The following is a 144,179-nucleotide window of genomic DNA, read 5'->3' as shown; positions in this document are numbered from 1 at the left end:
TTTGGAGCCCTAAGGCCTAGCTGGAGTAGACAGTAGGTATTCTGTCAGAATTTATTGCAGTTCATGAAAAATCCTGGGTGATAAATTTACCTGCGGAGTAAAAAGGAATTATACAATTTGCCTAACTGTCTGAGCTGTTCTTCAGAACTTGGGCATAGTCAACAAATACTGTTTATCAGGAAAACTGGTCATTTCTCCATTCATTTTAAGGAAGATTACTAGCCCCTCTTTCTGATTGAGTTGTATTGCTTTTGAATTCTAAGAAACTGTTTAACATATACTGGAAGATTTTTTGTTGTTGTTTTTGGTGGGGGGGTGGTGGGTGGTTTTTTTTTTTTTTTTGTTTGTTTGTTTTTTTGAGACAGACAAAAATAAACCCAACTCAAGCTTGTCTGCTTTTGGAATTTCTTAAAGTTTCTTATGCTCTCAGTCAGTCATAGATTCATAGTTCTTGTGTGCATAGTTCAGGGAAATGATATGACCATCAGTCTCTTTATGAGCAAATATACTGCTTGGCACAATCAGTACCAAAATTTGTGCAGTTTCCTCAGCATTTAATAAATATAGCTGGACAAAATTTTTCAGACAAAGCTATTTTTGCCCAAAAAATTCAGACCAACCAAAACATTTTGCAAATTTGTATCTATTTTGGTGAAATGATTTGGTCAGAGAAGAATGAATCAAAAAAAAAAAAAGTCAAAATGACCCATTTGGACATTTCCAAAATTAAATGTTTCAAAATTTTGGGCTAGAACTTAAGCACTATTCACAGAACAGTGGTCGTGTCCTGCCAACCACAATGACTAGGGCACTCCATCCAGGATGTGGGTGACCAGAGTTCAAATTCCTATTCTGGAGAAGGGACTTGAAACCAGGTCTCTCCCTCCCAAATGAATACTATCAGCCAGGTATGCTGTGGTGAATCAATCGCAATCTCTCCGGTTAAAGCTGTTCCATGTTGTGTAAATACTTGAATAGTCATTGGGACAGACAGAGTTAGAGTGACTCTACAGCCTGATGGTTGGGGCACCTGGGCGCTCTAACTACGAATTTATATGAAAGTGAAACCGCTTCAATAGGAGAAATTGAGAGATACACCCCTATTGCTTGGTGGTTAAGAAACTCACCTGAGAGCCAGAAGACCTAAGTTTAAGTCCTTTCTCCAGAACCGGGATTTGAAACCAGCTTTCCCACATCCTGATGAGTGTTCTAACCCATGGGTGTTGGATATAATGGGAGCACCTCTTCTTCTTCTTTGGTTCTGTGAACAGTGCCTCAGTCCCTTTCAAATTTTCATTTCTAAATTTTCTTTGCTTTTATTTAAAAATGCCTAGAAACAAAATTAGACAAAATGGGTGAGGTTATATCTTTTCTTGGACCAACGTCTGTTGGTGAGAGAAACAGGCTTTCGACTTTACACACAGCTCTTTTTTTCAGAATAGCAGCTTGGTGTAAGCTCTAAAGCTTGTCTGTCTCACCAACAGAAGCTGGTCCAATAAAAGCTATTGCTTCACCCACCTTGTCTCTCTAATATCCTGGGACCAGCACAGCTGCAACAACACTTGGAACAAAATGTTTTGTTTCAGGTTGAACGAATCAATACATTTGATTCAATACAAAATGTTTTATTTTATTTATTGCCTTTTTAATTCACCATTTTTTTTTTATTTCAGGTTGACCCAAAATGATTTTAAAAAAATATTTCCAACTGCCAGCAAAAACAAAAAATCAGTTTTTTTTGCTCAGCATTGATGATAAACCCTAGCTATCCAGAGGATCCGCATGACTTATAAAACAGTGAAAAAATATTACAAGATGCTTCACTTGTAATATGTTTTCCTAGTTCTATATGTTGTTTTCACATACACTCAAAATAATTTATGGTAAGAATAAGAAGAGAATAAGAAGAGACCATACTTATTAAACTAAAGTGTTGGAAAAAAATCATGCAATATTAGTTTGTACTTTATGATCACATACTTAAAGACTATGGACCCAATTCTCAACTGCTGTGAACTGATATTAATAGAGCTATGCAAATTTACACTAGCTAAGGCTCGGGCCCTATATTATAATGCTTGTGTGCAAAGGAACAAAGTTAAACGTGTGTGCAAGCTTAAGTTTTGCGTTCTCTAGTTATGAACAATTAATGGTCTCTGTAGAAACATTATTTGTATTTGCTACCAATGTGCCTTTTATGTAAAGTTCAATAAACTAGTAACTATCTGAAAAATACAATATACAAAATTGATTTATTAAGACAAATCATGAAAGCAATGATGATTGTTTATATGCAGAATATTTTATGTGTGACCATGTAATTAAAGAATATATTGTAAGGTATAGACACAGGGAGACAGAGTTAAAATTGCATGTTTTGAGTGTTTATTCATTCAGTCTCCAGGATATTTCTCCTCCTATGCTTTTTAATGGAATTTCCTAGGTTTTTCTTAAGAGTAGAACGAAAAGGAAAGGGGGGGAGGGGGGGGGAATCTATAGGAACTAACGCCTCCATGTCTTTTAATTTTTGCTGCTTGCCAAAAGAAAAGTACTTTCCATAATATGAAACCATATTTAACTAGTTGCTATCATCATGTTTCCATCTTTGACTGAGGCTTCTCTCAAAATTTCACACTTGCTTAACACTTAAACTACTTTACACTTAAGTTTATGCTAATGCTGTCCAAATTAAATGCAGTTGTTACCATAATCATAAGGCGAAATCAGTTTTTTGTGAGAAGTCCTAATAACACACCTTTCCAAGTGTCTTAACATAAACTGTAAACATATTTGTAATTTAAATACAGTAACACCTTTCATTAAAATTAATTTCATATATTGCATACATAGAGAATGGAAATGCCACAATCTCTTGGTGTAAGACAGTGGCCAGCTGATGATGAATGCGCTTTGTGCAACTTCGGGAAAAGGGGACATTTTATGTGGTGTCCCAGATGCGCACACACAAACTTCTACCAAAGGGCCATCTACTTTTTAATTTCCACACTTATTGATTTAGTTTTCTTTAAGGCCTGGACTGAAAAATCAACACCCTACACTGTCCATAACTAAATATATCACTTTAGGCAGAAGCTAGCGTGCATCATTTTCCTGTAGATTTTTCCTGAGTGCTCTAGCCATAGTAAATGATCATTAGATCCCAAGCCATACTCTTCAGCAGAACCCAAAAACTCCATTAAGACCATGTGTACCTTGCCTACAATTTTCCTTTTAAATCAGTGTCTCCCTTCACAGAAAATGATAAAGAAACTGTGGTATAAATATGTTTGTAATTACTTCTTTGAATATCCTGAGATGTCCTACCTCTCAGGGGACCTAGGATATAGGGGACAGTTGTTTGTTCTCCATAGTACTTTGCTCTTCTTTACCATGCTACAAGAGGCAAATGGTGGTAATTACTCATATAGGGCTGTATCTTTTCAAAGAACTGTGCAAACATTTATGATTAACCCCCATAATCCACCAGCGCCTGTTAATTTAAAAGAGAAGGAAACAAGGAAGTTTGTCTTACATCTCATAGCAAGTATCAGATCCAGCAGTTGAATGCCTGGTGTTTTGGCTCACAGGTGAAGGCCACAAATATTCATTACACTGGAGGAATAATCCCTGTTACCAGATGTTGTGTTTCCATGTAGCTTCTTGAAATGACAGCTGACTGTTCGGAGTGGTGCAGGAGGTGACCGAGAAACTCAAGGCACTGGTCAGCCTTATTTGACTAGGGCCACACGTGCAAAAATGAAGTGATATTTAGGTGCATGTTTTATTATATTAATAATACTATATGTACAAAATGTAGTAGGCACGCACAACATGTGATTTTCTAGTTCTCATACTTCTGTTAGAAGTACCAGACTTACTCCAGACTCTAAAAGGCACATTTCAGCCAGGACTGTTTCCTTGCCAATTTTCAATCCTCGATCATTGTGTAGGGTGGTTTCTTTATTCTTAAATCAGAGATTTTTCTACTCAAAAACCAAAATACTACTTATCAAAACCATATAAAGTTGCCAAGTGGCAACGGTGAAGTTAATGGGAGATGTGGATGCTCAGCTCTGTTACAAGAATGCTCTATTTCTATGTATGCAAAAAGTTAATAGTTCAAGTACCAGACAATGGCAACACTGAAAATCAGAACACTTATTCATATGCTTAGATATGGATTTAGGTACCTAACTCTAGGTAGCCTTGTTTGAAAATTTTGGCCCAGGCCTATCCATTTGTGCTAAAGAAAATGCTCTGTTAACTTAGGACACTGATTTTCATAGGAAGCAATCAGCCAACAAAAAGCAATGTGTTTTCAGGGTAGTGAGGCTACAAGGCAAAACTCCTCCCCCAAAAAGCAACAATTTGTCTCTCAAAGTCTGTTTAATGTAATCTGGGACCACAAACACTAAAATGGAATAATCAGAATTGTGTGCATTGCAGGGCGAACATTTTGGCTTGTATACCTTAACTGTGCATTTCTTACCTAACCATGCTGAATTTCCTTTGTTTAATCTGAACTCTAAATTTCCTGGGTTTGTAATGCTTTATTTTGGGATAATTACAAGAACATTGTAATCTTTACCCTTAAATTATTGTGTGGGTAAATTTTCAAAGCACTTAAACGATTTAGATGCCTAAATTCCACTGAAAATCTTTTGAAATTAAGCACTTGAAAAATTTAACTATATTCTTTCAATATAAGCATGGTCTGGGTCTGAGAATCCATTATAATTCCTGATCCTACTCCCTTTGAAACTGGTAACAAAAGCCTCCTACTGATACCAATGGAAGCAGGATTGGGCCCTAAATTCTCCAAAACAAAACTGTTGTTAGTTTATGTAGTATTATTGTAGCCATGTTGGTTCCAGGAAATTAGAGACACAAGATGGGTGAGGTAATATCTTTTATTAGGCCAACTTCTGGCACATGAGTTCCAAGGAAAATGGACTGAAAAGTTTGAATATGTAGGACAAGCCATTTTTTAAATATACAGTTAAACAGAAGTTAAAATTACAACCAGATTAATATTTTAATTACCAGTAACTTAAATGTGACTTTGCTAGTTTTCATCAGACTTTGTAGAAACATATTCCAACTAAAACTGGCAATTTTCATACTGTACTAATTTTCCAAGCCTTACAGGCTTATTTCTTATAGCATTTTGTAATGGAAGCAAATTGCAGTATTAATTCTACACAGGCAATACATAGGGGGGAAAGAAAGTGTGTGTGTGTGTGTGTGTGTGTGTGTGTGTGTGAGAGAGATTCTCTTATTATTCATAAATGTCTGAATTATGTTTGCTGAAACTTCCACAAAATATTGTCCTTTGACTAGCCTCAAAATGTGGTAGCCAGAAAAAAATGAAAGGTTAGGAGGAGTGACTGAAATCAGTGGATTAGAATGGAAACTGTTATAGTACCTTAACAGGAACAGCTTGTTACCAGTGCTCCTTTATAATAATGATTTAAGAAAAATGTGTTTAAGCAGATGTTACTGTCATTAAAGGAATAAATGATCAGTAAGCCTGTAATGAAGCCCAGCATCTTCCTACAAGGTAAAACTAATGTTATGTTGCTGGTCATCCACCTCTGTGAAGGAATATGTATTAGAAAAGAAACTGCTGAACACTAAAAGCCACTTATTTGAGGTGGCTCATTATCAATCTCTATGCTCTTTCTAGGGCTGTAGTCATAAGACTAAGAAAATAGGCCTTGGAAGCTCCATGCCTGTCCCATGGAGCTTAGAAACCTCTCTCTGATTAGGGCTGTTGTGTAGCTTCTTGCTCCATGCCAACCTTGCAATGCTGCTTCAGTTCTGCAGAGATATAGTTAGAGCTTCTAAACATCCCTGATTTTGGTGGTGCATAAGAAGTTCCATAGGGAGAGGACTGGTTCTCAGAAGCCGCACAGTAAATAATCAGAAAGCTTGGTTGGTGTTCAATGGGAATTTGTAAAATGGAATTACCACCCTAATTGTACATCAGTCCTTCATGTTGAATTTGGCAGAGAATTCAATTGGTTCCTGAAAGTCATGCTTATTAAAGGCCAGATTGTGACTGTCCTTTGTGCTGGTGTGCAAGGGAAAGGAGAATGCAAGAACTTTCTCCCCTTGTGTCTCTTTTTCAGGGGCTGGCCATAACCATGGTCCCTAGTCTATCCTCAATGAAGAGACTGTCTTATGCACACTTTTTGGGGGATTAAAATCCACTTTCAGAGGCGAGGGTCATTGTCTTGCTGCTTCTCACACTGGCTAGTGGAAGTGGTCTGTTGTGCAGCAATGCATTATACTGCAGCCATCAGGAATGTATCCACACATGCAATCCACTTTGAGAATTGGGAGCTCTGGAAAGCGTTATATTCCATATCATCCCCAAAATGGGAGCTGTAGCTTTTAGCTCTGTGGCATGTGGCTAAAAGACACAATATGGTCCTACATTCATATCCTGGTTAAATGACATGAAATATACTTGAAAATAATAATAAACATATGACATACTGCTTTTAATTTCTCTGTTCTGCTTTAGTTCTCATTGTGAGTTACAAATTGAAGATTGTTAAATAGTCTCATCTTATTTCTTTTTCGCTTTTTATTTTACTGTCGTTTCCACGTGTTTCACATACCAAAGGCAGGTTCTTCTATGTCACAGACTATTGTGCTGGTCACTTTTTGTGTCGCTGTCTGAAGGTATCCAGTACATACGACAGTAAAACAGGATATTTTGATTTAGTAAGTATGGCTGTGATTTTTTTTTTTTTTTCCAAGTTCAAATATTTTAGTTGGAACACTGCCTAATACAAGAGAGCTATAAAAATGATTCTATATAATATACGGAAATAGTACACTAAACAGATTTCCTAATCTAATTTCACTGGTTTCTGATTTGAGTTCTAAGTTGTTCATGGGAGTGTTCCAGGGTAATGATTTAGTCCTGAGGGAGCTAAGTAGAAATGCACTGGTGGTATTGTATACATTGTGACCCTTTACAAGCCATTAAGAATTTATTTTTTAATTTTACTGTTGAATCTAAATATCTTAGCTACTGCCAGGACAGAAACCAGTGGCACTGGATAAAAATTGCAGAATCAGATGTAGTGTGACATTGGCCAAATTCTGTGCTTGGTTATGCCTGTACAATTTTATTCAAGCCAATAGGACTGCACTGGTATAAAAGACAATAATTTGGCACTTTGATTTAATGGTTTCTAGTGACAGCTACTGTCTCCTGACTTTCTCTTTTCCACATCCTCTTTTTCAGGTAAAGGGGAATATCTTCCAATAATTTACCTTGTTGGTGTAGAAATTTCCCTTTTAAAATGTAATGCTCTTAATTTAGTAAGAATGTTTGCTTACTGGTCTGGAAAGGGATAGCATTTTCAGAGTAATTATTTTATTTCAATAAATGTTTCTCCAGTTTATTTTAGTAAGTGTTTGCCTACTTTCTAGTGACTTGAATGCTACCCTTGGAAGCAAGACTGACCATCATCTTGAATTCATAGATTTTTTTTTTTTTTTCCTTTCAACTCCTTCAACAGGTTATGACTCTAGCCCATATTATCCTTCCCTGGAAGTACTTTTCTTTCACCAAATGTGACTTTTTTCTTTATTTAGAGAAGGTAGTCTAATTTTATTGGCCGCAGATTCTACACTGCTATAAATACCCGTTTCTTCTTCCCATTTTAGTCTGTACTATAGCTAATTGTCCTTTCTTTGACAAACTGGATACGAATATTGGACAAAAAGCATTAGGATCAAATTCCATCATCTATTAATCTTCCCTGCTCCCCCTAGTTCAGCAGTAATAGAGATGCATTCTCCATTCAGTGATGCTGTAAATACTTTTATTTTACACTATACATACATGTATGCAACAAAATACATGCAATTTACTGTAGCCTTAAAATTCTCTATTTTTCCCCTATTCAAGTGGTAAGTATATAATAGATCTGCACTGTGGATAAGAGATCAGCAATATGGATTTGGAGAGGAGAATATTTCTCTAAGTCTCCCTTAACAGTTTGATTTACTTAGCTCGTCTTTGTTGGCTGCTATTAGACATGGCAGAGGGTATTATAATGTTCTTTCTGTGTTTACCTTCTAAGCCAGAGGTTTTCAGTGCCGTACGGAGCAGGAGTGGGCCATCCCCCCAGGTGCCGGCCTGGGGCGGGGGAGGTGCCGGTTGGGCCCTCCTCAGAGGAACTGCTCTCCCCTCCCCCTCACTGACACTCCTGGCAGCCAAGCTGACCAGGTGTAGTGCCAAAAACTTTGACCAGCAGAGTTTGTGACTGGGCACAACTAGGGAGCTGCAGGCAAGGGAGGAGGGCCCGACTGGCACCGCCCTCAGGCTAGCGCCTGGGGGCATGGTCCCCTCATTACGCCACTGCTACTGCATCTACTGCCCCCACAGCAGAGGGGGGAAGTAGGGGAGAGTGGGAAATGGGCCTGCAGACCCCCCCCTCTGCGGAGTGGCAGGCACCAATACATGTGTTGGCCCCTGAGCATCAGAGATCTTAAGTACACTGCTGGTAATTTTCAAACTTTTTAGCCTGTGTACCCCTTTCCAAATAATGTAGTCTACCATGTATCCCCATCTGAAAGAGGTTATAATACACCTATGATTAGATTGCCAACACATCATCTTCAACGCTCAGCCAAACCGTCAGCCATAGCGATTGTTCACCATTTGGTTCATTCCTGTGCAGCCACAAGGGCTTGACGGGCTGAGAGTCCAACATCGGAAAAGACTTGATGCACCCATGTGATAGGGGGTCGGCCTCCAGGCTGTCTTCACCCTTCGGTTGGTGTAATTTTATCCGAGATGTTACAAACCACCTGGAAAACCAGGGCAGGATTTCCAATTAGACACAATAGGCACGTGCCTAGTGGTGCCGGTGTTCGAGGGGTGCCTAAATAACATCAGATTACCTCACAGGCAAATGGGGCCTTTGGCCAGGGGCCCTGCATGAGCATCAGAACTCTGGCCCCGCCCCCTTCCTCCTCCTCTCTCCCAGGGCCCTGCCATCCTGTTCCTCTTCTTCCCCTTGAGGTCCTGCCCCTTGGTCAGGCCAGAAGCTGAAGCCGAGGGGTGAGCATATTCCCCCCTGCCCAGAGCTGACCGAGCCAGTCACCTTAGCCCTTCCACTCCTCACCCCACCCCACATGGAGCTGGGCTGGCCAGCCCCTCTCTCCCCCATCATCTCCCCATGTGGAAAACATGGAAGGTCAGCTGTAGGTGGGGTGTTGGAGGATCTGTGCCTAGGGGCAAGTAAGGTGTAAATCTGGCCCTGCGGAGAATGCTGTTTGCCAGGAATGCCTTGTGGCATTCTCGCAACATGTCTGAAAAATGTAAGACTCCATCTGCAGATAATGGCCCCGGTAGGCTGTAGACCAGAGCAACTGTAAACATCTGCATTGCAAATGAAGTAATTCCACCTACTATTATGCAATGTTGGCATTTTATGTGGAAAACCTCCAGCTTTTTCTAGTCTGAGTCACATAGTGTCCATATTTTGCAACCATACAACAGAATGGAGAGGATACAACTCAAATAGATCCTGAACTTGGTTGTCATGCCACAATGAGGTTGATTCCATATTTGTTGCAAATGAGCCATGGCTAATCCTGCAATGTCAATCCAGAGGAGAACCTCTGTAAGAGTTGGGGGAATTGGTAAGTATAGATTCAAAAAGCAAAAGCTGGAGACTGCTTCAACAGTTTCATTATTCAAAGAGACTGGAGTTGCTGGTGGCCTTTATCCTAGATTTTGCAGTTTTGTCCTTGAGAACAAAACATAGAATCCAACCTTAGCAGACTCTTCCATTTGCTGGAGTGCTTCATGAAACCTGTCAGTGCTCTGCACTAGAAGAACAGCAGCAGCATAGTCAAGGTTCGAGTGCGAGAGATCACCAATCTTAATGCCTGTGGACTTGACAGAATGCTGCATTATGAAATCCATTGCCCAACAAGAGTGCAGGGACCAGGACACAGTCCTGTCTAATGATGTAAAAGATACTGACATCCGATTCCCCTGATGTACATGGGCAGTGGTTCCAGCAAATCCAGAGAAGTGATTGGGACACCTACGCCTTTTAAGGCCTTCCATAGTGGGACGTGGTCAACTGAATCAAACATTAAAAATTGACATAAGCTACATGCAGGGGTTTCTTGAACTCACGGTGTATCTCCAAAATGCAGCAAATGGTGCAAATGTGGACCTTGTAAAGCCTGACTGTTGGGGTGGTGCTTTCAATGTAGCAGGGGCTCCACACGTGCCAACAGAACATGTGCAATGGACAACAAGGTAATTGGCCTGTAGCGCTTACATTTACTGCACGGTACCTTGCCCTTATAAAGTGAGATCACAATACTGTCCTTCCAGGTGAAAGATGGCCAGAAGAGATTCTGCTACAGGGACAATAGCACATTTTAGCAGCTCTGGGGGGATGCCATCAGATGCTTTTCAGTTTGCATGGCATGCTTCACTTCATCCAAAACTGGTCCATCAGTACAGGTGTCTGGGTCCAAAATCACACTGGCTGTCACATCGTCTAGCTCTGAACAAGCAGCAGCTGGCAGGTGGTTGAGGGCGCTGTAGTAATGTTCCTCCCAGCGTGAGAGGATGTCATCCAATTTACATGGATGGCCTTGGCTGTCATTCAGGATGTCATTCGTAGTGACTACCTCTTGACCGCTGAGATAGTGGATCACGCGGAATGCCAGCTTTAATTCTCCCTTGGATAAGCAGAGTTCAGCATCATCCGCCACTTGGTTACAATATGCCTAGGAATTATGGAAGTCCAGGGCATTGAACTTTCACATCATGAATGCACTTATCACTACGCTGGTGGGCTGTGGCCTTCAATTTAATTGTCTGGAAGGCTTCCTCTGGTAGCTATGGTCAACATGGTGGGTGCCGAGCCTCTGCCCAGTGGACTGGTGGAGGATGGAGATGAACAGAGACCAGGCGACCTCAATGTCCTCTGGCAGGATGGCGAGAGCTAAGAATCTATTGCAGATGTTGATACAAAACTTGTTGGCTAAACCCGGCACGTGGAGAGAAGTGTGTTGATGTCAAATCTCTTCATAATCGCAGAGGGCTTACTTGCTTAGATAGCCAAGTCTTACTAAATAAAATGCATTGTCCACCTTGCAGGATTTTTCTCATGTAGCCCTTGCTGAGAGCTCACATTTGAAAATCACTGTTCTAAGCTATTAGGCAGTTTTGAAACATAAGGAAAAAAATGTCTTGGATCTTACTACTAGCTCATTCTGATTTCCAAGTGTCCTTGAATGTGTATTCATAACTGCCCATCTGGAACAAAAATCACTCAAACATTTCCAATCTGGATCTTGAGTCTCTCATACTAGACCTGTAGTTCAAAAACTGTTTGGAAAAAAACAAAACAAAACCCCTCCAAATGACTGTCTGACAAACAGTAACTACTTCTCAGGTTTTGTTCTTGTCATGTCGTGTCGTCCCACCCCTCCCCCAAGCTTTTTATATATCATTGCCTAGCTACTGTAAACTTGACTGAATATCAATCTTTAGCATGTACACTTGGGCTGATATCACTGCTTCTGCTCTTAAGATACATTTTCAAAACAGCTGATTAACAAACACATAGCTTTTCACGCATATTATGTTTGGGGAAACCTCCATGGCTTTTTCTTCGGTCTTCCGTTATAGTAGCCTTTTTGGTTGGTATTTGGGTTTTTTTTGTGGTGGCGGTGTTTTTTTGTACTTTTGTTTAAATTTATGTACTACCCTGGGGTGGTGGTCGTTGCATGCCATTGATTTTTCTATCCTTGCTGATGGCATTAATCAAAAACATAAGCAAACTTTTGTGACTAAGATCAGAATTATCCAGTTGCTTAGCATTTACAAAAGCCATAGTCAGCCTATGTTTTCTGTAATTGAATATTCTAAAACTAGTGGTGTTATTTTGAGGCAATTAGCAGCTCTACGATCAGCTTGTGGTTTGAGTAGAACCTCTTTCATTTAATAGAAAAACAGTATTTGTGTGGGAAGAAATATACAGCCTTTTTAACAGACTCTGGTATCTGCTTCTCAAAACATGTTAGTTGACTTGCTTGTTTTTGAGGTTTTCTTCTTATGTGTGCACTCGTCCATTAAAATATAATGGATATCTTAAACTTTCTCCCCATTATAATTCTATTTTATTATTTCTTATGGGATAACTGAATGTAACTTTTGCTGTCTAGATCAAGGGCTCCATCCCTGCCCTTTCTAGATGGGAATGTATTTAAAGTCTAGTAGTTACTATTTCCCTGTCACTGTGCAGCTACGTGACTTTTGTGGACTCAGAATTTTGGATAGTATTTATTTATAGAACATATTTTTTTAGTACATAGCTTATTTTCCCTTTTCTATTTTCTGATCATTCCATTCTCCCATGGATGATGATAGCATCACATTTTACAGGTCAGTGCCCATTAACCACTATACTACTTGGCCAGATTCTGCCCTATTAAAGTCAATAGTAGTTTTGCTGTTGACTTCAGAGGGGAGCAAGTGGGCATGTTTGCCCTTCTGCTGCTATTTCATGGGAAGCTAATTTACTGCACATATGAAAACTAGTTTTATCTGTCAAATTTTAGACTTGGTTTCACACTTCTTTATTAAAAATCTTTATTAAACACAAGCAAAGAGGATGTTCATGAGACCTCTCAACCTTCCTTTCTGCGATTTTCACATTCTGCTGTGAAGCCCTTTTGAGCTACCCAGTTCCTGTTGGGCCAGAATTTTCAAACTTGGATGCCAGTCTTTCAAAGCTGCTGAGCACCTCTGCAAGCTTCAGACAAAATGGTCCTGTCCAAGCCTTTTGCACCTAACCTAACTGATTCCTGTCCACTAATATCATACTGTTGTGCAGGAGGACAGCCTAGGGATTTGGGCGGTTTAGTAAGGTTCTTTTAGATATATCCTAGCTGACTCATTTTATGTAAGTGTATATTCTACTTTCCCTCTAGCTCCCTGCTAGAGAAGAAAAGCCCAGCTGCTTATCCTACTCAACTAAATATTAGATTTAAAACTAAAAATGAAATCATTTGGGGGAACATCTTTTTGGAAGAAAGTTTTGAATAATTTTTTTTTTTAACTTTTAACTGATGAACAGCTAACCCCATTTTCTATCAGTTTATTTTCTAAATCAGCTCTGCAAGGAACAGAAAGAATGAAGTAGAAACACAGATTCTCTTGAACATTTCTAGCTTTCGCAAATCAAGGAGGCAACACTTTCCCAGGCCGGAGCCCAAAGGCCAGTACCAACTGCTGGTGCTCAATCCTCCTTTCCTCCACTCCTAGAGGCAATGGGGCCTGTTTCTGCACTGCCTTGCAACTTCTGTAGTCACTACATATTTTACACAGCTGCCTGTGAAATGCTGATTTTTTCTGATGGGGTGGCATTTTATGCCCACTTTGCACCCATTTCTTACAACTACAAATCACAGACACTGTAGAATAGAGGCCCATAGTACCTTCATGGCTTTCCACCCTCAGGGTGTGGATCCATTTCCAGGCCACATGGAAGGGGTTCACTATATTTAAATTATAAAGCATATGAGAAACACTTCAGCTAAGAACAATCTTTTCTTTCTACTTTTTTTTTAGTTGAGATCTTTTTCTGATTTATTGAGAGCTTTTTTTTTTTTTTTTTTTACACTGTCCTGATTTCAAAGATGAACCAAATTTACAATGTCTCATTCAAGGTCCTATTTTTATCATTAGGACATTTAACTATGCTTTTTGCTGTAATTCTTGAGGTTTATTAAATTAATAATAGCACTTGTGTCTTTGTCACACAGGAAACATTTTGTACTAATGTTCGACATAGCTTTATTATGAAAAGAGGTTCTGCCATTATTTTCAGTCTAAGATTGATTGTGATGAAATATGGACTTCCATGGTTAAAAGTATAAATTCAAAAGTAATTAATATTTGAAAAGAAATCCTACTTTGAAGTTCTAGTTTTCTTCTTGAATATTAGCATGTTCATACTATTTCAATATAGCAGAAAATTATCTTGAAATAAGAAGATTAATTACTTGAATTATTAATGGAAAAAACGTATGGAACGTATAAATATATTTATCTAATTCTATCCAAGTACCATTAAGAAATAATTATCCCCCAAAATTAATTAAAATCTTGAGAATATGAAGGATGGCAAACAATGAACCCATAAGCTGAACATACAAATGAAGCATTGCGTATTCAAACTAATTTGTCTCCAAAAATAGAAAATTGAAAAGAAAAGGGATTTTATAAATGGAGGAAATAACCATATGAAGTAAATGAAGAAGTGTAGAATCATTTCATCTCAAATTGGTAACCCCAAAATAATTCACTGTCTACAAAAATGTTGAAAGACTAAAAAAAAAATTCAAACGACCTTAAAAAATTTAGAAGTACAAACTATGAAATTTAGATGCCAATGGTGTGCCTGTGATTAGTGCTTTTCACTACCGTAGGAGAGAATCAGGTTTGATGTCTGGATCTTTTCTTTTCCTTATTAGGCCCCCAGATAACCCCAGGATTCTAGCCAACATCCTCTCTTGCTAAGATAGGCGTATGTCTTTGTATGTTAGCCAGCTATTGCTGAGGGTATAATGACTGCTTTATTTTTTTCATACAGTTGGTGCTCTATTGGTGTTTAATCTATTACTTTGTAAAATGCTTTGGGGTACCATGAGCATGAAAGGCACTAACTAGAAACCAAATTAACTTAAACTGTTTAATTGAAGGATGTGAATAATCAATAAAATTCACCCTTGGAAATCATAGCTTGACTTTAATGGGAGCAGGAACAGGCAGTGATAGTCACTGTAATGCAGCTGAAACACAAAGCTATAAGGTTGTTATTACAAAATCGTTTGGTGGAACTGTACTTCACAGCAAAGGTGGTCTGCCAAGCTCCAGAATTCTTGTACTTTGAGTACAGAAGAAAGTGTCCTACACAATCACAAAAAAACCAAACTGAACATTGACCTTGCCATCCCATCCCATCCCATCTCACCCCACCCCTTCAAGGGCCTGATGTTGCAATTCAGAGGTAGTAGTAGCCCATTGGAGGCCCTAAGAGGGAATATTCCTCTTCTCTCCTCCTCCCCCCCCGGCCCAACACATGCTAAAAAAGCATATATGGGGCCCACTTTAACTTCTTGGGACCCTAAGGGATTGCTTAAACTGCTTATGTCTAGCGCTGGTACTGCAGCGATCCTTACTCACTTGAGTAGACTTTATATGTGGGAATAGTTCTATCAATGTCAGTGGTAGTACCCACAGGAGTAAGGAATACTTAAGTGAGTAAATTTAGCAAGATCAGGATATATGCCATATCAGAAACAGCAGTTCAAACTGCAGCTGAAGAGACATCATAGTGTCTGAATATGAATCATTAAAATCTGTCAAGCTTACTGGACTAGAAAAGCTTCCAAATGTAAGGTATAGGTGGGAAGTTATATGGTAGCATCTCCACATCCTTTAGAATATGCCAATTCCTTGAATTGAAATAAACCAATAAGCTTAAATATTCAAACTCTGTTCTCATCTTCCTAAGCAAGCATTGTATCTATAGTTCCCATAGAGCTTCTGTATACTGTAGTTTTGATATGTTGCATAGTAAACTAATATTGGTGCAGACAAATTTAATTCTGATTTGATTAGTGTAATAATATTTTCTTTAATTTCAAAAAAAGTGTAAATCAGTTGAAGCTTAAACTCTTGTATTTTGCATCATCATAATCAGTAGCAACTTATTTTCACTTGCCCTCTGAATTGTCACATTTGTATACCTTTCTTCATGCTGTTGATACAAAAGTGGGTGGTCCATCAGGAAATGCTATTTACAGTGATATGCAGCAGTGTATTAGTATCTCCCTAACTTCGTACACAGAAGTAATACATTCTAAAAAATATTATCTGGGCCGATGTCAAAGTTATGTGGTGAAAAGAATTGATCAAAATACCCACCATACCTATGAGTTTACAGGTACAGGATCAGAATCTTTTCAGGACTAGCTGAAATAATATATTTCCAATCAATACACAGTTTGATAAAAGATTTTTTTTTTTTTAAAGCCTTGGTTATGTGTGAATTGATTTTTAGAAAAAAAAATTTTTTTTAAACCCAAGCCTACCTTGAATTTTTTTAAAAAAAATTCCTGCCTAACTTATTTGAAGAGTGACAAACCAAAGTCACTTGTAAAAATATTTGGCAGTGATATCTTCTAAGATCATTAGAAGCTTTGAAATACCAATGAATTCTTGAAGGTTGGCAAGCTGCCAGTGTGGCTTTCCAAACACACAAGCCTAATGCAGGTTATGTAAGATGAGATACAGACATGACTGGATAATTCCAGCTGTTTGACACTATTTACTCATGCAGTAGCCAACTGTACTATATAAGATACTGCTATTATTCAATCTACATTTAATATGCCACAGGTCCTTAAGCTTGTGGTACACACTACAAATAATGGGAAATATGATACAGATATTACCTGGGATGCAGCAGCTGCTAATGAGTATTAATGCTGGATATGAAAAGCAATTTTTTTTCATAACCGAACTGGCTTTGATAACAGAAATTCACCACAAATACTCAAGTAAATGCTACTCTCAAAAATACAACATTTGCATCTCTTCTGAGCCACTTTGCTTTTTGTTTGCAAATAATGTTTATAATGCACAGTAAGAACTGGGCAACTCCCTATCAGACCTGCCCACTCTTTCTACGCTTTTGGTTTAGTCATTCTTTCCTTTAGCACTTTTCTTCTGGAGGCTTTTTAATAACTGAATAACTCCTTCAGTAAATGACTTGTCACTCAGCTTAGTTGCAAGTGTGTACCAGGGAGAGACCTAATATTTTACATCCGTGTCAGCCACTTCTGCTGACTGATCATTTCTTTTATTCCTTCATATATCAGCCCCTTCAGTGCAAAATAGAGCCTCTTCAGGACACAGAAAAAATTAAAAGTATTAATTAGCATGTCCAAGATGTCCTGCTCTGTAGTATCTAGATGCCACCATGTGCAGTTTGTATGTAGCATAGTTGGGTTTCCCAGCTGCTCTTACTGCTATTCTGTTACACCACAAGTAGAACAAACTCGTGGGTCTTACCTCCATCACCTTTCTGATAACTTAGTAGTGCCAAATTTAATTTAAAAGTGTTAATTCTGGATCCCTTATGAATCAGCTGGCCTAAAATCTCTCACTTTTACATTTTCAGATTCCCACATGCAGCCAAAATCTTATGGGAAGAAGTAGATTCAGTAGTGGAATCAGTAAAACCCTTCACCAGAAAAATGGTTGGTAGCAAAGAAAATCGATGGCTCTCCTAAATAAGGGTGTGGTTTAATGGGTCAGATGAACTGGTAAGGGGCTGTTCATTGGAATTGGCAATGAGCCAAGCCCTGCTGGCTTCCTTGGAAGCTAGGATCTACACAAGCCCAAATCTTTTTTTTTCTTCACAAACACTTTTTTCTTTTTTTCTTTTTCTTCACAAACACTTCAAACCCATCTCCCCCATACTTGCTTTGCCCACTTCAAAACTCTGGAACCCCTCATGCTTATTTTTCAGGGGTATGAAGAGGCTTATTCCCCAGCTGGCTCTTCAGAGAGTCCCCCAGTATACACTATGCTTCCTAAATCTTGACATGGCCTTTCAAGTGAACTGGTAATGTGGGAGTGAAACACTCATGCTCTGATTGCTAATCACGGGCTACATAAAATGAGTGCAGAAACATTCTATAATCTCCAGAGCTCTGTTACATCTGATTGCATGGCTTCTCTTCCCCAGTGTGTACTTTGGTGGCCGCCTCTTGATGTATGGGAGGAGTGTCCCCACACTTGCTTCCTATTCCTCTGAAGTCCCTGCTAGGGAGAGCACCCCCCACAAAATCTCTAGATAAAGTGAAGGTTTCCATGCCCCAGAAAGAATCTTGAAGGCTCTCAAATACGTGTAAAACAAGATCAAGTGGTCTCTAGGAGTACCTGCAAGGAGGTCAGGGAATGGGAAGGGTAGAGCTGTTCAAATAGTTTCAGACCAGGTTTGGAAGACTTTCTTGAACCCACACTGAGGATTACAAAGAACGGAGCTTGAACCCATTGTGATTTAAAGTGCATTCTTGATTCCCTGAGACCCTGAACAGACCTCCTTCTGTCCCATAATTTTCAGACAGGCGCTTAAGAGAACCAGACAAATCCCGTGTGTCAGATTTTTCAGGAATTCCTAAAATCCTTATATTATTAATTCAGTTCATTCCTGATCTCGTTGACCTAGTTACCAAGAGATTTGATTTTTCTTTACTAGGTCAGCAAACAAATCCTCATGCATTGCCACTTTCCTTTCTGTCTCTGAACACTGATTCCAACATTTGAAACCTTGTAATACCTTGGATTTTTTTTTAATCAATTCAAACAGCTGATTTTTGTAAATTATCCATAGGGGTTTATGATGGTAGATTTTGAGATCAAGCATGTCTGCCTTTAGGCTTCAGTTGGAAGCAGACATCATTAAAGAACTGATATTCAGAATTAAATGCAAAAAACTATGTTAATACATTAAAGTGAGACTTCTGGACACAAACATAAGTCAATGCAAAAAAAATCCCATAACAATGCTAACTTAACCACACTGATAATGCAGTCTGTTAAGTTTTACTTTTTTTATTCTAACCATATACTGAAAATTACAGTGTTTGCAGTAATATGGGAACTGTAACTTGTGAGGTGACATAGCAGAAGTGGGTGGGGATCCAAAAATCCCTGAAATGTGGAGGGCCTAGAATCTGAACTTGGATTCAGATCCAATTTTACAGTGGGCTGAATCTAAACCCTGTGTCCAAACATTTTTTAAATATGAGTGTTTGGAGAGTAAGAGCTCTGTATCTGAAGGTAATAGCTTGTGCCTGTCAAATATGCAATCTTAATGGAGTATAGATATTTCACTTCTTTTTTTCTCCCAAGTTGGAAGGGAGAGGAAGAAATATGGACCAAAAAACCCAACATATCTGTATAACCAGATTTTGAAGTTGCCCAACTGAGGTTTTAGCGGTAGCACTGTTGGGTTCCACAGTACAGAACTATGGAGTTTTGTAATCTGTTCTATGATGTGCTGAACGGTCAATAGGACTTGAGCTTTCTCAGCACCTCACAGGGTCTACTCTGTCATATCTACCATTCATAAAATTTTGGGGGAATTTTTTTTTGTTAAAATTCCTGAGGGAAAAGAGAAATATTTTTTCTCTCCAGTCACAGCTCAAAACAGCTGAATGAATTCAGCTAAACTTTTAAGAAAAAACACCTTTTGGACTGAGATTAGAGAAGTGTGAAACATTTAGTTTAAGCTTTGAATGCACCAGAAATAAGTCTCGGTTCCAGTTTTGATGTAATAAGCTTGCATTGATTCTGCTTGTGCTATTCTTTATCTATAGATAAATGACCTCAATTTCCAGAGTTCTTATTCAAGCACTTTAACAAACTAAATGTATTTTTAAAAAATACATTTAGATAAGTGTGAATCATGGTTTTCTGCTGAGCTGTGGTGAGAGATGTGACTTGCTCTTACCTGTATCATTGCATTGATTTGTGAGCTTCAGGAGTGGAAGATGGGTACGAAGAGGTGGACTGTGTTAATCGTTAATTCAGTGCTCGTCAAGGTGCCAGACCAACAAAGCTGAAGTTTCCCGTTTGTTCACAATCTTATATAGCCTGGGCTGCAGCAGTGCAAGCTTCTCATCTACCTTCCCAATATCCCTCAACTCTGACCTAGAGGGACAACCTCTAGAGGAAGAGAGTGTAATGAATTCTCCCTCGTCCATTGCATTGTTGACCATCTGGCTGAGTGGGCTCACAAGGTGATTGTTGGTGGTGATACGTTTCGTGATGTGACTTATGTTCGGAATTATATTGATTCCATATGACACAGATATCACCAAACAATTATTTCACTGTAACTACTTTTGACTGCAAGCCACTTGGGCAGAATTTGAACTGGTGATTTAGAATTGAAAATAACCATAACCTATTGCCAGTTTCCTGAGCCATCCAGTCCCCTCATTCAGATGTAACCCTTTCTTAGATAGTCCGTGTTAGCCCTGGATATTGAAGTCAATGAGTTTAACCCATAGTATTTGAAGTTTTTCAGTCTAGTATTTGGAAATCTTCAAGTGAAGTGGATATGGGAGATCTAAAATAACCTTTTTTGGGAAATGCTTCCCCTCTCCCTTCATGATTAAATCAGATCAAAGCTGGGGTCATCTAACCTATTGAGAATTTTGTCGTATTTATAGGTGTACAACCTTACAATAACTAAAAATATATATGGCACTTATATACATAATATATATTAAGTTCTTACTCAATAAAAAACCTTTCCTGATAATTGCTTTTCTCTCTGGTGTACTTAGAAAAAAATCAGTTAGTTGAAGGTTCTTCTATCTTAATGAAATCTTGAATTTCTAATTCAGTCCAATTTACACACCAGATTTGTCAATCTTTTACTGGTATAACTAGTAAAATGCTATTCATAAGCACAAAAAAGTATGCTATATGCAACTGATTTCTTTTTATTACTCTCCAGTGTTGCTTTTCTGATGCTATCAGCCATCTGTTTAATAGCCTAGGCCAATTCTTGAAGTCTGCTCAGGTGAAACACTCATTGAATAAGCACTACAAAATTGTTGTTGTTTCTGAAGTGATGTAGAAGTGCCTGATGGTTCACAGACAAATAACGAAGTCATCAACATGTTCCAAACATTTACATCCAAACATTTATATATTAATTACAGGTGAGTTGACCCGTCAATGTCCAGATCTAGATGCCACCTGAGTTTGGTTGAGGTTTTGGAGTTTTAATTTACACCCTAGAAGTCACTATCCAAAGCAAAACAGTGGACATTTCATGACAAGATTGCCATTTTCCTTAAAACATGCTCAAACTACATCCATCTGCTTGCCCCCTTGATGTCTTTTCCTTCGTCCTGGGGCTCCCACTAACAACTTCTGTCTTTGAGGAATTGGGCTACAGCCAGCTAATCTTTCAGGCTATTCAAGGGCATTCCTTTTAGCTGGACTGCCTGTGAGGAAGAGGGGATACCAGGCCAGACAGAGCCTCTTAATGCTACAAAGATCCATAGATCTAGCAGCAAATGCCATCTACTGCTCTATGGGAGTCAGACAACCAACATAAAGAAGAAAACTAGTGGCTTAGAGGAACAGGGTCCTCATCTGACAGCTTCCCCAGCAGCAGTGGGATAGTGATTCCAGTCAAGGAGCCATTCATAATCTGTGAGCTCCAGGGAAAGTGAGGAGGCTCGTGAGTGGGTGAGGCAAGGCTGGTAATTGGGCCTAATTTCTTCTTCTGAATCCCAGAAGGGAACTAAATTCTTTGAGGATTGTATCCAACACTTTGGAACATGGATCCAGATCTCATTCTAGACCAAACACCACCAAATTTCAGATCTATGGATCCAAATGTCTTTTTCTTGCTCATCTTTAATATCAATCAGCTAGAATAAGACTTCTCAAATTAGAGAGGTGATGATTTCAAAGTTAGCATTTGCCAAATGGATAAGAGATCAGTGTTAAGAACAGGGGAAACCTATGGCAATCTCAGATGCCACTGTGTGGTGTTATCAAAGTTTTAATGGCAACCATTATGTCTCTTATATAATTAGGACCTCTTGCGTCATAAGGGTCAACATCCTGCATCAAATGGAATTACTTTAGAATCTGCAGTACCCTTATACATATAACACATTTTGGCTTGAACACCTCCATATCTGACTTCCCCATATCTGCTTCGTTAAACAAATTGATCCACTGTCTAATTGTACTGTTGGAAAGTTTTCCATTTATTTCCAACTGAAGAAACTCTCACTAAATGTAAACTGTCTTTTGACTGATGAATGCATCAAATGTAATATAAACTTCATTAACTATTATTTATTCATAGTTTGAAGGACAGCGTCCAAAAAAGATATTATAAGGTAAATTCACAAAAATTGCAGGAAACTTTAAGTGTCATTATGCAGATCATCACTGAGCAGCCACTTATACCCTGAACAGATGGCAAAATAAATTAAAAGGAACATGTAAACAATTTTTCAAAGGTCATAGTATTCTAAAGCAGAATGTTAGAATTTTGTTCTCTTGGACTGTTTTGCTGACTCAAAATAAAAAAAAATTATTCAATAGAGGATACACTGGACATGAATATGGAGACAAAATTAATATTAATGTTTACATGTAGGTGTATGAACATTCTTACTGTAGCTATATTAATTTGTAAATGAATATATTGTAAATCACATTAAAATTCAGGTTAATTTTTTCTTACTACTCATACATTCTTGAACAGGAATGATTAGAACTGTAGTGTGTGTGTGTGTGTGTGTGTGTGTGTGTGTGTGTGTGTGTGTGTGTGTGTGTGTGTGTGTGTGTGTGTGTGATGTCTGGAGGAGGAAAAGTAAGTGGCTCAAACTGAAAAAAGAGAAGACCGAAATGGTGGTGGTGGAAAGAGGGACACTTTGTGAAGGTCTGCAGAACACTGACCTCTCCTTCCATTCATTGATTCCAAGGAACTTTTTTATGATTAACTAGTCTGACGCCTTGTGTGACATAGAAAGTCTCCAAAATAATTTGTGTTTGAACTAGAGCATATCTCCTTAAAACACATTCAAACTTGGTTTTAAAATGACCAGTGAGTGAGAATCCATCACAACCTTTGCTAAATTGTTCCAATGGATAATTATCCTCATTGTTTAAAAAAATATTATGTATATATGTTTTATTTCCAGTCTGAATTTTTCTAGCTTCAACTTCCAACTATTGGTTCTTGTTCTATCTTTGTCTGCCTGATTGAAGAGCTCAAATATTTGTTCCCCCATGTGTAGGTACTTATAGACCGTGATCAAGTAACATCTTAATCTTCTCTTTCTTTTCTTTATTAAGATAAATAGATTGAGCTCCTTGAATTTATTCTGTAAGGCACATTTTCCAATCCTTTAATCATGCTGAGGGCTCTTCTCTGAACCCTATATAACTTATCAATATTCTTCTTTCACTGTGAACACCAGAACTGGACACAGTATTCCAACTAGTGGTTGTACCACTATCAAATAGAAAGATAAAATAACTTCTGTATTCCTACCTGAGATTCCCCTGTTTATGATTCCAAGGATTGAAGGGATCTTTTCTCTGTTTTGCAATATAATATGGAGCCCTGGAGTCTTACTGCGTCTTCATGCCAATCCTGGATAAATAGGTAGTGACAGTGGTAAAAATGTATTCTTTGTCTTCATCTTGCCAGGAAATTGTCATTTAATCTTGAATAAGGATCTATCCACAGTGACTCATGTGCTTGGCATCTCTGGATGGATTAGACTATTGTAATTCACTGTATGTAATGCTAAAGGTGGAGGGATCAAGGATACTCCAGCTTATGCAGACCACAATGACTTGCATCCTTAGGTGGACAAAAATCAAGAATACATCATACAAGAGCTCTGCATCTTTCATCTTCCCATTTTGCTTCAGCTACCAAATCAAAGCCATACTTGATCTTTAGCTGCTCTATTGGTTCGGGACTGGACACAAACATCTGCCTACAATTCATGGTCCACCAAGGCAGCTACTTATGCTTGTCTGAAACAATGCACTCATGGTGTAGCTCTACAGATCTAGAGTCAAGGCACTCTCATTTGAAACCTTTAACTATGGAATGACATACTTGAGGAGAAAATACTGAACCCAACCTTAATTATTTTCATACCACTCTGCAAGATGCTCACCTTTCCTTGAAAAAGCCTCCCTCTGATAACTATAAGATGTTGAATCTGAAAGAGAATGATCAAAGTCCACTTTGGATAACTCTATGGCAATATTAATTATTGTATTTGGCATGTAGGTACCCTAGAAATAGCTCAGATTGAGCATGGGGTATATCTGCCTTGTACTCACTGCGGGATCTGACTGATTGATAAACATTTTCTTAGTGCTCAAACATTGTATGTAGCCAGGACCCAAAACCTTGTGGAACACAGCAGTATAACCATTGTACCACCTTCAGAGATGAATCAGTGCGTACTCCCATCTGGTTCCACCTAGCTCTCCAGGGGTGTGCGCCTGTGTTTTTCTGAAGAGAGTAAGGCCCTTTGGTCCTGTTGGCCTACAGCCCTGTGAGGTCCCTGTACTCCCAGAACGCAATGATGGCCACTGTGAACAGTCCCTGCACAGTAGATGCAGAGAGCATAAATGCAGCAAAACTGTTTTGGTTCCACTGAAGCAGGCTTGAGCTGGATAAGGGGACAGGACAAGGGGGAGCAGGGCAATTACACTCGTGTATTGTGGAGAACCGCCCCCTGGGAGCTCCATACATTCCAGTACAGACTTATGCACTAGTACAACACCTGTATGTGTGTGGTTTGCACAGTACCAACTGGGGTTACTGTAGTTCTGAGGTTGGCCTGTTATGCACTTTTAAAATGGTTATTTCTTGGGGGCCAAGGAAGTAAAAATTTTGGCTATTTTCCCACTTCCAGTTTCTAAATTGTGCAGAATTTTAGCTAATTCTTTTTTTCTCAATATTTTATACTGTAGCAATCACAGTAATATTTGTGTGCAATTTACATTACTTTAACTAAAAAAACAAAAATAATTCCCTGATGCAGGGAGCTAATTCTGCATAACCCATACTGCACCACAACTGTAAAGGACAGAAAACAGGAAAACCTTTTTTTGTTTTGGGAAGAAAGCCAATTTGTTGCTCTACTATGACTTCTTTGTAAGCAGCTGCAACAGGGTCAGTTTGTCAGGGGATACTCTGACAACCACATTATTATTGCCAAGTATAGCTGGACTTGAGATTGATTGATTTAAAGCAGAGCGTAGTACCTTTAAATGGAGAAACAGCTCTCTGCTAAGTGTAATGTCAGCAGAGGACATGAATTCAAGTCCCAGTTTGGACTTGGACATACCCTAGTTGACCACTGGTAAACCTCATCAATTAAATCATATTAGCTTTAGTAAAATTGTTATAATTGTAGTGTTAGCTGAAAAGTTCTTAACATTCATGAAATCCATCACATGCATAATAATCAGGGCAGGCTCTATTTTAGAATATTAATTCATAGAAAATTAATACACATCTGCCAGTAATCTAGGCAACCACTGGATGTCACCTTTACTCTACAGAAACATACAAACTAGAGCATTGATTTAGAAGAACAAAAATTGTTAAAAATAAAAATAATAAAGAACTGAGTTTTCACCAGCTCTATACTTCAATGAATTTTCATCCCCTTGCCTGTTCCATAAGAGATGCATCATCCACCTGTAAGCAAATCCTTTGCTGGGTTGATTCATTTTTCAAAGTACCACTTCTGTCTGAAGATGATGCACCTCAGACACACAGTGGGTCAAGATGCTTGATTTACTGAATGCATCCCGATCTGTCTGGTAAATGACCTATATTTTTTTTACCTGCTATGAAGGACCAGTGACTATTTTAAGTTACGTTGTGAACTGTCAGCATTAACTTAATTGTATACATCACTAGAAAGCTGGGTGTCCCATATTTCCATTGATGTACAGAAGTTTGTTTATAGCCCTGATGGTTCTTGGAACACTGAACCTTACAATCATTTATCGCTGATAGCCATCTTGTTGTTTCCCAAACAATGACATGGCTTTAATGACCAATACATCAGATTTTTAGAGCTAGAAGCAATACCACTTACGATCCAAAAGCTTGCAATTCTAGCTTTAAAATGGCATAAAGTCCTCAGGCTATTCTAAATTGTGCTAAAGAGCAAACTACCTGCACACAGTTCCCAGGATCAGTGGCAGCTATAAAGGTGGCATATAGCCACCTTTGTCCCCTACCCAAGGTCCTACATAGAGTGCAACTTGGCTGAATGCAAGGACTGCATTCAAAATGTCTTAGGCAACAGCTAACATCATTTGTTTTAGTAATGCACACAGTATTGAATCCCAGTGCCAGGTTTTATCTTGGACTTGAAGGATCTGCCTACATAGAGTGCAAAGCATGATTTCTAAAGCACACTAATGTGCTATGCATTATTTGGCCCATGTAGCTCCTGCTGATGCTCACTAAAAGCTCGCTAGTGTGCTTAACAGTAGTATGTTAAAGCACACTAGGGAATTTTTAGTGTGCACCAGCAGGGTCTACATGGACCAATCAATGTGCAGAACATTAGTGCACCTTTAGAAATTGCACCATCATAGTGCACATTCCTGCAGTGTGTAGACAAGTCCTAAGAAAATCTGATGAAGTTAGTTATGCCATCATCTTATACCACTAACCTCTCTTTCCTGTACCCTATGATTTTTGTCTGATCCAAAACAACCATCATTAGGAAGAAGAATTTCTTTAAACCCATTCTGTCATGCCCCTTTAAGTTCTCACTGAATTGTTCTCTACTGTGTTTCCAGAATCTTTTAGATAGCAGCATCCAGTGGGCACACTCCCACTTCTTCACCACCTCCCTCACGCAGGTAAAATAACTCTGCCCTTTAGCTCCTTTCAATAATTCAGGAATTCTTAGCCAAGACTCAGAAGAAGTTGGGATGATAGCCAGGGTATTTGAATAGAGATAGACAACACTCTGGAGGAAAACAGTTAAGTAACTTTTCTCTTACTTTTTTTAGGTGACCTCTGCATATTCTACTTGTAGGTTTAAGGGACCCTCACTGTGAGCTTCACTACATAAACGCCAAGTACAGAAAATCTATGCCATCAATGAACTATATAAAAGAACATTGGACTCCACTATTAGATTTATGAATAATTTTTGAATTATGCTAGCAAATGTAACTAACTACAGTTGCTAAGACTTGCTAAATAATTCACCATTTAAAAAACTCCATAAAATAGCTGAAGAAAAGGGGAGGGTGGGGAGAGGAAAATTATACTTTTCTGTACTTTGTAATGAAGTAAAGCTCCTAACGAAGCTATTTGTAAATTTGATATACAAGACTGTAGTTCAGATACAGTGTTACATTTACAAAACCCACAATATACGTAGGCTAAGGACTTTCTGGGGATCTGCTGTGTAGAAGAATATGTTGTCCTGGGTTTATAAATTATAAAGTGACGGAATCACACATGAGAGCCTCTCAAAAGATTGTAAGGGTTGTAGATTTCTAGAAGGAGAGGGGATAATGCAACTTTTGGGGACAATATAGAGATTCTATTATCAAATACGCATATAACAGGAAACTGCACTTAGAATATTTTTTGTTTAAAAATGCAATTTGGTGGCTGGTTGGCTGGCTTCTTTATTATTCTGTCACCTTCTTCTAACACTTCCTGGGCAAATTAATTCATATCCCATAACATGAACTTTTGCTATAGTTCTGATGAGAGGCGAATTGGAGTCTCCTTCAAAGCTGGATGATTCTGAATCAGGAATGAGGTGTCTGGCAAAAACAGTAGCAGATGTTCTATACTATCCTAAAAACCCTATAAAAATGGCTACTTATGCAAGGGAAAAATTATCTTAGTAGTGTAGACAAACCAACAATCTGCCATTTTAATTAGTAAAATATCCTGGGGAAAAAGCTAAAATGAATGGTAAATATGAATACTCCACTGAAAGAGAAACAATTAAATTGTCATTTGAGGTATATGTCAAATATACAAGACACAGAAGCAGCAACATTAGCTTGGTACCAGTTGCCAAAGGCCTAAATAGAAATAAGAAAGTGATCAACAGCGGCAGTGACACTGTGTGCCAGTATGTCTCCTGGTTAGATTTATATTTGATTGCTCTGATAAATCCTGTTCCTGAAATCAGATTGTAGCAGACATTTGATGTAACAGCTAAATCTTGCCCTAAAAGGCTGCATTTCTACACTAAACAAAGTGTGCTTTCAGCTAAATAGTGCTGAGTGCACACACCAAGCCTATATCTACAATGCATACTAAAGCCCAGATCTGTGGGTCCCTTTCTTGTGGGCTCAGTTTTCAAGCTTGTGCTTCAGTGTCCACGTTGCATTGTAAAACCTGGGTTGTTTATTGCTGGGCCAGGGTCTCACAGAGGTGCTAATGCATCCGTACTGCATTACATACCTATTCTGACCTGGATCTGTGGCTGGAGGTGCATCCACATGGCAAAATGACAGGCCTTGGACCCAAGTCCCAGCAGGACTTGGGTGCTGACTCACCCACGTCCACATGGCAAAATGATAGGGTCCTAAGACCCAAGTACTGAGTGCTTGCTGACCTGAGTCAGACTGAGTTGTGGTGTATGGAAACGGGGTGGGGGCTTGGCCTCAAATCTGTCACAGAGCCTGAGCTTAGTGTGCAGTGTAGACACCCCTATGAACTAAACCTACTCTTCTATTAAAGTGAATACAAATTCTACCATTAACTTCTGGGCAAGATTGGGCATTTAGCTGACAAAACCACTACACTGTCAATTCATTTACAGCTGAAAAAGCAGAAACTTGGGTAGGTTTGCTGTATTTCAGCTGTACAGTATAGTGAAACAACTGGTGCAAAGCAGCTAGAAACAGGATGCGTGAATTTTCAGTCACTGAAACTCTTCTGAAATTGTCTGCAGTAGAAATGCAGTGCATCTTTGTGACTGAATACAGCAGAGATTAGGGTGACCAGATGGTGAGTGTGTGCAACAGATGATTTCACTGGGCATCAGTCTTGTGCCTGGGCAGACAACCTCCCTCTCTCCACTTCCACACCATGGAATTGACTTTCTGTGTAAGGGATAGTTGGCTCGAGGGCTTGTGCAGTTCAAACAGGCTCATTAGGAGGCCTTGAGGGTGTGTCTTGGGAATACAGGATGTTGGCATGGGATACGCTTGGTTTATCTTTAAGGGGTATATACGCATAGGCAACCTGTTGTCTGTTTCACCAGTTCAGATGGTCAGTATCTCCTTCATGTGACCAATCTGCAGGGAGCTATAAATACAAGGTCAGAACACTTGCTGCTGGAAAACCACCGGGGACTATTCTGGTTTTCAGGAACAATAGTCATCCTACCTTAGAAATAGCAGGGCTGCAAGTTGCAGTGTCTACAGCAGAAAGTTAAAAGTAAGTTTGAAGGATAACTTTTAGATGCTTGTAGTATGCATGGAGTAAAAAAACCATGGGGAAGCTAAGAATTTTTTTAAAAAGGTATTCTTTCTTAGTACATATAAATCTATTTTTGTTCAGCAAAAGTATTATTTCACTAACCAATAAACATTTATGAAGTAAACAAGTTACCCTAAAACCTTTCCTCAGTGATCTTTGAAATATTACAAAGGTGCCTTTCTTGACCATGATATCCATTTAGTGTCCTTGGTTACTGACTCCCCCTTCACGTAGTTCATTGTCTATTTCTGTCCATATAATCTATATCCCTGCCTTAAGGAGACTGCACCCCCGCACATCCAGGAGCAGTAGAAGCATCCTTCAGTAGAACCGTATAGATCAAGGAGCTACTAAGAGCGCCACATCAATGATGCTGCTAGAGCAAGAATTTGGTTTGATTTTTCCAGATGAAACCTGTTGGGGAAAAAATATCTATCATCATAGAATTTCAAATAAGTTTTACAGACATGTTTCCTTAATGGGATATAACATTTTTCCTCTGCATCGGTTTAATGTTGATTTCCTCTTGAGACTGCAATTATCCAGCTGGCAAACACTGAATGGTCTCCTTAGTTATGCTGCAGCCTGAATTTACACAGAGATTTATCCAAAATGAGTATAGCAAACACAGTTTACAGATAGCTTAACTTGCAGTATGGGTGGTAACCTTTACAGATCTTCAGAGTGTGGCCACAAAAATCTTGAGAGAATTGGATCAAGGTTGAGAGGACAGGCCAAGAAAGTAATCAGAATGATGTAATCATGACCTCTGAGTTTTAGGAATTATCTCATAGAACTGGCTGGAACATTTTCAGTCAGATGAAATTTTAGTGAAATGCTGTTTTGTCAAAGTCAAAATGTTTCATGGCGATAAATCCATTTCCATAAAACTTCTGATGGGAAGGGCTTTTTTGGGGTAGGAGAAAGGTGCATAAGAAAGTTGTGTGCTCTTAGCTGAGTGATTAGGGTACTGACCTGGGCTATGGGAAATGCACATTCAAGTCTCTGCTCCACCTGCTAGAGAATTTTCTGGAATGAAAAATTCTGTTCTGAGTCAATCATCAATAGAGCTCCCAGCACCCTCTCCAGCTATAGAGTGATGCATGCATTCAGAAGGTTTTGGTTTTAGTTCAATTCAGAATGAAAACAAATTTTAAAACTTGTAACCTGGATCTGTCACCCTGTGATCAGCTCTACTTACAGACCCTTAGAACTAGGGATAAGATTCTATGCCAGCTTTCCAATGGCATCGGCTTTTTAAGCCTTGATGATTCATAAGATATTGGAAATTAAAGTGGTTCCTTATTTTAAGTCATAACATACTCAAGTTTTGATATCCATCCTATTCTATATTCATGTGACCCTCAACGAAGAGCCTTTAACAATCATCTCCAATTATATTTGCCCTCATATGTTTCTTACCAACTTGACTAATATTTGCCCCCTTTCAAAATTACTGCATCACTGGCAACTCTTATGTATCCTCAGACCATTTGGTAGTAACTGCTTTCCTACTTTCTCAATGTCAGCATTTTAGTATTTCTAGAGAGCTTTTATTCTTACCACCTCTATCATTCAATACCGATGAGCGATTCCACATCTAATGTCAGCTGGCAAAACTGGTAAATGAACTTTTGCCTGACTTTTCATTACTTTTTTTCTTTCTCTGAAGGTTATCCTGTAGGAATGGTAATATATTTTGCTTGAGGGTATTCTGCAGACAGTAGGGTCTTTGTTGCACAATACTTCATTGTTATACATTAGAGTACTCTGGTTTAGTATCTCCAGTAGCGTCCTACTGTATCTGACAAAATAAGGTTCCTTTGTTTCCACATCAGCATTAGTCAGTATACATTATATGTATATCTTATCCTCTCTTATTTCAAGCCACTACACAGGTTTGCACTGGGATGGTGGACTGTAGGTGCAAAGCAAAGAAGACTAATTAGTCACTAGTCATTACCTCAAGGTCAGAAGAGCAGGCTTGTTTTAGTTAGTATAAAATTATTACTGTCACCGTGTTATGATCAGAATGGCTCTCTTCAGATGGTTTTTTTTTTTTCCCCCTCTTACTCTCAGTCTGAGCAGCCATGGAGAAAAGATTCCAGGATTCAAGTCCTAGTTTTGGCAGAATGCTTTAGTTATCATTAGGTCTTTGAACAACAATTGAATCTTCTTGTGGAATCTGATAACCATGCAAACAACTGACTAGTCCAGCTGCCTGAAAGATCTGAATATTATTTCTTCAGGCTGCATTTCAGCAGGTGGATAGGCTGTGACAGCTCAGCCCATCAATCTTTGCATGCAATCTCCTCAGTTTGGAGTCTTTTATGATGAATGTCAGATTTCTGCAACTTTCTTTAAGTATTATGGCTGTCTTGTGCTTCTCTGCTTATATGCATAATATAAAATGATTGTCCAGCTTTATTCCACCTTTCCTTTTATGGTGTCTTTGAAGCTTCCTGTTACTAGTACAATGCTAAAAGAATGCCTCCATCATTTCTAGGACATTGGGTGATGTCTATCCATTCAGAGCTGTTCAAAGTTTCACCCCAAGCACTTTTCCTCCTCCAGACATTTTGGTTTTAGAAACCCTAGAACACTCAAGTTTTTGAACCTGCAGACTTACTCCACCCACTAAGTATCATTAAAACATGTTTGTAATTTCATAATTTTTGAATGTTTAGTCATCTGAAATGTGCTGCTGTAATTATTCACAACATCAATGAAGGGGCACATACACTATTTTAAGCATGCTTGTTTTAGCTATAAACAGTAAGATAACCCTTCTAGCTGGGCTGTGGTTATTCAAATCAGATAATGCACATATCATACTGTACTTTAGGGTAGATTAGATAGGTAGATGAGCTGTTCCAGAGAAGGTCTCTTTCTCAACGTATAAGAATTATGTATGTATAGTTGTCATAGGCACTCCGTAGAAAAGCTCTACTTATTCTGGAGTGCAGCCAAATCTTGTGAACACAGTTCTTGATAATGTCAGTTTCACTGAGAAGCAAACACCCCCTTTCATTTATTACATCTGTAGGAAATCTAAAAACCACTAACATCTCTATTGTGGTTTCAATTTTATCCTACTATCACTTAATTTGTTCATTCACACAAATAGAAAACAGTGCTCCCGTCTAAACTGTAATATCCCAAACTAAAATATTAGTTGAAAAGTTACTTCTCCCTACAACCAAAAGATAACACAGGGGGAAAAACACAAGTAGTAATTACAGGTCTGTGCTAAATCAACTAAAGAAAGGAAATTCAGACTAGGATACAGGTTGAGCGACTAGGATTAAGACCAAGACTCTATCTGTAACTCACTTTTATAGCGTCAAGATAGCAGTATGACAGGTACTGAAAGATTACTGGATCATGCATTTGGTGAATCATAGACATACCTGTAAACACACAGTGCAGAACAGAATAAAAGAACAGCATAACTTCTGAATTAATAGAATTTCCTTCCGTTTGTATCTACAAGTCACACCATTAAAGTTCATTTCATTTTTTTCTCTTTCATATAGCCTTTGGGGTTTTATTTACAGGGCTCTGTTAAGAGACAATGAATAACAAAATTTTAAATAGGGATGGGCATCAGTTAGATGAATACTTGAGCTAAAACCTCACCTTGAATTGAAAACCAAATTGAATTTGAGCTTTTTTTGATGTTCTTAAGAAAAGGGGGGGGTGGAATTTTTTTATGCTTCTCTGCCCTTCCTGATGTCAGTCAGAACTAGAACTTGACTGCAGAGTTGAAATTTGAATCTGGATGTGGATTAGGTGGATAAGATTTCATGTTTGTCTATGTAATCAAATCAAAACTAGAGATTGGACATAGTTTTCTTGGGACTGAAAGCCTGTAAGCAATTCTTGCCAAATATTAATCGAAATGAGGGAGAACTCTTGATTGTGAAACATCAGTGACATCTGAATAAGAGGCAGAAAATAGGTCTTAAATCAACTTGGAACCAAAATTGTAGGGATGTAGGTATAGACCTGAGATTTGAATTTAAGCCTCTTCCTGAAATTTGCAGGGGGTAGATCTGAGGTTCTGTTTTTGGCCAATTTCTAGTCAGGCTTGTAAGTGGAAATGCCAGGAAATACTGACCTGAAGGAAACCACGAAGTACTGAAAACCTCTCAAAAGAGCACATTTATAAGACATTGTAGCCCAGTTAGAACAATAAAAGGTATGGATGCTTATCTCAACATAACCTCCATGATTTCATGATTTCAGAGGTTGTGTACAAATGCTAATTACCCATTACTACATGATATAATGACAATATGACCTTCATGTGTCGCACTAGCCCTTGGTGGGAATAGCACTAGCCTCCAGAGCAACAAAGCATGCTCTGTCAACCCAGGGCTACAGGGACAAAGATTTTCCCTGTTATGATGGTTCCCACTGCTCCAGACTGATGTGGGTCTAGGCACAGAATTGAAAGCAAAGAACTTGTCACTGCTGTGCTTTCAGGCACCCAGACAGCATGGAGGAGGCAGCCATCTGATTCAAATGTATAGGGACCGCAACCAGACGGAGTGTTGCAGGGGAGGGCCGGGGGAGAAAATTGAGATAAAGAGTCTAAGGGATGGAATCATAGAAGATTAGGGTTGGAAGGGACCTCAGGAGGTCATCTAGTCCAACCCCCTTCTCAAAGCAGGACCAACCCCAACTAAATCATCCCAGCCAGGGCTTTGTCAAGCTGCACCTTAAAAACTTCTAAGGATGGAGATTCCACCACCTCCCTAGGTAACCCATTCCAGTGCTTCACCACCCTCCTAGTGAAAAAAGTTTTTCCTAATAGCCAACCTAGACCTCTCCCACTGCAACTTGAGACCATTGCTCCTTATTCTGTCATCTGCCACCACTGAGAACAGCCTAGCTCCATCCTCCCTGGAGCCCCCCCCTTCAGGTAGTTGAAGGCTCCTGTCAAATCCCCCCTCACTCTTCTCTACTGCAGACTAAACAAGCCTAGTTCCCTCAGTCTATCCTCATAATTCATATGCTCCAGCCCCCATAATCATTTTTGTTTCTCTCTGCTGGACTCTCTCCAATTTGTCCACATCCTTCCTGTAGTGGGAGGGCGGGGGGCAAAACTGGACACAAATGTGGCTTCACCAGTGCCAAATAGAGGGGAATAATCACTTCCCTCAATCTGACTACTAATGCAGCCCAATATGCCGTTAGCCTTCTTGGCAATAAGAGCATACTATTGACCCATACCCATCTTCTTGTCCACTGTAATCCCCACATCCTTTTCTGCAGAACTGCTGCCTAGCCAGTTGGTTCCCAGTCTATTACAGTGCCTGGGATTCTTCCATCCTAAGTGGAGGACTCTGCACTTGTCCTTGTTGAACCTCATCAGATTTCTTTTGGTCCAATCCTCCAATTTGTCTGTCACTCTGTATCTTATCCCTATCCTCTAGTGTATGTACCACTCCCCCCATCTTAGTGGAGATTAAGACTGCCTAGGCAGGGACCCAGGTGTGAGAGCCAGAGGGGAGCCAGAAATAAAATGAGGAGACTGGGACTGGCAGAACAAATTGGCTGGGTTTGGGAACCATTGCAGCAGAGAGAGGGTTGGAGAGAAAGATCTAACAAGGTACCTAACAAGGGAGAGAACTGGATCTGGCTGGGTGGAGCGGCTGGGACAAGTTGCTGAGGGAGGTGAGGACGCTGAGATTGGATTAGAAGCCTATGGAGGGAGACTGAGACTGGGATCAGTGGGCATGGATAATGTGGGGAGGGTGGGCAACTGAAGGCTGGAGGTGCGGGAAGGAATTGGGAATGACAGGGCAATAGACCAGGGGAGAAAAAGAGGGGAAGGTCTAGGACTGGGAATGGGTGGGTCTGGATATCTGAAGGAGTTCTGACTAGGACTTGCTGGGACAAGAAAACTGGGACTGGGATCAGAAGCCAGAGGAGAATGGGACTGGGATGAGGAGCTAGTAGAGACAAAACTAGGACAGGGACCTTTTGGAAAGGACAGAGCAAGCTTAGGAGGAATGAGTCTGTATGCTTTCTTCCATAGCCTGGAATGGAACGTAAGACCCCCCCAGGTCTGACCATGCATCACCATGCTGTCAACAAATATCTCTGAAATTCACTAGAAAAGTGTACCACACCCCTTTACTGCTGGTTCATGTAGAGGATAACAACCTGTTACTACTACCAGTTACTGTGTTAGCACAAGTGTTGGAGGCCTTTACTGTAGATCTAAAGGTTCCAACCCTGCTGATGAACCATGTGGGTGCCAATATGATGCCAGGTGTTGAAATTTGTTTTCCTAGTATGTGTTTTTCCTGCGCTGAAAAAAATGTCTACACTGGAATAAAAGACTATGGCATAGCTGAAGCTGGCCGGGTCAGCTGACTTGAGCTGCGGGGCTAAAAATTGCAGTGTGGAGGTTCGGGCTCATGCTGGAGCCCAGGAACTGGGACCCTCCCCTCTTGTAGGGTCCCCGACTTCAGGTTCCAGCCTGAGCCTCAGTGTCTACACGGCAATTATACAGTCCAGCAACCTGAGCCCCAGGAGCCCAAGTCAGCTGACCTGGTCAATCCTGGGAGTTGAATTGTTGTGTACCTGTACATGAGCTGTCCAGTAATGTATCAAGCAATGGACTAACCTCTGTCTTGTGTTTGTTCTCGTATCCTCTCTGCTGTGTGCAGTGGAGTGTTTTGTTTTAGAGTATCTGTGTAATATATACATGTACATGTTGCTCTATGTTTGTTAGAGGAGGCAGGTCACAAATGCAGCTTTCACTTGGAGCAGCAGATGGTGAGATTTCTGATGGTGCTTAGCTCCTGTGACAGTTCATTCCACAGTCTGATTAACTCTCAAGAAATATCTGCTTCCTGTATAGATGGTCTTTTACCCATATTGTAGGAAGTCCCATTGCACTAGAGAAGTAAAATTATCAACCATTGTCTTCATCCCAGAGTTTGTCATTCTTTTAGATTTTCTGAGCCCAGGCCATTGAGCACCTGGAAGATAGAGAGTGAGACCTTAAATTCGATTTGAGATTCTAGGGGAAGCCCACATAGAGAGCAGAGAACAGGTTTGATGCATTCATATTTGACTGTGGTTGCTGAGGGGATGTGCTGCAGTGTTCTGCACTAGCTGGAATTTCCTAAGCACAGAAGTCTCAATATCCAGATTTATTGTATTGCTGTAGTCTAAGCGAGAGATGACTAAGGCATAAATAACTAGGATGAGATGGAGCCTTCTAGCCAGTCAGAGAAGCTAAGACTCCCTCACGCTCATATTCCTTTGCATGCAGAGGTCCTTAATGATATATTACTTACACTTTGAGTAGCCTGAAGAAGGTGTAATTTAAACAGCATGGAGATCATTTTAACTCACTGCTTCTAGGGAAAACTTGTCCTGTGTCTTACCCTCTCTGTGAACTTGTAAAGAAGCAATTAGTAGAATTGCACAACTGGGGACTAATTCCCCCTGTTGAGTGAATGTGCTGAAAGAAAGGGCTTTATGCCAGTTGATTTGCTCATAGTGAGTTGGAAGGAGATTAATGAGAGAAGTCCCATAGCATAATTAAGAAACATTGTGCCTGATCCTCTCAACTCCCATTGAATTCAGTAATAAGACGTTCAGGTTCTACATTTATTTTCTCTTCTATCTCTAGAATTTTTCTTTGAATTTAGTTAAGTACTTTGGCTTGTAAGCATGAAGATCTGGGACTCTTTTTTTGTTTTGTTTTTTGTTTAAAAAAAGAAAAGAAATGTAGACTACTCAATTGAGTTTTCTCAGGCTTTAAGTAGAGAGCAGCAGGACTTTAGTATTTAATATTCTTTTAATTAAAATAGCAGTTTACTCAGAGACTTAGAATTAATTACTTCTTGAATTGCTTCTCTGTTTTACTAACATAGTGTTTTGCAGTTTTGAAACTGAACATCTGAACGGGAGACTGTTCATTTTTAGAAAGCTGATGCAGAATACATTGAGTAAGCTGAACCATAATTGTCATGTACAAACACGTACTATTCATCTTAAACATGAAAACCTCTGAGGAAATTTGCATATGTGAATTCCGAATGAAAGGTTCAAAAGAGAGAAATCAAAGCTAATTGTAACATTGATCTAATGTTACTAAATTTTGCTCCAACAAGGACTTGAAATACAGCTGATTATCCTCCATAGACCAAGCAGTTTGCATTTTACAGAAAATATGTGCTATAAAAAGAGTTTTTATAACCAAATTTACTGCAGTACAGAGACAGATTATAGCAGCTGTATATCAAAGCAAGCATTTTAAATGAAACTTTATGAAAAGGTTTAATCATATAACTACTTATTCATGTAAACAATATTCATAAAAGAATCGTATCTCTAGTTAACATCTTGGAGATATTGCAACCATAGCAACATTTTCAAACATTATATTTCTGGAAAATATAATTCATGATGGTTTACCTTATCCAGAGCACTGTGTTTGATATCAGAGTTTCCAAAAAGCCCCAGGTATGCAGAACAAGGCAAACAGCTGCTTTAATTTAAGAAGCCTGCTTTCTAGGCTGCTGCTTGAAAAATCCTTTCAACATATACAATTCAGTAACAGCTTAAAACTTAACCTCTTCTTAATGGGAAAAACTATTAGCAATATTTTGTCACTAATTTGCATCTCGTCTGTCTGAATTTTCCTGAATATTTTGTTCCTGTCACAAACTGCTGTCATTTAGGGTGAAATTCATTTCACAAGGAAAAAGCCAGTGTAGGAAGACTTTTACACTGTTTCAGTGAGGTGGAGATAGGGAGATGAAATCTGTTTCCCCTTTCCCTGCAACCAAATGCAAGAGTTCAGGGTTACAGTGTGAAAGTTCCCTCTAGACTTATTTTCACCTAGTACAGTGGGTCTGGTCCCATTTGCAGCAACCCTGTCATTTGTTTGGTAAACATGAACATGGTGGACCACTCTTGCTCTACTCCATTGTTAACCTCTGTGCTAGCCTATGAAAGCTCCAAGGCCCTCCGTGCAGCACACAGGGTGTTTTGAAGCCACTCCCACTCTGCTTGAGGACAGCACACAAACTCATTGGAGGTCATGTGAAGGGCCTTAGCTAAATCCTCCACACCTGGAAGAATTCTCCCTTTCTTGAGTAGAAATCTAAAGGCCTGGTTCTGTATTGCTTATTTGGAAACACCGTCCTTAGTAGTCTCACTGTGACAACACCCATTGAAGTCAATGGAAAGACTACCAGGGCTAGATCCCCAAAGGAGAGTTAGACTCAGCATTGCCATGCCTAATGTTTAGACCCCCTGTGACCTAGTGGAATCAACAATCCCACGTTAGGCATCCAGATCTCCCAATATAATGCACAGGGAGAGATAGGCACCTAAGAGTGTTTTGCACAAAACCCAGCAAGCTGAGTGGAGAGTTGCCTACGCTAGCTAATAGAAAGGAAAGGCTGAGGAGAAGGGTTAGGTCTAAACTCCACCCTCAGCAGAATGTAGGTGCCTAAATCCAGGCTGGAGGGAGGCTCCTGTTTCTATTTGAGATTCAAAGTGATTGGTTAGGCATCTAAACCCTTTCTTGCAAAAAATGGAAGAGGAGCAGGTGTCCCGTTGGTAACTTTTAGCCCAGTGGTTAGAGCACTCACCTGGGATTTGGAAGACCTAAATTCAAATCTCCTCTCTGCCATCTATGATGCAAGCATTTGAACGTAAGTCTCCTAGCAGTCAGCTGAGTGTCCTGACTACTGGACTCTGGGATATTCTTGTATGCAAGAGGGGTTTCAATCTCTCCTGTTGAAGCTGCTCCACTTTGATAAAAAATAAAGGCTTTGGAATGGGAATTTGGTTCTCCCACCTCCCAGGTGAGTGCCCAAACCATTGAGCTATAGAATTATTTTCATGTTCTCTGTCCCAGTAACCATTCAATTATTTATACAAAGTGGAACAGCTTCACCTACCACCCACCCCAGAAAACCTTGTGGCCTAGTGGTTAGGGCACTCACCCACCCTGGGAGGTAAGTGACCTAGATTCAAATCCCTATTCCACATCAGGTAGAGAGGGGATTTGAACCTGGATCTCCCACATCCTGTTTGAGTGCACCAAACATGGGGGTAAAGGTTATGGGGGACACCATCTCTTTTGGCCATCTTTTGTGCAAAGTCTAATAGATTAGCTTGCTCAGGCACAACTACTGGATTGGGCCCTGTAGGCAAGATAGGCAGGAGAATGCCTAGTTAGAAGATAGAGCCTTAGGCATGAACTAGATGCCTGGTGTCAGGATATAGATGGCTCTGCATGTGCCCAGTAACAGAAACTTAGGTGCCTATAGGGGGGAGCAGAGTCTGAGCGGGAGTTTTGATGATCTAAATTTTGGATTTAGGCACTTAAATCCTTTTCTGAATTATTCCCTTTGATTCCTCTCCCTCTCCCCCTCTGTGCCCCCCTATCCCCAACAAAACCAAACCTTCAGATCTAAAGTAAATGTTAGTCTGGAAATGAGCAATGAATCCAGAACCTCAGCTGGTGAAAATCAGTACATCTCTATTGACTTCAATGGAACTGTATTGATTTATACCGGCTGAAAAACTGACCAAAGATATTCAACCAGTTCATCACACCCATATCACCCTTCCTCATAGACAGTTGCCTCAACATACTTACTGGTACACCATCCATTTACATTTAACTTTGTTGCATAATTGTGCAACTCTAGGAGCAGAACCCCAAATGCAGTGTTCAAACGTCTTTTTCCCTAGAGTTTAGAGAGAACAAACTAGTGCCTACAGCAATATGTGTAGAAATTAGTGTTTTTCAGGGCACCTAAAAATAACTGATTTGAATTCAAGCATCAGTTGGATGTTTGTCCTATCACTGCCACATTTACTATGTCTGCAGGTTGAAGTTTTTAGCAGGGTCATAGGAGTTTCATAGTCCTCTACTTACTCTATCATACTATGAACAGTCTATTTTATTTAAAATAATAAAAAAGACCTACTCTTCCTCCCTTGTGTAAGGAAAAAGTATTTGTTCTAAAATTTAAATCAAATCCTATTAGCAATCCCCTGGAAAATATGATTAAGTAATTCCCCTCAGAAACTGATTAAATAAAAATTAGTTGAATTTTCCAATTAACTGCTTTTAGGATTATGTAATATTGTTTAGATATATCAGTGTAGTTTGCCCTAATAAAAAGAAGGGATTTTTTTGGTCAAAGGCTAAAGAGATTGTGTGATAGGTAACAATGGGAAAAAACATGTATTCTTATTTGATTAGTAAGTTTTGCCCTAAGGTATAGGACAGAACAAGTAATTTTACTGTAAATCCTTTGTCCTTCGTTACACCACTTTGTTTTAAAAAAATAAAAATGTCCAGTCCCAACCACCATTTGACATTTGGCTTTTTCTTTTTTTCCATGCCACTGTACCTGTTGGAACTGGAATGCAAGCAACACTGTAATGAGTAGTGTCAATAGTAAGCACAATTAAATCAAGTAAGAACGTAGTAAATTATTAAACTATACATGTGATGCTGCGTAAAATGTGATATTCTGTATATTGTGTTAGGCCTTGTGTACACAAGAAAGTGTTGTCGATGCAAGTCACAGCAATGATCGAGAAGCGCTGTAATTACAATGCTTCTGCTTGTCCACACAATGCTTGTATCACCAAAGCGCATCCACAGTTGGTGCTCTAGCATCGACAGTGAAAGCAGTACACTGTGGGTAGCTATCCCACTGTGCAACTTGTCACCTTGAGCCGCTAGGGGTTGTGGGAAGGTGGAGAGGATCATAGTGCATCATGGATGCAGGCTTAACATTCCATGATGCCATGATTTCTGTTCTGTCATTCTATGGGTTTCCGACTTCATTTTGCAGCATTTTTCAATGGCCCCAGTTTCCTGAGTGCCTGCCATCTCTATCTGAAGGGATGAATCATGCACTGTTGTTGTCAGTGTTCTGAACGCATCACAGCTGGCCATGCAGTATATCATGAGCTCCCAATAGGAACAGGAATCCAAAGTCCTGACCTGCTGTGTTCCATGCAAACAAACAATGCCAGATTACTGTTTGCATTCACGGATCATCTGCACATGGTGCACCACTGCTTTTGGGCATGTGAAACAAGCTGAGTGGTGGGATTGCATCACTATGCAAGTCTGGGATGATGAGCAGTGGCTGCAGAACTTTCAAATGCACAAAGCCACTTTCATGGAACTCTGTACAGAGCTTGGCCCTGCCCTGCAGCGCAAGGACACCAGAATGAGAGCTGCTCTCTCGGTGGAGTAGCGTGTGGCGATCGCCATGTGGGAGCTGACAACTCTAGATTGTTTCCGGTCCATCGCTACTCTATTTGGAGTCGGGAAGTCCACCCTTGGAGCTACGTTATCACAAATTTGCAGGGCCATTAATCGCATTCTGCTACAAAGGACTATGAGTCTTAGAAAAGTGTGTGAAATAGTGGATGGCTTTGCAGCAATGGGATTCCTTAATTGTGGTGGGGTGATAGATGGGCCTGGACCATCTTGCGACTGAGTACATCAATAGAAAGGGGTACTTCTCCATGGTATTGTGGGCACTTATGGATCACCGGGGGCATTTCACTGATATCAACATGGGTTGGTCAAGGAAGGTGTATGACACACGCATCTTCAGGAACACTGGCCTGTACAGAAAGCTGCAACAATTATTCACAAAAAGCTGGGCTGGAGGGGAGAAAGCTGTGAGGGTCAATGTGAACTATGACAGCTGTGTGTAAGTCCAGCTATCATTATGGAAGTTGTCTGAAGGGGTGGAGTAAATGGGGTACCAAGATGGGCCAGGAGTTTGGTAGTAATGTGTGGCTGGAGTCTGGGGAGGGCATGGAAAGTAGTTCTGTATTGGCTGAACACACATGAATTCAGTCTGCAGTGTTATGTGTAACTTTAGCAGCTCTGTTTGCTCCTCCATAGATTTTATCATGCGCTTGTGACCTGCTATCACTCGCTCCTGGTTTTCCCTCCTCTTCTGCCTATCAATTTTCTGATTTTGGGGCACAGTGTGTCTCCGTGCCTTTTTTCTTTCTTTTTTTTTTCTTTTTTTTTCCCACCTCAGAGGGTTGGAGAGTTCTTGGAACATACCTTTGCTTTTCTGTGGTAGTTTTCTTATCAGCCGCAGGGCACATCTGTAGAAGCACAATGAACAGAAGCATGATTGTGACTGCAATAATAAATGAATAACATTGATTCACTACTGTAAAATACACCTCTTTCTCCCTGTCCCCTAGCAAGTGCACAGCTCCATGATCAACCAGAGCATAGTGTGTTATGCCCAGGTGGAGAGGGTACTCAAGCTGGGGAAAAGGTTCTGAGTGATTGTTTGAGGTATTGATGCAGGTAGATAGGGACAAAATTTCAAATTATGCCACCATTTTCCACAGGGATGGTCCATAGAAGCTGATATCTCACTCCTGAGAGTAAGCAGGGATGCTAGGGTGTATCTCCTTCATGTGAGAAGCTTCAAACTGGGTCCCTATGCTGCTCACCTGTGTACCTCTTTGGTCTCTGCACTAGTTATTGCCGATTGGCATGGGAAAGTTTCCCACAACGGGGAAAGAAACAAAGCAACTCTGTCAAGGAATCTCCCGCAGAGAGTTGATGAGTACCTCCAGGAAAGTTCCTTAGAGATCTCTCTGGAAGATTCCCATGAAATCTCGGTGTGGATTAACACACTTTTCCACGGCACTGCCTAGCTGCACATGCAAATGGGAAGCACATGCAAACACAGCTACTCTTGTGCATTTCTGTCCCTTCAACCAGCATATAATGCAACAAAACAAAGAGAGCTGTACCTTGTAACCAAGCAACATGAGCTCAAAAAAATCACTTACCCAAGCTCCCCTCTCCTGCATCCTGCACACCAGAGCTGGAGGGTTGGGACTGGTTTGAAGCCTCTAGAGTCTAGAAGAGGCCCTGGCTCCCCATATCAGCAAATGACTGGGTCCCTTCTCTGCATCTTCCTCCAAATGAACCTCCTCATTCATGACTTCTTCACTGGGGTTGAGTCCAGTGTCCTCTGCCACCAGGCCCACAGAAGTATCCACAGGTAGCTTGGTGGTGAAAGTGGGGCACCGCTGAGGATGGCTCCCAGCTCCATATAGAAGCAGCAGGTTTTTGGCTCTGCACCAGAGTGACAATTTGACTCCCTAGCCTTTTGATATGCCTGCCGCTGATCCTTGATTTTCACACAGCACTGCAGCATGTCCCATTCATAGCTCTTCTCCACCACTAACGAGAAATTTGACCATACATATCCAAGTTCCTTCAGCTGGAGCAGAACTGGGACTGCACAGCCTTCTCTCCTCAAATGCTGATCAGATCCAGAAGTGCTGGTATGCTCTAAGTGGGAGAGCGTTTGGTGCATGGAGCTGCCTTTGTCAGCTGGGAAGATGAGATATGAACACTTCATGCCAACCAAGCAGGAAGTGGAATTTCAAACAATCCCAGAACTTTAAAGGGGGAGGGGCAGGTGGATGAAGAGCAGTGGAGTTCAAACTGATGACCAGAGTGGTAAGGATGGGCATTGTGGGACACTTAATGGAGGCCATTTACTGCAACATAAACAAACGTGATGTCTACACTGACGCTTTGTCACTAAAAGTCTGGCCAAAAAGTTCTACACCTCTTGTCGAGGTCATTTTATTTTGTCACAAAATCAGGGGAGTTGGGGCAGGGGCGGGGGGGGGGGGGGGGTGTTGGGACTGTAGTGTGTACACCACTGCTGACTTTGGTGAACAAAAGTCTTTAATGTAGACGAGGCCTTAATCTTTGAGACTTCTATAGTTAGGCCATAAGCCACTTAATCAACCTTACTGGCATTCTTTGTCCCAAGACCTGTTTAAACACGTTTCATTCACATAAGACAAAATGGTACTGTTATAGTATTTGCAGTACCTAATGCTGTCTTTAAGTGTGAGTTATAGAAGCACATTCTTTTCTCTGCCAGACTCTTGCTAGGCATTCCCCTACACCAGGCTGTGGGAGGTGGCAGGCCCAGGCTGTGAGGGCCGGCACACTTACCCCAACAGGGAGTTCTCCTACTTCATGGGAATTCTTTGCTGACTATCTTTGGCTAATATCCAGACACGTTACATTTCCTCCTAAAAAATAAATAAATAAAAAATTGGAAAGGCGCCATATTTTAATAGAAAATTGTTAATTTAATTGTTAATAGACAATCTGGATTACGATTTCCATTCTAGCCCTCAAGTTTGGTACTTTATAATTTTTCCAAACGCATTGATTTTGGACTGATACTTTCTTCAGTTCATCTCATCCCAAATGTGACTTTTTTTTTTAAATTTGAGCAAAACTTGTGCAGGAGCTCATTTTCACGTATGCCTTTTGGAGTTATGCAAATATGAAAATGAGGTCCTCCGATATGGTCTGCTTTTTACATATGTTCATAATTGAACTGATATAACTCATAAATAGATGGAAATAGAAGCTTCAGTGCTTGTTCATTTTATAGTCTTCATTGCAGAAGGTCAGTACAATTCCAATATGAATAAAATTAGATCTCATTTTTGCACATTAGCATTTTGTGTGCATGTACTACACTTATGTTAGTGCTGTTTAGAAATTTGAGTCTTTACAGGTTAAGATGCCTTTGTTAAGGATGTCTCAGTTAAGGGGCAGCCAGATCTGAAACTAAAGAACCAATGTGTTCTGTTACTGATTGTGCCACTGTCTCATCATAAGGTTGTGGTTAACTCCTCAGTGCTTAAATTTGGTAAGTAACAATAGTTAGTTATTCTCCTACCTTAAAGAGATGCTGTGATGATTTTAAAAAAAATATTTATGTTCATCTGTCATACTCCAGTAAAGTGGGAACAGTAAGTTTAAGCATACAGGTATTATACAGGAATTGGTTAAACAGTTATCAGTAACATAGTACTTTTTACTATAAATGATGCAGCATTTTATGTTCAGGAGGGAACACACACACATTTGACCTCACATTTTATGATACCTTTACTTTCAACCCAAATTTCTTTATTAAAGATTGGTTACTTATTAATTAACATGGTTAAAATGTTCCCTGTGATTGGAATATGAAGATCTAAATGTACTGACTCTCCAACAAAACCAAACACTGCTGTATGTTGACTGCAGATTCTGCAGAACTTTTCTACCATGTTATTGATGAGTTCAATTAGTTTGAATCTTTAAAGAGAGATGTTGATATCCTAATGCCACATTTTTTGTGTTGCAACTACAGCAGGTTCGGAAATCATTGTTTCTCTATTTAAAAAAATGAAATTTTTGGTTTTCTTTGGAAAATGATTGTTTTTGCGGGGGAAAGGTGGAGGGTGATAAAAAGACCAAAAAATGAGAATGTTTTGTATGTTTTGGTTTTTTTTAACAAAAATCCTTGCCCACAGTAAGAGCAAAAGAGTTAATGATGAGTAATAGAGCTTGTGTAATATAAATAAATGCAGTTTTAAAATAAATATTACATAATGACATTTCAAATTCCTCCTGCTAAGCATACATTCTCTGTCTATTTACCATGGTTTTTTCTAGATCTTGAGTTCATGACTCATGATTCATAGCATTGTCTTGGGAGGGTTTTGTTATGAATAAGCAACGTACTCTTGAGAGAAGCCCTTTAGGTTCTAACTGTCATGGAAGTGATTCTTGTAATTCCTCTTGTTCCCATCATTGAGCGTGAAAATCTTTGCAAAAAAATACTACTGAAAATATCACTTTCCCCAGAAAATATTGTATCAATTCTTACCACAATAAAAATAAGCAGACACTTGTTCAGTCTTGGAATTTAGTTTTTTCAGATAGTTCACAAAATAATTCTATATTCACCACAGAACAAACTTAACTTTCATTATTATTTTTTTCTATTTCTACTGCAATTGCAGATAATTTATTTTAGGATCCCATTGTCTTAAATGTTATAAACATAGTAAAAGACAGTACCTGCCCCAGACAGCCTAAGGTTTCTATCCTGCAAGCTAATTCCCTATACTGTGTACCCGAGAATTTGACTGCACGGACTGAAGTGAAGGGATGAAGTTTAAATTAGAAGACACAAAACGTGGATGTAACAAACACAAGGAGGTGTTGGGGGTTGGGAGGGAAGGACAAGGGTAACATTGATAGGCATACATGTTTACAGGGACAAATGATGTGCACGTATTACTGAATCAGAGAAGAGATTTTATTAAAGTTGGTGCAGATATCAATACCTATAGTGTATAGTTCCCTCACACTTTCCATTATCAGACCCTGTTTTCAATCGCTTATAATTTTGCCAGACTTCAACTGTTTGGGCTGAAATTTTCTATGTTGGATGTTTCATGTTGGGTGTTTGCTGCAAGATGAACATTTCTAGAAAATTTCAGCAAAAAAATGGTTCACTGGGTTCTCAGAATGAGGTTAGGAAAGTCTCCAGGGCAGTTTGGTGGAGCAGGGGGACCAGTTGGTTGCCCTGGTGTCAGGAATGTTTTGGGTTTTTTGTTTTTTTTTTGCCAACTTTGTGAAAATCTGGTCAAGTCAAATGCCTTTCAGTATCTGTTTGCATATGTTTAGTAGAGACTTCTTGGAGTTTGGCAGTTAAATTTTCTGAAGATTCCATCTGCACTGAGCAATATCCCAGGTCCACACAGTCTGAGCACAACTTTCCTTGAAATTGTCTCCTGGCTGCCAAAGGCTTCTATAGTTCCAGAGAAACTGTCTCCTTGCTCTTAATGTATCTCTCATCTGCTCTTAGTGCTCCTGCTGCTGGCACCTAGGCAGAAGGGAGAAGGAGGAAGTTGTCTGAATTGAATGTAGAAGGTGAAGAGCTAGGCTTGAGGGGTGGAAAAATAGCAATCAGGGAAACAGGAACAAGAGGATTTAGGGGAAATTGGGAGGATGAACCAGGGAATGATTGTGGAGGGGGAGAAGACTTGGACGAGGGCCAGTGAAGGGAATGGACTGGGATAAACAGGTACTGGGGTTGCAGAGAGAGGGAACAAGGATAGCCTGGAGGGGCAAGGAGCTGGAGGGGCAAAGAGCAGAAGGGGTCATGCTTGGTGAAAACTAGGGCAGAAGAGTCAGTAACCACTGAGGTTCACTCCCCTCAAAACCTACAGTAAAATTTAAGATTCTTCTGCCAGCAAAGAGCAGTGAAACTCACTGGCAAAATGTGTGGTTGTCCTACCTAGAGGATGACAACCTACTACTGCTGTCACTTAGGCCTGGTCTACACTTACCAGGAAATTTGGCAGCAGTCGATGGGAGATACACAAGCTATGTAGAATTCCTTGTGTATCTCCCATCAACTTCCTAACTTCTACTTACCGCGGCGTCTTCACTTTGCTGTGTCAATGGGAAAAGTGCTCCCGTCGATGCAGCATTACTCTTTTTCAGGAGGTGGATTTATTAAAATGACTTCTGGATCAATTGAGCGGGTCTCCACTTCTGCTCAATCGATCTCGAAGAATCGATCTGATGGTGGCGAATTTGCCACTGTCGGTGAAGGCATACCTTTACTTTGTTTATGTAACACTGTTTGTATATGGGTACTGAATAAACCAGGGCTTCTTTGTTTAAAAGTGGTAAAGGTGTAATTAAGGACTGTACTACAATGCATATGAGCTAAGAGGCTGAATTCAGGAAACCTTAATTCTGGCATTTCCTGACTCTCGGGTGTTTGTTTGACTTTTCAAATCTAATGTTGTTTTAATATATTTAAAAAATATAATTATATGAATAACACAGATTTATTATTGATATTAGTAATCCTTGCTGATCACCTGTCTAGCCAGAATCAGTTGACATTTTACCATAGACTTCATGTAAGAAGTGGGTGTTGAAGAAGGATTTGAAGGAGGATGGGAAAGTGGCTCTTTTGGTTAATTTGTGGTGGGCATCTGCTGCATAAATTCAGCGTCAATGTGTACACAAGAACTAATGGATATAAACTGACCATCAGGAAGTTTAGACTTGAAATTAGACAGTTTCTAACCATCAGAGGAGTGAATTTCTGGAACAACCTTCCAAGGGGAGAAGTAGGGGCAAAAAACCTAGCTGGCTTCAAGACTAAGCTTGAAAATTCATGGAGGGGATGGTGTGAGGGGATAGCTTAATTTGACAATTAACTGATCTTTGACAACTAGCAGTAAATATGCCCAATGGTCTGTGATGGGACGTTAGATGGGGTGGGTTCTGAGTTACTATAGAGAATTCTTTCTGGATATCTGCCCGGTGAGTCTTGCCCACATGCTCAGGATTTAGCTGATCACCATATTTGGGATCTGGAGGGAATTTCTCCCAGAGCAGAATGGCAAAGGCCCTGGGGTTTTTTCTCCTTCCTCTGCAGCATGGGGCACGGGGGTCACTTGAAGTCTTTAAACTATGATTTGAGGATTCAATAACTCAGTCATAGGTTAGGGGACTATTACAGGAGTAGGTGGGTGAGGTTCTGTGGCCTGTGTTGTGCAGGAGGTCAGACTAGATGATCATAATGGTCCCTTCTGACCTTAAAATCTATGAGTCTATAAGGAGCAGCATGGAAGGAAGTGTAAAGTTGTTTGTGGGAGAAATAGGCAAATGGGTGATCAAATCTGGCATCAATTTTATTGTTTCATTTATACTTGAAACATGATTGCTTATAGTCTAGTTATTTTATAAAATAAGCTTTTTAAAATCAAAGTTTCCAACTATTTTACCCAACCCCTTTTTAATTCTTACCTCTACACCTAGTTGGGCCCAAATCCATGAAGGGATTTAGGTGGAAAATCCATGTTCAAATTTCTTCTCATCAGGAAGGGGTGGGGGTGGAGGGAAGGGGAATTGAATTGGATGAGTTCTGTAACCAGTGGGCTAAAGGATACAAGAGAGGCTGCCTCCATCCCTGCTGGTCATGTTGTGTGAGTTTATATATTCTCCGAGAGTACCAACTGGATTAGGCCCCACAGGTAAGATAGTTAGGGTAAGACCTTCTTTGAGGATCCACTGGGGCTTAGTTCTGAGACAAGCACCTAGACCAAAGTGTTGTGCACCTGTTTAATAGCAGAAATAGGGGACTTTTATAGCAAAAAATGAGGATTTTAGGTGCCTCCACAGTTAGGTATCTGTTGAGCACAGATTTTGAGGATGTGTGGCATCTACATTTTGGACTTAAATGCCTGAAGTAATAGTTAGGCACTTGAATCCTTTTCTGGATTTGGGCCTCAGTACTTTATGGGATGAGTCCCTTTTGCTCCACTCGACCCCCCCCCCCTTCCTCTCCCTCTTAAAATTAATAGAAAGGTTCAGGTCTTGAAAGGAAGAGACTCACAGCCAGGCTGTGATCTATGAAGGGATTATGTATGTATGACTATTACAACAGAGAATAACACTTTGAGTCATATACATATTTTAAACCATGTCTGAATCAAGAACGTACACTTTTGGTGCATTGTTCATGTTTATGAGTAAAATTTAATCTACAGTAATGCAACTCACCTAAAATTTAGTTACACTTTAATGTGTTCAAATAGGGTCAAATCTTGATGTCCTTATTCAGGGAAAATTTTCCATTTGAAATCAATGGGTGTTTTGAAAGATGTACAGAATTCTGGCCCACACTGAGTTACCCATTGAAATAATTTAAATCTATTATGGTCACCACTGTTTTTCCAAAACATTTTTAAAAAACCATTTCATATCACATTTAATGAGAAACCTCCCCTTTTTTTTTTCCTTCCCACTTTGCTGCTGAAACTTGATAGGCTGTCGTGGTATAAGCTTATAAATCTATTGGACATTTATTATGTAAACTATTTAAAAGCTAATATAGTGAAAAGTATATGCTGACCCAGCAAAGCTACCACCTTCCCTACGCTGATTATGTACATACACATAATAGGTTTTGCAGCTATAATTTACAAAATGTTAAATAAAACACAACCAACCAATAGAGAGGAAATTAAAAGGTGAAGATTACAGTAGTGGCTTGAGGTTTACATCTTGCAAGGCTATCTACAAAGCATCTATTCTAGCAGAAATTGATTTGTGCTAGCTTTGAATTATGACACCAGCACATATACTTTTTCCACTAAAAGCTTCAATTTTTCAAAATCTGTGGCGTTGAAAAATACTACTTATTTCATTTTGACATCTAATCTACCCACAAAATTCCTGAAATGAAAACACTACCTGAAGGTATCCCATAATCGTTAAGGATACCATGACTGTCACTTTATTGCTGTTCATTTCCAAAACCCAGCCCTTCGGTACAGTGTTCTAGCTGTAACCAACACACCCCATGCTCTATTTGTTCTGCACCTGCTGTGACTTTTGCCTAAAAGCTCCTTGGGTGCAGGGACCTGTTACTCTTTTGGCACACTTCACAGCACCCACACCAGACACTAGATCAACAATAATAAGGAGATGGCGTGCTAAGAAGCTAACAAAGCTTTAAAGCAGCAAACACCTGTGTGACAAGGTAGAGACTGCAGCCAGCAAGAGGGAGAATATGGAAGCTTAGCGCTGTAAAATGTGACACAGCACATTTCCCAGAACAGCAAAATCAGCTGTTTTGTGTCTACTTGTACCTTAACCTTTTGTCAGTAACCATAGCTTGAAAGGCAGCCATATGGATGTCTGCATTGCCCTGCAGGAGATGCGGCCGATCTGTTTATAAACTACCCCACTATAGTATGTTCCCAAGCACCTCCCTTTTCAACTGCACTACATGTTGCTTGCCTAAGAAAGGGAGACTGCACATCTGCATGATGGAAGTTGATCCTTACGGGTAAATCAGCTGCCTCCACATACAGCGCAAGAGAGGTTCTTTTGGATTGGCGAGGAAGAGCGAGCAGAGAGTGCGAGTGTAACCGATGTATTAAGAGTAACAACTGCAGTCTTGATTTTGTCTCTAGTAAGATGAGTAACGGAAAACCTAGGCAGTATCAAGCAAACACTCTCCTTGACCGTTTTGTTTCCTCTGCATTCCTTAGTACAAGTAGCTCGCTGCTCAGCCGTGTGGCTGTTTGTCTGTCCTCCTCCCCCCCGCAGGATTTTTTTTTTTTAATACATAAAGTAAGGCGAAATGGATGGATTGATGTGCGAGTCCTATCGGCCAAGATCACTTCCCACTCTTCTTGTGTATGGAGCGATTGCTGACAGCCTACATATTTATATATCCATGGCAGATACTTTCCTGGCTCCAGATTACACAGCAGAGGATCCACGGGACCATTGGAAAGATGAAAGGGGGAAAACGGATCTTTGAGAATTCCAGGCTGATTTACAGTAAAATCAAGGTCGTCTTGTCATCCACCTTTGGGGCTTACAGCTGTGCGATTCAGTGATGTCCTAAAGGTAACACAGATACCTGCTTTACCTAGTTTTTTTAAAGGAGTCAAGCCAGTATATCACGCCTCAGCACCTGATAATCTAGTTACCCCGCAATGTGTGCAGCCATCCAATTTAAGGACAATTAACCCTGCACGGTCACTCATCAGTCACTACACTACAGAGGTTGCATTAAAGCTTCCCGAGAAAAACTGGGAGGCACCTGCTCTGTGGAAATAGTCACCCACGCAGCACCCCCTTCTTCTGCAAAGCTGCTTGCAACACAGAAGTGCACCATCGATCTTCGGGGGCATTTTAGAAGCACCGGTAAATTGGCATCAGCTGGAGCCATGACGCTTGCAGTGAATTGATTTTAATGAATGCCCTCTCCTGCCCAGTAAAAGCCAGAAACAAACTCCACTCCGTTTGGCTGTTGTGTCTGTCTGTCTCCCCCCGCCCAAGGGAGGGGTGGGCCCTTTTCTCTTTGCAGATAGAAGGAGCAGGAGGTACAAATAAAAGGGGCGGGGGCTTTTTGCGTTCGCTCTGCTTTCCTGCTTGGCAGCCCTGGGAAAGCGGGTTGGGTTTTTCTAGCGGATCCTGGTCCGGTGCGGTGGTCAGGACTTCCCCCCCCTCCAAGCCCGGAGGGGGAAAGGAGGCGACACACGCTCTCTGGCCGTGCCTCGGCGTCTCTGCTGCTGCAGCAGCAGCAGGTGCTGAGGAGAGGCGTGCAGCCGGACTAGGGGTGGGGACACCCCCTCCTTCCTCACTTCGGGCAAACTGAGCTCTTCTTTCTTTTTCCACTGTCCCCCTTGCCCCTTCCCCCTTGCTTCGTCCTCCCTTTCCTCCTGCGTGGATGTCTAGTGGGGGCAGAGTGGAGATCCCTCTGTAAACGGAGCTGGTGCTGCGGATTTAACCCAGGGCTGCAGCGGTGGGAGCTCCCTGCGACTGCTGGCAGGACCAGGAGCCGGGGAGGAGACTGCAGTTCCCTTCCCCTCTTCCCTGGCGTTTTCAGTTCTCTTTCTTCCCCCCAGCCTTATTCTTCCTCTTCTCCTCTAGATTTTCTCCCCCTCCCTCTCCTTTTACCCCCCCCCCCCAGTCTTCCTCTGCCACCTCATCCAGGGCTGTGTGTTTGGGCTGAGAGCTGGCCGGGGGAGGTCGATAAGAAAGGGGGAGAGTGGAGGGGGGACACGGAGATTTCGCTGCCTGGCTGTGGATTGACTGGAAGAGGCAAAATCGTATCTGCGGCCAAAGGATTAACCGCTAAACTTTTAGTGTGTGTGTGTGAAATGGGGAAGTCCCAGCACAAAGGGGGGACATTTCTTGTTTCCTTTTGACAGATGCAGTTGGTGGGGTGGGGAACAAGGAACATTTTCTTTAGGACATAAAGTGAGGGAGGAACCTCCCCCCCCCCCCCAAGAAGCTACAGCATCACCCCCCTCCCCGGCCGTGAATGGAAGGATCTCTGGGATTTTCTTCTGCCTTTCGCCCTGGACCATAGGACGGAGGGGATCTCTCGCGCTCTCTACGTCTATCCATCTCCCTCTCTCTCCATCCCTCTCCGGGAGGATTTGAGCCGGTGCTTTCAGACGCCTGCTGCTGCTGCTGCTGCCGCCGCCGCCGCCGCTTGACACTATGCAACTGGCGGAGAGAGGGTTTTGCAAAATGGATTTGTTCGGTTTGAAAGGATTTCTTCTGTAATAAGGATTGCATGGCACACAACTATGACTAAATCCCCTGTTTGCTAAATCTGCCTGCCCCCTCCCCTTTGGGCTCCCTCACCCCCCACCCCTTCAGAGGAGCAAGCACAGGGAGCTGATGACGGACCCATTAATCCTCTCTTCAATGCATCAAAAGAACCCAAAGAGCTGGAAAACGTTGGGCTTGAAATCCTACAGGAAACGCTTCGATCTGCTTTTGGTGTTGTATGAAACTGGTGATTAGGGGGGAGGGGGGGAGTTTCTGAGAGCGACCCCCCCCCGCTCGTGGCTCTTGCCTCTTTCCTTGCCCCCTTTGATGTGCTATTTGCTGGGTGCTCGTCCTACCGCCTCTCTCTCGATCGCCCGTCGCCGCCAGTTATGCAGACTCGCCGCTGCTTTTGATGTGATCCACAGATGTGGTGGCGGCGGTGGCGGTGCTGCTGATGGTTCTGGTGTGATGGGCTTGAGACGGTGGTGATTATTTGAAGGCGAGGAGAGAGGCAGGGCTGCTACCCTTCGCTGTGTGGGCTTCAATTTTTTTTCTACTCCATCCACTCCCCGCCACTGGAAGTGATCCCGTATCTAAATGGAATTAGTGGAGATCGAAGCCCCTTGTGTAAGGAACAGACATGATCCATGGGCGCAGTTTGTTTCACAGTAAGTATCTTTCCGGAAGCGGCTCCGCTTTTCTGGGCCACTCTTTTCCCTTCTTCCAGCCGCACAGATGGAGACGCTGTAGCACGGTTAGACCTGGGCTAACGGGAGGCTGACGCCTCCGAGGCGTGGGTTTAAACTTTCTCCCCCTCCCAGTGCGGTGTCATTGACAGAGGTGCAAGAAAGCGCTGGATTACAGCCTAGACGAGTTTGCAGTGACACATGCACGGGCTCAGTGAGTTTGGGGAGATGCAGGTAGGTTTAAGCCTCCCTCCGAATTGAAATAGACAGAACTAGTTTGTCGCTTTCAAAGTCACCAGCCAGGGGCCAGTTGGGGTGCAAAACTAGCCGTGCTTTGTGCTAAAGGGTGCTGTGGGGTCCGATCCGTATTCCAGGACTACCCCGTCTGTCACTACTTCGGTCTCGATTCAGATCTCCTCGCTTGTGGGATGCTAACCAGGCTTACCACTGAAGGCTGGATGTTCACCCCCAAGTGACAGCCCTCCGGGCTCTTCAAACACGGAGCGAAATTCTGCTCTTCTCACCCGTCACACCGACGTTAATCCGGAATAACTCCACTCCATTACCGCCGGTGTCTCTGAGATCAGCGCTTGGCCCATGGTAATCCAAAGAATTAAACACAAGGCGGTGGAAGGATTTAAAGGATAGAGTGTCCCTCACAACTCCGAGTTTACTTTTCTTTATCAGACCCCTAAGTGCGATGTTCAGTGTTAGGGGGGTCTGTTCTTGAGGCCAATATGTGCTCTGGTATTGATCTGACGAGATCAATGGGAAGGGATCGAACCCCTTGTTGACTTAGTCTTGGTTTCCAATCTGGTTTTCACGCTGCAGCGGTCTCCAGCCAAAATAATGCCTCCGTTAAGCTTTAGCGCCTGTTCTCATAGGGCCGGGGTACCTGACCGCTGTGAGTTGCGCATTGGCCGTGGTGCGCATCCCGTAATAACCAGCCGTCAAAACAGGACTAGTCCGGAGTACTGGGAGCGGGACTCGCTGAACGTCACCTATGGGAAAGAACCAAACACCAACCTGAGCATCGTGGCCATTGGAAACATGAATTCAGGGGGGCCTATTGCACAGTACGGCTGGTCCGGAAATCGTCTTTTTCTCCCTCTCCCCTGCCATAAAAAGGGGGTGTGAGGGGTTGGTGGTTTAAACTGAAGCGTCTAAAAGAAGTATTCTGAAAGAACACCTGTTTAAAGATACTCTCCGCTTGTAAAATATGGCTGCGTTTTAAAACATTCTTTCCTGGGTTAGACCTTACGTGCCCAGTTGCATTCCCGAGCAAGTCGTGTGGCCAAATGATAAACCTCTTCAAATATGGACGTGTCATGGAAATAATCAGAGAAGCACTAGTAAGCCTAATTGCAATTAGACTAGATGATGAGGAACGAGAAAGAGGGAGAGAGCAACAAGAAATTAGGTGGTGGAATGATGGGTTGTTTTTGTGGTGTTTTGTTTGTTTGTTTGTTTGTTTTTTAAACCCCTCCTCCCAAAACTACATGATTGCTGATATTGTTGTCCTCACTTCAGCAAAACTCCCTGACTAGCAGTTTTGCCTGAGTATAGGCTACATTGTCAGGCTCTTCTTTTGGCTCTTTTTGTTTGTTTGTTTGTTTTTGTTTAATGTGAGGAAGATTGTGCGTTTCCTGAAATAAGGGAGGAGAAAAAGGAGTAGAAATTAGGTTACACAATTGATTGAATCTGTAAAATACTGTGTTTGTACTTCAGTAAATTTAACTCATTGACAGATAAGCATATTCATCTAGGGAAATTTGTCCATTAGTTAACATTCATCTGCTTGATAGATGTATATTATTGAGTCTGGAAGTTTGAATGGGGCCAGTTTCCATAATTCTTTAAGTACTGAAGAAAGAATTGGGTCTTTGTGGCAATAGAAGTGTTTTTGTGATGTTGTCTTTAAAGCCCTCAATCCAAATTCCTCTACTGAAAGCAAAGGGAAGAAGTATTTCACTTCAACAGTACAGATGTGTTGGGTACAGTATATCAGGATTAAGCAGAGTCTCCTTAGTCTTTTCTTGTTTCTTTATTATATTTTATTCCAAGTTTATTTTTTACCATTTGTCAATTCTGTCATGCCAAGTTGTAAATGTAGTTCACCATTTGGAGCAATGTAGTTAAGTGAACTGAAGAGCATTGTTGCATCTAGTGGTTAGAACCAGAAGCTGGGATTTATGTGACCTGGGTTCTCCTCTTATTTTTACTACAATGTCCCTGGGATCCTCCACCTGACTTCTCTGTGCCTCAGTTCCTCCATCTACAGAGCGGGGAAGTTAATATTTAAAAGTGCCTGGAGGTCCTCCAATGAAAGGTGCTATATAAGGATAAGGTATTATTAATTATGTAATAGGCCGTGTCTTCTGAGTGAGCTAAAAGATTTACAGATTTGGGGGTGGTGTTGTAGAGCATAATCCATCTCCATTTACTCATCAGTGAGAGTCCATTCTCTTTGCAGAGTCCAGGTCTTTCAAATACAGAAAATGCACAGATCTAGTGTCTCAAAATATATGCGCACAGAATCAAAACAGAAATAACTTGCAAACTGTCCCAGCAGAAAAGGCATTTACACACATACCATACAAACCTCACCCTCATGCAATACCTGTCTTCACACTAGGAAAGCCAGGGGGAAACAGGGATGCCCTGTAGTATGACCATGAAGTTCACCAAATCTAGGTTCTGACAGATGGAGGGAGGGAAATGTTTAGGAATTAAGGGTCCCTCATGTGAACTCACTGCCAGCAGATTCCTCCCATTTTATCCATGGGGCTACTATCATGAGAGCCTCAGATTGCAATTGCCGTGGATGCATGAGGAGAGAGAGCACCTCTGCAACCAACATCTTACACCATTCAGAAATTAGCTGGCAACCAATGGTGATCATAGGCACAATTGCAATTGCTTCCTGCATGGAACACAGCTTTAGTGAAGGAGCAGCTGCATTCTGCACTAGCTTCAGATTCTGAGATATTTAAACACGTAGTTTCATGTACCACATGTTGCAGTAAGGACCTGGATGACACTGTGAGATCCATATCTGAAAAAAAGCTGCAATTTTCTTGTTAAATGCAAATGATGTAAAGGATTCTTCATTTACTACTTCTACCTGAATCTCCAACAAGACATCTGGGCTGCATAAGTAATGGTGGATCTGCTCCCAGTGCATTGTTTTCTCATCACTTCAGTCTTTCTTTGTTTGAGACTAAACTCTGCCACAAACCTCTGCAAGGCACATCATGCTAAATGGATCAGAAGACCTAGAAATCTGGGTGTCATCAGGATACTGATAGCACCACAGACTATATTTTCTCTCCAACAGCCTTAATGATTTCGTTTACCATTGAGCACAAAAAGTGACAAAACAGAAAACAGTTGGAACTCTGTATGAAAGCGTTATTCATGTAGATGGCAATTTCCTAGTGCTGTCCCGTGGGATCTATCAGGACAAAAAAGGGAAAAAGCTATTCAAGAGCAACCCCATTTAGATCTGCTGTGGTCCATGAATATATCAAAACATTCTCATGGTCAGCAGCATCAATGGCAGCTGATAGATCTAATATACTCAGGATGGACACTCAATCGTCATCATTTACGAGGAGAAAAACCTGTGTAGTTTTTGTATGATGCCCAGGCTGAATATCAAATGGACAAGGGTGGAAAAAACCTGAGCATTACAGGTACTTAGGGAGCCGTCTCCTACTATCTCGTTGAGTCACATTCCCACCAAATGATCCAAGACAAGGGGATAACTGTAAGACTGTCAACATCAAGAGATGATTTCTTGAGCAAGAGCCTAACGATCACACTTAAAGAAACTGTCACCTTGCTTTTCTGAAGAGAGACAGGGTCTCTGATAATGGCCCCCAGTATTTCCTTACTAGTCTTCTCCAGTCTGAAATGTCTCGGATATAATTTATAGTCTGCAACTTCCAGAATCTCAAGAAGCATCAGCAGTTTAAACTCAAGCAAAGAAAGACTTCATCTGTTCTCACCAGATTTCATCTGCTACACGGGTGCAGATATCTTGGTCCAGATTCAGATCATTTTATCTGCAAAAGAGGTTCCAAAAATCCCTCACATCAAGAAACAATTGTTTCTGTAACAGAGTTCAAATAAACTAGATTTACCAATTCCTCCCCCCACCCCCTCCACTCAAAACGGTTCCTGTAACTGGGACTTTGCAGATGCTTTTGGTGGTGATGGAGAAATCTTTTTTCACTTGCTACAGATGCAACATTAGTTTTCAAAAGTTCCATATGTAGCGCCAGCCTTAGGGAAAATGATGCCCTGGGAGAACATGTATTTTGACACTCCTGCTCCCTCTCTATCACCCCTGTACCCTGCTGCCTCCCTGAGCTCTCCCCACATTGCCCCTGGGCTCCGCTGCCTCCCCCCACTGCCCTGAGCTCCATTCTGTGGCCTCACACCCCAGACCTGCCCCGTTCCTTGCCTCTTGAGCATGGCACCCCTCTGACCATGGGGCCTTGGGAAGTCACCCATGTCACCCACTGTAAGACTGGCTCTGTCTTAATGCCACAACAAAGCAGACTTAGAATGAGAATTGTGCCGCCAATCCTTTATAGCAATCTTTCTTCTCCCTTTGTCGCTTGCCTTTTTATTCATTCCAAATCATGAACACACCAAATAAATAAATATTGACAGCCAAGTGTCTTATTTTAATGCTTAAAAGAAAAAAAGGGGGGGGAGGACCAAAACATTGGGGAATGTCTTTGAAACCAAAGAGATTTCATCTTTACTTAAGTACTTTTATCAGGAGAAATATACTTACACGTGTAAATTGCAAATAGACATATTTTTAAAAGACTGTTGTACTGCCACCACAAAAAGTCTCTTTTTGTACTGTGGATATCTTTAAATTGTATTATCTTGAGAGAGATTGTTACAGTTGCTTTACTTCCAGGAAGCAAGCCATGTTGTACCTAATATATTTTTGTCTTTCAGTTGTAGCAAGTCTAATCATCCTACATTGGTCTGGGGCAACAAAAAAAGGAACAGGTATGTTGTTTATGGGATATTGTCTCGATTTCTTGACACCTGTTTTCTGCGTTCTATGTATTTAAGCTTTTAATTTAGGTATTTAAATATTTAATAGCATACTCATCTGTATTTATTTTTTGCATCAGTAAGGTGAACTGCTGAACACTCAAAAATAATTTATTTTATAAATTGGCAGCTAGCACTAGATGACCCAGTGCCTGAGCTTGCAATGGGAGGTGATTCTGAATAAGGATTACCTGTTCAACCCTTAGAGTCCAACTCTGTTCCAATTGAAGTCAATGGTAAACTCCCGTTGGCTTCAATGGCAGCAGGTTTTGGCCTTTAATAGGAACTTACTATTTTAAATGGTTATAAGTGTAATAAAGACAGAAGAAATATTTTGTTTGATATGATTTCTTTTTTTAATAGAAAAGCAAACTACTTCAGAAGGGCAGAAACCAGTGCAGTGTGGAACCTGGACAAAATATGCAGAAGGAGGCATCTTCACTTCTCCCAATTACCCCAACAAGTATCCTCCTGACAGAGAGTGCATCTACATTATAGAAGGTGACCAGCGAGTAACTTCGGTTCTTCTGAGATTAACTGGTTTTCTCACAAATAATGTCTTTCATTTCACTATATATCCTGGGAATTTGTGCATGATGATTCTAAACATTTGAAAGTATTTTGGTAGTTTGGTCAAATGGGAGACAAGATTTAGAGAAGCAATTTCTTGACCTCTTCAATGATTACTTTATGGGAAAGGTATTTGTAGAGCACACAAGTGGAGTCTTGACTAAATCCTATGCAACATACACAGCTAACTATGGATAACTCACTAGCTAATAATGACTGCAATGCTATTAAGTAAACACACTTGGGGAACTGTACCTAAAATCAGTACCATAACATTAAACTTTAGAAAAAGGGTTATAAAAAATAAGAAAGCAAGTTAAAGTGACCCTAGAGTAAAAAAGAATAGATTAAAATTTTTTGATTAATCAAATAAGCTTCTTAAGCATACTACAACTGAGTCATAGAAGCGATGCATAAAAAGGGAAGCAGGAAGGCAAGATTCAAAACCCACCCAACCAAAAAACTTTGGGAGTGTGTGTGTAGCTTATTCAACCCAAACAAGTGCCTGTAATTAAAAAGAATTAATAATAAAAATTAGGAAAGTGATTCCAATAGAAAGGAATATACACCATAGGAGGCAAAATGTAAAATGAGATTTTGAAGAATGAATGGCCAAAGGTATCAGAACAACTAAGAAATTATTTAAGTACATTAAAAGAAGGAAGTCTCAAATAAAGCAATTAAGGACATTACATACAAGCTACATGATTTCTTTGCATCAGTCTTTGCTGTAAATGATATTGAGGAGATACTTGAAAAAATGAGGTCTGGGGAAGGTAATAAAGATTGAGGAACTGTCAGAATTTACAGTGTCAAAAAGATGGGTGCAGGAACAAACTGGTAAGTCATTAGGACCGGATGGAATTCATGTAAGAATTGGGAAGGCATTCAAGATGCTACAATGATGATTATCCTACAAGTACCTATATAGATAGAATCATTGGATAAGAATGAAGTAGCTCAGGGCCAAATATTTAAAGGTACTTAGATGCAGATAGGTGTCTAGTGGAATCTTCAAAACCATCGAGGATGCTGTTGATTTCAATGGGGTTAGGTGCCAAAATATGTGGACTGGTGCCTAAGTACTTTTAAAAATTTGGCCCAGAGTTACTAACAGTATTCTATCTCATAAAAATCTGCTACATACCAGGAGACTGAAGGGTAGCAAATATCATATCAATCTTTAAAAAAAAAAAAAATTGGTGAGACAAGGTGGATGAGGTAATATATTTTTTATTGAGCCAACTTCAAGAGACAAGCTTTTGAGCTTTCCAGAACTCTTTTTAAACTAGGTGGAAGAGAGGATCTTGAGTTCCAGACTACTGAGCTTTACTTTACCATGTACATTGATTGGAACAAGAATTAGAGCATTATAAAACACCAAGATGAATATATTATATGATATATGAAGACAAACAAGCATGACTTCTGTAAAGTCACCAGCTGACCAGGATGATGATGGTGACTGTGAAATACTCAGGGCGATTAGAGAGGCTACAAAAAAATAAAGAGGGGTTTCAACTATCCCCATATTGACTGGGTACATGTCTCCTCAGAGATAATGTTTCTTGACACCTTAAATGACTGCTTCTTAGAGCAGCTAGTCCTGGAACCCACAAAAGGAGAGGCAATTCCTGATTTAGTCATAAGTGGAACACAGGATCTGGTCCAAACTGAACCATTTGGTAATAGTGACCATACATACTAAAATTTAAAATCCCAGTGGGGGAGAGGGAAACCAAAGCAGCCAACCATGACGGCATTTAATTTCAGAAATGGGAACTATACAAAAGTGAGGACATTAGTTCAAACAGAAATTAAAAGCTAGAATGCCAAAAGTGAAATTACTGCAAGATGTATGGAAAATTTCTAAAAAACCACCATAATAGAGGCTCAATTTAAATATATACCCCCAAATTAAAAAAAAAACAAAAAAAAAACCAAGACCAAAAAAGTGCCATTGTGGCTAAACAACAAAGTAAATGGAGCAGTCAGAGGCAAAGGGGCATCCTCTAAAAAGAGGAACTTAAATCCTGTTGAGAAAAATAGACAGGAGCATAAACTCTGGCAAGTGGAATGTGGTCATGGGATAAGAGGGATGGTCCTCTCCTGGATCAAGTAACTGGTTAAAAGATAGGAAACAAAGGGTAGGAAGAAATGGTCAGTTTTCAGAATGGAGAGAGGTGAATAGTGGTGACTCCCAGGTGTCTGTAGTGAGACCAGTACCGTTCAACATTTCATAAATGATCTGGAAAAAGGGGTAAATAGTGAAATGGAAAACTTGCAGATGATACAAAACAACTCAAGATAGTTAAGTCCAAAGCAGATGGCAAGGAGTTACAAAGGTATCTCCCAAAATTGGGTGACTGGGCAACAAAATGGCAGATGAAATTCAGTCTTGATAAATGAAAAGTAATGCACATTGGAAAACATAATCCCAACTATACATATATAATGATGTGGTCTAAATTAGCTGTTACCACTCAAGAAAGAGATCTTGGAGTCATTGTGGATAGTTCTCTGAAAACTTCCACTCAGTGTGCAGCAGCAGTCAAAAAAGCTAACAGAATGTTGGGAATCATTAGGAAAGAGAGAGATGATAAAACAGAAAATATCATATTGCCTCTTTATGAAGCCATGGAATGCCCCATCTTGAATACTCGCCCCGTCTCAAAAAAGCTGTATTGGAATTGAAAAAGGGCAACTAAAATGATTGGGACTTTTCAGATTGGAAAAAAAACAATTAAGTGGGGATATGATAGAGGTCTATAAAATCATTACTGGTGTGGAGAAAGTAAATAAGGAAGTGTTGTTTACGCCTTCTCATAACGCAAAAACTAGGGGTCACCAAATGAAATTAATAGGCATCCGGCTTAAAATGAACAAAAGGAAGTATTTCTTCACACAACACACAGTCAACCTGTGGAACTCCTTACCAGAGGATGCAGTGAAGGCCAAGACTATAACTGGGTTCAAAAAAGAACTAAATAAGTTCATGGAGGATAGGTCCATCAATGGCTATTAGCCAGGAGAGCAGGAATTGCTGCTTGCCAAGGCTGGGAATGGACGATGAGATGGATCACTTCATGATTATCTGTTTTATTCATTCCCTCTGAAGCTCCTGGCATTGGCCACTAACAGAAGACAGGATACTGGGCTGGATGGATCATTGGTCTGACCCAGTATGGTCATTCCTAAAATTGGGTTTCTCCAGTCAACTATTATTCTTCTTGCTCAAGAATGTGTTAAGGAAATTAAGCAGTCATGAGGTGACAGGTTAAGTTCTGTTATGGATTAGAAACTGGCTGAGACAAAACACAAGAGTAGGTCAATTTTCAAAATGTAAAAGGTTATTTCACTTCTTTCTGTTGTTGTGATTCATATATTCCTAGAAACGGAACTTCTTGCATACGTTAATGAATGTAGCCTCATAACATCCTATTGAGGTCGAAAAGGATTATTACCCCCATGTTACGGGAGAGGAACTGAGGCACAGTGTCTTTTTCAAAGTTACAGAGGAAGTCTGTTGAAGAGATTGGAACAAAGCTCTAGTTTGGTGTCTTATCACAAGACAATCTTTCCTCTGAACAATGGGGTACCCAAAGGATCAGCCATTGTTGTTTGAATATAATCATTGATGACCTGGAAAATGGGAGTAGACAGTAAGATGACAAAATATGCAGTTGACATAAAATGATTTAGGACAGTTAAAACTGCATACGTCTGAGGAATTTGAGAAGCACATTAAAAAAACAAAACAAAAAACAAAACCACCAACAGAATTATAGGATGTAATGGAACAAGATGGAAAAACTGTTGAAGCTTTATGATGACATTATATAATGGGATGGTAAGCTCTCACCTTCAATACTGTGGTCAGATCTCTCTTTTGGTCTTAAATAAATAAATAGGCAGAAATAGAACAGGTCCAAAGATGGGTACCACAATGACTAGGGAGGTGGTAAGATCTTCATAATAAGAGAAACTGAAAAAATTGGAACTGCTTATAGAAGAGACAAACAAATAGGGACAGAATAGCGCTCTATAAAATAATGGCACAGGAAAAGTAAATGGGATGTTCCTATTTACTCTTTCTACAAGACATGATGCCAGTCAATAAAACTGAAATAATACTTTTTCACAGAGTGAAATAATATTTAACTCATTTTCACAAGATATTAAGTTTGAGGGTTTTCCAAAAAATAAAAATAAAAAATTAGACATTGATATGTATAAGAACATTTAAAGTTACAAACAATACATATTAGAGATAAGGTGGGTGAGGTAAACTTGTAAACTTGTTTCTCTAATACCCTGAGACCAGCATGATTACAAAAACACTTATGTAAGGGTGTGCATTTCTGTGTGTGTGTTTAAATGAAGGATGAATGCCTGGTAAATTTGCTAATGCCATTTAGCCCACATCATGCAGATGTGACTTTCTGTTATGTGGAAGCCTCTAAAACTTATAAATAGAGCACAGTAAGGTAGAATTCCCATAGTAGATCAGACCATTGATCCATCTAATCTGGCATCTTGTCTTCAACATCAGTCACTACCAGAAACTTCAGACAACAGTGATAGAATCTCTATGATGTATAACAAAGGAATAAGATGTACATAGGGGAAGTTTAACCTAATCACTATCTCTATGGGTGGTGTATGCCTTGGTACACAAAGCCTTTATACGTTTTATACATTGTAATCCTATTTTATGTAACTTTTAAATGTTCTTATCCCTGTAGATGTCTAATCTTTTTTGGAAAACCCTCAACCTCAGTATCTTGTGAGAATGAGTACCACAGTGTAATATGATATTTAAAAGTATTTTTTTTAGTTTTATTGACTGTCATTTATATTTATATATAGTATGGAAATGCTACCTTACTATGCCCTATTTATAGGTTTATGTATATGGATAGGTTAGCTGTGTGTGTGTAATGTAAACAAACAATAGGGAAATAAAAACAACAGCACAAATCTTGAAGTCTTTACTGAGGCAAAATTTCCACTGACTTTAAAAGGACTGAGTAAGAGCTTCAGAATTTGTCTTGTACTGAAATGGTATTTCATTTTTTGTTTTAAATCTATTTTATAGCAATACTGTAGCTCATCTTAAATGTATGCCACTCTTTGTTGTTGTTGTGTGGTGGTGGTGTTGGGGTGGGGTGTGGGTTTTTTTTTTTTTTTGTAAAATTGCTATGATAAAAATTGGCATCCACAATAAGTGCCATGATCATGGTCTGTAAGTATCTAAATGGGGGAAAAAATTTTGTTAGAGGATTCTTTAATCTAGCTTCAAAGATACAACAAGATCCAACAGCTGGAAACTGAAGCTACCCAAATTCAGACTAGAAATAAGGTGTAATTATTTTAACAGTCAGGATAATTAACCATTGGAACAACTAGGGATGTGGTGGTTTCTCCATGACTAGAAATCTTTAAATGAAGATTGGATGTTTTCTAAAAGATATCCTATAGATCAACCAGAAATGATGGGCTTGAAGCAGGAATTACTGTTTGAGGTTCTATGACCTGGGTTATGGAGGTCAGATGAGATGATCAGAACAGTCCCATCTGGCCTTAAAATGTGTTAATATGAACCTGATATTGCCTTTTTCAGTGTGCAAAGAAAGTTCAATGTGCTTATTAATTTCATATTGGGACAGATCCTGCACATGCATCACACATGCACAACTCTTGTTGGGCAAAATTCACTGCTGGCATAATCAGGAATGACTATGCTTGCTTTGGCCAGCAATGAATTTGTCCCATTGATTTCAACAGGAATTGTGCACATGGAGCACCTTCAAGAATTAAGTCTTTTATTTGTGCTGAATATATTCTGAGAATGACGTAGCCAAACATCATACAATATATTTCAACATTTGAGCCAGAAGTGTGGACTCTTGTTACTTGCATATTTTTATCAATTCAATAATTGTTTTCTAATTAAATGAATATTTATAAATATAAGTAGGGAGTGCTTGAGCTCATTTTTAATGAACTTGAGTGGAGGTGTCAATTAAATCTATATATTTATGGGTGTTAATGTTGGCTGCATATGTTTCATTTATAATAAGCAATACAAAATTAATGATAGATCTCTTGAAAGCCGTCCATGTTTTTCCAGAGATCATTATTTTTTTCTTATATACTCCCTCTCTCTCGCTCTCATATTTCACTTTCCAAAAAACTGCTTGAGTAACAATATAAGTGCATTTGCATAATATATTTCATGGAGTTGCATGTGTTCATAATGTATTTTCCAAACAAGTAAAAGGATCTGAGCAATTGGAGATACCAAGGATTACTCAAATCCATTACCCCGTGGCAACTCACATTTCTGAGGGCTAGATGTTTAGATCATTGTCTCATTTCCAGACAATCTGCCAAATAAAACAGATTTTTTTCATAACTTCAGCTGTCAGTTACACAGACTTGCAGGCTGCTCAGAATTACAACAGTAATTTGTTTGTGTTTTGCTGCGACTGTTAGAACTAGTTAGCACCCACTGTCTTTTTTTTTCAGCAAATGTAAAATTTCAAGATAGCACTTGTGTAAACTAATTAGATGAAAAAGATAACAAGACATGCAAGCATTAAACAGTCTTTCCATGGTATTAAAAGTCTTGGAAAGAAGATAATTAGAAGCTAAATAAAGAAGATTTTTAAGATTTGAAAATCACTAGACGAGACAGCCTCAGTATTTTTTTAACTCACATCCTTTGACTAAACTGCAGCTCCAGGCAAAATTCCCATGGACATCAATGGACTTCATACATGGGGGAGTTTTTCAGGATTAACCCTCCCAGTAATGAATCCATTTTCCTTTATACTGTAGGGAAAACTATAATGTCATCTTTGCTCATGAAACAAGTTATGGTTTGTTATAGGAATGTTTTCAATAGTTGCTGTGGATCTGCTCTCCAACAGTTTCATTGGGAGCATAACTGGGCCCATCGTGTTGCTGAGCAGTAAGCTAGGGCACAGAAAGTGCTTCATACCAAACCCACTTGTTTTAAGCAAAGAGGAAGCTTTTAGAAATCATACACTTTTATTTGCCCTTCAGTATTTAACCAGAAGTGAGGATTTGAGCTGTGGCTTTTTCATTTTCCATAACCATTTTCAGGAACTTTTGAATCATTTTGTTCCTCACATGGGATGTTGTCAACCTGAAACTTTGAGCTTTAACTGTAAGTGTGTTTAAAGGCAAAGGAGATGCGTTTAAAAGCAAAATATAATATGGTCTGAAACAGCCAAATTGTTCTTGGCCTTTGACAGGAGAATGTGGAAGGGCATGGAATACTTTCCTAACTTTGCAGGCCCCTGCAAGAATTAGGGACAATCACCGTCCTTACAGTCGGGGGAGTACAAAGCGCTGCATCCCAAATAGGGAGGATTAGAGTGAAAGTCCTGTCCTCCTCTGTACTAGCCTGTCTATTGGGCGGGATGTAACGTGGGTAGTAGGTGTTCCATCCTTAGAGCAGCCAGTGCATGTTCTGTACACAAGAGAACCCCGGGGAAGCACAATCTCTCTCTGAGCACCCCTGGAACAGAGGCAATGGGGCCCTGCACAACCCTCTACTCAGAGCTACTTACTCAGACAGGCAAAACAGTCTTGATTTGGTTTAAACATAAATGAAAGGAGAGGAAAATAAACAGCAGCCATGTTCAAATCTTAAAATCAATATTTATGTAAGATTCAGAATGCTGTTGTACAGAATGAACAAAACTTTGCAGGCCTCATTCAAGCAGAGCTCCCATTGAGGCCCAGGGAATTTTAACTGAGTCAAGACTGCACGTCTGATTCTCATTTATGGTAAGTCTCCTTTTACACCACTCTGGCAGTGTAATGTACTTATCAATGACAAATCAGTAAAAAAAGGTCTTTGTGTAAGTCAGAATCAGCTCTTCTGTGTTTCTCACAATACGTTTAATAATCCTTGGAAACTGAGCAATGTTTGGTCAAGCATTTGTTTGACTATGAATCATCACTGGCAGGATTTCTCGTAGGATGTATTGGAGTGATGAAGAGATAGGGTTTTCTAACATCGGCAGTTTAATTAAAAACAAACAATACATGGAATTAATGTCATGCTTCCAGAAGAAAAGGCAGAGGAGCCTCATAGAGCCAGGTGCTGGTAGTTTGGTGCCAATTGAGTAAATGTGGCCATGGATGCAATAAAGCTATGTTCAACATGAGTAAAGGTGTCAGAATCTGGCCCTGCCTGAACTGACATTTTCAGTTTTTGAGAAAAGTTGCAAGTATCTTCATGGAATTACATAGGAATAATATAGATAGAAGGTATTGTTCAAGTTATCAGTGAACATTTTTATTGTGATTTAAAGGCACACCATCAACTTAAAAATGCTAGGGCCTTATCCTGCAGTCCATAAATTAATTGAGAGTTGGTCTCTAAACATCTTCTTAAATATGTTTGCAGGCAAAATATGGTCCTAGTCTTGTAAGGTTCTGATCACTTTCTACTGCTCCAAGCATCACAGTTAAAAAATATTGGTATAAAACCTACCTCATGTTAAGTCAATGGTAAAAAAGTCTAAACAAAATTAATCAGTGATATCTTCCATTTATTCTATTGACTGTAATTTAAAAGATCTTTGGTTGGTTGTTTTTTTTTTTTTAACTTTATTCATAGTAGCATTAATAAGACATTCTTTACAAACTCTAGATTAAAACATGATTTCGTTTTAATTTTATAATCTTTGTCATATTCACAGATTATTTTCACTCCCAAAGCCATTCATTTTTATGTAAAGATATAGATCCTGCACCTGCTACTGACTGTACATGGGTTTTAGGATGAAAAAAAGTGTACATACGTGTGTGGGCACGGGCTGAGAAAGAGAGAGCTTCCTATAAATTAATGTAAATTTGCCATCTTGTTTCATAATTGTGTATCTATAATTAATAGCTTCCCGACTATAAACTTCAAATTTGAGGGTAGGTAAGTTTTTCAACTTTAAAATAATTTTCCAGTAAATGTGAAGCACATTTTCTGATTAAAAAAAAAATTAAAAATCAGTATATTTCACCATAAAGAATATTTTTCCTTAAATAACACTAATCTAGCTATGAACTTTTTCTCAGATTCTCATATTAGCAGGTTTTTAAAAAAATCATGCTATGTTTATTCCTATAGCTGTGCATCTCTGTTATAAATAGAATCGTGTCTCAAATCACAAGTGATACTTATTGAATATTGTACCATTTTCATTGTTTCTTAGTATGTAATATTAGTTTATTATAATTAGCTTGCTTTCTGAAGTGGGTAGTGAGTCTTTCTGAAAAGCTCTCCTTTTCTAAATGACTAAAATATATGTGGTTTTTAGGTTTTGGTTGTGCAACTGTTTTCTGACATTTTTTTTGTCACTTTACCATGTACCCTGCTCGTGGATAAAGGGGTGAAGGGATTCTGACCCTCTGTGTGTCTGTCTGTATTTAGTACCCATACTCAAATTATGCACTAGGCCCAGAATTTGGCTCTAAAGGTCTGAATGTGAAAAGCAGGGTCATTCATGAAAATATTCCTTTTACTTCAATGAGAGTTTTAACTATGTATGTGGAATGCAGGATATGACCCCAAAAGAGGACTTTAATACAACGGCACTAGAAGATGTCTAACAGTAGAACATTCTCTAATCGAACTGATAGAGGCATAGCAAAATCCAGTAGTTGGAAATCAAAGCTGGAGAAATTCAGATTGAAAACAAGGCACACATTTTTAGCTGTGAGGGTGATTAACCATTGGAGCAACTCACCAAGGTGGATTCATCAGTTGCAATCTTTGATTACAAATATCTTTCTAAAAGAGATGCTGTGGTTCAATCACAAGTTATTAGACTGCATGTGCAAATTAATGGGTGAAATTCTCTTTGTTAAGCAGGAGGTCAGACTAGATGATCCCGATGATCCCTTCTGGCCATAAAATCTATGAATTTAGTATCTCTTTTATAGTCAACCCTCCAATTAAGTGATCATTTTAAAATATCTTCAAGATTTCCAGGATCATGTTGTTTGATCTTTAGTTTAGGTAACTAATTTTGCTTGCTCTTTAGGTTGTTTCATAAGTGATGTTTCACTGTATTTAATGTTTCAAATAAAATGGTAAATGATTTTATTTATTTGTTGTAGGATTTATACAGGATTTATACAGAGGCCTTTCATTGATTTCAGTGCATCTGGGGACAGAATTTGTCCTTAGTGTTGTACTCAATAGTTCTGAAGAGATCATTTTTCATCTTCATAAACACTGGGAAATAATATATTTTCCTTTAATGGGATTCTTTCAGAACTTTTCTATGGAACCAATTGTTGCTAAGCTATATTTTGCTTTATAACGTGGATGACTTCCTTAGCTTACCTAAGAAATAGTGTTGGAAATGCTTTTTCATAAGAAAATAGTAGGCATGTAAATTAATATAGTGAAATTTAGTTAGGCTACAGAAGATGTCACAGCTGTCAAATATTGAACAGAACCATTGGTTTAGAAAAACTGTAATAGTATGTAGAGAAACTGGAATATATATATTTATCAAAATTTGAAAGTAAAAAATATTAGAAAGTAGTAATTACACAAATTTTTGTTTTCTTCTCTAGCTGCCCCTAGACAATGTATTGAGCTACACTTTGATGAAAAGTATTCTATAGAGCCTTCTTGGGAGTGTAAATTTGATCACATTGAAGTGCGAGATGGACCTTTTGGCTTTTCCCCAATTATTGGACGTTTCTGTGGACAGCAAAATCCACCTATGATAAAATCCAGTGGCAGATTTCTGTGGATTAAATTTTTTGCTGATGGTGAACTGGAATCTATGGGTTTTTCTGCTCGATATAACTTCACACCTGGTGAGTACAAAGTATTATACTTTTTGGCAGAAAGGTTTGATTTTTATAGCTTGTTTTGGTAATAATGTACAATTGTGACACTGTTTAATATTTTAAATTGGAATATCTTTTAATTTTAGTTAAACTCTTGATATGTTCTTCGAAAAGATGCTCAGTTTATGCATTGTGTATAACACGCCATCTTTTTTCAAAAAACTTATTTTTTAGTACCTTTTTTGCCCTTGCTGCATATATTGAGCTGTAGGACTTGTGCAATTGTAAAACACATTGATTTCAACAGAATTCTATTATAGGAAATTATTTAAAATACTTTATAAGAAAGTAAGTGGTTTATATTTGATAGTTATACTGTGGAGTTTTTCCTTCAAAATGATCCAGGATAAAAAGTATTTTAATAAAAAAATGTAATTATCTCAGAAAATTACATCACTACTTTTCCACTTGAATGTATTGGCGTGGGACCACTATACCACTACTCAGCAGGGGAGATAACTGGCAAACAGCTGTCTGCCTTCCAAAAGGAAGTTTACAATTCAAAGAATAACATGTGTTCAGCTCAGTGTTCCTGTGAAAGATTTTTCCACATCTCATTTGCAGTTGTACAATTACACTTTCTTTCTCAAATTGTCTGTTTAATTTATTAGAGTAAAATCAAGATTTCTAGTCATGCTTCCAGTGAAATGTTGCCCAGCTTATTACAATAAAAGTTACTTCTATTTTATTTTATTTTTTGGCTGCAATAGCACTGCATTGCAGTGACTTTTGGATTTCATGACATTCTATAGGGTCTCTGACGTACGCAGCAATGACTCATATTTTAATATAGCTCGGTCAGAGTGGTTGGACTTGTAATTTTTTATGTAATTTTGTCAATTATGTAACCAACGTTTCAGTTAAATTATATGGGGGGGGCAACAATATTATTTTAGAACATCAGCAAAAATCAGTAAGACACAAATCCTGCTTGCTTCCTTATTCCAGTGGTAACACAGAAGTTAATAGGACTTCCTTTGTGTAAGTAAACCAAGCAGTATTTAATCTCAAAAGACTTTATTTATCTGAAACAAGAAATAACAAAATTAAAAACTGGGGTTCAACTAGCTATTAAGATGAAGGGGTATTGTCTCTTATAGGGGAAAGTGTACCTACCGGACATGCATTTCACACATACAATTCCAGAACTACTTACTGATGTCAGTAGGAAATTCTTTAGTAAACTGGTGGCAATATATAGTTCCTTGTTTTTCTATAAAGAATTGTGAATGGAAAGAACAATATTCCTTGGGTGAAATTTTACTAGATTATCCACATGTATTTATCTCAAAAAATTGGATTAGCTGTGATCTGTCAGTAACTGAGGCACTGTGGGCCTCTACCATATCCCCTTGCCTCCGTAGAAGAAGTGCTTAATTCTAGATCTCCATATCCCTCATATTTCAAAGGTGCTATGATGCTTTGGGAAAGGGATGGTTTTAGCACAATCCACAACTTATTCCATCTAAAAACCTCCCTGCTGAAAAAACTATGTCAGGAACCATGTTGTATCCTCATTCCTCTTCCACTGATGTGAGTTTATTTTCTGACCAAAGATCAATGCCAGTAAATTGCTGTAGCAGCATAAATTACTCCAGACATCAAGTGGAATAGCTTTTTTTTTTAAATAGTCTCCTGTATGAGGACTTGGAAAAAATAAGTCAGTCTAGGATTATAGGCTAGAAATAAGAGTATAATGCAGCCTGACACAATGCAAACTAGTATCGATGTCTACTCTTGGTTTGTGTAATATGAAGGTCAGGGATAGTTAGATGCATAATCAGTTATACCTTTAAAAAAAGAGTGGGATTTAGGGGTTCCTGACCCTGTCTTCCAAGCTACATCTCTGGATGATGTATACATATGTTTCAGGTCTTCCTCATGTTGTTAGCAGGAGGACTGGGTTGAGGAGGGGAAGCAGAGAGAAGCTCATCAGCAACAAAGGAGCAGTAGAGATGAGCCTCACAGATCTTTTATTACCAACCTGGAGAGGTGGTGAGGGTGGGATAAAATACTCAGCAACAGGGATGACTTCCATGAAAGGTGATTTTCCTCCCTTTCCCCACTTTCTGTGTTTGTGTTTGTGAGGGATCAGGGCCGGATTTCTCAAGATCTGTAGCATGAATGTATGGGTAGGGTGTGGAATGAGGCAATTGCCAACCCTGCAGAAGAGTGACAACCCTTACGGGAGTGTTTAACAGAAGCAAAGGGAGGAGTGGCTGGCTCAAGTACCTCTATAAATTGCCCACCTGAGCCTTTAATGTCCCTGTAATTAAATCCATCTTGGGCTGTAACTGTTCTGCCACTTAGTTTTTTACAAACTGAGGATCAGAAGAAAATGGACAACAAGGCTCTCTAGCAGAAAACAAAGAGATTTAAACAGAGAGACACTTGAAAAAAACTGATACATAAAGAGATGTAGGGATTATAATGTATAGCAAATTAGATAGGCATTTACACTGTGGTTTGGTGGCAAATGCAATCAGAGCTCTGCATGCAGAAGCCTCACGTGTTAACGGGAAGCTAAAATTCCTCTGTGCATCTGGATTGCCTCTAGAATTCAGTGTTGGGCATCTCAGTACCAAAACAATGCAGACAAATGAGACAAATATAAAGAACTGGAACAAACATGATTAAATGGAGGGACTGATTTATAAAGAAAGATTAAAAGAGAGAAATATGTATAACTTGGCTAAACAATGGCTAAATAGAAAACATAACTTTATAATTACTTGAAAGTTGTATGCAGGAGGAGGGAGAGGAATTGTTTAGCGGTTCCTAAAGGGTGTAACTAAGACAAAAGAGATTAAGTTAAGAAAAGAGATATAAGGCTGAATATCAGGACAGTTTCTAATGGTAAAATCTGTTAATCTGTGGAAATTCTAGAAGCCCCATTCGTTGAGACATTTTAAATCTAAACTGGATGAAGTACTAGAAAGGAAATTGTAGAGAACAATCATGGCAGAGGGATAAATTAATAATTTGCTAGCATTAGACCTTTTCTATTTCTAACTTCTGGGATTCGTGAGAGAGAGCTCCCCAGGAGGTATTTGGAAACCTAAATTTTTGCACAGAGACTCTGTTGTACCTATATAATGTAAAGGTTTTAGTGCAAACTTCAGCAGTCTCTTGGGGATTGTATTCATTAACAATTGGGGAGGCAGGGGGGTTTGGATCTTTTTCGGTGGGGAGATGGTGTTCTGGAGTCTTGTGACAAATGATCCAATTTTCATGCTATTTAAATGGAACTGTAACTATTTTCTAACAATTAGCACTCTGAAATTTCAAGTGTAATATAAGAAACTTTCAGCATGAATAAACTCAGAAATAAATGCTACATATGATTGTATACATATAAACCTATCTATCCAGTTCTCACTAATAACTGCAAGAACTATGTCAAATTACTGAATTTTGTAAGCAAACCTTTGCTAAGAAACTGTAGTTAAGCAAAATGTGGATTAATTAAGTCATATGTACAATCTCCTAGTTGTTTGGTTTTTTACGTTTGAAATTTCAGATCTTTGAACTGAAAAAAATAGTTACACCCCTTTTCTTTTAAATATTTTATGACCAAATACTTGAGATAACAGAATGCAAGTTGGTTATACAAATGTTGGAGAGAGTTGAAGCATTTTCAGACATGTGTAAGATATATTTATTAAATAAATGTACCCGTTGCCCACCCTTTCAATTTTATTTTTTAATTCTCTAGTTGCTTTAATTTAGGCCTAGATGGAGCTCTGTGCATCAGTGGAGTTCTTCCTAGTTCACAAACTGGTGTTTTCACTCTGAATTATTTTTGTTTGCAAAATTTTAATCAAAACTGGACAGGGGAGCAGTTGCCTGAGGCTGACAATGGGAGTCCCTGCCATAGATGGGGGGGGGGGGAGTGAATTCTGACATTTGAGAGTTCTATCTTGAGAAGGCTGAATCTTACTCAGAAATCGTGACTCTCACGATCAATTTGTCAGGGTTGGCATGTCTGCAAGAGCTCTGTTCCCTTGTGTCTGTCTAGTGATGGATGCCTAAAATGGCTATCTGTTGTTGTTTATCTCCCAAAGTCCAATGACGTAGAGTGCAGCATCTTGTCAAACACTTGATAGAAGTTCCTCCTTTCAGAACTCTAAAATAAGTTTATAATGATAATCATAATACTTTGCCCTTCTATCGCACTTTGCAATTGCAAAGTGTTAGGAAGATATTACATTTCTGAAATGGCTACTGAGTTTTTGGTACCTCAGCTAGTGTAGATGCAATGGAGGGTCATCCTTTACATTCTACTTGCTGATTTCTTAAAGGATGGTATTTTATCATGGTCAGACAATCACTGCTTCCTCCTTTCCAGGGCTCCCCTTGTGCTGTCAGAGCCTTTTCCTCCTTCCGTTCAGTATACTTTTTTGAAACTCTCTCTCATGCATCCTGTGTGTTTTGGCTACACCTCACAGGCCCATTCTCCATCCAGATCTGTGGCTGCACACTGGCATCTCTTCAGGCTCATCTTGTTTAGAAAACCTTATTACATGAAGACACATTAACTAGCATGATGTTAATTGACCTATCATTGTCTACAATGAAAGATTAGCAATTAGTTAGCTAACATCTGCCACTCTAGGTAGTTACTCTATCTCATCTTCCTTCACATTTATTTTCAAGTTTGTGTATGTGTATATATCTTGTTGGCTTTTAATTTTCTCTCTCCTCTCTAAAATGTGGCTCTTTCTTTCCTGACTCCAAACCAACCATGTTATTTTTCAGTATAGCTACTGTGGAGTTTGTGGGTTTTTCACATGGAGACTCAGTGAGGACTTTAATAATATCCAAATATATACTTTATTATAGATTCAGCTCAGCGACTCTGAATACAGTGTGTACTGTTTAGATGGCTGTCACAGAACTGCTCACAGCTCCCCCTAATTTATCTATTCAGCCAAACTGGGTCCAGCCATTAAAAGGACATATCATCACAGCCAGTCATTTCAATTCAGTTTCTGGAGAAACAAAGAACCATCACAAATCCATGTGAACCTGGATGAAATTATTCATCTAAGGGTTCACAGTGAATATGAAAGTGTGGAAAATGGGTTAAGTGGAACCCAAATATTTTTTCAACTTCAGGGCCCAATAAGCTAGTTCTGATTGGTGGGGGAGGCAGAAATGAATGAATTTATTTTAATCTGGTTTTGGAAGGGTTTACACAGCTCTAATGCATAGAAATTCAAATAGTGTTAAATAACTTTTTCTGGTTATACATTTGCAGAAGGGCAACACATCACTTTAGTGCAATTTAAACCCTATTTAGAGGTACATAGACTTTGTGTTGGTTTTCTGCATGGGAGTGAATTTCTCTCTGATGAATAAGGCATTTGCATGTTGTGATTACAATCATGATTCAGCTGCAGAAACTTTTCTCAAATTTCTGAATGAGTCACATTATTCACTGTGTTCTGGAGTGTTGACTTATCAACACACACAGAGGATCAGATTCTGTGATGCCCTTGCACAGCTTCATGGTAGTGGAGAAGCACACAGGAAACCTCCCGTCTCCTTGAGTGTCTGTACAAGGGCGTCTCAATACAGCAAGTCCCTGCAGTGGTGGAATGGTGTTCCTGAAAGTGCAAAGAGCCTGAAGAACTACAAATTCTCACTGATTTGAGCTGCGTTTAAAAATAAAAACATGGGCATGGACGCCACTCCTGTGCTAAAACACCAAAGTGATAGGTGTTTTAGAAATATCTAAATCAGATAGGGGAGGGCCTTTAATGGATCAGTAACTGGTTAAAAAACAGGAAACAAATGGTGGGAGTAAATTGTCAGATTTTTACAACAGAGAGAGGTGAATAGTGGGGCTCCACGAGGATCTGTACTGGGACCAGTGGTGTTCAATGTATTCGTAAATGATCTGGAAAAAGGGGTAAACAGTGAAGAGGCAAAGTTTGCAGACAATACAAAATTACTGAAGATAGTTAAGTCCAAAGTTGACTGAGAAGAGTTACAAAGGGATCTCCCAGAATGGGTTGATTGGGCAACAAAATGGCAGAGGAAATTCATTGGTGATAAATGCAAAGTAATGCACGTTGGAAAACATAATCCCAACTATGTATACAAAATGTATTAGCTGTTACCACTCAAGAAAGAGATCTTGGAGTCATTGTGGATAGTTCCCTGAAAATATCTATTCAGTTTACAATGGCAGTCAAAAAAGCTAGCAATGTAAGAAACCATTAGGAAAAGGATGGATAATAAGACAGGAAATAGCATAATGCCACTCTATGAATGCATGGTACATCTACACCTTAAACAATGTGTGCAATTCAGGTCACCCTATCTCAAAAAAGATGTATTAGAATTGGAAAGGATACAGAGAAGAGCAACAAAAGTGATTAGGGGTATGGAGCAGCTTTCTGTATGAGGCGAGATTAAAAAGACTAGAATGGTTCAGTTTGGAAAAGAGACAGCTAAGGGGGCTATGAAAGAGGTCAATAAAATCATGAATTGTGTGGAGAAAATGAATAAGGAAGTGATATTTACCCCTTTACATAACACAAGAAGAAAAGGTCACCCGATTAAATTAATAGGCGGCAGTTTTAAAACAAACATAAGGAAGTACTTCTTCACACAGTGTTCAGTCAACCTGTGGAACTCATTGCCAGGGGATATTGTGAAGGCAAAAAGTATAACTGACTTCAGAAAAGAATTAGATTAGTTCATGGAGGAGAGGGCCACCAATGGCTATTAGCCAAGATGGTCAGGGGTGTAACAGTAATCTTATGCTCTGGTTGTCCCTAAGCCTCTGACTGCTGGATTCTGGGACTGGACAGCAAGGGATGGATCATTCAATAATTGCCTTGTTCTGCTCATTCCCTCTGAAGCATCTGGCATCTGACACTGTCGGAAGACAGGATACTGGACTAGATGGATTCAGTATGGCCATTCTTATATTATGATCTTATGATTCCAGACTTTTCTCAGAGTTGGGGAGTAGAATAGAGTTTGGCCTACTCTAGGGAATCATACTATCATGTTGCTAAGTGTTATTTACAAAGGAATTGTACCCCCGTTCCTCAGATCAGCAGTCTGACACTTCAAAACTCTCAAATTAACTCAGATACAAATCTGGCATCATCTTTAGAAACATTCACTTTCTAGAATGAGTTGTGTGGGTACAGCAGTATTCTGTCACTGTTTCAAAATATAATGCTGCTCATCACATAAAAACTGCTTCTCTGATTTTTCAGGGGGAGGGAGGAAGTGTGTGGGGAGGGAGGCTGAGGGGGACGGAAGGGGCATCACTTGAATTCTGCTGCATGAATGTCAGTAAAGTGCATAATAGCTAAGTACTGTTTAAAACTAGAGGTGGGCCTGAACCTAACCTCAGATTTGAACAGCTCAGGACTTGTGGTGGGTTTGATTTGTGAATCTGGGCACACAGCTTAATGTTGTGGGTTGCCCATCTCTGTTTAAAAACCATGTGTCTCCCGTGCTGTGCCTTCTCATTGACTCCCATTTTGCCTGTAATGTTTAATAAGCAATTAAGAATGGGTTAGCATGGACTGCATGGGAAGCCTGGGCAGTCTGTTTTTTCAGCCTGCTGAAAACATCTAGCTCTTAATGAGTATTTTCAGAGGTTTAATATGTATAAGAGGCCATGTCTACTCTACCACTTTTGTCGGTATAAATTATGTCTCTCAGGGGTATGAAAAAACACTCCCCTGAGTGATGCAAGTTACACCGACGTAGGTGCCGGTATGGACAGCACTATGTTGGCAGGTGAGCTTCTCCCACCAACATATCTACCACCACTCATGGAGGTGATTTTATTATGCCAATGGCAGAGCTCACTCCTGTTGGCATAGAGTGGCTACACGAGCGATCTTATAGCGACGCAGCTGCATCGGTACAGCTGTACCGCTGTAAGCTCTCTAGTATAGTCATGGCCTTAGCATAGTCACTCACACTCTAGTAATTAATTATCATTCCTGACATATCACCCATTCCCCTTTTTTTAAAAGTTAGTTTATTTTTTCTAAGACAATACTTTTAACTTAATGTATAATTGTTAATAGATTATGAATACTTTTCAAAGTCACTTAGTCAGGGTATGTCTATACTGATGGCAGCAAAGTTGCTGCCATCAGATAGACCTTTCTGGATCGATTGAGCAGTCAGTGAAGACCTGCTCAACCAGTCCAGAAGTCGACACAAATAAAACCACCCCCTCAAGTGGCATAGCGTGGCGTCGAAGGGAATGCAGTTCCCATCGGTGCAGTGCAGTGAAGACAGTGCACAGAAGGGAAGCACAGCAGTCGACGGGAGTTACGCAAGCTACCCTTTTAGCTTGCGTAACTCCCGTCAACTGCCGCCGAATCTCCAGGTAAGTGTAGACTCAGTTATAGTTCTCATCACTCCCATACCTGGCAAGTTTTTTCCTAGTAGCCATTAACATGACTCATTCCAGGCTGATTATGTTGTAGCTTCATCCTGGCAATGCTGTTGTCCATGGTAATTCTAAACTTGGTGATGTGGATTTCTGCGATGATTCTTCTGGAACTCAGGCAATTTTTTTTTCCACTTATCTGTTCTTTGAGAAGTTGAGTTCTTACTATTATGTATCAACAAGTATCTCAGATGTCACAGAGACTGCAATTAAGTCTTGAGAATTGCCTTTGTACTTCTGATAGTCTTATTTTCTATACATATGATTGTGGCCCTTCTGCAGGAGTAGATGAGGGTAACAATTCTTGCTAGTTTTAAGATGTTGCCCTTAGTTCTGTTATGGACTGGTTGTCAGGCCATCCATTTAGTGGTTTTTTATGTCTGCCACAGAACTTTGTATCTCTTGTCTGTCTTCCAGATGTATTTGTAAATCTGGTATTTGCTTAGGTCTGAGTAGCTGAGGTCCTGTGGGATTTAAATATTTTGTTTATATTTCCATTAACATTTGTTCCTGTGATATATGTGACAGACACATGAATTTCCTGCAATTTCATAGGAAGACCTTATTGAATTAAGTTTAAGTATTATTGTGCCGGGATTGTATAACCCTTCTAGATGGGAGATATGATTGATGTGAGACCTTGGAGTTCAAAAGACTATACAGAAAATGTGCCAGACATGTATGGACTTTTGGAACAATAAGTGTTAAGTTAATTTTCTGAAGAATCCCTAAGGAGAGGTTAATACAACTTCTTCAATTCCAGTTATGCTAACACCTAGCCTTTTGAAGCTATGCCCTGACGGAGCGTCATTGTCTGCTGATTACATGTTACAGAAGGCCAAGATCAAAGGCTCAAGCTGTGTAAAGAAATGGCTGATGTATCCACTCTGGGTTCTGGTTCTGGATTTAAGAGAGATAAACTTGTAACCATAGGGAAAACCCAGCTGTGGGTTTAGAAGGACTAAAACCTACTAGAGTCCTAAGTTGGAATTGAAGTGACCTCCAGCTAGCTTTTTAGTATGTTTGTAGGTTTTATATTGTTTTCCTCTGTAATGCTTTATTTTAAGAATTAATGTACTTGGTTAGAAAGAACTTCATGGTAACTTATAATTTCTGGGAATACACTGATCTGAGCCCTCAAAGAGAAAGCAAAACACAGGTGCTGACCTTTTTTTGGCACTTTGGCTTTCTGGAGATATCACAGTGTAAAGTGGAGAGCTGTACAGCCTTTAAGTCCCCAGTGAGGAGGGATTGAGATGTGGATCTCTCCCTAAGGAAAGTGACATCTGGGAGCCCTGTGTAGATTGTGGAGGGGGAAATATAGGTGCAGTTACCCTGAAACTGTGACAATTTCTAAGATCCAATAGGGATAGATATGGTTCTTTACTGAAATGTTTTGCTTTCTTTGACTGATTTTTTTCAATTTGAATAACTCTTCTGGTGTTTCTATGACTCTGTGATTACTTTGATAAGGAAGTGATGTGCGCAAATTGTGGTGAGACTTAGAAAATTTCTAAAACTCCATACCTGAGAATTGGAGTCTTTTGCCAGAAGTCAAAAGCTCTGGCTTTCTACACCCTGTTCATAATGACTTTTATAAAGATTATTGCTACTGCTAGTTGTCTGGTAGTTTTGAAATGCCCATGAATTTAGTGTAGTAATCAATTAATAGTGTTTGTCAAATTCAAATTCAATTCTAAAATTTGATACACTTTCTCGGGGATTTCATGACCCTACAGTGAGGGTGGTTTAAGAAAACAGTTACATATATTGGTATGTGATTGCTCATCTCAGGCCATCTGTTACCCTTTGCTTACATTTTTCAATATTGAGATAACTGCTAGCATTTTTGTTCAGCTTTCTCCTTTTATCAAAATATTGTCCTCACTAATTTATTCATTAAATGGCCTATGTTGTCTCAGTTTCTTAATGTTACTCAATGTGACTTAGCTCTTTTTTGCGGGGATCTTTACAGAAACATTTCTGCAAAATGGGCTCTCTCTGTTTCAGTGTAAAATGCAGCTAAATTTGGAAGCAGTAATAGATATGTGCCTCATCACATGAATATCCTATTCATCAATCTCACTAATGATATTAGTGAGAATCTGCCTGCTGACCTGTTGTGAAGTATCCACTATATGTAATTCTTTCAACTTCAGTATCACATTTGAGTTCTCATGGTATTATAGACATAGACCCAAATCATATTCACAGAAACTTTTACATAGACTTCAGTAGCACCAGGATTTGGTCCAAATCATTTTAAAACAAACTTTTAAATGGCTGGTAGTAGATTTCTATGTATATCATGGTTCTCTTTTTCTCAGATCTATCCATTACCATAGTATCTGACCACCTCACAATCTTGAATATATTTAACCTCATAAATCCTCCGTGGGGTTGGAAGAACAATTAATCTCAATTTTTCTGGTGCGGAACTGAGACACAGAAAAGCTAACTGACTTGCCCATGGTCACACAGGAAGTCTGCAAAGGAGCAGGAGCCTGAACCCAGATCTCCCACATCTTACATTAATGTCCGCACCACTGGAACATCCTTCCTCTTGCTAAGCCTTTTCTCTCTATTAAATATCTCCAAAGTTACTGAGACATACACAGACTTAACTCAACTCCTGCTCTTAATTTATATATTAAAGTTGAGAGTACATCTCAGTAATTTCAGGGTGTAAAAAAAAAAATCAGGGATGTTATTGTCCCAAAAGCAAGTATTACAAACCCAGGAAATTCAAAGCTTTTAAGATAAATCAAAAAGAGAGCCAAATATAGGCTCATTGATTTTAAGGCCTGAAAGGACCATCATGATCATCTAGTCTGACCTCCTGTACATCACAAGCCACAGAACTTCACCCATCCACTCCTGCAATAGATCTAGAACCTCTGGCTGAGTTACTGACATCCTCACATCTTGAATTTAAGACTTCAAGTTACCAAGAATCCACCACTTATTCTAATTCAAAAGAGTAAGTGGCCCATACTGTAGAGAGGACGGTGAAAACCTCCACGGTATCTGCCATTCTGACTTGGGGGAAAATTCTTTCCCAACTCCAATATGGCACTCAGACCCTGAGTATGTGGGTAAGACCCACCAGCCTGATGACTCGGAAATAATTCTCTGTAGTAACTTAGAGTCCTCATCATATGGTGTCTCCTCTCCAGCAGTTGGAGATATTTGTTAATAGTAATTGTATATTGGCTACATGCCACTGTAGGAAATCTCATCCTACTATCCCTTCATAAACTTCTCAAGATCAGTCTTGAAACAAGTTAGATTTTTTTTTGCCCTCATTACTTTCTTTGGAAAACTGTTTCAGAACTTCACTCCTCTGGTGGTTAGAAACCCTTGTCTAATTTCAATTGTCTAATTGTCTAAATTTATTGAAGGATAGTTTCGTTTGTTGTTGTGTCCATATTGGTGCTGAACTTCAATAATTCCTCTCCCTCCTTGGTGTTTATCCCTCTGATGTATTTAGAGAGAGCAAACATATTTCCCCTCAGCCTTTGTTGGTTAGGCTAAACAAGCCAAGCTCCTTAAGTATCCTTTTGTAAGGTAAGCTCTCCATTCCTCTGATCCTCCTAGTAGCCCTTCTCTGCACCCGTTGCAGTTTGAATTCATCTTTCTTAAACATGGGAGACCAGAGTCACCTGCAGTATTCCAGATGAAGTCTCATCAGTGCCTTGTATATTAAGTATGGAAATGTATAGTTAAGACATCCAGACAGCCTTAAGTCTGCTCTGCTATATTGTCATTCGACAAACATACAATTGTGATAAATATGTTTTAATGTTTGGTCCCTGACTAGGTTCAATTGACTTGTAAGAACACATTTTTATGTCTGGTTTTTTGTTTGTTTGTTTTTTTTAAGATTTCATATTTTTCCCCCAGTCCCTAATTTCCCTTGCCCAGACTTTGCTGCCTCAAATCCTGGTGTAGCTAGCAAGATCTGCCTGTTAATATAACAGCAGTAATTATATGGCATCTTCATTCAAGGTTCAGGTACCAAATATCTAGATAACACAACAGACCATTGACCTAGTGCAGGGTCCTAAAGTCTGCCATCCTTTTATAGTCTGTCTTCCCAATGGCAGGCAATGTCATTTTCCCCTTCTTTCTCTTAAGTTTTATTAACTCTCTATAAGTGGCTTTGAAATTAATTTTGACAGATCATTTTTTGTTCCTGTAAATCTCTGAAGTGTTTTTTTTTTTTTTTTTTTTTTTAAAAAACATGCAGTTTTGGTAGTTAAAAAATTGCTTTTTTTTTATCTGAATTATAAAACTAAGACTTGAGGTAGTCAGACATTTCTCGACAATACTGTTTTTCGTCAGAAAATTCTAATTAATTGAAACTGAAACTTTTTGCAGGAAAGAGTCCATTTTGATAAAACTTCTGTTGGAAAGGTTTTCAAGGCCTAAGATATCATTTCTGATCTGAGAGGCCTCCAAAAAAACCAATAGCCTAGCACTCACTTGGTAGACCCAAATCAGGCAGAGTAGGGACTTGAACTTGCATATATTGCATCCTAGCTAAGCACCCTAACGCCTGGTCTATTGCCTATTCTAGGAGTGATGTCTCTTGCTCTTTCACAGGTTTTTCACTAGAATTTCAAAGGTCTCAGTTTCATCCCAATGCAGAACAGGAAAAAATAATTTAAATCTTGAAAATTTTCCTGGGAGAGGAAAACTGTTTCATATGCAGCTCTAATTAAAACATCTTTGCTCAATTTATATTTGGTACAATGATTTTAAAAAAACCTTTTGTTAGTTAATGTTTGGTGTTATCATTTTGTTCTCTGCAAAACTTGCCTAAATCTTTCACTGTGTTCTTTAAGGCCCCCTACAACAAATGAGAAAATCATCCACTAGAATTTAACACACAGTCTAGAAAGGCTTTTTGATATGCCTGAGGATAACACCAAAGAGCATTCACTTAAGCTTATAACACCCAAGTAACTAAATCTGACTGTGATTTAGCAAGCACTTAAGCATGTGCTTAAAATTAACTATGTGCCTATTTCCCATTGAAGTCACTGACATTTAGCACTTGTATTTAAGTGCTTTGCTGAATAGGACAAACTACTTAATCAAAGCCCAAATTCTGGAAACATATTTGCCTCTGAGAACTTGGCTACCATTTCTTCAACAGTTTTCATCAAGTAATTTGTTTTATGGGTTTATTCAAATCACATGGATGGATACATATCCATGATATAGTTGGCTTTTCATTCACAACCATAACATGAATGCTGTCTTGTTCTACTTAATCATTAATCCCCAGCTTTTCCATATTTTCAAATTCAGTTTTTATTCTGTCTGTTAGGGCAAATTGAATTTTCTTGGTGGATGACCACCAGAGTTACTGATTTGTCTTTCTTCACATTCTATCCTCCTCCTACAAATCCTAGGCTTTGAAAGACATCTCAGAATTGTCTGTGCTCTCTGCATGCAAATAGGTGGCATTTACAGCAATTGTTTTTTATAGCTAAATTCACTGCTAGGCTAAGTTTTTAGTCCTAACACAGTTAGTACATTAGTTTTTATTATTTGTAAAATTAAGTGATTCTCATTACCACAACAATTTGTATTTATTTATTTGCCCTTCTACTGGAATTTTGTGGTTTGAATATAAAATAAGCTTTGCTGTAGACTTTTATATTCTTTCCTTAGCTGTGGTAGTGTATGTTTTTCTTGGAATAACATTGAATTGCCCATTGAGATATTTAAAATTGTAATGTTTTAAGCACCTGAGTGTATTGAACTGCAAAGAACAGTCAGTCCATCATTTACAAGGGGATGGGCTAGATGACCTATTATCTATCATTTACTTACGATTTACTACATACTAAAAATAGTTCCTGTGCTCAGCATTGCACAGACATCTAGGAAGATATGGTCTTTTCTCCAATTATTTTTAATCTATCTCTTTTATGCTTCTAAGCAAGTTTTCATTTGAACCTTTTGGGTACAACAAATATTAGTCATTACACATTCTAAATTTTAAACAAAAGATGAAAGTAGAAATTAAATTTTAATTTAAAGGCCAAAAATATACTCAAATATTTAAAGCTAGCATCAAAACTGGGATTAGTGGTTATTGGATCAGACATGCAGATTTCCTCATGCACACACAATGCCTTCCTCCAGCTTTTTCTGTGGCTAGTTCTTCTAATGCAAATCATGGAATTCTGGTGTAGAAAAGCATCGCTGGGGCACAGCAGGTTTTCTGGTTTCAAAGTGCCTTGTGCGGATTTCCAGAAGAGGAGGTTTGAGCCACATAGGCCAGATTTCTTTCTGATGTAAGTAGGTGCGAGTCCATTGGCAGCAGCTGAGTTGAGCCTACTTTCAGTCATGCTGAATTTGGTCTTGTATCTTTATTTAACCAAACCGTTATATTTCAATAGTAATTTAAAAAGCAATTAATGAGTTAATAGAGTCATGAGCTTTATACAGTTTTTGAATCCTTGTGACAGAAGTATAAAACTCACAGTGACCTGTTCACTGCTTGAATAGTGGGTGCAACTCCTTTGGCAACACTGGACTAGTGCCCATTTATGCCAGCTTTGAATTTGGCTAACAAAAAGAATACAGAGCCCAGCAGGGATGGAGGAATGAAAAAAACTGGTTTTGTTTTTTCTTTATCTACAAAACCATGTTCCTAGTACACATCAGTTCTTGTCTGTGAGTGGTCCCTCCAATCTGACTGTAAAATGAGTTGGCAATTGTATTTTTAGAATACATAGCTATAAGTATTAATACAGAACCTTTCATTTAAAATATTTCAGTGGTATGCAAATAAACCCTGTAATATAACTGTCAACGCCATTAGTCCTGCCCTTAGAGATCCGTTCTCAAAGCAAAAGTTTTCAATTAGTGTTACAAATTCATAGCATAATCAATACAACAAATATTTACTACCTCTTTAAATCGAATGTGTCAGGATCTTCAGATTGCTGAGGATCTCGTCTGGCTTCATTATGTGAAATTTGCACTGTTTTCATATCATGGTCTGCAATTCAAAGGGAAAGGAGTGTCTTACATATTTGTGCTTGTATTAATTTTTTGCTGAGAATTAAACTTCAGTGAAATGTAGTGTACAAGCTAAAATATGTATTAGACTAGTAGAAATATTGCAATGTTTAGGTTAATAAGAACTCTTACTACCAAACAACAGAGAGAGCCATCCTAAGGCAATGAAATTCCTATGAAAATTTCAAAGATATAAGCAATTTACAAAATGCTCCAGACTAGCATTTAAAAAAGACTGCTTCAGAAGTCATGACACGTTAAATATTTAGCAAGATTATTTGAATATTTTGAAGTGAAAGACCATATCTAATACCTAGTAGGGCCTTGTGTTAAGAGTTTTGAATTCCTGGACAAGATTATAAAAATTGTACTGCCATGTAATCTTAAAGAACTAAGATTAAAAAAAAAAAAAAAAAAAAAAGATTGCTCTGGCACATCTATTATTAAAAATCCTTACTAACACGACAAATGCAGACAGTGTAAAATGTGTTATTCTACTCACATATCAGTCCCCTAGATGACACTGAAAAGCCAGAAGATGTTGTGTAACAGGACTTACAAACAACATTTGCCAGATGTTATCTAGTAGTTGAAGCTCCAGAGACAATGTTATCAGATCTGCTGGTTGAAGTATGTGGGTTAATAAAAGATTGTATGATACTATTACTACTTGGATTTCCGCTTCCTCCCCTTTGCTGTAGTTCTTTTCTTTCCAATATATGAAAATTAAAAAAGGGAATAGAGGACAATTTTCTAGAAAAAGGTTTTTGTTCTGTAAGAGTCATATATAGATTTCATTATAGGGATGAGGGAATTGGTTATTACTGATAATGACCATAAACTTTAGCATAAAATTGTTTTGAAATAAGAAATTGTAATTATAATTTATATGAAATGTGTACTGGGGAGAGAGTGGCTTAATAGTTTAAATACCAGATTTGGCTATGTAGAATATCTGGATTTGTGGGTTCTAACACCATAATAACAATAATAACAATGTTTAGCACTAACATAGCTTGTTGTGTGCTTGGTAGCTGCATCACATTGCTGTTTTATGTACGGATCAACAGTTTGTGAAGTGCTTTTAAAGTAAATGTTGTACTTAAATGTGAATATTATTACTGTAGCTTTAAATAAGTCTTTTAGATCAAGCTAGGAAAAAATCTTGTTGTTTGGCAGCCAAAATCCTGATCTGGTCAAGTGAAATTTAATTATTGCCTTCCTGCTGGATAAGCTGCTGACCTACAGTTAAAACTCCTGGGTGCACTGACAGACCCAAATGTTTGACCTGATGCTGAAAATGAAAACGGGCTTCCTTCCTCAATTTTTTTTTTTTAACACCACCAAACCACGGAAGAAATGGATAATTTGCCTGTCCAATCCACTACTTTACTAAATTTATCCTTTGCTTCTGTTCAGCCAGTTAAGGTCTATATAATATTTGGTGAGGAGTACACAAAAATAATTATGAATGACATTTTTTCCGAAGGACAATATTGGCCCACAGTTGCCATTTTATGGCGTTTGCAATAGAACTGAAATGAAAGGTCAGTTTTCATTTTCAGCCTTAGGCTGGGTACACCAACCAAGCAATGCACTCAGGATTTGTAAATCCAGGTTAGATTATGGATCCAATCCTACACCCACTGAAACTGATATAAAAATTCCCATTGACTTCAGTGAAAGCAAGATCAACCCCCTAGACCAGTAGTTTTGTGAGAGAAGGGTGGAACACTACAACAGTCTAATTATAAAAAATCATTTGTCTACCCCTCACCATCCTTCCAAAGCATGTGGCAACCAAATTTGAAATATAGTCAAGCCACTTGAAAAAAAATAGACCTTTTTATATAATTAGGATTTTTGTTTTTACATTATTTTTTATGTTTAGAACAGAAGTTTCTCAAATTGTGTTTTATGGGGCTCTAGTTGTCCATAGAGCCATCCTTGGGGGGATTCTCAAAGGAAAGAGTTTGAGAACCAGGCTGAGTTCTTGGAAGGACTGTGGGGTCCAGGAGATGTTGTCTCTCTAACAAAGTGGTCTGCAGAATGAAAAGGCTGAAGAACCTTCAATTTAAAATTCAATTTCTTGTTGATATTTTTTAATGAAGCTATATAGCTGCATTAAAGTTATACTATAGGTCCATTTTACTGTTTATACAAATGTATCTCTCCCACTGGTACTACTGGGAGATAAATATATTATTATTGTTATTTTATTACTTACTTAAGCAGAATCCAAATTGTGCTATGTGCAGGTATAAATTATTTTTATTTTAGTAAAATACATGCTGGAATATGCAGTATACTAGATAAATGAAATAGCCATACCAGATAAATGAAAGGCCCATCTAACCCAGTATCTTTTTTTCTGACAGTGGCTAGTAGTAGATCCTATAGAGGAAAGAAACCCCAAAGTGAAAACAATTGGAATAATCTTCCCATAGGAGAAGAATCTCTATAACTTTGAGGCAGTTACTGGTTGGTTTATGTCCTATGAAGTGAGGTTTTACATCTCTTGTAAATATTTCATTTCATCTAGTGGAAATGTGGATATTATTTTTCATAGAAATATCTATTTTTTTAAAATACTGCTAACCTCTTGGCCTTGATGATTTTTGGAAATGATTCCACATGTTAGATAAAAATGTATTTCCTTTTTCTGTTGTGAAAATTGTTGCTTTTTAATTTAATCATACCTCTCTTGTTCCTGTATTGTAAAAGCTGCCACTATGTATGTTATATAATGATAAAGAAATTGTATGGCTTGAATTTAGAAAGTTTCAGTTCTAGATAATTAACCAAACTCAGATTTGGATTTAGGGGCAGGTGACCCAGGTGACTACCTGGGGTGCCGGACTTGGGGGACGCTGGGTCCAGGGTGCTGGTTTTGTTGTTAGTGACAAAAAAGAAAAATTCAAGAGGGAATCTTTTTAGTCGCTCGTTGACACTGCTCAAGTATCCATCAAAGAAAGGTTCAGACAAATGAGGCATCACAAAAAGACCTGGGGGGTTTTGTATGAGCTTAGTAAGCTGTTGGACAGGAAAACACTCTTGAACAATTGTACGGACCTTTACCGGATGCTGCCACATGGGGAATGTTCAGACATTAATGATAAAGCCCTCTATGTTGAATTGGACAACATCGTGACATTTTGCCACATGGAAAGCCCTCTCCACTCCAAGTTCTCCAGTTAATGCATGATGCAGATCTGAAGGACACTTTTCCGAATGTGTGGATAGCTTTGAGGATTCTGCTTGCGCTGCCAGTCACATTCGTGAGTGGTGAGCACAGCTTTTCGAAGCTCAGGCTCCTTAAACATATCCTTGATTGACGATGGCCAACAAGAGACTCTCATCACTTTCTATTTTATCACTTGAAAATGCCATTGGCCAGTCTTTGGATCTATCTGACAATGTGCTTCAGTTTGCAAGGGCAAAGGTGAGAAAAGTGGCCTTTTGAACTAAAGGACAAGGGTTAACATTCTAAGGCTGTCACTTACTGTAACATTATTGAATACTGGTCCACAGTTCAATTTCTTGATGTTAGTACATTTCAGTTAGTCTTAAAATTAAGAAATTGCTATAAGCTTAGAGGAAACAAATTATTTTTTATTTGCTTATATGGCATGAATAAATACAGATTTACAGATCCTAGCATGCAAATGTATAGTCTTATATGACAGGGATAACCGATGCATGCAAATTATGCATCAAAGTCTTGAAATGGGCTACAAATGCAATAAAAAATAAGGTATTCAGAAGTTTAATAAATGGAGGGGAGTACCAAAGATGCTCCTCGCCTGGCATGCCATTCAGTCTAGAGTTAGCCCTGGGTGAGCCCACTGGATTTAACTAAAATTGCTCAACTGTGTGTCATAATTACTCTTCATTGCTAACGGTAAAGAGAGATTCACCTTCAGTTGAAGTGAAAAGGAACTGTGCTTTTGGGAGGCATTGTGGATAGGCCACTGGACTGTGATTTGGGGACCTAGATTCTATTCCTGGCTGGGCCATTGCTCTTATGGGTGTCCTTGGGTAAGTCACCCCCCCTCCCCCCCTCAGTTTCCTCATCTGTAAAATAAGGGTAGCAACACTGACCTGGTAGATATTATCTTGGAATAGATTATCTGAATCCTCTCTATAGTATTGCCCTGGAGTTACGTGTGGCCAGAGTCAACATATTTACAATGAAACCATAAAATCTAGATAGCCACTGATCTGCCCCAATATTCTGTTTTACAAAATTCTGATGGAAAAAATAATCACACTTTTATATACCGTAATTATTGGGAAGGAGGGGGCTAATGCCACCCTCACTAAAGAACATTAATTTGCTTTGATATTGTATTCTGTTTTGTATTCTCAAAAGTAAAGTTCATAAGAATTAGCTGAGCAGATTTAAGATAAATTACACAATCTATTGGAAGATACACGTTAAAGAGAAATACCTTGTTGCCGTGAACTTGAATAAGGTGAAACTATTCCCAGTGCCAGGTGCTCCCCTATTCTGCTGCACACAGAAAGAAGCAAATGAGAGTAGAAAAGAGTAAAAACACCTCAGAAGTGGGGCTGGGATGGGGAAGGGAATGGTTTTCCTGTCCCATGAGAATTTTCGAGATTTCAAAAAGCATTCCCAGGCTGAACCAAATGAAAAGCCAATGTCTCAAAGAATTTTGTGAACTGACAAACTGAAACAGAACACAAAACCACTTTGGGCAATCAAAATAGAGTCATAGAGTTTAAGGCCAGAAGGGACTCCCATGTCGTCTAGTCTGATCTTTTGTATGTCACAAACCTCCAACACAACCAAACAGCTAAATCCAACAACTGAATGCATGCTAAGTCCAACAACTGAAATTGCACTGAATTATTACAGCCCTCAGGATACTAGATGTGTATGTGTCACAGGCAGAGAATAGGAAGGACTGAAGTGCTCCAATGCCCAAGCCCCCCTGCAAAGACAGGGAAATGATTACTTTAGATATACCCAGATAATCGCAGCAAGTGACCTGCACCCACACACTGCAAAGGAAGGCGAAAAACCTCAAGATCACTGCCAGGCTGACCTGGAGGGAAAATGACTTCCCAACACCCATATACAGCGATCACTTGCTCATGTGAGCAAGAAACAGCCAGCCAAGCACTTGAGAGAGAATGCTCGGTGCTACCTGACAGCCCAGGCTTATCCCATCCAACGGCCCTCTCCAGCTGCAGCCATTGCTGAAGTGATTGTATTTCATTTTGATAATTATGAAATATTTTCTTTTGAATGTGAGCTTTATTAACCTTTTTATAATGTAAATTAAGTTAAATTTCACAATAAAACGTAATTCTGAACCAAAATCCCACCACTTTTCCTTTAGAAAATGTCTAAATGAATTTTGAAAATGTTTCAACATTTTTTCAAGTCAGAAAATTTGCAGGAAAGGGTCCGTTTCAACAAAGAGTTTGTTTTGACAAATTGGCATTTTTCGATGAAATGGCATTTTGTCAAAAAATTCCCAGTACTTTGACAAATGTTGACCTCTCCCTTATAGTTTGTGGAAACCCATCTGTGCTCTCCTTCTGTGGCTGAGGCTTTGAAAGCGCTGGGACGATATGCTAGAGAACTGGTGCTGCAGGTCCCTCTCTATCATGAAATTATTTCAGGGAGAAATCGATGCAGTAGCAGAATAGGTAATGAGCAGCATGGACAGAGAGCTAATGGCAGCAGGAAGTCTGAGAAAGTTGTACTGCCAGGGTGCAGCCAGGCATATCAGTGCAGAGGATATGGCTTTCCCTGCAGATGTTTCTGGGATCTTGAGGATGGGCTACTTTTTCCTCTGCAGATTCTTTTATCCACAGCTTTTGAAGGTGCACTTGTTGCTCACTGTATGGGCTGGCTAAATCTTCCTCCCCCAACTTGCAAGGGGCACATGTGTTGGGAACTTGAGGTGAACTCGTGGAGTTTAGTAACTGTTTGTCTCTTCCACTAAGATATTGTGTTTGGGAGGACAGCATTTATGTCTCAGCCCTGCTCTACACTTACCTGGCAATTCGGCGGCAGTCGATGGGAGTTACGCAAGCTACCCAGAGTAGCTTGCGTAACTCCTGTCGACTGCTGTACTTCCCTTCTGCGTGGCGTCTTCACTGCACTGCGCAGTTCCCGTCGATGCAGCGCTACGCCACTTGAGGGGGTGGTTTTACACCATTGACTGCTGGATCGATTGAGCGGGTCTTCGCTGACCGCTCAATCGATCCAGAAAGGTCGATCTGATGGCGGCGACTTTGCCGCCGTCAGTGTAGACATACCCTTAGAGAAGTAGAGTCCAGAACTCTTCAGTGCTGTGCATGTGCAGATTTCTATTCCAGATGGAGAGTAAGCCTGCACTTTCTGTGATGTTGGTTTTTGGAAGTATGAAATAATTTTGTTATAAGGAAGTTCTACTGTGCAGTATGTGCAATAACTTTTTAAAATCCAATATTGTTACACACTGAAATAATTAGTATTTTATTGCCTATGAATATTTCAGAGTGCCTTCTAGTCCAAAGGTCTAGGAGTTATGGACTCTTCACCGCCTTGCTCGGTTCTACTTTCAGGAGCAATATGGCTATTTTAATCTACTGTGCTGTAACTTGTAGAGCCATATGATGAGGCAAATATATATACCTTCATTGCAATTATTGTCATCAGGGATGGTTAAAACACGTTTGGGATCCTTTGCAATGCTATTCAATTGGATGCTTCAGATCAAAAGTTCATTGTGGGCTACTCTGCTATGCTTCCTAGGTGGGAAGTTCCCTTATTCTCGCCAGTATGTTCAAAGTCGGTGTCTGCATTTGTGGAGAGTTAGGGGAACCCTGCATGAATGTTCCTGTTAAAGTAAGGGAGGAAAATGTTGATCCACCCCCAACTCAAGCTGAGACAGTAGGTGAAATCTCTTGATTTCCCCTTGAGACTTAATTTTCACCACAGAACTCATAGTTGGCATGCAGCAGCTCTTATTCCACACTACATGGCACTGGAGCATGAACAGGAAACATCACACTGACACTTCAATTTGTCCCTTCTGAGATGGGGTCTTATTATAGGGTCAGCTACAGATTAGACAGTGCTATTTGAACCACTACTTCTCAAAGAGGTCGATTACCTACATTGATGGAAAAACTCCCTTTTGTCAGGGTAGGAAGCATCTATGCTACAGAGGCACAGCTGCAGTGCCATAGCTGTGCTGTTGTAGGTAGACGTAGAGAGCTCTGAAATAGAGCAGAGTGCTGGGCTCATTAAGGCTGACAAATAACACTCCGTCAAGTGTTTAGAGAATAAAAAGGCACATAGCTCCTAAATTATTTGACATAGGGGCCCTCTTTCTATGTGTTTGTACAGTGGCTAGGATTAGAGGATCTGATCCCAGACTGGGGCCTCTGGGTGTTATGGTGTAATGTTTGGGATCTTAGCTTGCTCCCTCAAGAGCCTTGGGACATTATCTTACTGCTTCTACACCTCCTGCAATCAGCTCTGCACTTTGTCCCCATGGAATTAATTCAGGTCTCCTCTTGTGCACTCAGCTTGACCAACCCAAGTAATTGGCCTGAGTAGGTCAGCCTAATATATAGCTGTATGAGGTGGCTATTTGGAGCTTACAGTGCCCAAGCATAGCTTTTTCAGGCCCAATACAAACTTGTAACATGGGCCCTCTCCCACACACATACCAGAATCCCTCATCCCATACATATAATCTCATGAGCCATGAAATTTTTTTTCCTCGTGGTAATGGGGGTTGCAGCCTGGGCTGGGCCCCCCAGGGCCTCCAGGCCCCAGTAAAGTGTACCCTTCCCCCTCCCCCCCCCATGTGGGGGCCCTGGAAGCTTATGCATCCTTATGGTCAAATAAACAAAGCTGAGGAGCTGACTAGGGGAAATACATTTTTTCAGACCATTCAAAATTTTCCTTTAAAATATCAATATAAAAGGACCAAGAATTAAAAAAACCAAAACCCATATGCAAATGACTGAATGCTGCCTGACTCATAGCCTGTACAATCCCATTGAAGTCAATGGAGTTGTATAAGATGTAAGTCAGAGAATGTGATTCAGTTTTTGATTATGAAAGTGAGTCAGGATCAAGAAAGGTGAAACAAGGATTACAAACTGAGGCTCCATCACCTTATTTTAAAAGTTTAAAAGCTACTTTTTAAAATGTAAAGTTGGAGCTATTTTGACAGTTTCGTAAGAAATATAATGAAATAAGTATATAAAGGCAACACTTCAGGCTTTTTTATCAGAACTTTTTCATATTTATCTTTCACAAATAATTGGCACTGTTTCCATTAATGAAGCTTAATTTATCACATAACATCAAATAATTTTAATTTCCACTGGACTTGCTGCATTCATTTGTTATGCTTCCCATATACAAAGAGAAACCTTGTACTCTCAGTTCAAAGACACTGCAAACACTCAAATAAGAGAGACAAAATTAAGATATCCATGTAAAAGTGCTGTGAGTGTGTCTCTTGCCTTTAGCAAGCTACATCCACTAGGCCTGCATACAACAGGGATCTTAGACACAGTACACAGAAAACAAAGATTAAACACAGCATACGGTTATTGCCAGTTGTAATGATCTGAGAAGCTTCCCAAGGTTTCTACTGAAGAGAATCATAGAAATGGAAAAGATCTCGAGAGGACATCAAACCTTGCCCCCTGTGCTGAGACAGGACAAAATAAACTGAGACCATAATTGACAGGTGTTTGTCTAACCTGTTCTTAAAAACCTCCAGTGATAGGGATTTCCTTGGAAGGCTATTCCAAACATTAACTACTCAAAAGTTAAAATCTTTTTCCTAACCTAAACCTTCCTTGCTTCAGATTGAGCCCATTACTTCTTGTCCTAAGTATTGTGTGGACATGGAGAGCAGTTGATCACAGTCCTCTTTATAGAAGCCCTTACCATATTTGAAGGCTGTTATCAGATCCTTCTTCAGTCTTCTTTTCTCAAGACTAAACATGCCCAATTTTTTTAAATCTTCCCTAATAGGTCATATCTAAATCTTTCTTTTTATCATTTTTGTTGCATTCCTCTCGACTCTTTCCAGTTAGTTCATATCTTTCCTAAAGTGTAGTACCCAGAAGCGGACACTCTACTCTAGCTAAAGCCTCACCAGTTGTGAGTAGAGTGAGCCTGTTGCATCCTGTGTCTCACATAAGACTCTGCCATTAAGGCACCCCAGAATATTAGCCTTTTTATTTATTTATTTATTTTTGCAACGACAGCACAGTGGACTGTGTCAAAAGCCTTCCTAAAATCAAGATGTCGTGTCTGCTGCTTCCCTCCCATCCACTAGGCCAATGACCCTGTCAAAGAAGAAAGTTGGGTTAGTTTGGCATGAATTGTTCTTGACAAATCCATGCTGGCTATTCCTTACAGCTCTATTATCCTCTATGTGCTTCCAAAGTAATTGTTATAATCTTATGTTTGCCCTTCTTGAGTTCTCTGGGACCTAACCTGTCCTCCAGCTGCCAATGTTTTTGAGATTGCTTGAGGTAGTTCCATAAGTAGTCTAGGAAGAATGCTTAGTAAAAGCACAAAATGTTTTCTTTTGAAGCTCTCATGGCACCATAAACCCATTTGTAGGGATATTTCTTGGAGTTGAATCATGATTATACAGTTGAAAAGAACTATAAAAACAAATTCCCTTTAAAACATCCCACACCAATAACAGTTGGAATTTAGATTGAGTTGACATTGTTTTTATTTTAGTGGGTGAATGGGTCGTTGATTCACTTTTCTTTTTCTTATAGTACAGCCCCCTTCTTTGTGCAATTCACAAAAGAAAGATTTTCTTTTCAGGGCTTTTATACTATATCTGAATTGCTTCTGATATTGCTTTTAATATGCTTTCAATTATCCTTTAAAATCTTCTGAATTTGTTGTCAGTTTTACAGGACATTGTCTATGGTATTTTCTTTGTATCCTCAAATGCCAAGTGATAACCACATGAAATATCTTAAAATAATCATACTATTCTATATTGAATTGTGCAAGTTCTGTGATTTTACACAGGAGTATTATTATACTTCCACTGGAATGTGTAGAACAGATTAAATCTCTTGGAAATCATTTAAAGAGTAATCTCACTCCTTAATTTTAAAAAGAGCTAAATGCTAGCCCTCTGCATATTGAGAACCTGGTTAGTGTACTATGTGCATTTGCACTTAAGATCTGCTCTCTGATAAAGACCATGATAGACAAGCCCATGTCAGAACTGAAATTTTTTACCAGCTGCTTGGTAGAAGCTCAATTTATTTCTTTGCAGTTTTTCAATCAGGGCAAAATGAAAGGGTTATTTTTAGTTCATGATTTAATGAGTAAAATTGAATGGTTTTCTTATTTATCATTAGCAGCCTACTGTTCCTACATGTTGTGACTAGATAATATGATTTACTTATTTTTTAGAAATGAATAACAAATTGGTTAATTTTTTGTTTATATGCAAGCGACAATCCAACTAGCAACTTCAGTAAGTTTTAGTTCTTCTTTGAATCATAGATTCATAGAAGATTAGTGATGGAAGAGACCTCAAGAGGTCATATAGTCCAACATCCTGCTCAAAGCAGGACCAAACCCAACAAAATCATCCCAGCCAGGGCTTTGTCAAGCTGGGCCTTAAAAACTGCTAAGGATGGAGATTTCACCATCTCCCTAGGTGACTCATTTCAGTGGTTCACCACCCTCCTAGTGAAAAAGTTTTTCCTAATATCCACCCTAGACCTCCCCACTGCAACTTGAGAGCATTGCTCCTTGTTCTGTCATCTGCCACCACTGATAACAGCCTAGCTCCATCCTCCCTGGAACCCCCCTTCAGCTGGTTGAAGGCTGCGATCAAATCCCCCTCACTCTTCTCTTTTGCAGACTAAACAAGCCCAGTTCCCTCAGCCTCTCCTCATAAATCATGTGCTCCAGCCCCCTAATAATTTTCATTGCCCTCTGTTGAACTCTTTCCAATTTGTTCACATCCTTCTGGTAGTGGGGGGCCCAAAATTGGACACAATACTCTCGAATGTAGCCTCACCAGTGCTGAATAGAGGGGATTAATCACTTCCCTTGATCTGCAGGCAATGCTGCTACTAATGCAGCCCAATATTCCATTAGCCTTCTTGGCAATAGGGGCACACTGTTGACTGAAATCCAGCTTCTTGTCCACTGTAAGCCCCACATTCTTTTCTGCAGAACTTCTGCCTAGCCAGTCGGTTCCCAATCTGTAGTTGTATATGGGATTCTTTTGTCCTAAGTGCAGAACTTTGCGCTTGTCCTTGTTGAGCTTCATCAGATTTCTTTTGGCCCAGACCACCAATTTGTCTAGGTCTATGAGACATGGGGTATAGCTACACTGCAGGCTCCACAGCAACTGATGAAGTGGGCTCACTGAGCGGTTCATGTTGACCCACTCAATCAATGGGAGATATGTTCTCCAGTCGACGCCATTAGTCCATCTCCCTGAAATGAGTAAGGCTGCATCGATGGGAAGGTGTCTCCCATCGACACAGCATTCTGAAGATGCCCTGGTACATCAATGTAAGTACATTGACAGGAGATACGTAAGCTACATTGTGTATCTTGCATAATTTCTGTTGACTGATGCTGTGTAGACCATCCCATGCTTACCTTCAAAAGTGAAGGAGATATCAACTTTGGTGTGCCAGTTGACAAATTTCTCCTGTTCATTTTTCTCTTTCCACCATCCTAAACTGCCTGCTAGAATTAAAAAAAAAAAAAAAAATCAGGACTTGCTATGAGTTCCATCGAGTGGCAGCTATAAGTCTTTCCAGCTCCTGTTGATGGCTTTTCAATTTTTATTCCCCCACAATATCAAGACTCCTCAGATGACTGATAATCTTTTCTCACAGTTTAGAGAATCTATTCCAAAATGGGACTTAAATCATGTTCTTAGTTGCCTTATGAAACATCCTTTCAAGCCATTAAATGTGTTAATTGTTGCATATGTCTATGAAAACAGCTTTCTTGATGGCCATCACTTTGCCCTAGAATATCGGAGAACTGGGGGCTTTAAAATGTTCTTCAAAGAAAAGGTCTCATTATGACCACATCTTAAATTTCTACCTAAAGCAGCTTCTTAATTTCATATTAACCAGACCATTCATCTGTGTTTCCTGCTCCCCCCCTTTAAGAAACTCCCCTACATCAAATAGACAGGAAACTTCCTTCCCTATCCTGATTGTTAGAAGGGTGCTAGCTGCTACTTGAACAGAACAAAACTGTTCCTGCTGAAGTTAATGGGAGTTAACGACACTTGTCCCTAAAGGTTTATAAATAAGAGACGGTGAACTAGATATTAAATCATAAGGTGTCTGAGCAACACCTTCTCATGTATGACCACACCCTGTTAATTTGGAAAAATTGGCCTAGCTCATTCCTTAATCCTCCTTGTATTTTAAATTTCATAGTTTCCAAGCATTTAAGAAGCCAGACTTTTGCATTCTTATTGGAAAGTATGTAGAAATAAATGCAAGATTCCACAATGCAGTTGCAAAATAGTTTACTGCAGGTTTTTCCCAGCACATGATACAAATATATCATACATTAACATAAAACATGCAATGAGACAAATTCCAGAATATATACCGAATATTCATTTGAATTTGGAAAGTCTGTGAAATCTGTGCTGTAATGTGAAATTTGTTTGTTTTCCAAATTTGCATGCAATGTGGAATCCGGTGTTATGCTTCCTATTGTCATGAACGATGTCTCCCTTCTATGCTGGTGTGTGTTATGTGAAACTTTGGTTTTATTCCGGCACAATGGAGAAATGTGTACAGTAGGCATTATGGAGTCTGTGTTCTGTGTTCACTGAGAAATTTATACATGTTTTGCCGAGTTTGCAACATATATTGCAACATGGTAGTTGTACATTTTTGTTGCAGAATTTGCCACATGTATGTTTAAATAAAAATAAATAACAGTGTTGTCCATCATGTCTTTTTTGTGCAAGTATGTGAAGTCTGAAATATGTGCAGTTGCTAATTTATAACTCTTGTGAAATGTTGTGTGTTCTTGGCACCCACTGAAGTCAATGGGAGTTGAGGACACTCAGCACCTCACAGGATTTGGCCCTAGATTTATTTTGTTAAGAATAAGAAAAACTGAACCAGGCATTAATTACTTCAATAGTTGTCTGACCAAAACATTAGCAAGGCAGTTTAGTTATTGGCCAGGCTGCAGTGAATCTTCAATGTGGGCTATGCATATGTATGCAGAATGTGTGGATGTGTAGCTGCATGGGAGGCTACAGTTTGCCCAAACTATTTGGAAACGAGGAAGTGGTTGATTTACTTTTTTGAAGAATTAACCTGATTAAATGACGTGCCCTCTATAGTGATCCTTGATAAGCTCCTGCCTATGGAAATACATAATGTTTTCCTCCCATGTCTCTTAGTGTGAGGCCCAGTGCTCTCTCACACCCCTAATGTAAAAGTTGTCATCCACTTTACAAACTGCATAGATAACCCCTGCCCTCTCTTTATGGATCCTGATGAACTCCCATGCCTTTCCTGTTCTCCTGTAACCCACTCTAAACATCTCAATACACTCCTTTACTCCCTCTCATAAGAAGCCTCAGATGTACTTCTGCTCCTCAGAGTTTTTCCTGTGGTTATTATATGTATTTGATTTTTAGGAATTCATTAATTGTGGAATGGGCTGCAACACCATCCACTTTGAAGATGCTTTGAGACCCCTCATTCCTTTCAAAGATCTTTACTGCTCGTGTAAAATACCCAATGTTATCCTTTTAAAGCAAACCCAATATGCTACAAATCCTTCCATTGATGGACTCAAATGCATTCCTGCACCTTCCCATAGAGATGTTTCATGCTTTTCTCCACACTATCTTTATAGAGATTTCAAGGCACTGCACTCTACCTTCACCTTCTAGTGATTCCCTCCAAGACTTTCTGATGCACTCTGATTCCCTTAGTGGTTCCTCTCTCCTGTCCTTTTTTTCCTGCCTTATAGATTCTCCTGGATTTGACCATTGTTTCCTCCAGCAGCAAGCAACAGGATGTTTGTCACCAATCAGAAGATTTAGCCACTCAATATATAAATAGCATAGCAAAACTTCTGCTCTTCTCTGACTGGGAAGAACTACTAATAAAACAGTACCATCTATTTTATTAAATCACAAACAGCAGCCTTATAAAATAAACCATTTAGTGTTATATTATTTAAAAAACAAACAATAAATCTGCTAGCTATGTGTTACTCAAACAACAGTTTGAACATGGTTCAAATTTCAGCCTCATCTATAATGTATAACGTCTCTTCTAGGTTGTTGCTTTATGTATTTGTGTACCATATATTTATATTTTATGGAGTCTGTGTGGAGTAGCATCTGGGCGCTTTAGTTTTTCATTAATCTCAGAATCAAACCTCATTAAATTGCTGCAGAAAAGCCAAAGGAGAACAGGTTTTCAAAAGTCCTGAGCACCTACATCTCTACCAGAAGTAAATGGGAGCTGCAGGTATCTAGCATCTCTGAAAATCAAGCCCAGGGAACTTCTATGAGTTAATTAAAATTCTGTTGGAACAAGTGAGCCTGTACTCTGGCTCTGATTGGACTTGATACATGAATTCCTGGGTGAAATTACTGGGCCTACGTTATGCAGCAGATAATGCTAGACCATCATAAAAGGTCCCTTCTGGCCTTAAAATCTACAAGCCACTTGAAAGAAAGAATGACTAACACAGGTGAAGTTCATCCAATGAAAAAACATGCAGAGTGAGTCTTACATCAAGAAACTACAGCAGAAATGTCACACTTTGTCTTAATTTGATACATTTATATCTGTGCTACTCTTCTCCAGTTCAGAAGTTCAATTTGAAAACAAGGAAAAACAATGTGTTTTTTTTTTTCACCTTGGAAATCTTCACAAGATCTTTATTCAAAGTACAGAATTCTTCCAACTCTGCTTCTGACAATCTTCTTACAGACTGAAACCTTGTTTTCTAGTTTGTCATAGTATTTGTTCTATTCCTTCATTCAGTACTTTATCCTTGGGGAAACTATCACCACCTGGCACTCTCTGGCATCTTGTCCCCTCAGTAAGTGTGTCTGGAACTGTCAAGATACTCTGGGGAGGGGGCAAGGTAAGCCTTAATGGGGCCTGCTCCCTATTCTCAGCAAACATAATACTTGACCAGAACGCTCCTCCTCCTACCAGAAGCAGCTGTGGCAACCCTCAAGGAAGGTGTATGTGTGGATACGTAGACTCTCCCTTTTGCTAACTGAAGATAAGGAATTTGAGGCCTTGATGGGGACTTGTACCACCCTCACTTATTTAAAGCTTATTTTGACTATTACAAATACCTCCCTCCCCCTGTGAATTAAAACAAATAAAACTGCTTGAACATGAATACCCACTCCATTTGAGATGAGGGCCATGTGGAAGCAGTTGTGGCCTCCCAGCCCTGATGTAATATGTGGCTGAACTGTGGCAGCTGTAACTTATGCCTAGAAGGATTTGTGTAGCAGAGTTCATCTTTGCCGGGTCCTCTTCCTCTCCTACCTATATGATGCCCCCATCCTCCTCCTTACATTGTGAGGGGGCATCTGGAGCAGGAGATGATAGAGCCACCACTACCAGTGAAGAGTTCCCTAGCACAGGAAGAAATCTCTATTGCCTTTCTCTTGGAACACTGCACCACATAAGCAACACAAAGTGGCCTTAAAGTTGTCTCACCAGCCCAGAGAATCCAGTACATAAAGATTTAAAACCAGCTGTTAGAGAAAACTGAATAGCTGCATCGTACATAATACTCTGTGGTTAGGATGTTAATTTGAGTTTGTAGTTAAATTAAACAGAGAGCAGTTATAGCTTTCAGCTATAGGTATCAGTATCAAAATCCATTAACTGGTATAGTGAATTAAATTTAGGGTTGTTTTTTAAAATGTCTTCTGCTTAACAATTAATGCTGATTGTGTGCTCAGATGTATCTGCAGTCCCTATAGTTTATGAGTATTTACCTAAGATTTATATTCTGCAACAATAAAAGATAATTGGGAAGAACAGACACAAACCACACTGGTGTGCACAGACACAGTTTCACAAGGTGGTTTTACGGATTTAATTTTTAAGCCAACATGTCGTAACTGATCCAATAAAAACATTCAATCCCTCTCTTAAGAAACTGAACATTCTTTCTTGTTTTTCTCATTGTATTGACTAGGCCTAGTCAAGATGGCATTGCAGAAATTTTGCACCATTTCCTCATTTCTGAAGTAATTTTTCATGCTTTTAATCTTATGACACAGTGACCTAATTCTGGGACAATAAAATAAATTCATTAGACCAAACTCTACTCTGGCTTATATCTTGAACTATCCCAATGAAGTCTGCATAGAATGTGTCTCAGAATTCTAAAAAGGCCAGGGGAAGTTGTCACAAAGGATTTTTCATGAGTATTTTTCACCAATTTGGGGAGAACACATTTTATGAATTTTGGCAAAAATATCAAGACCAGCACCTTATTTTTCTTGTTTTCTTTCTCATGAAGATAAAGACAGCCTATTGGAAGCTGGAATAGTGTGTCAAGGAGAATGATGATGCAAGATACACTGTGGTTCCTGAACAACTGCTAATCTAATCTCAAGAGATCATCCCCTCATGAAATAATTTAGTCTTTCACATTTCAGTTTTGGGCTTCTCTTGAGCAGTTTCTTCAGACTGTGCCAAACTTTGTGAGATGTTGATTTGTATAAAGTGGACACTTGTCTACTGGGGTATAGAGCTGAGACCAATCTTGTTTCACGTAAGTCATGCACTTGGCTATAAACAGGGTATAAAGTGTCCCAGAAATTAAAAATAGGGGTGTGTGTGCATGCACTCACTAAAACATCAAGCTGAATTATATTAATTAACTTGGTTTACTCAATGTATCCTTTGGAAAACTGGTATTGTATTTATTAACAGTCAAGAGTCCGATTTTTGGCAAAGACTAGTGCAGTATCAGTTGGGGTTGCAGATCATTCTGATATCATAGACTGCACTGTAAATTTCTCTAACCATGCTGTGTATTGTAAGCATGTTGTGCAAGGATTTGTGAAGTAGGCAAAGGGATCCGGTGTGGAATATTCAGAAAGATAATCACTTGTATTAGATCACTGCATCAAAACACCAAAGGGAGTGCTTTTGTCCACTGGTGTATATGGAAAACATCTCTTGCATTCAGTGATAAGAAATAGGGATGAAATAAAAAAAAATTATAACCGTAGCAGATTTTCATAATGGAAAATAAAAAGAGCTTAATGGTAAAATGTCAACATGTTTTGCATTATCAATTCTTGTGTTACTGTGATCTTTAAAAGTATGGCACATTTCTCAGAAATACATGTATAGTTATTCTCCCACAGTTTCTTGTAGTATTCTAATGAAGCTTAACTCAATGTTATAACCAAAGTATTGAACAAGACTAATTTTCTCTCTCTAAATTTTTAAGATCCGGATTTTAAGGACCTCGGAGTTTTGAAACCATTGCCAGGTTGGTATGCTAGATGTTTCATAAAACTTGGAGGCCTTTGCATTCTGCTGTAGAAAATATTTTTTGCTTGCTGTTCAGGTTTCATTTTTGTGGTATTTTATTATTCAGTTTGTGAGTTTGAGATGGGAGGTCCTGAAGGAATTGTGGAATCTGTGCAAATTGTGAAGGAAGGAAAAGCTTCTGACACTGAGGCAGTTGACTGTAAATGGTATATTCGAGCACCACCACGATCCAAGGTCAGTCCTTCATCTACTCACTGATTTGGCACTTAATTTAAGAATACTAATATGGTGTATATGTCTTTGTACAGATGGGTCTTGCTTAGTAATTTTGCACTATTTTAATTAATAATTTTAAACTATTATTTTCCTTCTGTGATGGAAGGTAATTTGTCACCTTGCTGTCACAGTAGCCTTCAGTTGCTATATTTAACAACGTGGGCAACACAATGGGTAATTTTCTCCAACACATCTTCCCTTATACTCTGAGCTTTAAAGAATCAGCAGATCTCATTAACTGTGAGGTGATGTATCCCCTTTTCCATATTTTATTCTCCATCTTTATTTTGATGTTAAGTATCTAGTATATGTAATGTTTAAAAAATATTGCCAAATCCAATAGTATCATCTTTTGTTTGTCACCCTGGAAATTAGTGAAAACAGAGCTGAGGCAAACTCATGTCTCTTCTGTCTGGGCCCTTTACTTCTGAGAGTGAGCAATTGATGAATAGAATCTCCATTCTTGTCCATTTTCTTTGTCACTGTGTCTCAAATAGAATATAGAAAAGGGATGTTTTCCCTTAATCTGGTGGTCTCTTAGGTTCTATTTGTGTGTCTCATTTGTCCATGGCTAACTCATTAGAGGTGGACAATTTTTTTTCAGATAAATAGTTTATTCATCTGAATAATTCAATTTGAGATCATCAAAAACTAGTCATAAATTTAGTTTGAATTCAACTAGTAGGTTTGATTTTTTTTTTAGACAAAATATTTCATTTTGACATTTTTAAATGAAATATCTTGTCTTTTAATGTCAAACCAATGTTTCATTTTGAAATTTAGATAGTTTTATTTTTAAAAATTCATTAAAAAATTAAACAAAATAATAATAAAAAAAATTCAGTTAGTGTTTGACCTGAAACAATTCGCTTTTGGTTTTATGTTTCGGTCACCAAATGAAAAATTCATTATTTTTGCAGCTTTACTGATCAGTCAACACGTGAATTAATTACTGCTGGATAGCCCATCATTTCTCCTCTCCTCTGGAGTGGAATAACTTTGTGTTCCTCACCTACTCTACACGTATCTTCTAAAGGCAGCACAGCAGTAGGTGTTCAAAAAATGTCTTTTACCAGTGATGTGAGGACACTACCTCCTCTGCAGAAACTGTCTGAGTCCAGGCTTTACAAACTAGAGTCTGCATGCACACCAACTTCAGAAAGCTGGGAGATAAATTATTTTGTGTATTATTACAGAGAAGAACGAACAGAATGTACCTATCTATTATAACGTTTGGCATTCAGTACCTGGAATGGAAAGGAAGAGTTGTCTGAGAGTCAGATAAAATTAGATGACTGATTTGTGGCAGCATTTCTCCATTCAATGAAAGTTTGGAGGAAATGTTGAATAGTTGTGTGGCAAAGGATGGAACAGGATTATTGCAAATGCATACTTTAAGCGCATATTTATTAGGTTACTTCCATATAATTGCAATATAAATAAAAGCTTTCCATTAAATAGATGGGATAACCCTTCTCTGCTAGAATAAAGAGCTATGAGTGGTGTTGAATGTGTAGACCGAAAATGCTTATTGCACCTACTGCAAAATTAGTTATTGATGGGTATATTAGGCAAAAAATAAAAGTACTTCCCTAATTCTGGGCTGCTTCTGGAGCTGACATAGTCTGCAGAATAAGTTAGGACAGCTCCCAGTGCTGCTCTGATTTATAGCAGCTTTTCACAGATGTTTTCGTAATGTTCCACAGTTTCGAATAGCCAGAATGCAAAGTGCTCCACCCCCACACCATCCTTGATATGCTTTTATTCCAGGGGCTGCAGAGGAGGGTGGCACAGGCCCACCAACACCACCAGGGTGCTAGGTGAGATTAGCTGCAGCAGGGAGCCAGGTGTGCAGGATTTTGGAGTCAGATCCAGAATGAGAAATGCTTTTTTTTCACATACATAATTTTTGGCAGCTGAACAACTCCTTTTTTTATTATGTGTTGTATTTTGGTTCCTTATAAAGAGCTGATTCTCTGCACACAAGTATTAAGGCAGTTATTCTGGGAAGTGGTGAAGCTTTTCCTAACCTGCCTAATCAATCACATTGTCAGCCCAAACCTTTTGTGAATGATTAAAAAGAACAACTCATCAAAAGTGATTCACAATGAAGAGATTATAATCTGACTGTTTTACTGAAGTTGTATATTATTCATAGTTTACAATCTTTCTTTTCCCATAATATATTCAGTAAGGGCTTTGTGTTACTTTGAAATTAAATAAAAAATAGTACAATTTAGCCAGCATTTCTTTTTTTCATTATAGTGGTGAAAATACAAAGCTTAAAGGTGACAAAACAATTATTTAAGGCATAATGCGATCAGGGGATCTAAATTATATATGCCACAGCTGCAGTGAAGCTTTATCATTTTTGTTGCTAATAGCATTGGCATTTGCAGTGACATCTCAAAGCTCAGTAAAAACTAATATGCTAAAAGTGCTGGTGGATTCTCCCCGGCCACAATAAAACATGGAATTGGCAGTTTGGAGAAAAGGGTTTCATTGACATTTTCTGACATAAATGTGGAAGAAGAAGACATGGTGCTTGTGTTTCTACTTTCCAGCATAGTGTTCTGTTAAATAAGAGAGATCCCATCATGCTAAATATGGTAACATGCAAGTACTTACTTAAAATACTAGCAACCTTGTTATTCCACATTGAAATTAGTGGCAAAACTCCCAAAGACTTGAATGGAGGCTAGAAAGGGCACTACATTTATTTTAAGGGATCCCGTTAACTTTTATGAACAAGTTTCTTATGTATTGGTGTTACAACTAAAACCTAAGATCCCAATAAATGAGATATTAGAAAAATAAGAAAAAATACTCTCATTTTCAGTTGTATCATTTTCAGCCTGATCCGAAGTTCAATAAAACAAAAAAGAATTTTGCTGTTGACTTCAATGGGTTTTGGATCATGAGCATTGTGGGTTAGACAGCACTTTGCTGCACATTCAGTTTTACAGTTTCTTGCAGAATATTCAACTTGCTAGTCAGTTTCCCCTATTTGAGTGGGTGTTTCACACATCACCAGGTTAGAAAAAAAATAGGAATATGTAATCATAAAACCACACAAATTGGCAGAGGTATGCAGGAGCAGGTATGGTACCTCAGATTATTTTTACCACTTTCTTTTTTGTTTTAATTGACCAGGTATCAAGTTGACAGAGTCCTGTTAATTGGGATTCAACTTTTAGTAATGCACTGAATAACCGAGGCCTTCATCTTGAGAAGCACTGTGGGACTGATCCAATTGCTGATGTCAAAAGAAAGACACTGATTGATTTCAATCTGCTTTCAACCAAACCTTGATTTGCTCATGTGAAGTTCTGAGTGTACTCAACTCTTGTGATGATCACTGAAAGTTGAGAGTACATGGAAACTCACAAGATCAGGTCTTCCTTGGTTTTAATGTACAAGTCTTCATTTTTCTGTAGGAGTTGCTGCCTTTCTTCTGCAGGATTGACATACAGTTTTAAACTAAATATTTCTGTCGAATGCATTCATATTGAATGCTGCCAAACTGTGCTTCCCAGCTACACCAATAATGCCAGAGCTGAGTTCCTATGATCAAGAACAGAATTTGGACTAGGAAAAAATACATTTCATTTATGAACTTGAGATTGTTGGCTTGTTGGAAAACAACAGGGAGGTGAAAATCCACATTACCATCCTTTTTGTTCCTTGTCTGCTGCCATATTAAGCTGCATTCAGGAACAGCCTACTTTTTTAAAAGACTAAAGAGTGATAGGCCACTGGTGGTCTTCAAAACAGAAGCCTGCAGAAATAAGGAGGAACCTGTGAAGTGAATGCCTAGGACGAAAGGGTCAAGAAGTGGCACTGAGTGTTAAAACATATTGTCATAATGGTATTATGTAAAGGTGATGGAAATTACCTCTGATTTATTTTGTTGGGAAGGAAAGCTGTGACCTTTAGTTACCTCTAAGTCCTGAAGGGTACAACCTGGGATTTTTTCTATTTTTCCGCTATTAGGTAAATTATAGTCTTATTCTGATTACGTAGCTTTTGTTTGTTTGGAATGGGTGAGTAGTTGGCATGAGAGATTCAGACATACTTTCAAATGATGTTTCCTTGTGGAGACTGCAGTTGGGGCCTAAACATGGTTATTAACTGTAATGATGTGGTGAAGGCTCTCTGTGCTTTCCTCTTAGATATCCACAGGTGAGAGTGAATCCATGTGACATTTTCTAGAGCACTGATATATGGGTAAAACACTGCTTGCAGTCCCTGAAGAGGATTTTGGTGACACTGCTTGTCACTCATCTCTCAGACAGATCTTGGTCTGATGTTGGCTCTGACCTCAGGAAAAGCCATGTATTCTGCCATCCCCGTTACGATAACTTGTAATCATGGTGTCCATTTAAGGTGGATTATACATGAGAGGAGAAGGTTATGCAGAGCCTCACCACTGCAGGATGAGCACTGGATGGGAGGGAGGAGGGACTGAGCTTCAGTTTCTGTTGTGCTCCCTTTGCGCACAGGAGGTGAGCAATCTGCTCTATTCACTAGAATGTGACAGATTGTACTCCACAATGTACGAGCCATTCGTGCAGAAGTGCCATGACCCTGCCTATCCCACCCTTCTCTTTTTTCAGAGTCTTGCTTTGGCAGGGGCACATGCTTCCCAGAGCGTATGGGCTGCTACTGGTAAGAGGCCCCTGCAAAACCATGCAAGAAGGAGGAAGGTTTCCTATTTGCCTCTGCCTGCTCCACAGGGATGCACAGAAGCCACTCACAATCTGGCCCTTTAAAAGAAAAATAGTTATCCATGCTTCACAGGTCATCTGCTGGTGGCCTGTAGAGATCTGGCTGGATGCCCATTGATGACTCCCTTGCTTGTTTTCAGCTCCTTCTACAGAGGTGCAGAATTGTCCTGGCAAGCAGAAGCCTGGCAGCTTGTAAAAAGCTACTGGATACAAAGTGGCCTGTACCAGGGACTAATGCTATTTAAGAAGTGGAGGAGAGGAAATAGGAGCTATTGTGAGGACTGGAACCCCCATTGGGACTAGAGAAACCAGCTATCGGCAACAGAGGAACATCCTGGGTAATTGGGGGAAGGAGGAAGAGGAGAATGAAGAAGCTGAGGACCAGAGGGAGATGAGGATGACATGTTTGGGCAACATTCATGTGCAGGAGAAGGGAGCCAGGGGAAAGAGAGGAACAGAACAGATGGTGTGGGAGGTGAAATTAAAGCAAAATACTGTGAGATGAACTTTTAAAATATCTTCTAAATGCCACTTTGCCATGTAAATAATTGCTGTAGTTGCCCCAGGGATGGATGCTACATTCTTGTAAGTGGTAGGGGAGGTATTCCCCAAGACAGTATGACTTTTTTTTTTTTTAAGTCAGTACAGTGAGGAAAGATTGACAACACGTGAAAAAGAGCAAGGTAACCATTCTTCAGTCAACTTCAACAATTGATTGTGTGTTACACTCAATGGACAGTATGGTAGATAGAACTCCATGAAATAATACTTTGCAGACAGAAGAGTTTGTGGATTAAAGCAAAGTGTTCCATTTGTATAGATCAGCAAAGCTAGAGTCTCATCAAGTTATGGTTTCTTTTATCAAATCCAGCTAGACTGTTCAGGAGTAGAATTCACTTTACAGCCATTTGGGTGGGACATAACCCTCTGAGTCATGCTCATCAGTGTACCACCACTCCAGAATTGATTGGGAAAGAGCTTGGGCTAGAGAATGGGACTGGAGGTCAGGAGTTCTGGCTCATAGTTCTGCTACTGATACACTGTTACTTTGGTCACTTACCTGCTCTGTGACTTGGTTTCCCCATTTGTAAAATCGGCATATTAACATTCACAAGAGTGTTACAAAGCTCAATTAATGTTTGTAAAGCATCTTTAAAACCTGGGATGAAACATACTATGTAAATTAAAAAAAACCACATTATTATTAAAATAAAGACTAGATGAATATAATGAAATCAGACAACCCTATTTTCGTGCTCTGATGTGATTATCACACATCCTATTAAGAACAGCATTTCTATAGAGAGACTACTTGCAAGACACAAAAAGTATCAATTCATTTCAATACTGTATCTAAATAATTAACAGGTGATTTCAAAATATGCACTGTCAAGTGGCAGGCTGTTAAATAGTGCCCATCCGTTCTAAGCAATAAGAGTTTTAAAACATGAGTGCTGTGAAATCTAGGTTCCTCCAGATTGTCTAGGGGAGAGCTGTGCTCATACACTTGCTCAAAGCCATAAAAAATATAGAGAATGTGCTCCTCCTCTTCTGCCTTTTCCTGGGAACAACTGTTTGAAGTCAATGAGATTTTTTTGTGCAGAAAGTGCATTGGAGAGAGAACTAATGCTGACTGCTAATTGAATTGGAGGGTTTTTGTTTTTTGTTTTGTATTTGTTTCAAAGTGAAGAGGCAGCTTTGAGATACATTCAACCATTGGGGTCACATACAGGTATACACTGGAATTTTATACTATATCTGCTGTACTCTAGCTTTCTATAATATTTTCCTAAGGTATGCTGTATGGTCTAGTGGTATATCATGTGCCTGCCTAAATTCTGATTTACTTTCTGTATTACCGGTGTGTTTGATTTTGCTTTAATTTATTAGCAAATGCTCTTAAACCAGTAATATGGCTTCCCTTATTGGAGGTCTTATAGATTTTAATCGAGAATATGTTTTCCTTAAAATTCATAAACTAATTTACAGAATTCTTTAGCCAGGATGATATTTTAGTTACATTTGATAAAATGGCTTAAAATTCCATAGAAAGATATTCATGGTCTATTAAAGCCTTTGAGGGTTTTGGATTAATTTCTATGAAACACTGCGGGTTTCATCCCTGTTGACCTTACTGTAAGGGCTTTGTTGAAAAAGACCGAGATGGTGACCAGACTGCTTGAGGAAACATAAAAAGATTAATGTTTGGGTTCTGAATGGCTTCTAGATTCTCACTTCCTGAGTCAGTGGAGCTTAGCCATGTCACAAGGATGACACACATTGACTCTCTGGAGGGAGCTGCAAGTATTTGCCTTATTATTCTCCTGGCTGGGTGAGTAATTGAGCAATATTGTGTCAGCACGGGAAGACGTTTCTGACCTGTCATCAGGTTGGATGATTATGGAACATACTTGCTTCTCCTAAAAGGGGCACATGTAGAAGTTTTAAATTGTAAGCAGGGGGTTCTCAACATAAGGAAGAAAAGAAGCCCTCGGACCTCCTCTGGACTAGACTTTAGAACAATGCAAAATGTGATGAAGAATAAACATGCACAGTTACTGCATTAATGCAAAAACATTAAAAGTGTCCTTTGTTTTGTCACCTGTAATAGCAAAATGATATTGATCTGATTACAGTTCAAGTGTCTATTTTTCCCCAAAGAGAGCAGTGATGTTTAATTGTTCTTTGTTTCTATTTTGGTTTATACAGTTGTTCATTTTGTTTGTTTGTTTTGTAGATATATTTACGATTCTTGGATTATGAAATGCAGAATTCTAATGAATGCAAAAGAAATTTTGTGGCTGTCTATGATGGAAGTAGCTCAGTGGAGGATTTAAAAGCTAAATTTTGCAGCACTGTTGCTAATGATGTGATGCTGCGTACAGGTCTTGGGGTAATCCGCATGTGGGCAGATGAAGGCAGTCGAAATAGCCGATTCCAGATGCTCTTCACGTCTTTCCAAGAACGTAAGACTCTAAGCACTCTCTCTATCTTTCAGTATGTCAAATGATACAAGTCTCATAAACTGTTGTTGATACTTTCTTCATACAGAGTAAGGACTGAAGGATGTTCCTTAACAAGCTATTAACATGGCAAACCAGGTTTTTATTCTGTATGTTATGCTGTGTGGTGATATGTGAAACAGTGGATTGAGAACAGGACTGGGAAACAGGAGGTCTGGATATCTGTTCTTACACTGACTTGTTCTATGACCTTGGGCAAGTCTTTTAACCTCTCTCTACCTCAGTTTCCATTTATTTAAGGTGGGGGATGATCAAGCTGCACAGAGGTTTCTGTGAGGCCTAATCACTGACTGTTTACAAAGTTCTTTGAGATCTTAAGATGAAGGGCACTGGAGAATTGCAATATGATTATTTTATCACTAGATGATGTGGATATATTAATAAGCAGGCACATCATATCCTGTTAAGCAAGAGATGATGGTTTAAATCCTTTATTTAATTTTTTAGTAACCATAGAAGTTGTCCAAAAACTTTACATGAAATTATGATTTATAAAAGACAAACAAAATTAAATTTGAATAATAGTCACTTTAGGCAGTCTCTTCTTCTCGTTGTTTAATCTATAGAGTAAAAACAGCAGCAACTCTTGTACTCAGAGTAAGAGGAAAAGAGAATTGCCTTTGAAGGTAACAAAAGACAGTCATTGTCAAATAGTTTCAAAGGCAGCAACACTGCCAGAAATGATAGATTAATTTAAACCAGTGGTGAAAAGAGCATATGTTTGGGTTTTTTAATGAAAATAACCTGGCTGTTTTTTAGGAAAGGACTGTTTTTATTTTATTTATTTATAAATACTGATTCGTGTTAATTTTTACAAATATCATTTTTAGTGCTATGCATCTCACAGCTGACAAATGGTACAGTGAAGTAAGTTAATAAGTGCCTTGGGAAGGAAGAGCAGGTTACACCAACATGGGTAATAGCAATAACATAGAGCAAGAGTACCACAAATAAAAAGATTTGGTTTATCAAAAGGCCAGCAAAGACTAGAATGTGCGCACAATCCCATCAAATATATTCTTGAGCTGTATTCTGTATGTACTCTATAATGAAGCAATGGACTGGAGAGGAGCCTTTATAATTCCTTAATTTGTCTCTGATTAAAAATTTCTAACACTCTACAGGCCTGCAGCTGTGTTTTTCACAGTTCTCTCACATTGCAGCCTTAAGGGTAGTTTGTGTTTCTCTTGTCTATAAATCAAGCCTCTGTCTAAAATATAGAGATACTCCTCTGTTGAAATGATACTGCTCTTTGTTTTGTTTCCGTGGCTGAGAAGTCTTGAATATTCAAGGTCTGATTCATTGAAAAAAAAAAAGAAAAAGGAAAAAAAACCCATCTTACTCTGTTACCTTAGAAACAGAGAAATAGGCACTGAGGATTCACTGCGTCTAAAGAACCAGAGTAATTCATACGATCATCAACTTTTGACCAGGATGTAAGCAAGTATATGTTTACAAGGCTTTGAAATTCAGTCATAGCCATGGAAAGCCATTTAAAAACATTATATTCCATGAAACCTGAAAACAGTTCTATAAACCTTTTTCAGACAAAAAATATTACATGTCCAACAACAGCTGACAAGTTTATGGTTTAACAGCTGATGCTCATTGTTTATTATATTCTGTCAGGAAGGTTGAAAATCTTTCCATGTCATGTGAGCTGGTCAATTTCCTCTAAAATATCACTGACATGTTAAAATCATAGCACATATTAATTCTGCCCTGAGATACATACACACACTGCCCATTGTTTTCAGTGAGAGCTACATGTGTGTGTGGTGGGCGAATTTGGCCCTAAGGATTTCATGGTGATGTCATTTGTACTTTATGTATCATATCCAGGGATGGTTCTGTACATAGAAGTTTGTTGTTGTGTGTCTGAGATCAAAGCTAAAGCAGAAGTCTGATGCAACAACTGCACGACACAACATGTAGGGCTGAAAAGTTTAAGTTTTAGCAGCATATGGAAATGATGAGATCATCCACGCAGAGAGGATGAGATTTGCACCTTTCCCAGGCACGCATCATTCATCAAGATAAAGATCAGGGAAAGGGTAGCCACAAGAGTAAGAGAGGAGACCTGTGTCACACTGTGAGACTAACAGAAAAATAGCTGTTCTATTCATTCAGATCCAAGAAGGAAGATAAAAAAGGCAATTCATTAACAGGGGCAGGTGGTATTTCACTGTGCCGTGAATCTTCCTCATTGGTCTCTGCAGTTTAGTAAGGGTCTCACATCATAGTATTATTATTAATTATTTCATGATTTTATTTTTTCCATGCACATGTTGAAAGAGTGGCAAAGTAGAACGTTCATACATATTCTGAAAGGTGTCACCAAGTGGCACTGTTATACATAACCTTCCGAGTTCCATTTCTTAGTGTGCAGTGTTGAATTTTTGGAATACATACTGTGACGGTGTTTTTGTTATGCAAGGCTTTGTGTCATGGCAGTGGTCCTGATGGAGGAAGGTTTGCAAGCAGCAGGAGAATTTGCTTGGTGCTTCAGTCTCTCATTAGAATCAATTCTTGAGGCACAGTAGCTCTCTGGGAACTGGGCATTCATTCTAGGTAGAGAAAACTGAAAGAAGGCTTTGTCTGCATGCTGTTTAAGTACCTTTCTTTTCCAAGACTGGAGTATATGTGTATATAAAACAAATTACACTGAGAATATACCCACTGATTTCTCCTCCAGTGGGAAGTAAGGGCGACAGTATCATACAAACAGAGTCTAAATTGATTGTACCAACAAAATGGAGTGACTGACTCTTATATAGTTGAAATAGTAGCCGAGACTCTTAACACTTGAGTATTCACTAAATATTCAGTGAATAGAATCATCAACTGTATCAAATATCATTGAGTATTGTCCATTTAAGCTCTGTCTGTTCAATGCATCTGACTATGATCCAATCCCACTTGATGTTCTTTCAAAATACAACTGCATTTTAAGATACCCTTTTACCATGCACCTACTTAATAATTCTTATATGTGAGAGGCAGTGACTTCAGTATACTTTAAATATAAATTTTAATTTAATTTGAGAAACAGAATGACAGGAGGATAAAGAAAGGGTGAAAAAGAGAGAAAAAAAAAAAGATGTTTGTTTGCATGTTCAAGTAGACTTGAAAAATGTTTCTTCCCTGAACTGTTCTTATAAATATTATAGATGTTTCCTCCCCAACTTACTGACTGTTCACTTAACCTGTCTTAACTCTGACGGTGATCTCCAGCCTGATTAATGACAGCATACTATCTTCAGCCCTTTCAGTTTAGTTTAACCTAAACCTATAGTTTAACCTAAAAGCAGACTCTCAGAACTTTGGGTAAGAGAAAATCCCTCTGTATGCACAACAGACAAGATGCTCGTTCTATCACTTTTTGACAGCTATTTTATCCCTTTATCCCATCCCTTTATCCATAACCCTGAGTGCACTGAATATGCTACCAGAGAGGGAATCCAAACCCCAACAGAAAATATCATTCTTTCACCTCTAAACCCAAACAGGCAGATCGTGGAATATAGGACCAGATTTACTTGTGCAGTACTACCAGTCAAATCCATCCTTCCAGCTAAACTAGCCTGCCAAGGAGGATCACCCAGTGTAAAGGCAAATAGAGACACTATTGTTTGTTTTGTTCGTTAATAAGGGCAACCAAGAATGTGTTAAGCACTGTGCATACACATATAAGAGAGAGTCTCTGTCCCAAAAAACTTAGTGTTAAATAGACAAAGCTCATGATACTCTCACTAGCATTGTAGGAGAAAGAGGGAGTGTTTGGGACACATTGATGCTCAACTGATTTTTAGCCTTTTAGGGACATATGCAGCTGCCTTAAGTGAGAGGATCCCTTAGGTTTCTCTAGCACCGAGCAGAGTGACTGACCCTGCTTCTCATAGCTATAGCAAGATTGGAGATAAATTAAGCCACCTTTGTATGCACACTTTTGAGCTACACTCTGTGCAAAACAACCAAACCCCAGATCTAGGCCATAACATCTCAAATTTTGTGATCTAGACATGGACTGTGCATATAAATAGTACATTTTATTAAGTTTGAGTGAAATGTGTTCACCTATTATTGAGTTATGCAGAGGGTGAAAAATAAAATATTCATTATGTCCATCAGCTGGAGAAAATGGCATGATCAGGCATGGCGCAAAAGGACAAAAGTTCAAAAACTGAAACCTTCTAGTTTCCAGCCCAAATTATAAAACCTAAATGAAAAAATCAAATAAAATGAAGAGATACTGAAGAATTGACTCTGCACCTGTGGGGGTACAGAGAAAGTGACAGAATAAAGTCCAGGTTCTGCTGACAGTTACATTGGTGCAAACCCCTTGACTTCAGTGAGGTTGCACCCTCTTCCCCAGCAGGGAATGCAATGCCATGTCATGACTGCCATCCAGTTATCCCACAGAGCCTCCTGTGCCCCCTGTGTGTCGTGAAGGGCTGGCCCGGCACCCCCCACAGGCCAGTACCTGCGAGCCTGGCTCCCATCCCCCCCATCGGTATGCCATTGCTATTAAATAGCATAATGCAATAGGTCCAATTCTGTCTTCCCAGTTGACTTCAATGAGAGACAGGGATGTAGGATGATATTAAGTCCTATGGGCCATATTCTTCCTAGATTTATACTCTTGTAACCCCATTGGCTTCAGTCAGGTTGCATGCCTACAACTTAGGCCAATGTATGACCTCTTAAGGTTTTCCATTTCCTTACTTAGGACATGATTCTGCTACCGTAACACACATTAAGTAGTATTCTGCAAGTAATCCCATTGGTTTCCATGGGACTATTCATGGAGTAAAGAGTGGCTGTAGTGATAATTGGCCTATCCAATTTATGAGCCAGCTGTGGGAAAGTAGATTTCTAAAGTGTCACGATACCCTGTAAAAATAAATGTAGATGGGAAAAGCTGCAAAAGATATACAGATTGAATTAGTCTAATCAAAAAGGCCTATTGATATAATTCACGGACTATGTCAAGGGAAGCAAGAGAAGTGTGGGACCGAAGTCAATGAACCAAAACTGGCATGTCAGAAATTAGGCCTAACTGACGGACAAAATAATGGGATGGCGACCTTCACTTCCTTCACCCATCACCTTCACCCATCACTTCCTATTGTGATTCTCAATAAAAGGAGATTTTGGAAGGAAAATTGGTGGAAGCTAATGCAACAATTGCTGATTGAAAGAAGGGGAAAAACTTCACCATCATAACTGGGACCCCAGGATCTTCCACATCCTAATCCTGAGGGATGTCCTGACCATATCGGGTGAGAGAGGGACCCAGATGACACCACCAGCTCTAGCTAAATCCCAAACACCTGGGATGTGAGACTTTTGTCGCTCCCCTTTTCCCATGTGTCCTTTTCCTTCCCTGCCTAATTTCTTCTCTTTTCCTCTTTCTCCTTTTGCCTTCTGTCTAATAAGGGCCTGGTTTAGCCAGCCAAGACTGTATATTTTGCAACACTTCTGTAAACCTGTATCCAAAAAGAGGCAGCTAAAAGCAAAGCTCTAAACAGGTTGATACTGGTACAAGTTTCCCACGTTCTGGAATGGCTGTTAAGACTGTATGCTGTGCCTGTGTTTTTCCAGTACTAAGGTTGCAAATGGATCAAAACCAGAGATGGAAGCTACATTTACTGTCTTTTCTCTTCCCTTTTGTCTTCGTTTGTCTTGTTTTGTCTTCTAGAAAATGGGAATTGACTTTAACAGCAGCAGCAATAACAATGGTTCCATCCCATCTCAACTAACTTCATCCCTTCCCCCGCAAAAAAAGAAAGTTATTTTTAAGACCATCTAAAAAGCTATCCAATGGGGTTTCCTTCTAAAACCTCTCTCTAACTAGAGGGAAAGGAAAAAAGGTTGTGGTTAAAATGGAAGCCTTACTTAATATTTTACATTTCAATGGTTTTAATTGTTTTTCCTTCTTTTTCTATCTCTTTATTAAAAGGTTAAAAGGATTTGTCATGGTACCGAGCAGGCTGAGGCCTTGGTATACCAAACCCTGAATCTTGTTTAAACTGTTTAATTTTGGACAAAGTCACGTTAACACATTTGACTCTGAGTCTATGTATGCTATCAAAATTAATACATGGTCCATCATTTAAAAGTGGCAGAATCTTGACCACAATCCACATTGTTTAGTCTTCATCAAACAATAGCCAAACAGTCATTAAGTTGTTTAAAAATTAAATTAAATTAAATTACAAAAACCCTTGAATACTGATATATACCTACTGTTAATCCTTAGCAAAATTCACATTTACTTAGATTGTAAACTCTTTGGGGAAGACACAATATTTCTGTCCTGTGTTTGTACATTACTTATTACAATGTGATCCTGGTCCCTGACTGGGGCTTCAAGGTGCTACTATAAAACCAATAATAAAATAATATATAACCTGACTAACTGTGTTTCAGGGTGGCCATAAATAAGAAAGATAGGCACTGAATAAAATATTATTATTGACAAGTTGCTAATGGCAATGAAGATTTATTTTTTAATGTAACATCCCTCTTGTTAATAACAGGAAAGCAAATTACAGGTGATCCCACCTTCATGATTAATAACAAGTGTATTATAGAGTTTGCTATTTTAACAATTTTAATGACATAAATGAAGTAGAAGACATATGGCATCATTGACAGATTTGTTTTTTTTAACCTGTCTGAAAGGAGAGAGTTTTTTTTTCTCCCCTCACTGTTTCAAGGATGGTGAGAAGAATACCTGAACGATTTTGCTTCTCTTGATCTTGTAAAAAGAAAGTCCTCCTTGTTCAGTAAAAAAGGAGTGGGGAATAAACAGTCCCAACTGATCTATAGGTTAAATGTAAATGTCTTGAGCACAATGCTGTGACTTCTTTGACGCTCAGGGGAATTGTGTGAAATGTGTACTTTCTTCCCAACACCACAACTGCTATATGTAGTGGTGGGGGATAGAGTCACTAGCTCAGCTTCTGGGGCTTCATCTTCACTGTAGTGATCGCCCTGGTGATCAGCACCCGGGTTTGAATGCCTAGGTTAGCCTGGCCTGAGTATGAGCATCCCTCCTGCAAAACCTTACCCTTATTGTTGTGTCCTCATTATTTCTACATTCAACGGTATGTCTCAGGGCATATCCCATGGTTCTTTGCGCTGAGACACTTTGAATCTTTTCCAGTCAACTAAGGGTATGTCTACACTGTCGGGGCTGCATGGATTGATGCAGCGGGATCTATTGAGCAGGAAGTGGAGAACTGGTCAATCGATCCCGGAAGTGCTCTCCAGTTGACACAGTAAATTCCTCTCTCCCCCCCCCCCCCCCCAAAAAAAAAAAAAAAAAAAAAAGAATAACGCTGGGTCGACAGCCACTGGCAGTGTAGACCAGGCCTAATAGTTGCAAGAGAACTAGTTAGTCTGTCCGTCAGGAGAATTGTGTAAAGGTTCTGGAGGACTGTTTGCTCTCGAGTGATTTAACGTGTGTCCTCACCACATAGTGGGTGGGTTCCAGCCTGAGTTTAAAGCAGAGCCCAGATTCTAACCCAAACCCCCAGGTAGCCCAATCTTAAAGCACTTCCAAACCTGGATCAGAGGCTTTTTCTGAGCGGATGGTAGGTGGGAGGTTTGGGCTAGAACACAGGTAAGAGTCTGGTTAACTGTGCAGTGAAGAAATATTCTAGGAGAGGAGATGGGGAGGGTAGGGGGAAATGACAAAGAGCTTGCTCCCTTGCTGTTCCTGAAGAGGGCGTGCCTCTGAGAATTCACAAATTATTCCATGGTACTTGAGCTCAGCTGGATAGTGGAGCTCTGGTCTCACCTGTTCAGTGACAAGTCAGAATTTGACCTTATACAAATATTTTGACACTATTGTATAATAGTGTTTGTTTTTCATTCCCAGAATAACCATGGAAGCTTACAGAATTTTGGTGTAGGTAAATAATAGTATATTTAACTCATTATACACAAACATCAGATATAATAGTTTATACTGAATGTAAATGTATGTGTATCATACACCCTTTTGGGGTTGTAAATTTTGGTTTATTTCCTGAAAAGTGTAGTTTGAGCCTCACCAAAATCATTTATGAATTTAATACAAATTCAGTGAATAGTTTTTTTTTTTTTTTTTTTTTTTTTTTTTTTTGGGGGGGGGAGGGGAGGGAGGAACAGAGCAGATTCACAAGGGTTCATAGGCTCCATAACAAAACAGAAAGAAGTGGTGCCTGATTTGGAGCAGAGAGTAGAACTTCAATGTCCAACTTTGCAAGTCAGATCCGCAAACACTGGACCTTCAAGGGAGAGTGTCTTGTGTCTATAGTTTAGTATCTTGTGTATATCTTGTGGTTTTAGTCATTGTCCCTAAGGAGTGCTGTGAGAAAAAACATTTTTTTTCTTTCAGTGAGGTCACCCATTTATTTCATATTTTGAATCCGTTACATGTGTTTTCAGATCCTCTGGTATTAGTGCACCATCTTGTGTCCAACATTTTCAGTAGCTGAGAAGATGTGAATAAATCTGCAAGCAAAGATTCTCTGTGTCACATGGCATACACTGTAGCACTGCAGTGAAATAATGCTTAAGTGACTGGGCAACAATTCAAATGGAAGTTGGAAAAAGAATTAGATGGTTTTAAAAACAGCCTTTAACTGGTGCATTAATTTGATTATTTAAAACTAGAATTTTCTTATGTTTTGAATATTTTTAAAGTTAAAAATATAAAGATTTAAAGTTATGAAAGCAAAATAGAGCAAGCTATATAATATGATCAGTTGTGTTATACGTTGTTCATTGTGTTCAAAGAGTGTACGTTACTAACTTCTGGGATCTTGATCTAAGTCTGCTCTGGGATGCAGAGGAAATGAGTGTGGCTATACACTCTGGTTCCTGAATGAAACTTTTGAATAATAATGGAATCACCACTTAACAGAAGTCTTGTGTGAGAAGCTCCAATCTGGAATAACAAGTGTTTTGCAGGTGCACTGGCAGAGTTGTGTGGAGAACTTTGCATTACATTTTCTTCCATCGCATCTAGCTGTAGCCAGTGATATCAAAATCTACTTTTTGTGAGCAATAAAACTTACCTCCGAATTTAAAATCTCCACTAACATTAGTGACACATAATCTGAACTGTGATCTTTTTCAGGGTCAATTTCTGAAACTTTCAGGCATCCCACCAAACCCTATAACCAACCATCCCACTCTGACTGATCCCATCTCCTTTCTGTCTTCTATGCCATCTTCTTCAGGGGACCCTAATGACCAACTAAATCTCTCCATTGTCTTCAGGGGATGCCACACCAGGCCCAATCATTCCTAGTCCACTCCATTTCTTTCTGGAGTGATTGTGATGCCCACATTCTGGAGTAATGAGGCTCAGAAATTCCTGCTGTATTCCATTGCTCTGTTTCTCTTTAAAATGCAGACGTCACTATGGAGCTAATTCCCCTGTATACTGGAGGATTGATAAGCCCTCAATGTTGATAGATCCCATCCTTCACTTTTCCAAGAACCACTAATCAAAAAATCCTGAAGGTTGTTTGACTGTTTTACCCCTCCCCCAAGGTTCAGAGCATCTTATTGAGGAGCTGACTACTTTAAACATCTAAAACGTGGTGTACATTCTTCTTTTTTAGATTTATGAATTTGTTACATTTGGGTTTCTGATTGCTGTTACTGTGTTCATCTTTACACAGTCTGGCTCGGAGGCTGTCCTGCTTCTCTACATATTTAGGCTCCAGTACCTATCCTCCACCCACTTTCTCTTTCCTCCATAGTTCCATCACTAATCTGTTCTTTCTTTTATTCTCAACCTCTTATTCTCATCTGATACCTTTCTCTTTTCCCTTGTTTGTTCTTGTTTTCCTCTGCCTTTAAGAAACCCTTGTTCAGCTCCTTCTCCCTTTCACTTTTAAGCTTCTTAACATACAGTTCTTGATGCATCAAAATCCACTCCTCCCACCCTCACCTTGAAACCTTCTAACCTGTTCCTCACCCTTGCTGCTTTTCTGAAACTGCCCACAGTAAGATCACCACTGATGATATACTTCTTGTCCAGTCTAAAGGTGTCTTCTGCATACTCTTCCTCCTAGCTATGTCTGTTACCTTCAACACCATGAACTAACTGCTGTCCTGAAACTCTGTCCTATTCCTACGCTAATGGTTCCTCTTTTTCTTCCATCCTCACTTCAGTTGACATCCCTCAGGGTTCTGCCCATGGTCTACTGCTTTTTCATTTTTCCCCTGGGTGATCTCATCCACTTCCATATGTCCCATGAACTACCCTAAATGTCCCTTTGGGTGTCCCACTATCTTGACCTTAAATATATTAAAAACTGAACTTTTCTTTCCTTTCTTTTCTCTCAAAATTGAGAATTCCTCCACCCCCCATCACAAAAGTTTCTAATTTTGATGTCCTCTGATCCCTCATTATTCTTCCCCACATGTCCAGGCTCTGCTCCTTTTTCTAAAATCTGCTGCTGCATCTCTAAACCACACTTTCTTCCTTACCTTCCTCTTTCCCACTGCTTAGAACACTGAGGCATGGCTTGCCTGTCTCTTGACAACAGTAACCTCTTCCCTTCTAGCCTCCATATTTCTCACCTCTTTCTAGTTTGTTTAAAATGCTGCTGCTAGAAATCATTATCTTCTCCTGCTGCTCTCACCATATCAACTCCCATCCTTGAATTTCTTCACTGATTTCCTGTTTTATTATATATAAAATTCTTGTTATCCTCTTTCCAGCCCTGCCTATATCTCAGCTCTCATTTCTACCTAACCTTTTTTTCTCTTATACCCCATGCTTTCCTCTCTCCCTAATGCTTCTTTTATCTCCTCCCCCAACTCCTGACACCCTTTATTTCCCTCCTGTCCCCAGCTCTCACACTTGGAACTGCCTCTATTTCTGTGCATTGTGACATTCCATTGTTCCTTCAAACCACTCCTCAAAATTTCCATATAGCGGTTGATTTTCCATCATTAATCCCCTCTCTGGTGATTAGGACCATGCCAGGCAGGATTTATAGGGATGAGGACAACACATAGAAGTCTAAGTGGCCTTGCACCCTCAGAGACGGAATGCTGCTTCAGACCCTACTCTCCATGCTCTGTGACTTTCTTCTCAGTTCCTTTCTCACCAAAGGTTTTGATTATTCTAATTTGTCATTTCAAACTTCTTACTCTCTCTCCTTCCTCTTCCTGTTTTCTTCTCTCCCCATCTATCCTTTTTGGGTATCCTTTCCCTGTGTTCTACAGTATGACTGGCTTCTCAGGCTTCTCTTGTGTGCATTTTTCCCCCTCTCCTTAGAACATAATCTCTTAGAGGCAGAGACTGTCTTTATCTATATACAGTATACAGCTCCCAGTGCAACAGGGCCCCTCATCCTGATTGGGACCTCTGGCTGATGCTATACTGTGCAACTATAATAATATTGCAGAGGCTGGCAACTGTTTGACATAACATGGTGTCTCCACCAGCCCTCACTGTCAAGTGGCGCCACACAACAGCAACAGCAGCAGAGAGAGAGTGCTGCAATAGCGCATACCTGCTGATAGGTGCACCTCCCTACCAGCAGGTATGTGCTACTCTCAAGCCTGATGATCAGCAATTGTGGTGTTTCTGTCTAATTTAGAATATAAACCTTCTTGTAACAAACTTAAAACTCAGCCTGGGGTAGGGTGACCAGACGGCAAGTGTGAAAAATTGGGACAGCGGTGGGGAGTGATAGGTGTCTATATAAGACAAAGTCCCCAATATCAGGACTGTTCCTGTAAAATCGGGACATCTGGTCACCCTAGCCTGGGGCCATGGCAAGGAAGGGGAAGGTTTTCCCAGCCTTTTCAGCAAACTGGGATGAGATTTGAGCAAAACTGATCTGGTCTATTAGTTTTCTGTTGAAGCCAGATGAAATCCAGCAATTTCAGCTTAGCGGAACTTTGGTTTTGAAATGTTGTGTTTAAATTCCAAACTCAAACTGGTGGGGCGGGAAGGGACCTTCAAAGATCCAAATGGAAGAATAAATCCCCCAACCTCTGGAGTCCCTGTGAGCCAAATATGCCAAGTTTTCACTCAGATGTACTTTGGCATATATTGTACATTTAACTCTACCAATTTAGAGGGTGGGATTTTTTGGGTTTTTTTTTAGAGCAACACAATGGTGAAAACAAGGGGGGGGAGAGGGACAGCCTGAAGGTAGACATGAAAGACTTTTTGAAAACAAGAAGGGGTTATCATAGAATACATGTTTATATTCAGACAGATACATATTTATGCTTTTTTAAAAGGTGTGTTATTTAGCTGATGGTGCATAACTGCTTTATTGGAGCCATTACAATCTGCTTGGGTAATTAAGTGGCTTTTGGTATATGTGCTAAAATTGAAAATACACATTATAGCTATTATGTTTTATTGGATGATTGTATTTTTTGGGAAATGTACAAATTTTGATAACATTTATTATTTGCTTAACAGACTGTAACAGCTCTGAAGAAACTAGTATAGTCAATTATGGAAATCTGCAGATAGGCACTTTTTAAAAAAGTGGATTTCTTTTGATGTGATATATGGAGCCATTAATTCCACAGTATAAATCCTTTGTACTGTTCTTAGTTTCCAAATCATGGAAGAAGTGCTCTGCAACTGCTCTAAAATATTTCTGTCTCAATGCCAGCCATTTGTATGACCTATTATTAAAAAAAAAAAAAAAAAAAAAAAAGGAGAGAAAAAAAAAAAAAGGAGAGAAAAAAAAAAAAAAGGCACAGGACCAGACCCAGGCTCTCATGAGAACAGCAGTTGACTTCTAAAGTCATTATTGGGACCATCACAATCCTTTCAGATTAATCCAAGTGATTAGATCATTTAACAGCTTCCGTTTTTTTATGCAAATACTTTGTGTGATATGAGCCCAAACATTTGCTTTAACCAGAGTGTTTATATTGGTTTTACTCTGGTGCAACTAAACAGTAGCCATTAAAAAAGATAAAGAACCCTTTGAATTTCTTTTACTAAAAGGAATGTTAACAGAACCACTACTGAAGTGAATGACATTTTATATATGTAGCATTAAATATTTTAATTTTACCATTTTAAATCATTTTGAAGGAGAATTCTTACCAGCAACATAGTTCATTTATAAGCATGTACAATGCATGGCACTGATTTTGCATGTGCAGACTGATAGCATATGGCCTTCAGAACAACTTCCATCCTAAGGCTTTAGTAGTATTAGTGACCTATGCATTACCCTTGGCATTAGGGAAGTATGCACTCCTCTTGGCTAATAGAGCTTTATAATCTTTGTTCATGTGTTGTTAGCAGGGTGAATTTTTATTGTACTCCTTCTTTTTTATCCTTCAGAGTATTTTATCTCCTGTGGAATGTCCATGTTCAGATGCTAGTAACATGAGCCAAATAAGTACATACGTAGATCAATCTCTTCATTCATTGACACCAGTATTTTATTTACAGCTGGAGTTTATACACATTCTAAATGGAGATATTTGTTGTTAAAATAAATTAAAAAAATTCTGGGCAATAACCCCATCCATCTTAAACGTGATAGAAATCCTGTGCCCCAGTGTGTGCCTGTGTCCCTGTGTGCGCCTTGAGAGCCATGTCAGTGATGCAACTAGTATAAGAAAGAATAACTACTTTTAAGGAACCTCTGTTATATAGTTAATTGCTATTTAAGATATATTATCATTCCTAGATATTCTTAGTATTGAAAGGTGAGTGATTTGCTGTTTAATATTGGTTTTCTTTCTTTTTGTTTTTAGCCCCTTGTGACGCTAATGCATTTTTTTGCCATAGTAATATGTGCATTAATAATACATTGGTCTGCAATGGACTCCAGAACTGTGTGTATCCTTGGGATGAGAACCACTGCAAAGGTAATTTATAGGTACATAGAACTGAAATAGTCAAGATATTTAACTATGTAGGGAACAGCTTGTAGGGAATTCAGTGAGTTATTAACTTATGGGCCTTATGGGTTAAGGCTTCAAGTAAGAGCAAAGTAGGGGCAGAATATAGCAGGTATGAGAGAAAAAGAAAAGGGATGAAAACACTGATGAACTTGCATACGTTTGCCTTTTTTTGCTTTGCTTTGTTATTTGCTCTTTTGTGAAGTGGGCTAGAGGAGACAGAAAGGTTTAGGCTATCACCAGTTACTTTGACATCAATGCGGAGGGCCAAGACAGGGGGGAAAGAACATCTCTTATCATGCTTGAAATCAGTTTTTCCAGTTGTGATGCCTGGTGTTCATAACAGCAGCCTTGAAACCTCAGGCGCAGCAGGAGTAATTCTGTATCAAGCAGCCAAATCCATGTATAATCTCCCAGTCAAGTTGAAATGTAAAAAATAGATACAGGAAAGCAGGCATGATGTTTCTGTCAAGGAGAAACATTGGCACTCCTGACGAGGTGGTGACATTGGTTTCCAGGTGGTCTATGTCTGATTCCCTTTACTTTTTTGAAAAAATCAGCATCTGTTTTCTTCACAAAAAATGGTTTAACTAACTCTTCTTTAAGGCTGTGGAGACCATTTGCTTATTCTGTCACTGCAGATTTGTTCCTGGAAACATGGGATAAGCCAAATTTAGGAACCAATCAAGGGAAGAAAAAAAAAAAAGAGGTGGCTTAGCAGTCAGCCTATAAATCCACTGAAGTCTGTAAAATCCTCTGACAAGCAGTGAAAGAAAGTAAAATGTAAATGAACTCAGACTGGCAAAGAATGAAACACTTAATGAAACACAATGAAAAATTTAAAATGAGTAATATTCTATGCAGAAGCTAAGCTTACAGTTGAGGAAAAGCTATATCACTTTTCTTTTTTCTTCATAAATAAAAAAATTGGGGCAGGGAGGAGAAACCCACTCTTCCCTTTAATTTCTAGAATGAATCTCATCTTCCATTGTCTAAGTGCCATGTTGAAACTGTACCATTACCACTAAGACATGTTTTTTTATTTATTCCCCATTACGTTTCTGACTAGAGAAGTGGATTTGCTGGCTCCAGCAAACAAATAGGCTGATTGCTGTGCTGCTGCTTTTTGAATTTGGTGCTGCTGCCAGGTCTTCATCAGTCAGTTGGAGGACCCTGGAACCAATCTGCAGTAGCAGTCCAATGGGGAGTGAAGCAGTACCTCAAGTACTATGCAGGCCAAGCAGTGGGTGTCACTGATACGTTGTGAATGCCTTTGATTTTGAAGTAAGACCAGTCCGTTATACATTAGTGGGACAGTAGAAATGGGGCTGAATGAAAAGTTAAACCTTATTCATAATTTCACATTAAATGTGCTGTACTTAAAGGTTCTGTTCCTGAGAGGCGCTGAGCTCTTTCAACTCCCATTGAGCTCCATCATCAGCCCACCTATGCACCTGTAAATTAGGAAGCAAACCACAGAGAAATATATAGAAGAGGAAGATGAAATGTAATTCCCTTTCTCGGAGTCCACTGAATGTTTTTAATGCTGGGACAGATATTTTATCAGGCAGAGTGAATTTCTCTTTCTTCTCTATACTAACAATGGGCTCGATCAGCACTTGGCAGCCCCCAGTAAGGAATAGGTAGTGTGTAGGATCAACCTTTGAGTTTGAGCTAGTGATGTTCTGAAGGGTCATATTCATTAGCCTGGTTTTAGGTCTTACTGGAAATAAAATAAATAATGGCTGATAGAGGATTTTTTCCTGGAAATCTTATTTTGAATTAACTCCTCCATTTTCTTCTGATTCAGTTCAGTCTTGGAATACCCTCAGCTCCACTCATTAATATTAGTAGTTTGGATGAGTTCCAAATGCAAAGAAATATTAATTTTTAAATTATAAACTGTTACCACTTCTTTGATCTCATTTCCCAACTGCATATATCTAGGGAGGGGAAAGTAAAGTAACACAGGAGTATTGTGTAGAAGACTTGTGATTTGTTTTGGAATACAATGGGAACTTGGGAATAAAATTCAAAACCGTTTTTAAAAACTAAACTAGCCTTTCATATCTTTGAATTTGGTTATATCCTCATGATCACTTGGCAAACGGGAAACTTTGTAGTACCAGTATGTGATTGCTTTAGCTTTTATTAATATCACTTTTTTATATTTTTTACAAAATTGCTTCTGTAAACTCAAACACAGAATAGCAGTAATGTTATGCTAAGCATCAAAACCATCATGGCTGTGTTTATATTTTTAATCAGACGTTAATGCTATGCTTTTCTTCTGTCACACAGAAAAAAGAAAGGCTAACATATTGGACCAACTTACCAATACCAGCGGGACTATAATTGGGGTGACCTCTTGCATTGTGATCATCCTCATTATTATCTCTGTTATAGTACAGATCAAACAACCTCGTAAAAAATTTGTCCAAAGGAAAACAGACTTTGATCAAACAGTATTCCAGGAGGTGTTTGAGCCTCCTCATTATGAGTTATGTACTCTTAGAGGGACAGGGGCTGCAGCTGATCTTGCAGATGTTGCAGATGACTTTGAAAATTATCATAAACTGCGGAGATCATCTTCAAAATGCATTCATGACCATCACTGTGGATCACAACTGTCTAGCACTAAGGGCAGCCATAGTAACCTCAGCACAAGAGATGCTTCTATCTTGACAGAAATACAACCCCAACCTGTAAAGCCCCACATCCAGCCCATGAATAGGAGAAATATCCCTGTAATGAAGCATAGCTACTCACAAGATGCTGCAGATGCGTGTGAGATAGATGAAATTGAAGAGGTACCAACTACAAGCCACAGGCTGTCAAGACATGATAAAGCTGTCCAGCGGTCAGTATCAATTGATTTTTGATGAAGACTATTGCATAAGGACTTGATTGCCCCTAAAATATTATTTTCTTCACTTTTTTCCTTACTCTATAAATTTCTTTTTATTTATATGCCATTTATATTTATTTAGGCCATTATATTTTCTTTCTTTCTCTTTTTCTCTCTATCTCCATCTTCTCCCTTCCTGAAGCTCCTCACCCCTATTTTTTTTTCTCTTTCCTTCTTTCTTTCTCTCACACTATCTCTCACACACTCACACTACTTAATTCAGAGTGGGTACAATTTTTACTAAACCAAAGAAGTTTTTGAAAAAATCTAGTTTTTTGAAAGACCTACATGCATAAGGTTTCCTTACAGCTAAGAGGTGGCCTTTGGTACTGTCCACAATGCATAACAAGCAAAAAGTCCAAATCAGTAAAAAGTGTGTATTTATCTATTTTGGTGCATGACAGACCAATGCAAAACACTCTTCAGAGATAAGGAAATCCCCTTTCTTATGAAACACTGTTTTCTACAGAGTAAATTACAATATTTTCAAAACATTACAATATTTGTTTTGTTATTAACCATGATATATCACTGCTTGTCATATTAAAATAAATACATATATATATATATACACACACATATATATATATATATATATATATATATATATATATAATTTCACTTAGAATGAGACATTTCAGTGCTTATAGAATATTCTTACATATTTACATAGAAAAATATTGTTGAGAAGTCTTTCTAATCAATGAAAAAGTAAAGTCTGACATTTTTTTAATACAGAAGCTATTTTTACTGTGTATTGCATCTTGAATGCCTGTAAATAAGAATGATTAAAAGTTTACAAGTAAAGAAAAAGAAAAAACTGAAACAGTAATGAATGACTTATTTGGAAAAGAGCATTCAGAAACTTCTTATATGTATTTGTATACATTTGCATACATTATTTTTTATGCTTTTATGTTTGTTTACATGCCCTACATGTTTTCTTTGCACATTTAAGCTATATAAGTCTTTCTCTTAAACTCTTCAGTTATTTTAGTGTAGTTGCATGCATTTGTAAATGACTTGGTACAAATTGATCAAATTATCAAGATATATACTTTTTATTAAGTGTATATATGCATATATATTTTTTCTATGCAAATATTATTATGTTGAATGAAATAGCCATAACATTCCAGGTTCTGCCTCATTGGGTCTCTAAGCAAACATGAGTCTGAGTACAACACAACTAGGGTCTAAAAGGCAAACTCAAGGTAAGTAAACATACATGAATGCCACATGCACCATCTGTTGCATTCCATTTTGTATTGTTTTATTTGAAAAAAATGGATAGTTTTCAAGATATATGCTAGCTAGTTTAAAAACTTTGCACATAAAGAGTCGGTTTTGCATATATAAAGAATTTAAAATTGCAGATGACTGCTTTAACGTTATAAACTAAACATAAAATGTATTAAAATTCTTATACTTGATAGCTTTATAATCATCCCATTGCTAAATCTGACTTGCATTTAAGCACATTATAAAGACAGATGCTTTGCATGGATGTGGTGTTTCATTTTTCATTTATGAAAATTATATTTTAAAAGGCCTATCATGTGATACAGTATGTAAAATCTGGCAGCCAAGTCTGTTTTAGTCATGAAAAATATGAAGCTACTTGTTGTCATTTCATTTGAATCATTCAACAGTATGAAGTGTGGTGAGGCAGAGCATTGTTAGTTTTGGGAATCAGTAGTGTAATTTTAATATTTACCATTTACAAATCATTTTCATTGTCATTTGCTAGGCTGTTGATTTGCATTTAATTTGTTGCCACCAAGATTTATCTGAATAAATATCATCTCAACTTTCATAATAAAGTTACAGCTAGATCATAGGCTATACACATGTGTTATATGTAGATATGTATAATTGTCATACAAATGTTTATAAGTGTATATATCTTTTGTAGAGAGAAAATGTGTAAATGCTTTAATATTTTTACATAGTTAGATAAATATATTTGTCTACCTATATTTGCCTTTATAGGGAGAAAATATTTTAACTGTGTTTTGTTTTCAGAGAAGAACTATTTACACAAACATGGGGACTGTGAAAGGAAAGATCTATAGTGAATTATTTCAACTGTCTGACAAAAAAAAAAAAAAGTGGACATGTTTCTAAATTCATTCCACTGCCTTTATCCAAACCTAAGGGTTACAGACATTTCTTTCTTCCTCAGCAAGATATTCCCATTGCACAATATGTTTCTTTTGTAATTTGGTTGCTGGCCACCAAGTGCTCCTTAGTTTTTAAATAAATTTTGAGATTTACTGGAAACTTGAAGAAGAAATTAGCTCCTGACTGAAACTATCCTAGCTTTATTTTTTATGTTAGTATTATTTCAGTTGATATACTTTGTCTTTATCAACTTGTCTATTGTGTGATATGTGAAAGAAGATGATTTGACATTGAACTTTTGTTGTATGTACATTGTTTTCATTATATAGACTGCTTGAGAATAGTGCGCTCCTGAGTGATTTTGAACATGCTACAATGAAATGTGAAACTATGGACCATGGAAACATCAGCTAGAGGTTTTATGGACTCTCTGATCACCTATTCTCATACCATGAAAAAGTTTAGCAAACCGTGTTGAGTAAAATTACTAGATGGCAATAAGACTCTAATTAATTGTTATCATTATTGGTCATTTTTCTTTTTCTTTTTAAATTTGGTTCAAAGTAAGATACCCAATTTCAGGAACAATTTATTGAAATCAGGTATTTAGCCATTCATGATCACTGCAACAGAAATGTTTGTTGGATATGCATCTAGCAATATGACTGAATTTGACACTGAGAAAATAATCTGCATGTGTTACTGAATATTTGAGTTGGCAGAAATCCCTTTGATTAGATACATTGTAAAAAGCATGCAATCACAATTACTGCTGTTACTGTTCCATTTCTTTGTGTCATATGCTTGCTACTTGTAACTTTTTATATAAAGATACATAAAACAATGTATAATAATTTCTTACCTTGAGTTATAACATAATGTTTTCATTTGCTGAAGCAAAACAACCTTACACAGAAATTTTTCAAATCTGTTTCTACAAGATTATACTCAATATTCAGCTTTCAGGAACTAAAAATCAAACCAAACAAATACCTTAGAGTCACCCCTGTCCCCCAGCATTTTGCCCTTTACATTACATTAAAATATTATATTATATACATGTAATATTAAAAATAATATGGTATATTGACATACATATTTTCATATTATGTCAAAGGAAAAATGAAATGTTTCAACTTTTTCCCTTCAAAATGTTCATCAAAGTCAACACATTCCCTTTGATTTTGACAAAACTGCATATTTTTGATGGAAAACTTCTGTCTAAAATATTTCATCCAACTGTATATAGCACATCCACAATAAAAGTACAACACGACAACAGCAGTGAAATATTGCCTATGTTTCTCTGCTAATACTTACAAGGGTGCTAAATGTGGTATTGAGATATTTGTGAACTTGAAACTTGTCTTCTGGGAACTACACTGAAGGCAGGACTATATTAATAAAGTTGCATCTGTTTGACTAAATAGATTTCAAATGGATGTAATTAAAGTGGTGTAAAAACCTAATGTAGATGCACTTCAGCTGGTTTAACTTCTGTGTAAATCAGTTTAGTTAACTCTGTAGCTTACTGATGTAAGCTATTCTGACATAAGCAAGAGTTAAACTGATTTGTGTGTGTGTTTACATTTTAGGTTTGCACTAGTTTAACTAAATCAATTTAATTAACCAAGTGCAACTTTCCTAATACAGACAAGATCTCAGACAAATGTGCTTATTTCTCATGGTGGATTTTTTGTACCAAGAGGAATTCAAATAGTGTTGAGGGGGTTTTTTGGTTTTGGTTTTGTTGACTGTAGTTTTTGTACTTCCTTTTCCTTTCAGGAGATCGTGTCAAACAACTAGCCCTTTCAATGTATTTCCCTGGCCCACACAACATGTTCAGTCTACAGAATCTCAGTTTTCATTAAAATAAAAGAAGTCACTACAAAAGAAGCAAATTTCTAGGACTCATGGTTGCAATGAAAGCCATCCAAATAAGAGCAAAGTGTAAATGGATTCCATCTGATTCCCTGATTCTTCAGACAGCTTAAACAATAGCTCATCCTCCATGAATTTCTTTGGGCATGTTGAGTCTAAAACCAAACTATGATGTATTAAAATTAATTATTTTCAAAAATCAAAATTAATTATTTTCAGTGCTGACTATTTTAGTGGGTGGAACAGAGATGGGGTAGGAGTGGGAATTGCTGCAGAAATGAAAATGTAGGGGAAAGAAAGGTAAAGAGACAGAACATGCAGAGGAACTGTGAAGGGAAGATATGTAGGATAACTACTAGAGTGTGTTGGGGAGACATGTGCAGGTGTCACTCACCTTCTGCCATAGGTTGGTCAACATACCAATGACTGTGTTAACATGCAATCAAACCCACCAACACAGAAGGAAAGAAAACAAATGATTGAACAGTTCAGAATTGTGTATGTGTCTGCCTTTCTTGTGCTTTGTAGAATCACTGTCCTGCAAATAAGGATCAGCCCTTACTTTTATGTTTTCTTGTTCTCTGTCTCACTTTACATCATAGGTCCCTGTTGACATGCACAAACTTTCCAGTTACGGTTGCAAAAATAGAGTTTCTGAATTATCAAGGATGTTATAAAATTGTACAATTCAGAACTTTGCATAAAAAAGGTTCCCATCTGAGCCCCAAGCCTATCTCCTCACCCTCAGCTCCTCATACAAACTGGAATCAGCTTTCCTGCTCACTCTCCATTGCTCCCAGAATTCCCTTTCTGACCATTACCTTGTCTCTTTCAGAATTGCTCACCTTTGCACTATTTCTTCCCTTGCTATCCAGTCCTTCATGACTTTGCCATCTTGCATCTTGACTACACCTATCTCCTCCTTTCTTGACTCAGAAGATGCAATCTTGTCCCTCTCAAGTCACTTCAAAATTCTGCTGCTGCTGAATGTTGATGTTGATTTGTTGTCTTGACTACTCCCACTCACTCCTTTGCATCCCTCGGTCACCATATCAAGCACAAGCTACCTGTTTTTAAGGCCCTTCACGACTTAACCTTACCCTGCGTATAAACTATAATGCATTATCAAGCTGTTGATCTAGCCCTATCTCCACTCTGAAGTTTGGTCTACACTTACCCGGCGATTTGGCAGCAGTCAACAGGAGTTAGGCAAACTACGCAGAGTCACTTGCATAACTCCCGTCAACTGCTGTGCTGCTCTTCTCTGCGCCATCTTCACAGCACTGTGCTGATGGGAACTGCATTCCCATCGATGTAGCGCTACTCCACTTGAGGAAGTGGTTTTAGTACGTCTGCTTCCTGATCAATTGAGCGGGTCCACACTGACCGTCAATCAATCCAGATAAGTCAATCTGATGGCGGCAACTTTGCCGCCGTCAGTGTAGACCTACCCTGACAGTGATACTAGTTTTCATCATCCATTAGACCAATTTTTCCTATATGTGCCTTCATGCTTTCTTCCATGCTGCCCCTTATGCATGGCAGTAGCTCCCCATAAAAATCTGTAAATCCACCATCTTAACCTCCTTCACACCCTTCCTTAAAACTCACCTCCAATGGGAAGCCTACAGAACAAATGGCAATGGCCAGGGAATGGGCAATATGTTACTTCTTTTTTTTTTTTTTTTTTTTTTTTTTAAACTAAACGTGACAATTTCAAGGTTAATTTGGCCCCCTTTCTGCCTTGTTTCTGTTTCCACCTCCTGTTTCTCATTATAATCTAAGAATGTAAGTCCTTTGAAGCAGGGACTGTCTCTTTTTAATTACATGTTTGTACGGCATCTATCAATTATTGACTGGGCCCATAGGTGCTTCCACAATATATAATAATAATTGTAAACCCATTTATCACCCCATTTTCCATTTGAGGTTCTTGAGAAAAGCAGTCCACATATCAGACAGACAGCTACACTGGGTCAGTGGCTGGGGAAGCTGAATCTGCCTAGCCAGTGTGATTGAGACCCAGGCTGTCAATGGAACTGAAAGAGAGAAGTTGTTGCTGGGTTAGAAGCCTGACTGACATGCCTAGACAATCAAACTCACACCCAGAATAGTCTACACATGGTAAAGAACATCCAAAAATGAGCGCTCAGCCCAAATTAGCGAAATGCTTCAGGGGAAAGCAACTGAGTCAGCTTTCAGCAGCAAAAGGAGATGCAGTGACCCCTTCCTCCCAGTTGCTCTCTGAAGGGTAGAAGAAGGAAAAAAAACCCTCCATTTTGCTTCTCAGCAAGAGGAGCTCATCTAATATGAAGCAGTCAGCTTCATTTGGAATGAGCCTCCTAACCTAGCTGGCCCCCAAAATCTCAGATAACCAAAGTGAAAGAGAAGCCAACTCCGTCCCCTCCCATGTCCAGGCAATTATCATCAAGGAATTAGAACCAGCAGGTTCAGAGGAAAGCCAGCCTACCCAAATCTGGGCAACAGAGGGGTGGGGAAGGAGTCCTCAGACTCCACTATCTGGGGGAGAGTCCTGAGTGCCAGTCTCACCAATTAGGCCTCTCTTGCACCAGAAGTCAATCATTTCAAGGTTTAAATCACTCAGAGACCTACTTTGCGCCAGAGATTGGGACATCAGAACTATGAATACTGTCTATGCTAGGAAAAATCTCTGAGGTGAGTTAAAAGATCTGGTCTGTGTGTGCAGAGACAGCTGAAGGCTCAAATATAGTTGAAGACATGTCAGCACTACCATACACCTGTGCAACGGCCAGGCCTGCAATACTTGTTTGCTTAGTCATTTTAAATATATTGTTCATCAGTCAGACCTATTAAGCTCCAATACAAGGGACTACATATGCATGACTGTTTGTTGAGGGGAAACAGCTTCTTCTATCTGCTATAAATTAATGTTTAGATTTAATGTTGTGGTACATGTGAAAAGCAGTATTGTTACTGCCATCGCTGTTGCAGGGGAAACTTTTTGTTTCTCTAACATTGACGCTAGACACAAGAATCTGGGTAAAAATTGCACTCTGCCTGTTTCTGCCATATTTTTGTTCCAGTCCCTAAATTCTACTGTGTACATAAAGAACAAATCTATCTGCTGCAATTGAACAAAAACAAAAAACACTTCCAGATCATGAGATATCCTGGCAAAAGAGTACCATAAAAACCCATATCTGGCCCCTGGATCCTGTTATTGTTTTGAGTTCAATGATATTTATAATTAAAAGAATGTCTGAGCTTCAATATAAAGAAATTAAACAAGTAAAATACTTTATTTTGTTGCTTTTGGTGAGGTGGAGACTATGGTTTTATGTTGGAGTGTGAGGAAGCATCATTTTCTTTTGATTTCCTTGCTCCATATTGAAGGACTCTGAAATGTCACGGAAGTTATAACTGAGCTACTTTCTCCATTCACTTGTAAAATCACTAATTCAGTGAACTCTGGTGTACCCCCTGTTTAGCTATTCCCCCGAAAATGAGGAAGGAAAAAGAGCAATACCAAAGGAAGAAGTAATCTTAAAGTGAGCATATTTTCCCATTGAGTGTTGCTGAATGCAGCAGTAAGATACTGAACAAATATTGATAACAGTGGAAAGTTTGATTTACTGAATAAAAGCCATTTGCTACCCCTGATTTTTGTTTATATCTCCCATTGATATTAGAGGGAGTTCTGTTACAGATTGAAGGCAGTATGCAGTCCTAAATTTACATGCAGGCACCGTAGGCATAGACCATACTTAAAAATGAAATCTTATGCTAAACAGAACAAGTGGATACCCTCACTTTTTAAGTATTTGAACTCAAATGAAGTCCTCTACAACTGATTGGATGAATTTAGTGTCTTTACTTTCAGGGCTCAGGACCCTATACTGTGTGTGTTTCATGGCACAAGGGGGAAGTTTTTTCTTACTCTCTAGACTTGTTGTTTTCACATTACTTTGTTGATGTGCCAATGAAATCTCAATGGAACACACTGGTGGTGTATTTTGTCTGATGTTCTTGGCATATTTGGCGCCTAGTCAGTAATGAAGCAATTAAAATACTGACGATTTGTCTGCAAGAGAAATTTGTATCCAAAGCCTAATTTGATTGCTTTCATATAGACATACAACATCATCTAGGCCCTGCTACTAAAAACACTTGCATATGTTTTACTCACAGAAATAGTCTTATTAGCTTTAGAGATGTTGCAATATCCAGACTAGCACTTACAACTATTAGTTAATTTGAGTTAACTGGCAATCAAGTTAAAAACAACTCTACTAGAGACAAACCCTACAAGGGATGCATCTTGGCAATTGAGCAAGATGAAAGTGGAGACATTTCATCCCATAGCAAAAAGTAACAATATTTGCAATCTTAAAATGATAGATGCCAAAAAAATGTCATGCCTGTGATTTTGTTCCCCATGTTCAGCCACACTTCTTATTTTTAAGGAAGACTCATGCTGCATATATTCCTATAAGATAACTATCCCTGTTGCAAATTTTTCTAGCAGTATATGTCTCATAGGCTCAGAAGGGGAAAATAAAATATTTGTTTTGATGTTGCAGGTGCATGACTCTTCTAAAATTTTATCAGATGCCTGCAGGTGTTAGTTATGTCACTTAATGCTCCACTGGATGCTAGGTGTACGCTAAAAACACTGCACCAATGCTGCTCCACTGTAACACTCAAGAGAAGCTGCTCTAATGTTGACGAGAGAGCTGCTCCGATCAGTAATTCACCTCCCTGAGAGGCAGTAGCTATGTTGACAGGCGAACATAGCTCTCCTGCTGATTTTTCCCACCCTGAGTGACGTAGTTCTACCACTATAAGTCAATAGCATAGACCTGGCCTCAGATGCTATAGAAATAAGGGTAAGAACCTATACAGAACAGAATAGAACTGTTGAATGTTCCTTTCAGTCACTTAGACCTTTTTTTTTTTTTTTTTTTTTTTAAATCTAATCAGTTGTGATCAAAGGATAGAAACCTCAACAGGCACTTATCATATTTCAAGTTGTAAATATTTGTCTGTGGCTTACGGAAGTAGGGAGCAGGAATGTCTAGCAATTTTTTTAAATGGGTTTGGGAAATTCAGTCTTTTATTCTCTCAAAAATGGCCAGATGGACTTTATGGAGGCTCTGTTCAGTGGAACCTGCCCCTTCCCCAGCACTCTTCAACTGAGGAAAAAGCATGTTAAAATTCAGCCCCCAATTATTTTTTAAAAACTTTGTGAGCAAGTGAAAACAGAGGATCATAACAGAAATTGTTTAGCAACTTTAACTATAGTGCTCATTAGCAAGTGAATAGACTAATGAAATGTAAAAACAATAATGACAAATTGCAAAAGTTAGTATTCCTATTTATATCCCCTAAATTAAGATGCACAAATTAAGCTGTTGCTTATCAAGAAATGGATCCAGTGCCCACTGAAGTCAACAGGAGACTTCCCATTGACTTCAACTAACTTCAGCATGCACTGGGTCAGGCTCTTCTAGCCTAATGTGGTGAGCTGCTCAGCACCTGAATTCCCACTGATGTCAGTGGATTAGAAGGCCCTCAGAAGGTGCTCAGTATCTTGCAAGACCAGACTCACCTTCATTCACTAGCTCCTCTAACCCATTTGCCTATGTGTGAATGACTGCATTAGGTGTAGGGTAATGGAGAATCAGACCTGATCACGCCTTCTCTACCTAAGATATTAAAAATCAAATTGGGTATATCCAGGTAGCTAAGCCCAGTTGAAACACCTCTTACTATCTAAAGTAGATTCAGTTTAACATCTTTAAAGTCACATTAGCTGGTCAGGGTGAACCGTAAGAAAGAGCTTCTTGTTGGAATTCGGTACTCAAATGAAGTGTAGAAGAATCCTGGGCTTATATAGATCTAAGATGGTTTTTCTTGAGAATTCTTGAGGTTTCTCAGCACCTTATAGAATTTTCATTTACTTTTAAGAATACACAAAACCTCAGGGATCATTAGAGTGGTCACACTGGCAAATAGTTAATTAGCCCATCTAGTATGGGCCCTGCCTCTGGCACTAATAAGTGTTGGATGTGTCTGGAGAGTGTAAACCTTCATGTTGAAAATTAAAGAATATTAAATAGCTCCTTCCCAATATGGAAAACTTGAACACTGGCTTGGCCAATATTAGCAACACAGCTAAAAATACTGAAGTTCCAACCTGTCAGCCTTATTCTGTAGATGCATTTCTCCTGAGTGAAAACAATCCCATCACCCCAGGTTACAGGAAAGAAGCAGGAAGAGATAGTAGCACAACCTAAGAGAAGAATGAGGAAGAAAGGAAACATATTGGCCTGGAACGAAAAAAGAAAACCCCAAATCTAAAATGTGATAAGTAATGAATTCAGGTGCATGTGCGCGCACACATACACACTCAACAGTATGTTCATACAAAGGAACAACTTCTGATCCTTTTGAAATCATTTCAAACCTTCCACTGAATTAATTGGGAGCAAGCTTGGGCTTCTAATCCCTTCACTTAGGTTTCTTAAACCCAATCTTGTGAGGTGGACAACACCTTCTGAAAAGTGCTGGGCATTCTTGAGTGTTTTCAGCATCCCACGGAAACAGGCCCTTACACCTGTATAGCAGGCAAATTCCTATAAACTTAATTTAGGTTGCAAGCACTTTAGGGCAGGGACCATCCATTTGTTATGTGTTTGCTCAGTGCACAGCAGGGTCATAGGCAATGACTGGGTCTCCTAGATGCTACTGCAATGCCCACCATAAATAATCCTTTTCAGAAGGGGAATAGCTGAAGCTGCTACTTTTGTTTCTTTGGCATCCCCAAATGCATAGTATGAAGCTGGACCGGGCGAAAGGTGAGGCACATTGATCATGGCCTGACCATGTTTAAGCAGGTACACGTGGACTGTGCATGGAATGATCTTGTAACCAGCGGGTGCGTAGGTCACAGAAGGGGGCCATCACTGCTGACACCTCCGTCCTGTACTGCGTGCACACTGTGCTGTGCCATTTTGCCTGTACCATTGTGAGGCAGAGAGTAATGTTTATATTTAAATTATGATTTTGTGTTCAAAACTGAAGTTTGAGCAAAGATGTTATAAAACTCCAGATAGACCATTCTGTACTAGATATGTCCGGATGCTAAGGCACTTAAGTTTGTAGAAATCTCTTTCAAAATTCTGGACATATGTTAGTGCAGTTGAACTTGTCAGCTTTATATCACAGCACACATTTTGTTACATACTGTTTACTGTCAGTGACAATATCATCCAGTGTTATTTTACTGCTAGAACACAGAGACACCCATTATTGGAGCTTGATATTCTGTCACTCACTGTGCATGTCTCTAGGACACATGGGTTCCTTAATATGAACACATGAATTTGCATCTGCCAGAGAGCAATAAACTGTCATCAAATCACTGAAAACCTCAAGCGTTCCCCAGCCAGTGCTGCAAATGATTGGATTGGTATTACCCACGGAAGTTGGAAAGAGAGATACAAAAGAAGGCTTTCATCCATTTCCAGGTATTTCACATTACGCATTACAAAATGTATTTCATCTGCTGGGATAAAGAACATAACTTAAAATGATTTACCCTAGTTGCTTTGCTGGGGATATTGTTCATAGTCTATTCAGACAAAAACTTACCCAATTATAATGGAATAATATTCAGAAAAATGTTAGTTACACAAAACTGAGATTACATACAATCACCATTGATTTTCCTTTGTCACTGGGTTTGGGTTTTTCTAACCCAGTCCCACTTAATTATAAAAGCTGTTAAGAAAAGCTACCTAGCAGATGCCAATTGAGTAGTGCTTCAAGAAGCATTTAAGTGGAGAGGAATTTTCTGGTTTGGGTTTGCAGAATGTATTTGAATTTCAGAGAGAGTGAGCACCAGTTGATGTCCATAGGATCTGTGGATGTTTGAAAATCGGAGGCATCATATGTATTGGTTGCTAAGACCCAAAGGGTAACTTTCAAAGCTAAATATGGGTGATGGTCAGCTCTGGAAATTTGCGCTGGATGTCCAAAACAATACTGGGCAAAAAAATGAGTGCTCAGGCAACATGTCCAAAAACCTCACTACTCTGGTAAAACGTGTTCTGATCCCCATTTTTAGATATTATATCTATATCCCCCATTTAAAGTAGCAGGGGACCTGCATCAATTGTGTCAGCTATGCCATTCCTAAGAAATACAAATACTTCACCAGCTCCAGATGTGAAATATGAGTCTCTTAACTAGGAAGGCAGATAATGGGGTGGTAACATAATGCTGACCTGTAAGAGCAGGTGTAGCCAGCACATCTATTACAGGACATTTCTCCACTAAACCTAAATCACTGGGTCATAAGGCTCACTGCTTCAGAAATTATAAGAAGCAGCTTGAGCGTGGCAGTGCCTGTAGAGGGGTCAGGGATCTCCAGGACATGCTAAAGTTCTGTTGGGGAAGGAAAAATGAAGTTGTCTTGGAGGTGGCTCCTCATTTCTTTGGAGAGGAGGCGTAATGGAGATCCTGACAGTCAATCTTGGGACCAATCTTTAGCACCGTAAGAGGTGGGAGGGTTCCAGAGCTCTGGCTCTAGCCTGAGTCCAGAAGTCTACACATTAATGAACAGCCCTGCAGCCGGAGCCCTGCAAGCCCATCGGATAGTGCGGGCCAGCTGCAGATTTTTCTTTGCTGTGTAGACATACCCTTTGTCCTGGGGGAGGCCTCCTGGAGTGAGTGGGGCCTGTGGCATGTGAAAGTGGGGGTTGCAATCCCTATGGAATGGTCATCTCAGCACAACTCCACATTTGCTTCAAAAATGGCATCAACTTACTAGACAATGGCCCAGATCCTCAAAGCAAAGATCCTCAATCAGTTTGAGGCTCTGAGCCATTGAATCTGAGTTTACTTCTTGCCCACAGGGAATTGATACAAGTCAGAAATAAGACACTTGAATGGGGCAGTTAGTAGGACGAACTAGGCCTGATTAAAAACTCACAATTTCTGACTCACACGAAACAGACATTTTGAAAATAAAAATTGGTTTGAATTGTAATGAAAACAGAGTTCCTAACTTTCCTCTGAATCAGAATTTCCAAAAAACAATTGATTTTGGAAAAATTTCATTTTGGGATTCTAAATTCTTGTTTTAGCATTTATTGGTTCCCCCTCCCCCCACAGTAATTATGTTTACATTATTTCATAAGAAGTCAGTAATAGAGTAAGATCCATTACTACTACTGACATGTCTTAATATGACAGAGTATAATAATTGTCATAGCAATGGTTTTAAATATATAATAAGCTATAAATTATAAAGGTCATCTACTACTGATTGAAACGTTTTCTTTTCTTTTCTAGACCAAAGTGTTTCCTGAATGTGTCGAACTGTTTTATTACGACACAAACATTGATCTGAAAAAAAAAAAAAAAGGATAAAAATATTTGTCAGTACTAAGTAGCAGATTTAGTTATTTTAAACATAAAATAAAAATTAGATTTTTTCAACTCTATTATGTTTTCTTATAACATGCCAGTAAGCATAGTGCATCTTATGAAATAATGTAAAAATAATAAAAAATGAAAAGATTAGAATTCTACAAAACGATGATTTTCTTAAATGAATTTTTGAATTGACTTGAATTTGTCTGCTGGAAAGGTCATCAAAACTGCCTTTTTTCAATTTTAACTAACAACATTTTTCATTTGGAAAAAAAAAGTGTTTTGAGAAAAAATTCTGGCTAACTCTAGTTAGGACAGCTACAGTACATTCTGCACTTGCTTTGTAGTACACAGTCTTCAGCACTGTTAATTAAGAGGAGGTATATACAAAATTATTTTCCCCAGATTTGCTTTGATTTAGTTTTAACCCCATTTTATTTCTTGTCTTTATTACTAACATCTGTAAGTTCCTTTATATTACTTTTTCTACTGGCATGGAAGGCTGTAAAAAGGCAGTTATTCCATCTAGAGTAATCAGTTCATTCAATTAGGGCTTGATCCGACCCCACTGACTTCAGTGGGGATTTAGCCATTGATTTTAATGGCAGTAGGATCAGACTCTAAATGTGCAATTTCATCTTTGTTTCAGATAACTGATTAAGATATTAAATAAAGCCAGGATGAATACAAAACCCCCAAGACTTGCATCATGCTATCCTTTCATCATTGCCTTTCCTTCTATCCTTCATCCAGCTTTCAATCCCAGTGACAGTGGTCACACCTACTTCAATAAAGAATAAATTCTTTTTTCCTATTCATTTTTTTTAAGTAAGTTGTTTCTGAACATGGTTTCAGTATTTTTAATATAAAGTACAGATATATTAGGCATTCTCAGCTTTCATTTTGTCCAATAAGGACCTGATTCCTGAAGCCATATTCACCTGAGTAGTGATGTTGATTTGTAGGCTAGCTGGGGTGAGTAAATGGTGTAAAATCAGGCTCTTATAGAATCACAGAAATGTAAGGTGGAACAGTCCTCAAAGCGGTCAACTACTCCATCCTCCTGGCAAATTATTGAATAACTCCTTTAGGTAAAGTGAGTATGGTTTTTACTGAGGATAATCTAATCTTATTTATTCTTTCACATTATAGAGTGTAAATGAATTCTTTAATGGGTTCATTTGTTTCCCTGGACAACATTTCAATTCCTTTCAGACAAAACTTCTAACTTGCAAATGATAAGGTTACATTTTTGTCAGCCTTCAATTTCTTAAAAAAAAAAAAAAAAAAAGTTGTTTTCAATGTTTTGTTTAATTCAGACTCATTCATTTGTCTCTAAAAACCCTTGACACTGGAGTTTATTACTCTACATTGGTGACAGCCAAGGGAAATGCCAGATTGTGGCATTAGTAGCAACTGCTATGGCAGACTATTCCTGGAGGGAGAGGACGTTGCACCGGGGGCAATGACTTCAGATGTAACTGCAGAGGGAGAGGTGCAGGAAGAATGCTGCTGTGACCCATGGGGAAGCAAATATAGGAGAGGCAGCTACTACAACCTGGAACTCCATGCAGCTTATGCACTCTAAATACTAGTCCTTGATACCTTAACCCCACAGATGCTGGGATTCTGGTTGCCCCCCTGCACAGGTGTCTCAGTATGGTGAGTGGATTAGTCCCAGTGGAGAGCAAATGTGAATTCTTTTGAATTTCACTTAGTCCTTATCAACTCTAGATATTTACTCTGATTACAGGCATTGGTGAACAAACATGGGTATAGCTGCATTGGTGTAAACTTTAGATAGGCAATGCTACTATAAACTGAGATGTACACTTCTGCATAGAGCTGGGTGAACTATTAATTATTTTTTTGACTGGCCAGCAAATGAAAAAAAAATTGAAAAAAATATTCAGTTCAGTTGAGAAAATGTTTGGAATTTTTTGGCAAATTGGAAAAGTCTGGTTTGTTTCCGAAAAGTGTATTCCGCTGTAACCTTTAGCCCAGATGTCAGGATTTTTGCCTGGAAGACTCAGGTTTGAATCCCCATTCTGGAGCAAGGACTTGCACTCAGAGCTCTCCCCTCCTAGATGAGTATCGTAAGCCCCAGGCTATCAGCTAGTGTGAGTTCAGTTACTCTGTCTCTTCTGGTGAAGCTGTTCTGCTTTGGGCCAATGAGTATTTAAGTATTTATACAGTATGAAAAAGAGTGAGAGCATCTCTAAAGCCTGTGATTAAGGCACTCACCTGAAAGGTGGAATTTGAATCCATATTTTCTTCCACTGAATCAGACAGAGAGAAGATTTAAATTCACATCCCCTACCTCCCAGGTGAGTGCCTTATCAACATGCTATAGAATCGTTCTCTTTCTCTCTGGCCTAATTAATATTACTGTATTTATGCAAAGTTGAGCAGCTACAGCAGGAGACATTGAGAGCAGAATGCTATCTGAGGTAGGGAGTTGAATTCAAGTTCCTGCACTGGAGTGGATTCAACTATGGGTCTCTCACACTTAGCTACTGGGCTAAAAGC

The 144,179-nt window shown here is 39.0% G+C and overlaps 1 protein-coding gene across 6 annotated transcripts; it reads left to right on the top strand.

Annotated features, from left to right (window-relative positions):
- Window positions 1-51,968: 51,968 nt before the first annotated feature.
- NETO1 (neuropilin and tolloid like 1) lies at window positions 51,969-131,210 on the top strand. 6 transcript variants are annotated; one of them, XM_067537498.1, is made up of 11 exons: window positions 51,974-53,792; window positions 58,791-58,844; window positions 59,256-59,393; window positions 70,083-70,331; window positions 103,340-103,381; window positions 103,490-103,617; window positions 111,124-111,352; window positions 125,171-125,284; window positions 127,619-128,177; window positions 129,365-129,439; window positions 130,251-131,210. In XM_067537498.1, exons 1-10 carry the CDS (start codon window positions 53,765-53,767, stop codon window positions 129,423-129,425), a joined length of 1,602 nt encoding a protein of 533 aa, XP_067393599.1. In that variant the 5' UTR covers window positions 51,974-53,764; the 3' UTR covers window positions 129,426-129,439; window positions 130,251-131,210. The 6 variants fall into 6 exon arrangements, with proteins under 6 accessions (XP_067393601.1, XP_067393602.1, XP_067393599.1 ...); XM_067537497.1 differs by having other exon boundaries at window positions 51,976-53,792; window positions 130,679-131,210; XM_067537499.1 differs by lacking the exon at window positions 129,365-129,439 and having other exon boundaries at window positions 51,987-53,792; window positions 128,006-128,177; window positions 130,679-131,210.
- Window positions 131,211-144,179: the final 12,969 nt, after the last annotated feature.

This window comes from Emydura macquarii, unplaced genomic scaffold, assembly GCF_026122565.2.
Source record: "Emydura macquarii macquarii isolate MOO-44397 ecotype Brisbane River unplaced genomic scaffold, CSIRO-AGI_Emac_v2 contig_431, whole genome shotgun sequence".
NCBI lineage: Eukaryota > Metazoa > Chordata > Testudines > Chelidae > Emydura > Emydura macquarii.
Note: the sequence above shows the minus strand (reverse complement) of the source record. Positions and strands in the feature narration are given on the sequence as shown.

What these genes read in the sequence shown, in the direction of transcription:
- NETO1 (XM_067537495.1), top strand. Translation starts at nt 53,765, where the DNA reads ATGATCCATGGGCGCAGTTTGTTTCACA. An exon ending in TCGATATAACTTCACACCTG is followed by an intron (nt 70,332 to 103,339) that starts GTGAGTACAAAG and finishes TAAATTTTTAAG; the next exon opens with ATCCGGATTTTAAGGACCTC. An exon ending in GGATGAGAACCACTGCAAAG is followed by an intron (nt 125,285 to 127,618) that starts GTAATTTATAGG and finishes TCTGTCACACAG; the next exon opens with AAAAAAGAAAGGCTAACATA.